The sequence below is a fragment of the Euleptes europaea genome, chromosome 5 (genome assembly GCF_029931775.1).
Source record: "Euleptes europaea isolate rEulEur1 chromosome 5, rEulEur1.hap1, whole genome shotgun sequence".
Lineage (NCBI taxonomy): Eukaryota > Metazoa > Chordata > Lepidosauria > Squamata > Sphaerodactylidae > Euleptes > Euleptes europaea.
In genome coordinates, this window is record NC_079316.1 from 62009627 (window position 1) to 62153805 (window position 144179).

The 144179-nt window shown below is 41.5% G+C and overlaps 3 protein-coding genes across 3 annotated transcripts; 2 read left to right on the forward strand and 1 right to left on the reverse strand.

Moving 5' to 3' along the window:
- The first annotated feature begins 16967 nt into the window (after positions 1-16967).
- Positions 16968-39316, forward strand: PLEKHS1 (pleckstrin homology domain containing S1). The gene is made up of 14 exons (XM_056850455.1): positions 16968-17001; positions 17832-17908; positions 18020-18123; positions 20459-20593; positions 22467-22548; positions 23804-23917; positions 26477-26575; positions 27119-27241; positions 28200-28300; positions 29578-29775; positions 31157-31258; positions 36013-36148; positions 37872-37955; positions 39218-39316. Exons 1-14 carry the CDS (start codon positions 16968-16970, stop codon positions 39314-39316), a joined length of 1488 nt encoding a protein of 495 aa, XP_056706433.1.
- A 4842-nt stretch (positions 39317-44158) lies between these two features.
- Positions 44159-73994, reverse strand: DCLRE1A (DNA cross-link repair 1A). The gene is made up of 10 exons (XM_056850457.1): positions 73437-73994; positions 69712-71100; positions 68266-68399; positions 65076-65194; positions 64789-64932; positions 62534-62679; positions 61285-61439; positions 60396-60537; positions 58542-58698; positions 44159-44303 (listed from the first exon to the last, which is right to left on the reverse strand). The coding sequence occupies exons 1-10, from the start codon at positions 73903-73905 to the stop codon at positions 44159-44161; spliced, it is 3000 nt and encodes a 999-aa protein (XP_056706435.1). The 5' UTR covers positions 73906-73994.
- Positions 73995-75284: 1290 nt separating this feature from the next.
- NHLRC2 (NHL repeat containing 2) lies at positions 75285-118338 on the forward strand. The gene is made up of 11 exons (XM_056849455.1): positions 75285-75450; positions 77709-77861; positions 88112-88567; positions 90809-90930; positions 92785-92914; positions 108056-108155; positions 108699-108930; positions 109979-110101; positions 111531-111740; positions 116851-117076; positions 118082-118338. The coding sequence occupies exons 1-11, from the start codon at positions 75285-75287 to the stop codon at positions 118336-118338; spliced, it is 2175 nt and encodes a 724-aa protein (XP_056705433.1).
- Positions 118339-144179: the final 25841 nt, after the last annotated feature.

A 144179-nucleotide genomic window follows, 5' to 3' on the forward strand; every position in this document is an offset into this window, starting at 1 on the left:
GCAATGCAATGATTACCTCAGTTGATAGATTTGATACTTTCCTATATGCAATTAATGTGTGCATGTGGGTGTATATTGATCAGTGCTTCAGTTCTTTGTTTATATGGATGCTAAAAAAAATACTTCTAATATCTCTCTTGATTCACTACGTCCGGGGTCTTTTGTCTACATCATGGAAATATTTTGATGTTTCTATATTAACTACTTTTACTTTGTTTCTAGTACAACGTGGAAAACACCATGTTTATTTCACAAATGTAGAACCTGCAATGGGAAAAAGGGAGGGTGTGAATGATACAGAACTATGACCAAGGTGCAGTGGAAGGTGATTTTTAAGTTTTCAGTTACTGAGCAGTGAACTTTATATCACTGAAGTTTACATATCAGAGGATATTGCCATTTAACATATCTTAGTTGGTCCAAATCTGGACCTTACCCATCTGATGTAGCTTTTTAGCCATTTATTGTTAGAATCCTGTTTAAATCTCTTTCTGCTTTCCTTAGTCTTGGACAAACTGGCCTTAGAAAACCTAGGAACTACTTAAACCGTTTGTTTATTTTTATCCAATATTGAAAAGAAGATTAGTTTTATTTTGAGATCACTGAACAATTAGTGCAACATTCAATCTGTTTAGTACTGCAACAAGTTGATCGCAAAAATCCATTGTAATGCGTAGCTCAGTAGTTGTAAAGCTGTAGTAAAGTGTAGACTGTTAGTTTATTCAAACTATATAGTTTACTACAGCTGTAGTAAAGCTGTAATGTGTAGACTGTTAGTTTATTCAAAGTACAGTGGTTTCACAAAGCAATAAATAAGTCTGTAGCAAAATTTAAAAAGTGTTTGACGCTAATGTCTTAAATTATTTACGGCTGCTGAGGAATCATGCTTGTTTGGTTCCAGTACTCAGGATAGTTACCTCTTTCTCCACTTGCCAATATTAGAATGCCTATTCACAGTTTGCACATTCTCTTAAAGGCAAAAAGAACCACACCTTAATCTTGTATTTCACAAGCCTCATATGCTAAAATATTGTTTTCCGGTGACAACAGTTGGCTCTTGTTTTAAAACCAGTGCTATGTAACTACTGAATTTTGGTTATTATAAGAAAGCTGTATATACATCCAATGCTGCATACTGGATGCAAATACTTGCATTCTTCACATGTACTTAACAATGTTATTGTTTTCATTATTACTTGTCATCTCTTATTTGGTATTGTTGGGATGATGTCTACCTGACATAAATTTGGCCCACAAACTATAGCATCATCCCAGAAAGCAAATCACTAGCCCTAAGACTCTTTTTTGACATTGTCTACATTACTGTCGTTTCAGTTTCAAAAATAAAATTCAAATGTAATTAGGGAAAGATTCCTTCTGTTTTTTACCTCAAGAAGACAATTTTTCAGTCACTGCAAGATAGAATCCCAGTGAAGGGCCAGGGTCTGAATGCATTATGGATTCCATAATGGAATGCAAGGCTACAATGACATCAGCAGGACGGAGCAAAATGTAGCTGTGGGATTTCATATGGTGGTGACTACAGAATTCACCATGAAGTGCAAAAAACTTCGTTCTCTGGATCTACACTGACATGATTTGTATCTTCACAGAACAGTAAATTTTGAACACTAGAAATAACAATATTTTCAGTTATTTAAAGAATTATTTTTTGCATTTACCCTGCAATCCTGGGGGGGGGGGGGGGTGTTGAAGCTGCATAATAGCCAGAGAGCGACATGGCAGTGCAGCGTTAGGACAACTGTACAGCTTCCCCTCTGCCATTTTGCTGAGACCACCCCTTCACACTGCAGCAGAGCTGGCGTAGCCTCGCTGACATCAAAAGGTGAGTTTCCCAAATTTCTAATTTTGATATGGTGTATTTATTCATTTTTGCAGTTGGGAAGCCTCATAGGAGGCGGCGTGTCTGCGCCACTCCCGGCCGCTGCATTTCTACCCCCCCTTTTCAGGAATGGGCTGCCGGAATTGTTGAATGCTTCAGACTTCACTTGTCTGCCAGTTATGTGCAGACTTGGTAAGGGATTGTTCACAGGATTTCAAAGCATGGTTCTTAGCTTTATAAAATAAAATGAGAAATTTTGCCAAGTATCTTGAAACAGTGAGATTGATCAAGTGCTCATGTGTGATGATGGTAAATTAAAATTTCCTTTGTTTTTCATGATAAAGTATCAGGGTTTTTTGAGACAGCTATATATTTGGCAAAGATACAACCTATCTGTATTTTTAAAGATATTTTTCTATTATTATTGTAAGGCAATATGGAATATCAACTTTTTCTTAAAAACTTGTTAATGAATTCTTTAGGGAAACAAATAACGAAAGGAATAAAAGTAATTTCTTAACATCTTGTTTAATGTTTGTCTTTGGGTGACATCTGTACATTTAAGTGCTCAACCACTGAGCTTATGGGTGGTTTTATATTCAGTTTCAGCCTTTTAAAGCCTAAGAGCCACTTAAATCCCAAATTGCAATAGGGGTCCAATTTTACCTTTTTTTTTAACCACGTGCACATTTTCTCATTTTTGTTGCTGTTTTAGCCAGATGAAAAGGAGGCTAGTGCTTCTGTGTTTTTGATACAATTCCTTCTTCTATGCACTGTCCAAGATAAAGGAATGCCAGCTTTTTTTGCATCTTCTCATTTTTCTCTGGCTACTTGTTCTACATCAGCTCCATGATCTTTGTTCCATGAGTTTGTCTAATACCTTCCTAAAGTCCATGTCTATCACCACAACATTAAACAGCTGCTGGGAGGGGGAGATTTGGGTTGAGATGATTGTACTGGAGTAAAATAATCCTCCCTTTCCAACTTGTAAGGAAAACACATGTACAATATTTATTTACTTTTATTTCATCCCAGGACCCAAGTTGGGTAACAACTATATCAAAACAATTTGATAAAACAAAGATTAAAGCAACAGAAAAGAGCAAGAGTCCAGTAGCACCCTAAAGACTAACCAAATTTCTGTCAGGGTATAAGCTTTCATGAGCCACTCTTGCTCTTTTCTACTGGTGTTGACAGACTAATACGACTGCCCATCATGATTAAAACAACAAATATTGAATATTAAAAAATCAGTCTAGAAACCCTTTATGCCTCCACCATCAGGGTATCCCCCCTTTGCTCAGAGTGCCCTGAAAGCTCTAGAGAATACTAGCCTTGATGGGAAAAAGCTCAGGCCTGGACTGTTATTGAGTACGCCTTAGGCAAGGGGGAAGGTAGTAACAGTTGGACCTTGCAGGAAAGGACAAAGTTGCCACATTGGAATATACAGGGAGGGGCAGTACTTCAAGTATGTGGGCGCCCTGGGTCGTGAAGGGCTTTAAAGATTAGTACCAACCCTTTGAATTGGACCCGGAAACTAACTGGCAGCCACTGAAGGGACCTCGGGAGTAATATGGTCGCATCAGCTAACTTCAGATCTCAAACAAGCTGCTGCATTTTGCAACGGTTTCCAAATCCTCTTCCAGGGCAGCCTCATGTAAAGCTTGAACAGTAGTATAACCTCATGGTTACTGAAGCATGTATCAGCATGGGCAGATCAGACACCTGCAAAAGTAGCTGGACAAAAAACTTTTTTTGCTGCTATGGGCACACATGCACGCCACTCTTTCGACAACCATCAGAAATGTTAATGTCATTTTGGGTTTGTCATTATAGTTTTATGAACATTAAAAAAAAACTTTGTTCCATTTAGCTATCGCGGCTAATAACCAATGATAGACTTATTTTCCATTAGTTTGTCTAATACCTTCCTAAAGTCCATGTCTATCACCACAAGTTGTGGCAGCAAACCCATTGTGTGTTTCTTGTCTAATTTGCCAATCAATTTAATCAGGCAACTCTGAGTTGTTATGAAGTGTGTATATGAAATACCTCTCTATCTGGACCATATATATAAAAGTAAAGGTAATCACAGAGAAAGCACTCCATCCTCCCACCTTGCTCATTTTATTATACTTTTCTGGATCTTTTCCAACTCTGAAATCCTTTTTGAGTTAGGGTAACTAAAACTAGACAATATTCCAAATACAAGGTAATACCACGTGGGACTGTTTTGTACAGTAACTGAATTTGTTATCCCAAGACTCCAACAAATTGGTCCATTTTGTAAAAGAATTTGGCCTTGACTGAAGACATAAAACCCATTCAGGACTTTATGATCTGCTGTGTTTATTGTAGGGGGGGCAAGCATGCTTCTTGATTGTATGTTAATTGTACTGAGTAGGGATGAGGGCAATTAGGAAACCAGCTTGACAGTAGAGGGGGAAAGCAGCTACATGTTCATTTTGGTGAAGACACTGGAGGTATGATGTAAATAATCTGTTCAACATATTTGGTATATTAACAGCCTGAAATGCCCCCTGTAATTTCTGCCCATGGAGCATGACTTTTCTGCCTCTCACAGCAGCCTGAAATCCTTGTAGCCACAGAAACGCTACTCGGATCCAAGCTGATGAGAGGCAAAGCCCAATTTATACGTGACACTAACCACAGGTAAAGTACCCAATTAAGTGTTCTATGTATTCCCATAATAACACATGCTGGCCCATATATGTATAAAGTTTACATAACATGCTAACTCTGTACATTAATTTTTTAAAACTTTTTATTTTTATATAATAGGGTACAGAAAGAAGAAAGGGGGGAGGAAAAAATAAAAAAGAGAAATAAGATATATCCAATATGTGTCAATGTCTGAGCTTTTGGATAATTTACAGTCTCATCACTTCGTCAGTTGATCTAGGCAATTGAAACATTTAAACAATTCTCTAAATTTTTCTAAATAATTTCTAATTTAACAATCTTAGTGATTATTCTCTAGAGAGTGTTTCAAGCATGTGAGTAATAATCATATAAAGGTTGCCATTTTATCTTAAATTCATCCGTTGAATTCATGGCCAGACTCTGTACGTTAATTATGCAAGTCGTGGTAAGTGTACTAAAACATGACAAGGTGCACAAGATTTTATATGGGCAACCCCTTTACCTGTGAACTTCATTGCACATAGATTGTGACTAAATTAGATCCTCTTCATTTGCTGGTTTCCTCCTTCATTGTCTGGTAATAGGGATTTTTCTTAAATGTCAGATTTTAGTTTTGGTCCCACCATTATATCTGTCAGTAGCTAGAGGTACAAGACCTACCAGTGTTGATGTCACAGAAATTACTGGACACCATAAAGCAACTCACCACACTAGCAGCATTGAATGAAACAAAGGTATATTCTCCTAATTTAGTAAACCTTTCAGAGCCATTCACAATCCTCAGCCCAAACATTTTAAAGAATAAATTATCAGTTCGACTGATACTTTGGCCTTTAGGAGATCTCTGAGTAGGATCTGTGATCTTCAGCAGACCCTTCCTAACTCAATTTAGAACTGTAATTAATTAATCATCCTATCCTATCCTGGTGTTAAAGTTGCCAGCTAAAATCAAACGGGCTGGTGGAAATTTGGCACACTGATCAAGTACATCTTGTTCTATCATATCATCCCAAGTCCTTCTTATACCTGCATTGGAGATAGCAAGAAGCATATAAATATTAATCACTTTCTGTGTCTCAACTGAAACAGCACTAACATAGATAGTGGGTCAATCTATAGTAGAAGGGACATAAGTATATCCAGTGCTAGAAAAACCAAGTAATTGAAAACTAACTTCACCATTAAGAAAGTGTTGCAAATATATCTGAGGCTAGAAAAACCGTTAAGGCCTGTGGAAGCAATTCTAAGTAGATCTACACAGAAATAAGTTCCATGTTATTCAATGGGACTTACTCCATGGAAAACGTCCCTAGGATTTCAGCCTATATCATCTGATGACCATGTTTCTTGCAATAATGTATCAAAACAATATAAGTAATTCACAAAACCATTGTTAGCATGAAAATGTACTGGTGAGGCCCCTGTGAATGAACTGGGCTGTTACTGTTTCTTCTGCTCTGATTTCTTGGACTACAAAAGATTGAAGCGCCCCATGGCGCAGAGTGGTAAGCTGCAGTACGGCACTCAAAGCTCTGCTCACGACCTGAGTTTGATCCTGACAGAAGTTGGCTTTGAGAGAGACACCTGTTCGCCTATGGCAAAGTAATATAGAGCTTACATTGGATACTAGCTTAAAATAGGTAGTAAAACATGGTAACAGGTGTTATAAGCTAAACATCAGGAATCTACAGATAGGAGAGTTTTGTTCAACCTTATCTAAAACCATTCCAGAGATAGAAAGAGCCCATCTATGAAGATAAAGGACCTGATCACCCTTCCCTGAACCCCCAGAGAAAGCAGGTTTGCTTTCATTAAGAAAAGAAAATGAAGTCCATTGTCTGAATGCAGGACATTTTTTGCAGAAGTTCCCAAAACCTCATAGTTTAAGGATCAAAAGAAAGTGGTGGTAATACAAAGTCTGGAGAGGCTTGCTGGTTTATCAACTAGGCAGGAACACCTTGTTCCAGATATAGCTGATCACTGATTCCTGAACCAAGGAGAACTCTGCAAAGTCCCAGCATATCCCAAGACCCAACACTGGGAAAATAAGGCATGAGGACGTCCACCCATATCTAAAGAAACAAAGAGGGGAGGACAGAGAGGGTGAAGAAGTCTGACAGAAAATAGGGAAGTAAAATCTTGATAGCAGTGTCACAAGGCCTCCAAAAATATCCCAAATGTTCCAGGAACTGGTAGGGAGATTTTATATCCATCATAGCTTAGAGCAGGGGTCCTCAAACTTTTTAAGCAGGGGGCTAGTTCACTGTCCCTCAAACACTGTTGGGGGCCGGACTATAGTTTGAAAAAAATATGAACAAATTCCTATTCACACTGCACATATTTTATTTGTAGTGCACAAAAAATAAGAGAAACAATGTAATATTTAAAATGAAGAATCATTTTAATCAACATAAACTTATAATATTTCAATGGGAAGTATGGGCCTGCTTTTGGATAATGAGATGGTCAATATCCGGTTCCATATTTGTCACTGCTAGTCATAGCAAGTGATACAAGTCCATTCTAACTAATAGCCATGAATACCCCTCTCCTCCATGAATATGTCCACTCCCCTCTTAAAGCCCTCCAAGCTGGCAGCCATCATCACATCCTGGGGCAGGGAGTTCCACCACATCCTGGCACAGAAAGGAGTTCCTTCAGATGCCTCCCATGGCATGGCATGGCATGGGACAAGCAGGAAGCGGGCACACAGGCTGCCCTCTAAGGTTCGCATCTGAAGATGGGTGTGAACTCAGACCAAGGGGAGGGGGTGAATTCCACCTCAGGATTCTGGGCAAGTCGGTCTCCCCCTGCAACTTCAGCTCCCTTTTCAGAAACCATATAACCAACCCTGCAAGGCAGTTGTGAAGGCACGCCAGGAAGCATCGTCAAAACACAGTCCGCATGCATGCGCACGAACACAACTCTCCCTCCCTCTCCTCAAAGATCCGAATGCTCCAGCCCACCCCACCTCCTCGCAAAACCGCTCCCTAGGCACGTTGAGGGCTGGAAACGGGAGTCTGAAAAGTGTTTTTCCCCCCCCCAACAGGCCGAGAGGGGGAAAGCTCCGCAGGGCGAGGCCTTTCCTCACCTGAAAAGTGTTTTCCCCCCGGGGGGGGCACTCGGCGGGCTTCGCGGGGCTCGGCAAGGACGAAGGCCTTGGGGGAGGTGCACTCCTGGCGCCGGAGCCGGCCGGCCAGCAGTCACTAAAGTCCACCCTGCCGCTGGGGCCCGGCGTCCGGGCCATTGGGCAGAGCAGGTCGCGCTTGCTGGGGAAGGTGTGCAGGCAGGTGGCGGCAGCAGCAGCTCCCTTGCTGCAGGTGCGGCCATGCGCAGGAGCCCCGAGCCCAAGCGTGGCAGCTCCTGGCCCTGCCGCAGGCGGAAGCTGAAGCTCTTGTGCAGCGCACCCCAGCCCGCCCGGCCCTCTGCCGCCGTGCTCGCCCACGCCCAGCAGCAGCCGCCGCTGCTGGCATGCCCCAACCTAGCGCCGCAGCACCTGGCAAGCGCCCGCCTGCATCCCGCCCACCGGGAGTGGCGGCCCAGCAGCCCCGGGGCGGCACAGAGCAGGGGGGCGGCTGGACCTGCATCCTCGCGGCTTGTCTCTCTTCCCTCTTCCCTCCCGTGTGTAGGGAGCTGGGAGGAAGTGACCGGTGGTCACTTCCTCCCAGCATTACCTTGCGGCTGCACTCTTTTAAAGGGGCCGGGTTCAGGACCCTGACGGGCCGGATCCGGCCTGCGGGCCGTAGTTTGAGGACCCCTGGCTTAGAGAATATAGGTAAGTAAGAGGTCTCCAACTGAGACAGAAGATGGGGAAATCATCAGATCCTCGACTAGATCTTTATAGAAAAGTTTGTGGTTAGTTTGGAAAGTCCAGAGGCCATCAGAAATAATGTTTTGCTAAAATCAGGACACTTGACCACAAGAGGACATACGGTCAATCATAAGACTAACTGCAAATAACTCAACAGGGCATACAACAAGAAATTGCAGAAATCAGCAATAAGGTATCCATATAAGGGATGAGGGAAGTGAAAAGCTGAGTTTACAGAATGATGTCAACTTAAATGATGACCATGTATGGATGTAGGACGGCCGGGGAAGACTGTAGCTCTGGATTCTTCAGCCAACGAGAAACCAGAGAGGGTTGGCGCTTCAGGCATTTGCAGGGCTATAAAACAGAGGGACTGACTCTAGTATTTGAGCGCTTGGTACATTTGCTTGTACCAAACAACTCCCATTTAATTGATCAAATAAATGCTTCAACAGAAATCTCTCTTGGTCTGGTCTTCTCTATCCTCAGGTGATTAATGTAAAAGAGGGTAAGAGTGTTGTGAAGTCTCTGACAGCTTCAGGTAGCCAGTTCAAGGTTGATGCGGCCTTTTATCCTTCCGACGTCAGTAAAATGAGTACCCAGCTTAGGGTTGCCAGCTCCGAGCTGGGAAATACCTGGAGATTTTGGGGGCGGAGCCTGAGGAGGACAGGGTTTGGGGAGGGGAGGGACTTCAATGCCATAGAGTCCAATTGCCAAAACAGCCATTTTCTCCAGGTGAACTGATCAGTTGTAATAGCAGGAGATCTCCAGCCACCACCTAGAGGTTTGCAACCCTAACCCAGCTTGCTGGGGGTAAAGTGTAAATGACCGGGGAAGGCAATGGCAAACTACCCCTTAAACATAGTCTGCCTAGTAAACGTTGTGGTGAGATGTCACTCTATGGGATTTGAGCCTGGGTTTCCAAGTGGGGATTTGAGTCTGGGTTTCCCAGGTCCTAATCTGACACCTTAACCCCTAAACCACCTTGGCTCTCCACTGCAGTTTCTAGCTACCTTTAAATGACCATGAACCAATGACCATTCTTATTCCTCTAACAATTGACCCACTAAATTAAATAATGACAAAGGAGACTTAGGGGGAGAAACCCCTATTTTTCCTGGAATATTTACTTTGGAAAGTCCCGATTTAGAAAGGGAAGCAGGGTTTTTTTGTTATTTTGTATAGGAACTGTAAGGAGAAAACGAAACAAGGAAATTAAACTGTGTTTTCAAACCTGGGAGCATTCTGTGTGTTTATTTATCAGGACTTGTCCAATGTGTGTTAGCATACTACTATCGATGGGGTTTCCCCTTTCAAACATCTTTCTGGTACAAAATTGCAGCTCGGGTATTTCCTTATGACTCATTGTACAGGCTGTGTGTTAGCAGGCGGTTATAAGCCACTTGCTTCACAATTAACATTGAACTGGGAACAATTCAGTGCTCAAGAAATGCATCATGGTTGGAGGTTGTTGATCTTCGACATGGCAAACACGGTGTGCCTGTAAGTATTTTTACAGACTTTGTTTGGGCACTGTTTGTTAGACTTGACGTTTATTGGAGTCTTGTGTCTTCCTGCTGCTTTTATCAACATTTTAACTGAAGTGGCTGTTGTTGCATGGTTGAAATGCTAAACTGAAGTTGTATTTCAAAATACTGTGAGCAAATCACAGGAGGTACAGTCATTGAATTATCAGGATTCCTGATAATTAATTTTTAATTATAGTTTAAATTAAAATTATAATAATTTTAATATAATTAAAAATTCTTCCTCATCCCCAATTCTAATTATAAACTGGAATTCTGACAAAGTGAACTCTAGTCCATGAAACCTTGTGCTGGAATAAAATCTTGTTTGTCTTCAAGGTGCCACTGGATTCTGCAGATGACTAAAATCTCTATGCAAGTTCTTTAGCGTCTCTCTCTCTCTCCCCTCCCCGCATATGACAGTCCTTCCAATTTAAATGCCTCTTCATCTTCTACTTTCTATAAATCTATTATAGACTCGTTAAACTGTACACGTGGAATGTAAACATTACTAAACTGTTAAACAGCAAAGCATGCGACTGCTCAGCTAAAAATTGCTTCTGCATTTCTTTGGCTTTCATTTGGAACTGTTTCAGTGCTTAATTAAATAATTTAGGCCATCAATTGCTTAACAGTAATTTGTTTTGTGCCTTCAGCATGGAGGCAAATTGTAGGTATTCACAACACTACGTTAGTAAAGAGAAAGGTGCTCTCTTAAAATGAATATTGATCAATTATCACTACCTTGCGGTGTCCTTTGGCCCATAGTCTCATGCCAACAGCCTTCCTTGAAGTAATTCCATTTCAAAGTCAAAGAGTTCCAGAGAACTCTGAAGTTAGCCCACTGTATTGTCATTTTTGCATGGCATATCTTTGGCAGAAATAAGTCTTAACAGGGTGCAGACTACTATTCCATTCCACACTAATTAAAAGTCCAAGCATTTCTCCTTATCCTTATCCTCGAGTTGTGCTACTATGTTCATAAAGTAAAATTAGAAAAGGGTGTGTCAATACAATGGGTCATATTTTCATTTCCTCATGAAAAAAATTCTTCATTTCTAACCTCTCTGACTTCTCCTGAGTGCCTTTGTTTAGTCTTCTTTGAAGAAAAGTTAGCCCTGATAGAGCAGATCAAAGATCAAGTAGTGACAATGCAAGCAGTGTGTAAGCAGTACTTGATAAATACTAAATACTTCCATGCCCTGACCTGGATGGCCCCAGCTATCCCAGTCTTATCAGATCTCGGCTGCTAAGCAGGATCAGCCCTGGTTAGTATTTGGATGGGAGACCACCAAGGAAGTCTAAAGTCACTATGCAGAGATAGGCAATGGCAAACCACTTCTGAATGTCTCTTGCCTTGTAAACCCCATAAGGGGTCGCCATAAGTCAGCTGTGACTTGACGGCACTTTCCATCACCAATGACTTCCACATTTATGCCCAGTCCAACTTGCTGGGATTGGCTCAAGATTTAATGGCTGCCATAACTACCATGGGGCTGTCCCCCATTCTGGTCCCTATGCACATAGCAGAGCATATGCTCGATTTGTTTGTTTGTTTTTCCCCTGGGGACAAAGGGCATTGTTTGGTAATTGGGGGAGGTTTTTTTTCCACTTTGCCACTGCCATGGACTGAACATTACCTGGTAAGGTTTAGACTTACAGGCACTCAGAACCTCTGCAAGGGTTAGGATGGTCTGCCCTAGAGGTTGGATGGGTCCAGAGGTTTTCTGATGTCTCTCGGGGATTTTCCGGTCAGCAAAGCTGGCAATCCTATTACAGCACTAGCTGACCTGTGGAAGAGATGACACAGGTTGTTGACACAATAGCTACTGAATGTCCCCTCCAGAATGCCCCTTGGTTTACTAGGCAGCTTGGGACAAGGGAGGAAAACTTGAAGTGAATGTGACATTACAGGCAAAAGCACATTTATCATGTCTACTTTGTGGTGGTGATGGTGGCAGCTACAGAGCTTCAAGCACTTCTCCATCACCATTATATCTATACAATGTGATCCGGTAGAGCTTTTCTGGGTTGTAAAGGGGCTCTTATCTCAGGGCCTGAGGATGTTGGCCTGGAAAACATGCAGACCCACTGTGACTCTTTTGCAATGCATTTTAAAATAAAATTGCTTGTATTATTGGTTCAGTTACATCTCAAGATGTTATTGGAATATCGCCTGGTTCTAGATGCATGAATGAATTTCAGCTGGTGAGGCCTGATGATGTGGGCAAGCTTTTTAGAAGAATGCAGCCCATTTCACCTAGGCTTGACCTTTGCCTGTCATGCCTGATAGTAACAAACTTGGCTGAGTTTGTCAAAAGGGTCCAGGAGGTAATAAATGCCTCTTTGTGGGAAGGTACAGTTCCAATTGCTTTGAAAGAGTCAGTTGTGAGGCCCCTCCTGAAGAGGACATCCCTCTGTTACCCTAAGTAGGCAGTCTTCAATTTAGTTGCCAACCTCCTTCCTGCCCAAGCTTGACCCACAAGATGGATCCCAGAAAACTCTGAGGGGCATCCATTTTATGGGGAGTGGTGTCTTGCTCTTATGCCACTCTTTAGCCCCCTTGCCTCCATGGCACTCCTTAATGGGAGGAGATTAAGGGGTGCCATTCATCTGGTGTCCAACATTTCATTCTTGGGCAAGAAGCTTGAGTGGAAAATGGCTACAGAGCTTCAAGCAGTCTTGGTAGAAACAAATTATGTAGACACATTTCAATCCAGATTCACACCTGGGTTTGAAACAAAAAAAATAGCCTTGGTCACCTGCCTCACAATCTTCACTGGGAATGTGACGGGGAACATGTCCTTGTTTAATCTCCTGGACCTCTTGGTGGCTTTCAGTACCATCACAATGGTATCCTTCTGGAGAGGCTGGCTCAGTTGGGAGTGGAAGACACCATGCTCCAAAAGATCGGCACTGGCTGCCCATCTGTTTCTGAGCACAATTTGAAGTGCTGCTTCTTACCTTTAATGCTCTAAGTGGCTTGCAGATAGGTACTTGAAGGACCACTTCGACACATTTTGTTCATTCCATCAGTTAAAAGCTTCCTCTGTAGTCCTGCTGTCTGTTCATCTGCCTTCAAAGGTGAGACAGGGGCCAACCAGAGACAGGGTTCTTCAGTGGTGGTACCTTGCCCTTGGAATTCTCTCCCTTCTGAGGATTTCCTTGTTCCTACCTTACTTTGTTTTAGGGAGCAAATTAAAAAAATCCTTTTTACCTGGGCCTTTAACTTGGAGTTTTACCTCTTAAACACATGAAGCTGCCTTATAGCTGGAGAGCCAGCATGGTGTAGTGGTTAAGAGCAGTGGTTTGGAGCAGTGGACTCTGATCTGGAGAACTGGGTTTGATTCCCCACTCTTCCACATGAGCGGTGGAGGCTAATCTGGTGAACTGGATTTGTTTCCCCACTCCTATACACATGAAGCCAGCTGAGTGACCTTGGGCTAGTCACACTCTCTCAGTCCCACCTACCTCACAGGATATCTGTTGTGGGGAAGGGAAGGTGATTATAAGCTGGTTTGATTCTTCCTTAAGTGGTAGAGAAAATCGGCATATAAAAACCAACTCTTCTTATTATACTGTATCAGACCCTTGGTCCATCAAAGTCAGTACTGTCTGCTTAGACCGGCAGAGCTCTCCAGGGTCTCAGGCAGAGGTGTTTCACATCACCTACCTGCCTGGTCCCTTTAACTGGAGATGCTGGGGATTGAACCTGTGACTTTCTTCATGCCAAGCAGATGCCCTACTGCTGAGCCACAGCCCCTCCCCAAAATATTCTGTGCTTCTGGCCTGAGGATCAATTTATTTACATCATTTTAAACTGTTCAGTGTACATTTTATGCTATTCTTGTGCCCTGTCTTATTTAAATTGCATTTATTTGTTTTTATTATAGTTGTTTATTATTTGTTGGTTGGTTGGTTTTACTTCACCCTATGGGGACCCAAAGTGGCTTGCATCATTCTCCTCTCCTTTGTTTTATCCCCACAACAACCCTTTGAGGTAAGTTAGACTGAGAGACTGTGACTGGCCTAAGGGTCACCCAACAAGCTTCCATGGCAAAGTGGGGATTCCAACCTGAGTCGCCCAGATCCTAGTCCAACACTCTAACTATTACACCACACTTGCTTTTAAAAAATGGCTTTGATTTCCTTTTAATGGTTGTGTTTTTGCTACCTCAAACAGGGCTCTGGGAGAGTCAGGATATGAATTTGTAAGAGATATAGCAGATTGTTGGATGTGGGGTTAAAACATTACTAAACTTGGTTGCTGGTTAATATTTGGATGGGAGACCACCAAGGATAATTTTTAGCAATCATGTTGTGGACCCACGGGCAAGCGGCTCCAAGGAAAGGGGAAGGAGAAGTAACCTTAAATAAACACACATACACATACTCTTTGGGAAGTAAATGGCCACAGTTTTTATTGATCACAACAGAATGGAGCATTGGCGGAAAACCATGGGGGCGGATCCAAGATATCGGATCACCACCCTGTAACCCGATATATATCGAAAGCATCGATAAACAGCCCAACCACCTGTGGGCACAGCACCAGAGTAGCACTTAGGTGGCCCCACTGGACGCGCATCTCTGTGTGGAGCCAGGGCCACCTGGGATTGGAGCACCCAATACAGGCCCCCGAGCTGGGGATCGCTGTTGTACTCCATCCCAAGACCCCTTATGGGGGTCCCCACAAACGGGGAGGAAAAGCACATCTTCCCTTCTTGCATCCTGCCCGGTAAGTCCACAATGCGGGGACCTGTTTAGTCAGGTCCCCCTTTTTTCTCAAGCTGCCATCTCCATGCCTTTCAGATCAAATTTGTTGTCTCCTGTTCACAGAATGAAATAAATAATTGCATAGCCATCCTTACACCTTTCTGTTTTTCTTTTAGATAAGGTGGTCTTCTGTCTTTGTCAGCGTCATTGGTTGGGTCTAAATCTACAACATATTATCTTTTGTGAGTATGGTTTTGGCTTTGGATTCACAGGGAAAACCTATTATTAAATGGAGTTAGGGCTGGATCTACATTTTTTAAGGGGGGCAAAAGTACAAAATGACTCCCCCATATATTAAAAAGGTAAAGGTCCCCTGTGCAAGCACTGGGTCATTCCTGACCCATGGGGTGACGTCACATCCCAACGTTTCCTAGGCAGACTTTGTTTAGGGGCTGGTTTGCCAGTGCCTTCCCCAGTCATCTTCCCTTTACCCCCAGCAAGCTGGGTACTCATTTGACAGACCTCGGAAGGATGGAAGGCTGAGTCAACCTTGAGCCGGCTACCTGAAACCAACTTCCGTTGGGATCGAACTCAGGTATTATATGCATATAATATATACAGCCGAATCAGGAGAATGGCGCTCATGTGCTGCAGAATGAGAGATCTCTGCTGGACAACTGAGCCTTCACCACCTCTTAGCAGCAACCTAATCAAGGGAATGGGGGGCCATGTTCTGCAGAATGAGCTGTCTCTTATGGGCAATTGAGACTCCCCCCACCTCTTGCCACCACTCCTCTCTGCCTGCCACCAGGAGCACATACCCCCTTCACCCCCTACATCCAGCCCTGAAAGGAGTCATTGTCTTACATATATACAAACTAGTGTGATTGAACCCAGTATCTATTATTCTGGCCACAGAATATAAAATGTCTACTTCTATAAGTTTTTTTTAATGAACTGCACCTGTCTTATGAGCCTTACAAATAAATAATTCTGTAAATAATTCTTTAGGAGCTCCGTGGCTCAGAGTGGTAAGCTGCAGTACTGCAGTCCAAGCTCTGCTCACAACCTGAGTTTGATCCTGATGGAAATTGGTTTCAGGTAGCAGGCTCAAGGTTGACTCAGCCTTCCATCCTTCTGAGGTCAGTCAAATGAGTACCCAGCTTGCTGAGGGTAAAGGGAAGATGACTGGGGAAGACACTGGCAAACCACCCCCTAAACAAAGTCTGCCTAGTAAATGTCGGGATGTGACGTCACCCAATGGGTCAGGAATGACCTGATGCTTGCACAGGGGACCTTTACCTTTTAAATAATTCTGTAAATTAATAAATGTAAGTTTTGCAATCTCAGTCATCCTCACTAATCTGCTATTTGCCATATACATGTAAGCACCATACGATACCTGTATTTTTTTCAGCTGGGTAAATAGGAGCTTCATGGACTGAGATCCTGAAAGCAGAATGGAAAGAGTTAATGTCATGGTCATCACCGCCTGCCCCCCATGCCAAAATAGTGCCCTCCTGTTCTTTGCACTCTAAAAAAATAGAGAATGATGTATTCACTGATCTCCCATTGTCAGATCAAGTGAAACCGTTCTGGACCCTACACATTTCCCCTTACTTTCCCTTCTTGGTCAAGATTCATCTCCATTTTCTTACTTCACTCTTCAACCACATTTTCGTGTCTTATTCTAAACCTTACCAAAATATTCAGCTCTGTCCTGAAAAAAATCCAGTTTTGAAATCAGAATAAGCAGTGATGCAAACCTTTATATTCTGAGGATAGAATTTGAATTTCGTCAATACCAAATTATCACAGGGGTTGGGGGGTGAGATGAATTATAAGCAGCATTTTATACCCCTTTTTTCTCTTCCTTTAAAAATACATTTTAATATAATATTATTTTGATGTGCTATGTGATTCTGATTGAATCTTATATAAATTCCTGGAATGTTCTGAATTTTACTGCCTTGTTCAAAACAATTAACAATTACTCTGGGGAAGGAGCAAAACAGAAGTAAAATACCAGCGATTAATGTTATTTATTACTTGCATTGTTTCAGATAGCTTTCTTTCTTCAGAGGGTTATTCAAGCATAGTCAACTTTTATGTCAATACTTAGATAACCTAGTTAATGAACACTGAGAAAACAATCATCCTTTATTATCTAATAAATCATTGCTAGGTTACAGTTTCTGTTTATAGAGCAGAAGAGCGGGAAAGGGAAGAGTTCATAATTTTCTGCTGGTCTTGTAAGAAAAGGATGTGTTATTGCTTACGGAAAAGGCATGGAAGTATTATTAAATATGAATTATAGCAGTAAACTAGGTAACAGCTATAAGCATGAATCAAAACTGCCTTTAATGTGTGCCTTTTTGTTCATTTACCAGGCTAAGAAACCAGCCCAATGGATTTCAAGTATACAAGAAGAACTAGCATGGGTACAAAACTGAATTGAATGAGATCTGGCAAATAGAAAAGCATAACTATTTTATACCATTTTTATGTTGGCTGTTTATCAACCTTCTAGATCCCAATCAACTGGGTTCTGAGAAGAATTGTTAAGGGAGGCGTAGACAGAAAACAGGAGATTTCCCTTCCCCCGGCTATAGGGCAACACTGCAAGATAGCTGAGATTTGGGGCTAGATGAGTAGATTCATCCACCACAAAACTGAGCAGTCTAGGATTGTAGCATAACTCCCCCCACTCACGCTTCTTGGATGTTTACTGCTTGCTTCCACTGCACATTTTATCAAGTGGTCCAAGTAATTATTGGATTGTTCACACTGCACATCTAGACTCATTCCCCCATATCTATGCACTGCCTAATTTACAGTTTCTCCCACATTTATGAAATAAACCTACCACAGGCCTAGTCCTTGATGCTTTCGTGTTGGACCAGCCTCATTATAAATGGCCAAAGTATCTTTAATTACATTAAGAAGGTGAATGTCTTGTAGCTAGGGTCACCAGCTCTGCATTGGGAAATACCTGGAGATTTTGGGGGTGGAGCCTGAGGTGGGCGGGATTTGGGGAGGGGAGGGACCTCAGCGGCGTTTAATGTCATAGAGTCCACCTTCCAAAGCAGCCATTTTCTTCATGTGAACTGATCTCTGTCACCTGGAGGTTGGCAACCCTATTTGTAGCCTTGTATTGGATGTCATCTTTCACGGACTTGGCTACAAAGAATGGAAAGCCGCTGCTTAGTTAGGAGTGGTGTCCTGCAGAAGTAGCTCCCTCTTATAACTCTCATCAATTTCTCTTTGTCAGGAAACTGCAGTAATGAAGATGTCTGCAAGCACAGTTTCTTCACCAAATCCCCACCTCTCTCTCTTTTCTACAATCAGGTACATTTAGCACAGTGATAGCTATACTGCTACAATAGCATTATAATGGACTGTTTATCTCCAGTGTGTGAGTTTGACAAGAAGGCAAACCAAACTGCTTTCTTTCTTCAGAGTTCCTGGAAAAGGAGACATTTTGTTCTTTTCAAGTCCAGCGATGGTTATCTCCTTAAGTATTCTAAAGGACCGCACAAAAAGGGCTGTATTGAAATCAACAAGTAAGTATCTGAACCAAGTATTCTTGTGACACAGTCACTGACCTTTCACATATCTCCTTGATAGGGTTGCCACCCTCCAGGTACTAGCTGGAGATCTCCCGCTATGGCCACTTTGGAAATTGGACTCAATGGTATTGAAGTCCCTCCCCTCCCCAGACCAAACCATCCTTAGGCCCCACCCCAAAAATCTCCAGGTATTTCCCAACCCAGATCTGGCAACCCTACTCCTTGAAAAGGGTTTTTTTAAGTTGCATTCTAGAGTCCTTTGATCAGTTAGACCAGGGATCCCCAACATTGTGCCTATGGGTGACATGGTACCCACTGACATCTTTCCTGGCACCCTCCAAGTATTTTTAGAGGATGAGTGGGATAGTGTTGCCAGGTGGGTGATATTGGCGGGCAATTGCTCGCCAATCCACCCAGCTTCTCCAAACCCGGGGCTGTGTGTGTGTGTGGGCACACGCATGTGATGACAGCACTTCCGGTTTTACTCCCGGAAGCGCCGCATTTCTACATTCTGCTCAAGAACCTAAATGGGGAAAGGGGAAATATAATTCCTTAGGAGGGGGTGGTGGCATGTGTTCCAACTGATTTGGCAGTTACCAATGAGAGATGGCTTTGAAATTTATGGTAGGTTTTGGATAGGGCCAACCTAGCTGGAAATCTCCTGCTATTACAACTGATCTCCATCCGATAGAGATCAGTTCACCTGGAGAAAATGGCCGCTTTGGCAATTGAACTCTATGGCATTGAAGTCCCTCCCCTCCCCAAACCCCACCCTCCTCAGGTTCCACCCCAAAAACCTCCCACCAGTGGCGAAGAGGGACTTGGCAACCCTAGTTTTGGAGCATAAATATAAAGATATAAAAGCTATACACCTAGGGTTGCCAGCTCTGGATTGGGAAAGATCTGGAGATTTTGGGGCTGGAGCCTGAGGAGGGGAGGGTTTGGAGAGGGGAGGGACTTCAGTGCATATAATCCAATTGCCAAAGCAACCATTTTCTCCAGAGGAACTGATCTCTGTCGCCTGGAGATCAGTTGTAATAGTGGGAGATCTCCAGTCACCACCTGGAGGTTGGCAACGCTATATACGCCCCTTGATTTCCAGACAAATTTGTTTCATGCACCTAAGTGCACCTGATCTGCCAACTGGCTGGGAATGGTCCTTTGCTCCCAAAAGCAAAAAAAAAGAAAAAAAAGAATATGGCATAATGTGGTAGATGAGGCTGGCCATGATTGGTGGTGCTCAGTTGGTAGTGCAAGGACAGGCACTAAAATGCACTATTAATGCTGTGTCTGTGAAAACAGCTATAGGAGGCTCCTAGTTGTATTATGGCTACAAGATGGGAAGAAAGGAAGTTTAACCCTTTCCTCAGTGCCACTTCCTGACCTCAATCTCACCCCCAGCTGCTATTTGTCCCAATATGGTGTCTCTGTGTTGTTCTCCCTGCCCAGTAGAAGTTTATTGAAACTGGAAAAATGGCACCGGTCCTTGTGAGGAAGGGAGGGGGATTTAAACAAAGTACTATTTTGTTAATAATTGTTATAATTGTTCGAGGGGCACAGTTTCAATTTTGAAACCAATTGGAAATGGAAGGTTTAAAGCAGGGGTGTTGAACTAAAGTGTTACAAGGGCGGACATGACATAAATGTCACTTGGTCGGGCCGGGCCATGCCTCGCCAGCCCAGATTGACCAGTACGGAGGTCACTGCATCAGCTGGTTGATGGGCCAGATACGAGCTCTTAAGGAGCCAGATCCAACCCTTGACACCCCTGCTTTAAAGCCCTTCTCTGCCCGCATAGCTCCTTGCAGTCCCAATACTAATACAGGCTAAATGCAGTGGTAATTTGCATTCATTCATTCATTCATTCATTTAACATTGTCTATGCCATTTTTTCTCTCCAAAGCTGCTTACAGGAATTTCCAAAACAATCAATGTAAATAACATCATTTAATTAAGAAAACATATTCTGGGCAAGTCCTGATTCACTGGACAGGCTATGATAGCCCCTAGGCCATGAGCTACATGCTTTGAATGAAGAGCCAAGAGCCCTTTGGCTGGTCTCTCTAGCCATTTCCAGGGTTAAGTACTTGCAAGCAGAAGAGAAAACAAACTCAGTTGGTACTCAGCTGTCCAGAAAAATCTTCCCAACTTCCTCCTGTCCGTTAACAAATGGAGATCTGTGATCTGTATCACATCTGGTTTAACCCTTAGACAAAGAGTATCCTCATTTGTAAGAATATTTTTAAATGGTACAGAAATTGTCCACTACCTTTCATAACACTGATTATGTACACATAGTATGTACATCTTTCACGTGTTCATGTGACAGGAATTCAGAAATAGAAATCGGTATAGGGGACAGTGAGAAAATGACAGCTGTGAAGAGGATGTTTAAATGCCAGCAGTCAGAAGTGATGACCATCAAAACAGAGGAGAGGACTTACTACCTTATTGGAAAAGATAGGTAAGTGTGCCTCTCTCTTCAAGGACACAGCAATAGTTTTCTGACTTGCAGGTGTAAAGCAAGAACTAAAATAAAATGTTTTCTTGTTCAAGCATCCCTAGATTTGGTCATAGATGCTTTTCTATACATCAAGAAAATGTCTCAAGTTTTCACACATTTAAGACAGACAAAAGGCCTATTCTTTCACCATTCTGTGGATATTTACTTGTTCAAAGCTGACTTGTACTTATATAGGCAATGTATTCTAGCCTCTCCCTAGGCCTTCCCCTTTGCTTGGGCTCTGGGTATGGCTCCTCTGGACGGTTTCGGGACATCTTGTATACCTTACATGCACTCATGCACGCTCTTTTTTCACAGCGTATTGCCATGCCAAAGAAACCACAGTGATGCTTACAAACAAGTAATGATAATCCTGCTCAGCAACTTTTCTGAATGTTCTGCTCTCCTCAGGAAACTTCTTGGTCTCAATGGAGACACTGGCGATGAAGCAAAACAAGTGTGCCCTCAACAAAAAAGAAAATCAAGCATCCATTTGTTAATCATGCATGACATTTTCCATGATTTCGAGCGGCATGCCAATTTCTTTAGTAGTTACTTAACTTTTCAGCGCTGTCTGGTTTCAATAAGAACCTGAATAGCTTTCAACTTTTTGCCTCTGTTTTTGTTGGGCCATTTCCGGAGAGGTTTTCTCAAGCAAAGAGGACATCTTTATTTTTCTGCCTATAATGTGGGATTGCATTTTGGGCAGGAAAATGAAGATCTCTGTGGAAAGGTTTGCTGCCACCACCAGAAATTAACCAGTGAGGATATAATTACATATTAGGAGAAACAAGAGGTGCCCCCCAAAAAAACAGCAGCCCTGCATCAGGTTTCCCCCCTCAATCTCTCCTTCTGCAGCATTCAGTAAAACTTATGTCCTGATGTCATTACAAATAGTACCTATGCTTTCCATCACTGGCTGGCTCAAGTAAGGGGCAGGAAATACACAAGTATGATAAGAGGAAACAGGCAAGCTTTTTACTAGACAGACACTACGAAAGGGGAGAATTGTTGGTTTGGGTGGCAGCCAATTTTCTGCCAATGCGTAGTTTTATTCCTGTGTATCAGGAAGAGAAAGGATTTAAATGGTGTATAGATGATCCTCTCTGTCAAGCAATTGCTCAGTCATAATTAGGGTTGCCAACCTCCAGGTAGTTCCAGGAGATCTCCTGCTATTACAACTGATCTCCAGGGGACAGAGATCAGTTCCCCTGGAGAAAATGGCTGCTTTGGCAATTGGACTCTATGGCATTAAAGTCCCTCCCCTCCCCAAACCCTGCCCTCCTCAGGCACCACCACCAAAATCTCCAAGTATTTCCCAACCCAGAGCTGGCAACCCTAGTCATAATTAATAAGATTAGAGCCTTGGTACAGAATAGAAGGACTTACTGTGAAGGGGGAAAGCCTGTCTGCCTTTTTAAGAAGCAGAAGATTCTTATCTGAATGGTGGTAAAAGGCAGGGAGTGGTAACAAAGAGAGCAGATTACAGATGGAGGTCTCCAGGCTGAAATCTATGTAGAGGGAGCAACGTAGACCTGGTGTCCTTCCAGAATTACAACAAATCACCAGCCTACAGAGATCAGCTCTGTAAAGTCAGAATAGGTGCATCCCTGGTTACATGGTGATCCATTAATGGATTGGAATTTTCAGATCTTCTTCAGACACAGGCCCACAGTGTTGGGTGTGTTCATGTATAGTTCTTTTTGAAGGCCTTTGATTATTTTAAAGTGGGAAGCGATGTTCTGCATTAAAAAAAAATACAGTTTGACAAACTTCACAGACGTTCACAATTCCGATCCTAAAATTTGCTTAAAAATATTACCTCAAATTCCAGCAAGGAAATCGAGGAATGGGCTAACTTCCTATTTGCGGCCTGCAATGAAAACGAGACGAACGTAAACGAATGGCAAACTCAGGTAACATTTTTAATGATTCACAGTAGTAATGAGCAATATTATCACTTCATAAAGAAAAGGTTATTTCCCCCCACAAGTGATTCTTGAATATAAATCTAAATTTTCTAAAAATCACTGTTTCCCCCCTCTTCACTTGTGACCCCCAAATATATGTTGGGGCTCAAGGGTGCTTTTGAATGTCATGTATGAAAAAGGTCCTATTCTTGGCAGAAGCAGGATGAAAGGCAAAGAAAAAGGGATAGCTAAACAGAAGCCATTGTGGGCCATGAGAGTCCTTGTACAAACATCTATTTATAAGCAAGAAAGTTGTGTAAAGTAAAGGGCAATGCTGTCAATGAACACCGCAAATGGGATATATTATTTCGCCTTTTTAACAGGAGGGGGTAGATTGCAGAACCAGTAACTGAACTAGTAACATAACATATAACATAACATATGTAACATAACATATAAGAAGTCACTGAGTCCCAGCTGCCATTTTTCAATCAGTGCCAGAAAACTAACTACTACAGTAGGTAGAATTATCATCAAATGTTGCCTAATTTAAAATTTTAAGGATTTGGAGGCACCAGCTCAGGCAAAATATCTGAGAATTTAGGAGGGAGTCAAAAACCTTTCCCATAAGCCAAGCAAATTTTCTTAGGTGGCTTCTGTACATTGCAAGTAATGGGCTTGGAATTCTTTCTCCGCTTTTTGGAAACTGAAGGCCAAATGCAAGTCACATTGAAGGTCTGTGACTGGATCCCCTTGTGGGTGGTTGATCCTCAAAAAGCAGCCACAGATGGAGTCTAAAAGAGATCAAGGCTTCAGTGCTGGAAAAGGTTTTGGTTTGTTTTTTTAATTAGCCTGGTAGCGTTTTCTCAATCAAAATTGCCCCTTCCCTAGGCTGCTTTTAGTTCTGGTGGGGAAAGCTACCAGACCCAGTACGAGTACCCATCTTTTCCCCCATCAGAGTCAAAACCAGTCCATGGGATTAGTTTAAATGATGGAAACAGCACAGAGGAAAAATTACAGCTCTACTCCCCGGTGCTTTGGCTCAGATCCATACCCCCCCATGGCTGTTTTTCAAGGCTGAGTTACACATCGAGGAATTTAGTCATGGATCCCCAGTGTTATCTGTAGTTTTGCTCTAAGGCTGCTGCTGCTGCATCTGTTTCCTTTGTAACTACAAAGCCTTTTATTGTAGCAAATAATTCAATATTTGAACCATGTGAAACGATCCTAAAATGGCTTTGTTGCTCCTTATTAGGACCAGACACTCATCCAGCTGAGACCTAGAAACCGTTCCCAGTCTTCACCCAGTCTTTATCCCAGTGACTACTGGGCTGATACTGGCAAGGAGGATCTACATGAGGGCAATGAATATGAAGTAAGGGTGTTAAATTGTTTTTTAAAAAATTTTCCCCCACGATCCATGTCTTCTTGACGTGTGTGTTAAGTGTCGTCAAGTCGCTTCCGACTCATGGCGACCCTTTGAATCAATGTCCTCCAAAACGTCCTATCTTTAACAGCCTTGCTCAGGTCTTGCATCCGTAACACTCTTCTTCAACACCCCATTTCAAAGGAATCTACTTTCTTCCTATCAGTTTTCTTCATTGTCCAGATTTCACACCCATACATAGTAATAGGGAATGCGATGGCATGAAGTAGAGCTAGTTAAATGGTTCATAGAAATACTGGCCCATCTGTGCATCAGCGCTGCTTCCCAACCCCCGTCGTCTGGGCATATAACCCAATGTGCTGCAAGCAGAGAACGGATGCAATGCAGCATGGTCTGCAAGTAGGGTTTCCAGGTCGCATCAGCCAGCTCAGGAGCAGGGAACACTCGCGATCCCAGCTCCATCTCCACCCAAAATACCTCCCACCACAGGAGAGGGGGACTTGGCAACCTTACCTGAAAAGCTGTGGTTGCAATTATCCAGCTAAAAGAGGGCATACCCAAGAGAGTTAAGGATACTAACCAGCTTGCCCTGGAAGAAATTTCTGCAGCCCCTGAGCTTGAGCACATCCCACCCATCCTAAGCATAGAGGAGATTCTCAGTTGCTGTTGGCCCCCAGAGTCAGGGGTACACAAAACTGAGATCATAAATGGGGACAGTACCTGTTCAACTGTTACTAAAATACCAAACCATATAAATGGAAGCTGCATTATGAATGAAATACCAAACTTTACAATCAGAAGCAACAGCTCTGCAGCTCTGTATCGTTCTTCTCACTGTGGGGACTTCCAAGGTTGAATTTTCAGAGATCTTGAGGAGAAACATTCGACTAAGGATGTTCCCTATTCAGCTGAAATAATCTCACTTATACTTCTGAATCCCCGTAAATATGTTATTTCTAGTGGTAACATATGTTTTACACTAGGGAAGTGATGTTGGAAATATATTTATTAAGTAAGATCTCATTCAAACAGAACTAATCAGCAGAAACTTTCCAGTTTTTCTAGTATCTGTCGAACTGGTTTTACCATAAATCAGGAAGGGCAGTGAAGGAAAGGAGTGACTCAGCAGTTATGCACCTGATAAGTATACAACACCCAGAACAGGTAGCCCATCTTTCCACCAAAAAGGATTTTCCTTGTTGCTTTTTCTATAAAGGTAAAGGTAGTCCCCTGTGCAAGCACCACGTCATTACTGACCCGCGGGGTGACGTCACAGCCTGATGTTTACTAGGCAGACTCTGTTTACAGGGTGGTTTGCCATTGTCTTCCCCAGTCGTCTACACTTTACCCTCAGCAAGCTGGGTACTCATTTTACCGACCTCAGAAGGATGGAAGGCTTGAGCCGGCTACCTGAAACCGACTTCTGTCGGGATCGAACTCAGTCATGAGCAGAGCTTTTGACTGCAGTACTGCAGCTCACCACTCTGCACCACGGGGCTCTCTTGCTTTTTCTACACACAGTATACCTTCTCTCAATCATTGCACCATCCGCAGATAGGATTGCTGAGTCAGGTGTGTGTGGGGGGGAATAGTGGAAGAGGCCCACTCTGCTCCTCTAGCAGTAGGCACAGTATTGCCCTGCAGGTACAGGGTGGTGGGCAGGGAGGTTGAAGGCAGAGGCTTAAGACTGTTCCCATAAGCAAAGAGCAAGTATCCATACACCCACATGTAAGAGAAAGAAGAGACATTACTAATGAAAAAAAGCTCAAATCATCTCTCTGTCGTGGAGGAGCTGCTGATTCAGGATCTGAGACAAGTCTGTGAGGGGTCACCTTGGAGTCCAATTCAGGGCCCCTGTGGCAGTACTCTGGCATAACTGCCCCCCCCCAGCAGAGGCTGGTGCCATCCAAAACACCCTCACCTATGCAACGTACATCTCCAGTGTGATGGCAAATGCTGGCTTCCCCTTGGTAGCTGCTCCAAAGGGCTGTGCTCCTTCAAGGGATTACGTTCAAGAATTGTGTGGTTACTCACTGTGGTAAGACTCTGCTCCCCCCCCAAAAAGCTTCCTGTTTAAAGGGTAGCTTGGCAAATGAATGTGTTGTCAGCCCATTGCAGAGGAAAAAGCTTGAGCCCCCTCCACCAGCAGCCCTCCCAGACCAGACCCCATGCACCAGTCCCTTTTGTGCAGGACAGTCCTTGGTGGCAGGGTTCTGTGGCTCCTTCCATCCCCACTGGACTGCCACACTGCTGGGATTGGATGCTTGAGACAGCATTGCTGGGGCAGTTCCCAGCCACTAATGGAGAAAAAGGGGGGAAGATATTGGGGGAACGGACCCCTGCTTATCTGTCAGTGTGTGGCTGCCCCTTTAGGTCCTGCCTCCAGGGATGGGGTACTTGTTAGGGTTCAGAACTGGGAGAGGTCAGCCACAGAGTGTGGACTTGCTCTTCAGACAGAAAATGACCAGTCAGCGATTGTAATGAATCATCTTGAAAAAGAGCCATACGGTGACTATGATTGTTTTGTTTTAATTTCTTGGTGTTCAGGAAATTTCTGCAGACAAAAAAAGGCCATGTTCAGATCCTAGCCCTCAACCACCCCATGAAGGAAGCCCTCCTTATGAGTCACTAAGAAAATTATGTCAGGTGGGTGTAGAAGTTAGGGCTGGATAAATTGTTTGGATTATTAGCAACACTCACCGCTTCACTCTTACATCTCATCTAATTTATACCAGTTATTTTTTCCCACTGGGTTGTGTCCTAAAAACAGTCCACATCTCACTCTGGTAGTTGCTCATAAGAATTCTTTTTTGTGATTGTTCTTGTGGAGAAGGAACTACAAAGAAATACTGTATCTGTGGTTAAGTTTCTGTTCTCTGCAATAAAAATACGGGCCGAGATAACATCCGGTGTGTAATTTACTCAGATTCCAACCCCTAAACTGTTGGCTACATTCGTATGAATGATGCATGATGAAATTCTATGTAGATAATTAATTTTATTATAGTGTTTTTCTGTGTGTGTTTTCTGCTTCTGATTGCCTGTCGGCCATAATAAAGACTGACTGACTCATGGGGAAGGAAGGAACTGCTGCTTTTGTTTGTAAAAAGAAAATGGGTCTTGGACATTATGAAGCTTCTCAAAGTATATTAAGCAAGATATAAGCATATTCTGAAAACTTTATTATAGATATGCCTACCAAGTAATCACGATATATGTGAAGAACAGAGAAAAGGAAAGCCTGGAAAAGAGGAGAAGGAGGAAGACAGTGAGCAGCCATATTATGCTACTCCAAAAAGTGTTCTGGCTGAGGTAAGCCACATGGCACGGCTTCCCCATTCTAGTCTGATTATTGTCTTCATTTAACTGACTCAGTTTAACCCTACTTTTCCATCTACACTTGAAATCCTTCAGCTAGCTAGCAATCAATTAAAAACAGTAAAATTGCACAAAACATAAAATGAAATACTAACACTACTGGAACAGCAGTCCAAAACAAAACAGTTGATACTGCACATGGTCAGACACCGGGGTACTCTAGATATGTGCCCTTGTGAATATGTTTTAATTCCTTGAATGACACTCATATTCACAAACTGGACACAAGTCGTCTTGTTTGGGGGCTTCCTAGAGGCACCCGGTTGGCCACTGTGTGAACAGACTGCTGGACTTGATGGACCTTGGTCTGATCCAGCAGGGCTTTTCTTATGTTCTTACGGACTCTTAGAGGTGCAGGCTCTCATTTTACAAACAGAAGCAAAACAATTGCTCCCTATTATTATTACGGTATATGCTTCTCCAAACCCAATAATCGAATCACGGCAATTAAAGCAATGGTCCATATGCCAGCAATAAAGGTTTTTTTACAGTCCCTTAGCTCAAGAATTCCTTGTCTTGATTTAGTTCCACAACAGCCCTTTGCAGTAATTGAGACGAGGGACAGTGACTTTTTCAAAGCTCCAAAATCCTTCATGGCTGGTTAGCTCCTTTATATTCAAATCCAATAATTCATTCCATTCAGCTTTTACCAGGATTTGTACAAACAGCATAACCAAGAACTTGATAATTAGTAAACAATAAAGGCATTTGATGAATAGAATCTTTGCTTTGCTGAGATGTATTTTATTCATTTATAATTGTCTTAATGTATACACATGAGCTCAGTAACATGATTCTCCTCAGATGTCCAGTTTAACAAAGCTATTATATAATGTAATTTATATATTTATATGCATAAGTATATACGTTGTATATGGTTTTGCTTTCATAGCTGGATCATGTTATTGCTGAATGCAGCAATCAGGTAGAGAACCTGAGTCCAGATAACAGAGATGATGGCCAAATTGGACTTTACATGTCCATGAAGAACCAGTAAGTATCCCAACATGGTCTGTTTTGCTCCCACATTATCCTAGAGTACATCCTTATGGATTTGTTCTAGGGATGTGAACTTTAATAAATCATATTAATTTCACTTCCAGATTTCCAGGGGTGGCGGGTGGGGACAACGACTGGTTCTGTTAGTCCACATTTTCAGTAGAGTCCTTACCATTTTGGGATTCTGATTTGGGGGTTGTTAGGTTGGGGTTTGTGTTTTTTTGGATTCTAGAATTTCAGGCCCATTTTTTTTATTCTCCCCCCCCCCCCCACAAGGCAGCAGGACAGGGAAGGGAGTAAAGGAGGGAGGATGCTAGCCTTCACTGACAGCTGTTAAACGTCAGTGTCTCTCTTCCCTTTAAATTTTCAAGGGCCATTTTGTTCTATTGGCGTAGGCCTGGCCTCTGGAATTCAGAGGCCAGGTCTTCCAATGGAACATAATAGCTATTTAAAATTTAAAAGAAAAAGAGAATCTGACTAACAGTTGCTTGCTGAAGCCAGCTTCCTCTCTCTTCCTCCCTGCTCCTGCCCATCCCTGAAATCCAAAACACTTCCAAAATTCCAGAAGATAAATTTCATTACATGCAGAATTTTAGGACTGTTTGGATTATTTCCGATATCCTTGAGCTGACCCAGGTAGATGTGAATGCACATCCCTGATTTGTTCTGCAAAGCCTTTTCTGGATGATCACAGGTTCACCATTATTGCATAAATGGGTTGACGCCATCATACTTATTCACTATAAGAAAATAAGAGACTTCAAAAATGCTGTACTAAAATTTATTAGCAAATTCAATTCTATTGCATTTGAATTCAGTTAAGATTGAGGGTTGGTTTCCCTTTACACAAAGTGAAGCCCATCATTAAGTAAATTAGCATAGCCTGGAATACAACATTATCATGAGTTACTGCTGTGACATATTGTTCAATCTATTCTTAAACATTTCCTAAGGTCCCTGGGCCCCTTTTTCTGTGATTCAAACATCTCTGGAAAAGCACAATGAAGGATTCAGTAAGAGTCTCTAATGCAAATTAAATTATTAATCTTTCTCAGCATGATATATGTCCTTTTGCAAAGTGCCGAGCATACAAGCATACATACACACAGTTCATGTGCATAAAGTACAATAAATACGTGGAAGTTGGGATGGCTTTCTCCCCAGTTATTCTCTTCTATACATTGGTTATACACAAACTTTGACGTTTGCCCAAGATGACTGTTTTAATGAAATGCCACATTTATTTTAATTATTATATAATTATTCTTGAGGTTGAATAAAGAGGAAATCCAGCCTGCATGTACAAATGCTGCATTGGTGACCCTTCCCAGAAGCCAGGAAAACAGCACGGACCTAAACAGGGGCATGGGCGTCCAACCACTCATTGAAAGCAACACGAGAGCCAAGGAGCTTCTACCAGAAAATAAAATAAAACAGCTAACGGTGGTTCGGTTGTCCAAACTTCTCGAGTAAGGATGTTTTGGCTGTGAATAGCTGTCATTTTTCCCCTAACAATAATATCCTCTCCCCCCACCAAGAATCTAGGCCAAGGTCTTGGGAAATACTTAGAGATTGTGAGGGTAGAGCCTGGGAAGGGCAAGATTTGGGGAAGGACCTCAACAGGGTATAATGCCATAGAGTTCACCCTCCAAAGCAGCCATTTTTCTCCCAGGGGAACTGATGTTTGTAGATCTGTGAGCTCTCCAGGTCCCACTGGAGTGTTGGCAACCCTAGTAGTGGCTAGAGTTGTGAGCTCCAGGTTGGGAAATACCTGATGATTTTGAGAGGGCGGGGTTTGGGGAGGGGAGGGGCTTAAACGGAGTGGTCATTTTTTCCAGGTGAACTAATCTCTATCACCTGGAGACCAGTTGTAATAGCAGGATCTCCAGCCACCACCTGGAGGTTGGCAACCGTAGTAGCGGCCCATACAGTATCAAGCATGCAGCAGAGTTACAGAGGTGGTGCAAGGCCTCCACAAGTCCCTTGTTAGATGCTGAGAGTTAAGTTGTCAGCCCATTGCTCTTGTGTTTGCTTCTGCACAGCAGTACTGCAAAAGTACAGTGCTAACAAATACAGCTGAGAACCATTTGCTTAACATGCTATAGATCTTTCCAGGCCCACCCCTCAGAGGCTATGCCTCTTTACAAAAGTGTGATTTAAGTGTTTAAGGTAGGAAACAGAGTAAATAAATAAACATGCCAACTATAGGTTGTCATAAGAATGGGGATAAAGAGAACAGAGCTCAAGGTTTTCTGCCAAGTAGGCCACAGAGCCATACTTAATCTGTAGGTAGGGTTGCCAGGTCCCTCTTCGCTACCAGTAGGAGGTTTTGGGGCTGGAGCCTGAGGAGGGCGGGGTTTGGGGAGGGGAGGGACTTCAATGCCATAGAGTCCAATTGCCAGAGTAGCCATTTTCTCCAGGTGAACTGATCTCTATCACTTGTAATAGCAGGAGGTCTCCAGCTACTACCTGGAAGTTGGCAACCCTATCTGTAGGGTTGCCAACTCCCAGGAGGGGTCTGGAGATCTCCCGGAATTGCAACTTCTTTCCAGATAACAGAGATCAGTTCCCCTGGAGAAAATGGCTGCTTTGGAGGCTAAACCCCAAGACATTATACCCTACTGAAGTCCACCTATCCCCAAACCCCTCCCCAAGCTCTACATCCAAAATCACCAGGAATTTCCCAAGCTGGAGTTGGCAACTGTCTCTGCAACAAAGCAAGCCACTATTTTTTCAACCCCCGCCCCCACTTTGGGGTATCAGTGTTAGTAGAAGTAGTCTACAGTGGCAAGAACTGTGTTTTATTACTCTGGCATTTGGGGTTTCATGTAATGTGCTTGTCTCTTGCAGTAAAATCACAGATGCTAGCCAACTAGAACAGGTGGATATTCTCCTTCCGCAGAATGAGGCTATCAATTGCCTGACACTCAAAGAAGCAACTGGATGTGTATGGTAAGGCTTCTATTTTTATGTTGGTTTGTATGCCTCCAGTTTTGAAAAACAGTTAGCTGAAGTCGTTTTGGCCAGTTAATTACCTCAGCTTTAATGGATTCATTAACCAAAAACAAACCATTATGCATTCTCATCAAAAGATAGCGTTTGGAGGTAAAAATTCTCTTGACTTATATAAACACAAACAGAATGCATTAATTAACTAATTGTGAGAATGAAGAAATGAACAAATTATTTATGACAATGCCAGAACCAGTGAATACTATTTCACAAGAGGTAGCTCATATTAAAACGTGGTTTAATTAATTAGACAAATAATTTCTACCAATTAATTTGCCTAAAACTTCACTCCCAATTACTATGCATTTCAGGAATGTATAAGGAAAAACATTTAACTTGATTTTTTTGCCCCCTGCATTAGATGTGTTTTCTCTTCCATTCACCTACCAAAGTAGTTACAATCTATGAGAAACACCTGCTCTGTATAAAGACTGCTGGCCTTTCTAGAGGACCGCCTTTCCCAGCATGCACTGCTGTTGATGTTCCATTTAGCCAAATTCATTCTGCAGAAGATATGACAAATTCAAACTATTGTTGCCTAGAAACAGAAAACAATGTTTTCTATTAAAGACCCTGAGAGTGCCAGGAAAGACCCCCATCGTGGCAATTTTTCAAAGGCCAAATTATTTAGGCTCACTTTTTTAAAAGTAGGCTGTGTAGAAATTCTGTTCATTTGTATGAATTTGTTGTATTGGGCTCCGTTGTTCAAAATTATGGCTTAGATCTCAACTAGGATTTCCGTGAGCTCTGAACTTCTGTTCGCAGAGCACCATTTTCCTGCCTTCTCCTTTCTTGTGGGACCCTGAAATGCCTCAACAATCATTCTTCCAAAGCACAGCCTGTCATATATGCACACATGTTAGGGTTGCCAACCTCCAGGTGGTGGCTGGAGATCTCCCACTATTACATCTGATCTCCAGGCGACAGAGATAAGTTCACCTGGAGAAAATGGCCACTTGGGCAAATAGATTCTATGGCATTGAAGTCCCTCCCCTCTCCAAACCCCACCCTCCTCAGGCTCCACCCCCAAAATCTCCAGGTATTTCCCAACCTGGACCTGGCAACCCTAACACATGTCCACAGGAACAGGACTTCAGGAAGCATTTTGAGATTCGTCAGGATGGGGGAGGGAAAATGGAAGTCCTTGAGCCTTTGGAAATGCTAATTGGGATCCAAGTCAATGTTTTATAGAACATTGTAATCAGCTTTGATTCTGTGTTACAGAAAGAAAAAAAGAAGAGTTGGTTTTTATATCCCTCTTTTCTCTACCGAAAGGAGTCTCAAAGTGGCTTACAATCATGTTCCCTTCCCCTCCTCACAATAAACACCTTGTGAAGTATATGAGGCTGAGAGAGTTCTGAGAGAACTGTGACTAGCCCAAGGTCACCCAGCAGGCTGCATGTGGAGGAGTGTGGAATCCAATCTGGTCCTACAGATTGGATTCCGCCGCTCATGTGGAGGAGTGGGGAATCAAAACCGGTTCACCGCTCTTAACCACTACACATGTTTTAAAATGCCATTAAATAAATAAATTGATAATAGCATCCCAACTGTGAAATGCTTTGCCCAAAGACAATTACCAGGGCCCCACTTCGTATGCTTTTTAAAGATGTTTAAAAGTTATTTGCTCAAAGTATCATTTGTGAGTTTACATTTTGGATGTAAAATCAGATGTATATTTTAATGGGTTATTATTGTTGGCTTCTCGGGGTTTCCCTTGGGAAAGAAATTATATTTTGTAATAAGCAAATAAATGTTAATTGAACAAATTCTCACTACAACTAGAATGATGGTCTGGTGTATAACATCATATATGGCTCTTTTGCTTTTGTACTGTATTGTAATGTGGTGGCTTCTTACTATGCAGTGAGCAGGAAAGCTATGAAGGGTTGCAATGCTATCAGAGAACAAAAAGGAGATTTCATTTTAAATGCTCAAAGAATCAGTGGTTAGCAGCTGAGGCTGCATGTTCATCTTTAGATCTTGAAGTCACCATTTCAATATCAGAATGGCAAAGAATAGGGGTTTTTTTTACACCAAATTGTGCACATATTCTTCCAACATACATTATTCTCATGTTAGTAATAGCCGAGTTGAAATACAAGATGTGTAAAAATTTTGAGGCTCTGTAGACCACAAGGTGTCACACTTTCTCTTCCACAGTGTGTTCGGTATGATTTAAAAAAATAATCCAGTTGAGTTAGCAAAAGGGCTTACGATTTAGCTGTCAATTCCATTGCTGACTTCCTATATTCATACAATACCCAAATTATAAACAACATATATACGTGTTAATTTTGATTTTTAGTCTGCCTAAATCTAACTATAGCGCTTTATCAATGTCATCTCCATTCAAACTTTGTGCAGTAAGCACAATCATATTACACCCTGTTCCGCCAGAAGTATCCTGTGGACCATGTCAGGCCTACCAAGTCTCTACTTGTTCCCCTCCCATCACAACTGCCCATATCTACCTTTCTCACCAGCTCTTAGAAGTCACAGGCACTGCAGTGTTCATTTTACACTGCTGTCCATTTTATATTGCATGTCTTTGCATATGTCTATGCATGCATGTTAGCAACCAGGGATAGTGTTCAAGTGGTCATAGAACATGGAGATCCGTCAGCCAAGGATTTAGTAATTTGGAGACCAGAAAATAATGCTGTTCTAACAGATTTCTTCACATCTGAATTATAAGATGCCTCAAACAAGGTACACCATTGTAGAGGGGTTCCAAACACAAGGTAGAGCACTGACTTCCATACTGCTTGTCCATTCTGCAAAGCATGAAGGGAAATAACATCATTATTAAGCCTAAGAGGCCTGAGGACATACATTTTTCCCACATGTTTTGAAAAGTTGTCAGGCTGTATGGAAGTCAGTGTTCACCCTAGAATATTGGAGTATCAATGACTGAGGAAAGTAGGGGAGGGTTAAAAGGACGGGCCGCATGGGGAGAAACTGTGTCTAAAACGTATCTCCTGCTGTGCTTTCCCTTGTGCACACTCTACTCCTCAGTTGCAAGACTCTTTTGATGTACTTCACTTGTCTGCTTTACACTGTATGCAAGAAGTAACTTTCTCAGGCCCTGTCAGTGACAGGAGGAAATGATTCTTGACAACTCGAAGCTATGAGGTCCCCTGCCACAGAATGATCCATGTTATACTTTTCTTAAAATGCTGGAAAATAAAAGGAGAGCAATTGTTGCCTACATAGGGCAAAAGGCAATGGATTTACCTTAAAGGAAAGAAGATTTCGCATCCAATAGCCTACTAGACCAATCTAGCGAAGGAACAAAACTTTAAAAGATTGTACAATCTCCTACTTCTGAATTTTGTTTAACAAGAGGTTGTTTATATAGACAGCATTTTGCCTCTGGGAACACAAGTGGACTATCCCAGTGGTCTCAATTTTTCCACAGCTGTGGGCCACCATTAGTCTCCTAGCTGTAGCATGAGGCCCACTTGATATCACAGTCAAATGACAGGAAGAAGGACAACCAGAGGTTTGATTGTACCACTTTCAAGGCAAAGACCATGGACAACAGGGACAGGAAATATAAGCCAAGTGAAAGGGAGATAGATAGATAGATAGATAGATAGATAGATAGATAGATAGATAGATAGATAGATAGATAGATAGATAGATAGACAGACAGACACAGACAGACAGACAGACAGACAGACGAGCTCCACAACCTACCTGAGGTGACCCATGGGTTGAAGACTACCAGACATTGATATTATCTCTAAAGATAATTTTATGTGCATGTAAACTACTAGAGCTAGAATGTCATAATAAAAATAACAACAATGGCAACTATAGTAGGACTACTGGCTAACTGGAAGATTTGAGAAGAACATCAAGAAATTATGTCATTTTTAGTAGACTCAGTATTTTTTTCCACCTACTTTTCAGGATGTAGAAGCTAGAGGTTTAGATACCTGATATTTCCTTAAGTGAACATATCAAAAAGGACCTGAGGGTACTCTCTAAAAATTACGGTGCAAAGCTTCCATAGTCAACTCAACAATACTTGTAGTGGTAGAATATATAATTTACAGATATTCCCTTATATTTAACAGTATTAGGGAACTGCTAGTTTGAGGACTTGTTCTAAGATTACAGAACTTTAGTCTTAGAACAAGGGTTAGAGACTGCTATACAAGATATTTGGAAATCTGGAAATATAACAGTAATGTTGAAATTAAAATCTTGGAGTCACCATCACTTTGGACCTTTAACCATATATATCATTAGTTACTAGTTCAAATGTGTAGGTTGATAAACAACTTTTGTTTCTGCTAATAAAACTTTTCAGATTCTCAGGGAGTGGCAGTGAAAATTATGCATGCATTGTTTATATTTTATGCTGTTGAAGATAAGGTTTGGGATTCTATAATGGACTGTATTTGTGCCCTTAAAGATCTCAGTACTTATTTTAGTAAACTCTCATTTAATCTCCTTCCACAGAAATGGCATCATTTTTAATTTATTGCTGGTATGAATTAATTGATTATCTCTTACACTGATTACATTCATTACCTCTTCCATTCATCCCAGCCATCCAGCAATTTTGAACACCAAATTGTCAGATGATGCATGATTATATCCCTAGACAAGAAGCCATCACAAATCAATTTTCTGAAGCTGAAACTAATCAATTCATACTCATTTTTCCCCTTCAACTCCAGCGTCTCCCAATGGAAAGGTCCACATCACTTAAATTGTATATTTCATTATGGGGATCACATAATGGCTGTGAATGACCTACATGTGACGAGTACAGATGAGGTTTTTTTATTCATAAAAAGAGCCACAAGAAGGGAGGTAAGACCCAGCAATTTAATTACTCAGTAGAAGCACAGCATCAAATGATGAATTAGGCTGCAGTCCTAAGAACACTTTCCTGAGAGTAAGCCCCACTGAATAAAATGGGATTTATTTCTGCTGTAGAAGACCTCCTTAGGACTGCTCCCTTAGTTCCGAATTAGAGAAACAAGCAATAACAGATCTTCCTTCGCTAGCCCCTAGATTTAATTTGATTTAATTTGAGCATGTGTTCAGTTGGGAGGTCTGTTTTAGTTATCACTTCTTTATCATGTAGAGGCTAAAAAAATCTGACTCTCATAGAATATTCATGAACATTTGGATTGCTTAGGGAGAAGATCAATCACAGAGTGCTAACAAATAATTCAACTTCTATGGGGGGAGGTCAAAGGTTAATTTAGGCAAACAGATAATCTCCTTTGAGGCCAAAGGAAAGCTTGTTCTGTGGATAGGAAGAGAGAAAGGCATTTGGAGACGTTCTACTCAAACAAGGGAAATGCAAGCTGAGAAACTAATTGAAAAGGGACTCAGGAGACAGTGAATCTAAGAAGCAAAATATGAAAAAGAAGGGCAATTGATGGAAGGGTAGCAAAGTACACAGTGGCTGAGAAATAGGAAAGTAGGGGCACAGAGTAACATATGTGGAGATAAGGGGAAGTTGAAGGCTGAGTCACGGCATTCTATAGTCCTCATGGCTGCATCACATGTTGTCAGATGTGTACCAGAAACTCCCTACTGGAAACTTAATTCACCAGCCCCCATGCAAACTGGGCTCATGCCTGGGAATTAAGTTCCCAACAGGAAACTCCAGATCCACATCTGATTAAAAGTCTTTGAGGAGCCACAAGGAGCTTATAATGTGTGGATAGGCCCTCAGGATAAGGGCAAGGAGCTGAGGATGGTGAGACATCTAAGAGCCACACACTGAACTTAAGGGCAGAGGTCATGTGCTCTTGTTAGGAAATTGAATTTTGTACTTTTATTTGAAACAACTGGCAATATCTTCTGCTGATATCGATGCCAGACTTCTTTCTCTCTTGGCAATTTCCCTTGTATAAGGAGGTCATTGAACACTGTTACCCTAGTAGCAATTTAATCTGGTTCAGTTTAGCCAAACATTACTAACTTGAAGCCATTGCAGAGCACTACCCAAGGATTTCTCAGGTCCCCAGCAGGATTCTCATGTCATTCAGATTAATTAAGCTGTCTGGCAACATACTAGTTTGTTTGTACAAAGTTGCCAAACACTGGTGGAAGGGCATTTTTGCTCACTCAAGATGTGGGGAGGAGTAATTTTCACTGATTCTCCATTTCCACTGCAGTCCTCATACCACCCCCATAATCCTCAGGAATGGTATCAGTGAACATGAACATATGAAGTTGTCTTACACTGATTCAGACTGTTGATCCATCTAGATCACTGTTGTGTAATGCAGAATATTGTCTGAAAGGCAGAAACTTTCCAGGATCTCAAGTAAAGAATGTCATTTCCCAACACCTGCTAGCTGAGATGCTTTATCTTATCCATCGCAAGTGGAGATACCAGTGATTGAACCTGGGACCTTCTTGCCAAACTGTGCTTCACCAAAGATTTCTCCCACAAGCACAGTTCTACATATGATTCTCGGAATCCAAGCTATTGTTGTTAACATTGAGAAGATGCAAGCTGTCAAGCTATTTAAAAATTCTATAACAGTTTCTTCTCCTCTTCCCATTTCTAAAGGTTAAACTAACTGTACGTCGGCTACCAGATTCAGAAATTTTCCATACTGAAGGATGTATGTGTAAAAAAAAGGAACAAGACAAGGTAAATGCCAAGCTGCCCTCCTGTTGTATGCATTCATAAACAAACTATTTAAGGCTGATAGTAAACACAGATTTAGATTTTTTTGGAGTCAGTGAAACTAATAGGCCCCAATCCAGCTTTGCTGGTTTGTTAATTGTGGCTTCTTCTAAGACTAGACGCAGTTTATTCCAGGACTAGTGTGCTGTACGTCTTGTCTTTTATGACCACTACCAGGACTGTAATAGAATGAATACTTCAGATTCTCCCCAGGATAAAACTGCACATTACATCTGAGAGTTCAGCTACACATTTCAAAGTTCTTGTGTTTTCTAAGGAAGAACACAGGGATCTTGCATCACACATGCAATGGGAGTTTTGCTCCTCACAGACACTTGCCAGGCAAGCAACAGAGAGAAATGGCTTTAGCCTCTCCCTCCTGCTGTTTTTGCATCCTCAAACAGCCCCAAGAAGCCACTAACAGCTCCGTTGTCAAAGTTACATGCAGCCACATAAGGCCATTTTTCCCTGCCTGCTGTAGTCTCAAACAGAAAACAGCTATTTTTGTGTGTGTGAGAGAGAGAGAGAGGTGGGGGGACACAAAACTCCCATTACAAAGTCCTTATTTTCCCCAACAAACATGAAGACTTTGTAAAGTTTAGCAGGACTCTCATGAGACTTCCAAACCTGTGTTTTCCTAACCATGACATTTGAGTCACTGGAATTTTCAATGAGTTACAAGGAACCACTGACATGGATTGGGGCCATGTTGCTGTGGAAGTAGGATTTAACTATTCCTTCCTGTATTGTCCTCCCCAAATCTAAAAAAGGATCTCCTGACTTCTTTAACTCCTTTTTGAGAAAAAGACAGGTAATATTAATGAAGCAGAACATTTCAGGGGGAAATTGATGAACAGGAGGGGGAATTTAAGCCTTTCCTTGCCTAACTCTTCCTTGCCTAATTATCACCCTCCATTCAGTAATTTTGGGACTATTGTGTCCTAGCTGGATGGGCACCGAAGTTAGTAGTAAGCCTGGTTAAATCATAGGTGGGGTTTGCAGGTGGGAATCAGTGTGCATGGGAAGGGTTACACCTCATAGCAATCCACCCTTACAACCTTTGCACACCTGCTTTAACATTTATGCCATCAAACATGGCTTTGAGAACATCTGGTGAAATAATGAATAGTTCCACCCCTATTCCCAGGCACTCATGCAGTTTCCCAAAGCACCACGTATCAGACTGTAAGATCACATTCAGGCTTTGTCATGTTTTTATCCTTCAGGAAGTTAGCAGTCAAGAGGTCCTTTTTAGTTCTGGGCAAAAAAGGGATGAAGAGTTAAATCCTGCTTTCATAACACCAATGGATCAATCAAAGCTGTAGCGCTTTGGCATGATGCCTGGCTGTGCTCCATAATTCTCACTGTGGATACCAAGCCTCATATTGAAGATCTGTGGGTCTCACCAACCCTGCTTACAAGACTCATAACCAGAAGTAGTGGTTGGAAGTGATCACTTATTTCTACCTCAACTGTGAACTGGTTTTTCCAACTTTAAAAGCAGGGAGAAAACCCCCACCACCACTCTTTAGATGCCTGGAGAGCACTGACATTCTATGTGGAAAGGACAGTTTCTTTCATGAAACATCCTGAACTTTTTAATCTGCTATGCTGGCCTCAGTGAGGAAAAGAAGGTCTTTTCACAGGGCTTCAGCCATTGTCAACCACCATTCAACTTAGCTGTGAGTTGGATCACAAGGTTTTCTCAGGAACTGTATCAGTGCATTCAACAAGAGGCAAAACATGAACAGCCTTCAGCAGAGGAGACCCCATAACCAGAATTCTATAGGCTGGTCACCTAGTCTTAGCCTGCCTCCTTTGAGAGAGTCTATGTTTTGATTATCAGATGCTCCACTTGGCAGAGTTGTACTCAACACTCACTTTCCCTGACTGCACCAGTGGGAACCACCATGTAGGTTGGCTTGCTAATATGTTTGAGGATAAGTGGTTTAAGTGTCCAAAAAGAAGAAGAAAATTCTTATCTATAGCTGATGTTCTTTTGCCATATGTGTCTGTACAAAAACCAACCTCCTTCCTCACAGCAGATGCTTTTAACTTGCTGTGATGTTATTTTTAGAAGAACTAATTGGAAAACTGTATCTCCTCCTCCTTGGGTATGCACAGTGCCATGTGGGCTCAAAATGGAGGAGGATATCACACTTAAAAACCTAATTCTAGAATGTTCCAAACTGAGGCTCTGTGCAGGAGGAGCCCATTGTTGTGGCTGTGCAGGCGACCACTCAAAGAACATAAGTTAAAGGTAAACAACCTGTTCTTTCTCATCTCTGTGCCATTTATTTCCAGTATGGGATTATTAGAATATGCTGGAATATATTGTAGAGTAAGGGAGCATGCAGGTAAAAATGCCACTGGGCCCTAACCTTTAAAAAAGTCAGCATATGATAATTCATGGGATGTCTTTTAACAGTCAGCGGGACTTTCAGCAGCTAGTAGCGATCAAAATGATCTTAGACTGATATGACATTTTCAGATATGAAGTATATGAATACGGGGGAAATCTATGTGGTCTGTGATGACTGAAGATGCCTACCAAAATCCTGCTGAAACTGGGCAAATTGATACTGGATGAGCATGTAGGAGACCCTACCACATGCAACTTTCCTGAGAATTCTAAGCATGTATAGTGAGGTCCAACAGATTCTGTAATCCAGACTGGAAATTTGGAAGAATCAAGTTCCAAAAAAATCTGCTGGCCAGGCAGGAAAAAAATGTAATAAATATATGCCTGTCTGGTACTTCTCTTGCAGAATCTTTCTTGAACAAGACCCTATGGCATATGAGGGCATACGCTTGTCAACAGTGGCACAAATGACAGGACGGATAATGACAACACAAGAACTGACAACAACATTTGCCACACATCATCCCAAACTTACATGAGTCCACTCTTCTTTCTTGTCTTATCAGTGAGAAAAGAAGCCATTTTGCAAGACATCTCTTCCTTTGTTATGGCAGTCTTCAGTTGTAGCTTTAAAAAGATTGGGAGTTTTCTAGACTGGCACAGGACTGCATTCCTTTGTAAACTTCCAAAGGCAACTGCATGTAGCACAACCTTCTGCCACTGACAATATCCAGGCAAGCATTTCAGAGATGTACTGGAAGAATTCACATGTGTTTGTAATATCTTCGTACTCTGCAATACTCAAGGCATGAAGGCAAATGATCTGGTTCTTCATCCAATCTGTATCACCTTTCTTTCATATCATAATATCATAGGACAAAAATTAGCAAAGGAAGCTTGCAACCACCTTGCAGTCTATTTTTTTTCTTGGAGTTAGTGAACCGTCTTACCTTTCTCCCCTTATTTATGAAAGAAATATAGTCTTATCTTGCCCATTTATGAAATACACTCTTGTATCCAGAGAACCGCTGCTGTTGTTGGGAAATCTAGCAGGATGAATTCCATGCTTGAACCTCACTTAACACAGTTTTATGCCAAGATCATGAATACTGTATTACATATTCAATTAAATGAACACTAGAGATTTAAAGACTGCTGTTTGGACATCTGAAAAACATTCTAAATGTTATATTGAAATAGAGATTTTCTGTGTTTTCTGTATTTACTTAGCCGCTTTTTTGCCATCAAGTCGCAGCCAACTTATGGAGACCCTCTAGGATTTTCAAGGTAAGAGACATTAAGAAGTGGTTTGCCATTGTCTGCCTCTGTATATTGACCCTGGTATTCCTTGTTGGTCTCCTATCCAAATACTAACTAGGGCTGACCCTGCTCAGCTGCCAAGATCTGACGAGATCAGGCTAGGGCATTGTATCCAATATAACCACTATATAAACTGGCCAATCTTTGTGTAGACTAAGGTTGTTCATCTCAATAAACCCGAACTGAAAATAAACCCAAAATTCACTGTTTGGGCAATATTCGGCTTTTGATTTTATCAAATACCAAAACCTGGGAATTTGCCCAAAGCCGAACAGGCGATCACCGAATCAACCGAATAGGTATTTGGCTTTTTTCAGCTTCGGATTTCCCCAGGATTTTCCTTATGGGGATTTTTTTAATGAGCTCTGAGGGAGACATTTTTGTAGGTAGAGTTCCCAATTTTTCAGGGTAGCTTCAAGGGACTCTCCTTGCATGAACCCCACAGTTTGGTGAAGATTGGGTCAGGGGTCCGATTTTATGGGGTCCCAAAGGGGCTGCCCCTCCTCCATAGAGAAGCAGTTTACAGTGCTTCACTATGGAGAAGGGGGTCAACCCCTTCGGGACCCCATAAAATCAGACCTCCTGTCCCAAAATTACTAAACTTTGGGGTTATGCAAGGAGAGTCCCTTGCAGCTACATTGCGAATTTGTTGACTTTATCTTGAATAATGTCCCCTCCTGGGAGAATTTTAAAAGTACTTACGTTTCATAGTCTGTAATGGCGGCTGCTTCCTCACCCAAGAATCATGGGAAAACTCAGTTTCCCATGAATGCTTGCAATGGACCCTCATATGGCTGTGACTTGATGGCACTTTCCACCATCGATAGCATCAACAGCCTTTTGTATTTTTGTTCACAACAGCACTGCTGGGAAATGCACGTGCTCTGACAGGAGCTCTTGGGAAAGGTCTTGGAATGGGGCTGCATTAAGTAAAACTTCTCTTTTGCTATCACATGGTGGGATCCAACCATAATTTTGAGTTAGCATTTTTGTAGCTCTTCTTATCAGGTACAATTCCAGTGTGAGCATCTTGTAGTTTCAGTCAGAAACAAGTACCTTGTCTGGCATCCAGTCAAATAGGAGTCTCGGCATCTTGATATATGATGGGGATTAGGAGTTGGTTTCTATCTAGAGGCATTATTTCAGTTAGTAAGGAGATGACAAGCTCAGTGTTCCAGGGGGAGAATATCATATGGTATATAGCAGGTTTAATTCAGAGGTCATTTCAAATGAGAACTCCTCTGATATAAAAAACAAAACAGAATATTGGCAGACTTTAATCCTCTTAAAGACCAACCAGTGTATTTGTAACAAGGCTCAATAATGATGTTGTCATAATCAGATACTTCTCACAAGAGAACCTGGAGTTCTGGGAAATGCCTGCTGGCATTTCAAGTTTGCTTTCAGAATCATACAGTCAACTACATTTTCAAAATGGGGGAACTGATGCCAAGGTTTCAGAGTCCCCAGGTTCCCTGAACTATAACAAAATATATCCCACCTGTGCACTATGAAGACAGTAATTAGGAAAGACTGAGCTGTCTTTATGGTTTATGCAAAGTTTGAGAGCCAGTATGGTGTAGTGGCTAGAATGTCAGTCTAGGATCTGGGCGCTCCTGGGTTCCAATCCTCACTCTGCTGGGGAAACTCACTGGGTGACTTCAGGCAATCACTCTGTCTGGTTGTTGCGAGAATAAAATGAAAGAGGAAAGAACAATGCTGTAAACTGCTTTGGGTCCCCATTGGGAAGAAAAGTGAAATATCAGTTTCTCAACAAATAAAATGTGTTTTTTGACTAGCTCTGGGATTTCAACCTGTGGTATGCTCAAACATCTTTAGCACCCAATACCATGGAAGACAAGGCAGCCACAGCTTCTCCAGCTCATTGGCTTCCTTGCCTGCTATGGAGAGTGGGACCTCAGATTAATTTCTCTTTGGCTGAGAATTATTGGCCCCAGACAATGTTCATCAACTGGCCTTATATTAAAAGAAATGTTTCTTCAACTTACATTCCAAACACTGTCCCACTTGGAACTATCAGGTCCTCAGACAGACCCCAGAAAGTGGTATTAGTAAATGCCTGGCTTGTGATAACTGGGTTAGCATATGGTGGGAAATGAGATCATCCTCACATCTGCTGTCCTGAGATTTAAATGTTAGCAATTGTTCTGTTTTGTTGTTTGGGAAACTCAGTAACTTGAAAATGACCTTATTGATTAAACATTATTTTTATTGAGCTGCTACACCCTTCAACCCTTTCAAATATACATGAGTTAGCAGTGAGAGAGCCACAGCTGTGGCTTTAATTAGAAAGTCACATTAAGGCCCTTGTTTCCTTTTTCCAAAAGTTCTGCAGCTGTTTCCCCAACCACCCTCAATACCTTTTGGCTTGGCTTCACTCCAAGTATTACACTCCACCAGTGTGATAATTATTACTCAAAGGGTTTCATTTGTTTCAGTCAATGAGTAATGTGATGAAGGGAGTTCATGCATTCACTGGATATGCGGTTTTTGTGGATGCGCTGGGTGTTTCCGCAGATCTGCAGCTGTCATCCACAATTGCTCCTCGGAGCTTCTTGGTGCCCCTTTTAAGCTTCGCATCTGAAAGAGGGGTTAAATCAGGAGAATGGCTGGGACAGAAATAGAATGGAAAGCAGCTGAGCGTTTGGCTGGGATCAGGCTTTGGATGTGTTTGGGAAGTAAATCAGGACACTGTTTATTCGTTCCCCTTTCACAAATGAAGTCTCTTGGAGAGAGAAAATCAGCATGTAATAATAAAACACTTTAGCTACTGCTTACAACCCAAAGCTGCAAATAGTGTGTGTGGGGGGGATGCTGAATTATTTCATTAATATTATTTCATTAATATTAACTAGGGTTGCCAACCCTCAGGTGGAGCCTAGAGGTCTCTTGTAAATTCAGCTGACCTCTGGACTACAGAGATCAGTTCCTTTTGAGGAAATGGCAGCTTCAGAGAGTGGGTGGATTCTATGGCATCATGCTTCTGGTCTTCCCAGGCACCACTCCCAAATCTCCAGGAATTTCCCAAGTAGGAGTTGGCAACCTTAATATTAACACAAGAGAAAGAGGGGAAGAATGAAAGAAAATTGATGAAAAATGGAAAAAGCAAATGAAGCGAGAAAGGAGGAAAGAGGAAGGACTGGAGACGTCTTTCATTTCTTTTTATTCTTTTCTGCATATTATCTTAGATTGATTCTTAATGTTATCTTAATTCTTAATGTATTATTTTAATTGATTCTTTCCTTCATTATATTCAGATCTTGGTCGAGTGTAACCAGGGTCATGAACATTTCTAACATCTGCCCTATTCTCTCTATCAGTAGAGCTGTTTCTCTCCTATCATACTTAGATTACTGCAGTGCTCTCCTTGATTATTTTCTTTACAACTTCTGCCATACCTTCATTCTGTGCCTCTCTTAACTTATTTTTCCTGAATATTTGCACATCTTTCTCTCCTGTTGGTGTCTCCACATGGGCCTCCCCACATTTAAATCCTTCTCACTTATCAAAGTGTTTCTGAATTGTCTCACTGCCCTTCCCTTCATACCAATGTTGTCTCGTCATGCATCTTATGTTCTCTCTCTCTTGCTCTCTGTCTCCAAATATATATTAATTACATCAAAAGAAAAAGAGAAGAGGTGTACATATAATAAACAATAACAGTAAAGAATAAATAATGATAGCAACAATTATGAGCAGTAAACAGTGATATAATAATAAGCATTAAATGATAATTATCATAATAACTCTGGCCGCCGTTATCATATATGTAAAAAATTCTTCTGAAATTTTTGGAATATTTTTGGCAAAATGCCCAACAGCATACTCTTGGCTTCCATAGTAAATTTAATTTTTTAATTTTACTAGATTTCGGCATGTATTTCTTTCCGATTTTTTTTGTCTTTTTGCACGTCTACTGTATATGATAAAGAGTGCCATCCACCTCTTTACATTTCCAATGTTTCTCTTTATAGTTCTTCTCCATCTTCTTGATATCCTTTGGAATAATATACCACCAAATAAACACCTTATACCAGTTTTCTCTTAATGTTTGACTCACTGTAAATGTTAGATCTTTCATTCGTAAGGTTTCCCATTATTGGAGAGATATTTCTTCCTCAAAATTTTGCATCCATCTAACCATACATGTTTTAACGTTCTGTTTCTGTGTCAAATTGAAGTAATAGCTTATAAATTCATCCTAATGACTGTTCTTTTTGCGGCATTTCAAATTTAATAAGCAACCTTATTATGCCTCTTGCTGTGTGAATGTTCTTTTTTAATCTTGAAACTAGTTGAAAATATAGTAGCCATTGTACTTTTTTTGCCTTCATCCTTCATCTTTTGCCAAGATTTGATTTCTCCTTGAGAGTTTATCATGTCTCCATATGTTATAAAATCATTATTTTTTCTCACATTCTTATCATAGTATGCCTCTATAGGGGACATTAATGGGGATATTGTGTAGTGTCCTAATTACTTATAGCATTCAATCAAGTAATTCAAGACAGAGGTTAACAATTAAGCAGGTCTTTTATTGATCAATAAAGAGCATAGCTCACGTGGAAGAGACTCTTTCAAAGGTCAGAGCTCTCCACCTAGAACAAAGGGTTACAACATGTTTTATAGGTCATTAGACAGACAACATTAATGATGCTTGCGTAGAAGACTTTAGCCACTGACCATTAAGAACGTATAAACAAGCATTTACATATCCTATAGAATCTTGTGAAGGCGTCACCCTAGCTGGTAATGAAGATCTGCATCCCTTCACATTCTAGGATGACATTAATGGTCTCATCAATCACTAGCCTGTTAGCTCATTAGCTTGTTAGCGAGGCTGCTTGTACCATGCAAGACACAGAGAGCAATGATTTCACTTGGTCAGCTGCCTGTAGACAGTTGCAGGTCACTCTGACCCAATTTCCTTACAGTAGGAAATGTCTGTTGACCAAAGAATCCATGTTACCCATAATGCATCGTGATTCTACAATTGTATATAAGAATATATATGTGTGTGTTATGCTATGTGAATATGTGTATATATATAAAGAATATATGTTTTTCTCTTAAACTAAATTAATAAGGCACTACAATTGGAGGGCTAACTCTTCTTCGAGTAGATTCCCAAATTCTGAGTAGTCCATCTCTAATTACATGGCTTCTATTTTGCATTGTATTTTTGACTGATTTTTAAGTCCATAGGTAATTATGTAAACCTTCTTCCAAATCTGCCATTTCTAATTTTATTACTCTTTGATCTGGGTTTTTAATCCAATCCACAATCCAAACCAGGCCAGCTGCTTGAAAAGAGAATTTAATATTAGGTACTGCTGGTCCTCCTCTCTTTTTCTCATCTTGTAAAACTTTAAATCTGATGATTTATCTGTTTCTGCCATCCCTTCAAGGTTTTTTTTCTTGTATATTAGACTGGGAACATCTGAAATAGAAAAAATAATTTTGACAATACATTCATTTTTATTGTAGAAATTCTTCCTAGCCATGAAATTTTTAGTTTAGACCATCTCTGTAGGTCCTCTTGTATCTTCACCCACATTGTTTTGTAATTTGTTCTATAACTTTTCATTTTAAACTCTTCTCCATCCATTTTCAATCCTTTAATTCTTGGGTCTTGTCTGACTTGTAGCACAAAAATAAATAAAAGTGGCAATAATTGACAGCCTTGACGTGTTCCTTTTTTGATTTGAAATCTGTCAGTTAACACTCCAGTTAACACACAATATTAAAATCTTCGCCTGCTGTTTTGTATAAATACTCTGTATGCAGTTCATGAATCTTGAGCTGCAATTTAAACTTCTAAATGTTTTCAATAAAAAGTTCCAAGCTACATTGTCAAATGCTTTTTCGGCATCTAGAAATATAAACACTGCTTTCTTCTCCTTTTTTCACAAATTCTATTGCATTAATCATATAATGTATATTGTCTTTCATGAATCTCTTTGGTATAAAGCCAGTCTGATCTGTAAGAATTAGTTTTGTTATACATTTCCTTAGTCTCTGACTTTATTGAGGTAAAAGGTCTATTGTCCAAAAGTTTATTGAGATGGGTGTATAAGATTGTGGTAGTGTTGGATCATTGCCTTTATGTATCAATGTTATGTAAGCTTCCTGCCAAGTGTTCAGTTTTATGTAAGTGCTTATTTTAGATTTTGTTTGTGCTGGTTTCTATCAGCTCCATGATACTGCAGCTCCTGAAGACCTGGCTGAGTGGAAAAGTCCAGTTGGTGCCAAGGCGGTCATTAGAGGCTTGATAACAAGATGGCATTGTATATTAATGGTTAAAGGATGAGAGAAGCAAAGGCACAAGAAACAGAAAAGGCATTTCAGGTCACCTTAGCTGTTCCAGTACCTCTTCAGTACATTACAGTATTTCTGTGCAACACATTGAAAAGGCTGAAAGTATTTCATTACAAAAATAATTCTGCTCTCCAAGGGCTTTTTTGTCAAAGCAAGAATACTTTTTCCAAGAGCAGAATACTTTACACCCACTATCCTCTCTCCCTCTTACTCTAGCGGCATCTTTTCATTCAATAATTTCTTTTATTCCATTCGCTGTTTAACAATTGCAAGGGGAAGCAGCCATCTGGGAGAGTACTAAAGGCAGAGGCTTTTAATTGCCTAGCCTCTTTATTAACTGGATTTCTAATTAAGTGCCTGTGATAGCTTTTATGACAATTAATGTGTTTCTCAGACTCGCAGAGAACCTGGGTAGCCTAGGCTAGCCCAATCTGGTCAGATCCTGGAAGCTAAGCAGGGTTGACCCGTGTTAGTATTTGGATGGGAGACCACCAAGGAAGTCCAGGGTCATGACACAGAGGCAGGGAATGGCAAACCACCTCTGACCATCTCTTTCCTTGAAAACCCCATGGGGTTGCCATAAGTCACCTATGACTTGATGGCAAATAAATAAGTAAACACAGAACAAGCAGAATGCCCCAACAAATGGGCACCAGCTGAAGATTTTTAAAGCAAATGGTGATATGAAATTAGGTCTCAAGATTATTGTAAAATAACCTATCAGTAATGTTGAAGAAGAAGAAGAGTAGGTTTTTATATGCCGATTTTCAGCTTACAATCTCCTTCCTTTCCTCTCCCCACAACAGACACCCTGTGAGGTAGGTGGGGCTGAGAGAGTTCAGAGAACTGTGACTGGCCCAAGATCACCCAGCTGGCTTCATGCGTAGGAGTGGGGAAACCAACCTGGTTAACCAGATCAGAGTCCGCCACTCATGTGGAGGAGTGGGGAATGAAACCCAGTTCTCCAGATTAGAGTCCACTGCTCTTAACCACTATACCACTCTGGCTCTAAGCAGCAGTCAGGGATTTACCAAAAGAATAGTAATGCTGCTTGGTAGCTGGAAGTCTTCCCCCCCGCCACCAATGCCATTGGAAAATGATACTAGTCAGAGGATGAGGGAGTGGCAGAGTGGTGGAAGGGGAGTTTTTGAATCTGGCACAAGAGAGTTTAGAGCTGTGGGTTTTGCTGTACTGAAAGTCTGTGAATGACCCATTCTGTTGCTTTTGGAATCCGATGCAAGAGCAGTGGCTTTGCTGCATGCTTTTATTTTCTTCCACTGGACCCTGCCTCTATACTGGAAAATAAAGCAAGAATTACAGAGACATTAGTGCTCTTTCATCCGAAGGAAGCTATTTTTTTAGTACTACATCTTGACGGTTTGCCAACTGGGAAAGTAGAGATTACATAACAATACAATTTCTCTCATTATTCTATCAGGCAATACACTTCAGTACCCTTTGAATGACGAGTGCTTTGAGAATACTGACATTCATTTAACACTTCCTTAGTTCTATGCCTTATCTCACCCTGACAGTATCTTGAGGTGGGTCATTATTATTCCTGTTTTAAAGGCAGGTCAGTCAGGCTGAAAGAATGAGTTTGCAAAGAAGAATCTATAGACTTTTGCATTAAACCTCAGTCCTCACTGGCAGGGTTCCTATACATTTAGCAGCTGCAGGACAGATTAAAACTGAGTAGGTTTCCCTCATGCTGCACAAGCCAGCTTGGCATAGTGGTTAGAGTGTTTGACTAGGATCTGGGAGACCCAGGTTCCAATCCCCAGGTTGCTATGGAAGCAGTTGGGTGACCTTGTGCGAGTCACTCTCTCTCAGCCTAACCTACTTCACAGGTAGGGTTGCCAACCTCCAGGTTATTCAACCGTTGGAAGGTTTTTAAGGAGAGAGCAGCCATTGTGGCGCGTAAAGATCCTTAAGAAATTCACTTAGGAAAATAACCACCAAGTATTGGCTGAAGAAGCCACTATTGTGGTGAAAGCATGATTGTTAATCCGGAAAACGCTCCCATGCTGTCATAATTTATTGGATGAGATTCCATACTGTTATATTCCATCAATATTATTTGACATATGAAGACACCTGCAAAGAAAATATATGATTAGAACATTAGCCAACAAGGCTGAAATGCTAAAATTTTGTAAAAAGTTTTGTAAATACTTACCTTTAAGAAGTTTCTGTTTATGTATGTCTGTATGTTGATTTGTTTAAACACAGATAAGTACGTGTTTCACATTACACGTTTGTTGAGTTGGTTGTTGTTTCACAGTAAACCACTTTGTAACACATTAGCACATTTTGTTTGAAGTGATTGTGATAGTACCTTTGAGCCCTTTACTGTCAGTTTTGTCCAGCCTCCAGGTAGTGGCTGGAGATCTCCTGCTATTACAACTGATCTCCAGGCGACAGAGATCAGTTTCCCTGGAGAACATGTCCGCTTTGGCAATTGGAGTTTATGGCATTTAAGCCCCTCCCCTCTCCAAACCCCATCCTCCTCAGGATCTACTCCCAAAATCTCCTGGTATTTCCCTACCTGGAACTGGCAACCCTATTCACAGGGTTCCTGTGAGGATAAAATGTATGAGAAGCAAGAACATTGTACACTACCCTAAACTACTTGGAGGAAGGGTAGCTTAAAAATGTGTTACGTAAATAAATACTCTGTGTAATTTCTATTGGCCTTGGAACAACTCCATGTCTGACAGATTTGAAGTTAGCTTAAACACCATAACAATATTCCAAATATCCATTCATTTATCATCATGATGGGTTAACCCAGTTTATCAAGCTGGCTCAGCAATTAAAAGGATTTCAGATTAATACTTGATTGAGCAGATTTACTTTATATTTGAGCCAAGGCTGCTTTCCTCTTAATGCTGTGATTTCATGCACTGTGTACTAATTTCAAATACAGGAAGATTTCAGTGGAATAGCTCAGCAAAATGGTGGCATCACTTTGTTAATTCCTGCTGCTTCATCATCAAAACTCATAGCATCAAATGGCACTGGATTCCACCCCCCCCCCCTCCAAGCTATCTACTCTTGGTCCGGTTTTTGGGCTATGTTGGAACAAAATAGTATTTGTGACCCCAGAACACTCTTCTCCCTTAATGCATGCTCCCATTCTGCTTTGCATTCTTTCCTTCAAGTTATAATTGATGGAACTATCCGACCATTAAGCCATTCGGATATAAAATAAATACATTACAACATGCATTTTTACCTAGTGGAACCTTTCATTGTCAGAGCTTAAATGCCATGGAACATATCTGAACCCAAATCAGCAACTGTGGACTTGAAATGAGCAGAAAAATCCAATGGCTGATCCGATGCCCAAGATAAAATAATGGCTGCTTCACCTTTCCTGCTTCCATGTTACTTTCATTTTGCTACTCTTCTGTGAACAACAGAAGAACAACATGGTGGCAACTTCTCCATGTAACTATAATCTAACACCTGCCCAGCTGCAAGTCTATACTTTCAGTCACCAAGGCACGACTGAAGAGTAAGGCCAAGCTACACAATATGCGCAATGGGCACTGGGTCACGGGATGTGACCAGACTCTCAGTCAGATGCACATCGGGGAACTCACTTCAAAAAGGACTCATTTGCTCAGCGCTGCAGGGGGACACTGCAAGAGGGGAGAAGTACATCCAGTTACCTTTCCACCTGCTTTTGCCAGCAGAAAATGAGACAGGGGAGGGACTTTTCAGCCCCTTTCTCAGAGAAAAGGGCTGAAAAGCCCGTCCACTTCCCTTTCCACTGGCAAAAATGGGTTTGGGAGGAAACTAGAAACTCCTTCTCCCCTCACACTGCTCCTTGACAGAGCTGAGCAAACAAGTGCCAACTGGGGTCATCAGGCAGCCATCTATCGGCTATATCACCGCTTAGGATGGCCCGTCTGGCATCAACCAGAGCCCAGGCCTTTTCCAGTGTGGCTCTGGTTCTGTGGAATGGGGACCCCCTCACTGGAAATCTTTAGGAGGCACTGCAAATCCTGCCTGTTTGCCAGGGCTTTTGAGGGGTTTGGTAGGCATCCATTAAGGGGAGAGGGGGGGAGATTTGGGGTTTGTTATTTTATTTTTAGTTTTAAACTAAACTGAAAATGTTTTAAACTATTGTAAGCTTCCTTTAACCATGAGAAATGGTAGGATATAAATGCTTTAATAAACAATCAAACAAACACATAAAGGCACAATGAGTTACTCCTTGCTCATTTTGGGCAATCCATTTACGAAGCATGGAGTTTCCATGTAACTTCCAGTGTACAGTTATTCATGCAGAATTACAGGTGTAATTTGTTAGTGACTGTCAGTGCCAAGATCTGACTGCAAGTTTGGATTCCTTTATGGTTCTAGAGTTGAAAAGTGTGATTTTGTGCGTTGCATTATTAGAAATAATTCCAAAATAACTTGTTCCTCCAATATATTACTTGCCTTCTAAAGTTAAAGCAGCTGTTTCCATCTAACTACAGAACGCTGGCTCAAAAAAGCTGTGCTGAATTCTTACTATTGCCTGTCATGTTAATGACCTGCTTTTTGTCAGAAACAGGCAGCTGAAATGCCATCTATTTTTAGGCCAAGAAAAAAGATGCTAAGAAGTCAACTGGCAGAGTGACATGGCTCTGAAGGAACCCAAGTATATATCCTGCATGTCCAAGAGGCAAATTTTTGGCTGACAGGTAACTTCACAGATAGGTTCAAAGGCTGAAGTGTTTGGATCCTCAGTGGATCCAGATAGTTTCTTCCAAATTCACAGATTATTAATCACAGATACGACTCCAAGATATGCGGAAGAAGTGTCTAGAGTTATCATTGGCTAGTGTCTGAGAGTGCAAATGCTTTCCCATCTTAATGATTGCAGAGCCATATAAAATATCTGCATTCTTGCTCCATGGCAACAACAACAAAAGAGACTGATCATATTTTTCAAGAAAGGTTCGTATGCACTCTCAAACACCTCAAAACCTTCAAAGGTACTGCTCAACCCAACCACTCAGTTGTACCCAGTTCTATGATGCGAAAATGATAAACACACATTGTGGTGATGGACGGTGACTGTGCTAAAACAAAAAACAAAGTCATGTGTCCATCCAGGGCACCTGGAACCCGAAGAAGGGGCAAAAAGCCTCTCACCCACAGCTGTTTCCATTGGTGGCACAGGAATGAAGCTGGCTCCTTCCCCTTTACAGTATGTGGAGCCACACAGAGTGACAGAGTTGGTTTTTATACTCCACTTTTCTCTACCTTTAAGGAGTTTCAAAGCGGCTTACAGTCGCCTTCCTTTCCCCTTCCCACAACAGACACCTTGTGAGGTAGGTGGAGTTGAGAGAGTTCTGCGAGAACTAGGACTAGGCCAAGGTCACCCAGCAGGCTTCATGTGGAGGAGTGGGGGAACCAACCTGGTTCACCAGATTAGAGTTCACCGCTCATGTGGAGGAGTGGGGAATGAAACCTGGTTCTCCAGATTAGAGTCCACTGCTCTTAACCGCTATACTACGCTGGCTCTAAGCAGCAGTCAGGGATTTACCAAAAGAATAGTAATGTTGCTTGGTTGCTGGAAGTCTTTCCCCCCCAAATGCCATTGGAAAATGATACCAGTCAGAGGATGAGGGAGTGGCAGAGAGGTGGAAGAGGAGTGGGGAATCAAACCCTTTCTCCAGATTAGAGTCCACCGCTCTTAACCACTACACAACGCTGGTGTATGCTCTATTGAACACAATTTAATTTTTAATAAACATATATAGGATTGGGATGTAAAATATTTAAGTGAGCTACACATGAAGCCTGCTGGGTGACCTTGGGCCAAACCTTCCTGCCCTTCCTCTCATGATCTGCCTAAATTCACAAGTTGTTGCCCTACTGATCTAAAAAAAAAGCTACAATATACATAAAGTAAGTTAAGTAACCTAATCAACATATTTGTTTTGCAATTACCATATAGCTGAGTTGTTATAAAATTTCCAATTATCGGGTAAAATGCTGATACCATTTATTTTACATGGAGTCACACAGCTGACCCCAGAGTCCAATTTGTGTGAGAAATATTTACTGAAGAATTTCATGCCCATTGGGCACTTTGCTTCCCTTGCTACCCATTGACCAGGAAAGCACTTGGAACAACTATACAGAGTAACAAAAGTAGGGCTCCTGATTATAAGTGTTTTTCCATACCTTCTTGCAACTCTATCTTAGTAATCTAACAACCACTTCCCTTATTAATCATTTTGCTTTACAGGCTCCATTTAAATTACCTTAAATAATCTCATCTTAAGTTTAAGATCATGAGAGCAATTTTTTCCCCACATGCTAAAGAGAGAATGTGGACATTAATCATGAAGGTGGATGATAGGTTGAAAAGCTGCTGCCAGCATGCACAAAAGAATCAAAAAAGTGAAAGTGTAGGATGGAAACAGGTATATTAACAATACATAAGAAACCTGGGAACATACTGCTCCAGTCAAATTTGGACCCATTGTCCAAAGTCAACAGGAAGTACTAATTGGCAGCCAGCCTATTCCAGCATTGAAGACTAGACAACCTCTGTTGGCATCTGGCTCTAACTGAGACAAGATGTACTGAGAAGTTACAAGTGGTCATGCTGACTCCTGCTAATTCCAACAAAAATTTATCAAGACTTTCTGTCTAGACAACTCCATTTTATGAACCCATTTATCCTGGGCAGCCTATTTCTCTTGAAACCCAAACAAGAAGGAAAATCTCCAATTCACATGTTATGCTCCATGGTAATACCCCAATAAGGAGTGAGAGGTCATACAACTCTTTGCTTTTCTCTCCTGCTTAAGTTTTCAGTCTGAACAGACATTGCCCTGTTGAAGAGTAGTACCCTGATTGCTCTGCATTTCAGACCTTTGATAAGTGCTTTATCTAGTGTGTTAAGAGGTGGGAAAACAGGCATAGAGGTAGGTCTAATTGACAAATTTAAAAATTAATAAGTCACCTTACTAATGGATAATATACACCAGAGGTCTCAAATGTGAATGTCGATCTTCTGACAAATATATGCAACATCATGAAATCCATCCACTTTATTAGATGTTGCCATCATAACACTAAGTGTTAACAGTCAGCTAGAAAGGGCCGCGACTCGATGTAATGAGGGTGCGTGTTGTAGCCTCCTGGGTGACTCCAGAGGGGGAAGCAAGGCTTTGCGGGAGGGGCGGAGTCTTGGTCTCGCCCTTCTGTTCGAGATCCGCCGCGCTCTCCCATGATCCCAGCTATGGGAGACGGCGCAGGAGGGGGACGTCAGGGGGCTGCTGGCATCCTGCGCATGCCCTGAGTCTATTTAAAGTTGCTCCGCCTAGCAGCGGCCCCTTTTCGCAGCCAGATGGCGAGGATCTCGGGAGGGAGCACATCATCGTTACCCAGCTAGGGAGCTGGCTTTGGGTGCTCCACTCCCAGGTAGCGTTGGCCTCACAGAGAGATCTGTGTCCAGGAGGGGTCCTTTAACGCTACTCCGGTGCTGTCCCAATCACGTGGTTTGGGGCCGTTTATTGATGCTTTCGATCATTGGACAACAGGGTGGTTTCCGATCTCTGGATCCGCCCCCATATTCTGCCAATGCTCCAATCTGTTGTAATCAATAAATGTGTGTCCATTTATTACCCAAAAAAGTACATTGTGTATTATTGGGTTTAACCTTCCCCTGGGGAGCCTTTGCCCGTGGGGCCACAATGTATGTTTCTGTTAACCCAGTTTCTGCTGCATGTAAATTGGTTGAAAACACTACTAGAAATATTAACATATATAGAACAAGCCCAACTGAAGAATAATTGCTTCTACAAAGAGAAGTCCTGCTACATTATATATACATAGAGCTGTTTTCAGAATGTCATTGATCAGGCAGCAAGGAGTGTTCTGGTACATATTATATACTTGGCATTCCAAGGGCCTGTTAATAAAGTCATTCCCTACAGGCTCCTGAGTAAACATAACAGTTAGTATTGGTTAAGAGGACAGGTCCAGTATACCTCATTAAAGAATAGAGAGAAATAGGGCATGCAGTCCTCCATGGATCTCTGTTGGGACATATTAATAAATGAATACGAACTATGGGGTGAGTACTGAGGTACCCAAGTGTGCAGATGACAACAAATTATTAATGACGGTGAAAACCCAAAGAGACTGTCAAGAGCTCGAAAAGTATTTCTAAACTTAGTAAATGAACAACAGAAAGGAAATATACTTAAATTATTATTACAATTATTAAATTATTATTACAATTATTAAATTATTATTACAATTATTTTTATCCTTACCTTCCTCTCCCAACAGGCACCTTGTGAGGTAGGTGGGGCTGAGAGAGTTCAGAAAACTGTAACTAGCCTAAGGTCACCCAGCAGGCTTCATGTGGAGTGGAGAATCAAGCCCGGTTCTCCAGATTAGAGTCCGCCATTCTTAACCCCTATGCCATGCAGGCTCTCAATGACAATGGTCAGCAGCAGAGCTATGACAGACCAAAGAAAGTACCTCTTCATACAATGTACAATTAAACAGAATACATTGGTAGTGGCTTAGATAAATATAAAAGGATTAATCAAATTAAAATTAATGTAAGCCATTGATAGGCTTTAGTCATCCATTTTCAGTGGTAGTATGCCTCTGAATATGTTGGGAAGCAAATTATGACAGAAAATGCTTGTCTTCCTGTCCTGATAACTTAACCAACAGGGTGGTTGGATCCTATTGCTCCTTTCTGCAAAGTAAGGAATCTTCTGCTCATAGGAGATGTGTTCTACGACAGGAAGATGTATTCTGTTCATGAAATAAGCTCTATGTGAATGGAAGATTCTCCACTTAGTGGAAGGGTACCCAATCCAAAAATAGATTCTTGATTTGATCCAAGAAGACTCTTCTTGAGTTTTCATTCCTGTCACTATTATCACTTCCTGTTTGATAAAGCTTTGTTTTATTTCATTGTAGTAATATAGTCATAGAATCATAGAGTTGGAAGGTACAACCAGGGTCATCTAGTCCAACCCCCTGCCCAATGCAGGAAATTAACAACTACCTCCCCCCTCATCCCGTGATCCCAACCCTCCCCCCACCATGCAGGATCCCACAATCAAAGCACTCCCGACAGATGGTCATTTAGCCTCTGCTTAAAGACCTCCAAAGACGGGAACTCCACCACCCTCTGAGGCAGCGCATTCCACCATCGAACAGCCCTGTCAGGAAGTTCTTCCTAATGTTTAAATCCATTACTCCGTAGCCTAGTCCTTGTGTAGAATACATCTAAATCCATGATTTATGTAGACTACGAACATGCTTTGTATTGAGTCTTAAGAAAAGCAGTAGCAGGGACACATACAAAGAATCTACTACAACTCTTTACATTTGATACATTTTTATTAAGAACTTTCATACAAAATTTGAATAAGATAATGCACATTGAATTTGACATACATTTTTATAAAACCACAGAAGATCTTGACATTAATGTATATTTAAAAATTATTCTGTTCTTCATTACGTTGTAAATTCTACAAATAAATTTTTAAAAGTTCTTTTCAGACTCTTGATTGCTGAGAAAGAAGTGCATCATTCTATGGCTTCAGGGTACCATCACGTAGTACAATCCTGACTCAAGTGCATCTAGTGTGTTTAGGAATACTCCTTTGGGAGCTGTAACCTATATGTCATTCCCCCCCATTCATTGTGTGAAATTGTTGGTCTGGAAAATGTCAGGGAACTGTTCCCCATGCTATACCTTTAAAATAATCCCTTGCCATTTAACCATCCTTCCAGGTTCTTGAGCAGTAGAGATCATGCCCATATCTTAGAAACTAGTGTGTTTGGGCAATGAGCATTTAGCTCGCTAAGAAACCACAAAATCTTCAGCTGCAAATTGCTCACTGAAACCTTCATGCAGTTGCTTGGCCCAGGGACGACAACATATACTGCAGTATGCCAGGGAGAGATACCAAAGTTCCAGGAGGAAACAACAAGAAAGGCTGGGACTTTGCAGTCCACCACATACTAAGCCTTCCTGCTTTTGGAATGAGAAAATGGAACAGGAAATAAATCTTTAGATTTTATCACTTCTGGTGGCTCATTTTAATGCTACAGTCTTATATGTGTAGACTTGTATGCATAGCAGGATGCATGTATTTTGTATCATGAGAATGAGCGGCTTCCCTTCCGGTATATTTAGTGGGAAGCAAATTCATGTTTATCAGAAAAAAATCCCATTACACTTGGAATGGCTGCCTTGTAACTTGGAATGCCTTGTATACTAATATAGAGCTACATTACAAGGGAGTTGTAGTTCCTCTGCTTGTAAATAAAAAGGGTAGAACAGAGAAACAATGTCAGGTCTATTGTATGCTGTTCTTGTCTTGGTGCATTTGGATCAGTCAGAAAATGTGGAATATAAATTTCATATCACAGGCTTCTGCATGAAAGTATGATTCTAACCAAGGCTGAACATTTCAAATGGAACAAAAGGCATACAGGTGCTGTAGTGTAAATTTCACTCCTCTTCCTCATTCTACCTTGCAACTCCCATCTTCCAATCCCTAAAATGCTTCTCCATTTCATTTCTGGTTTTCCAATCACCTACATTTACAGTCGGGATAATTCTGTTAGGCTTCAGCCACTGGACAAATCGTTTCATTTCCAGGAAACTGCTGTGTTCACTGTAAGGGATCCCTGCCAACAAAACAGGAGAAATTTAGATGGTGAGCTTTGTGGAAAATATTAGTGTTCTTTTCTTAAAAGGACAGGATATAAATTTGCTAAATAAATATTGCAAACAAAGAAAGATTGAGAAGAATATTTTGATTTTTTAAATGAAACCCTGAGAGTATTATTGAGCATCATTCATCAATCCATTTTCAGTGCAAGCAAAAGTTCTTTTAAGCTAAGTCACAATAGCCTTTCATTGTTATGAGCTTTAACACTATCCATCAAATCAATACAGGAAAACTATAAAAACTTTTTCTTAAACTTTTCCTGCCAGTTTGCACGTGATTTGAAAGTGAGGTATAGAACAATGGATTTTGCTGAAGCTTCCAAAGATCCACCAACAAAGATTCATTTGGCAATACTTAACTCAAAATTCAAATAAAATATAGCTCTCCACACCTCTTTAACGAGCTGCAATGGGCATTTAAATTCAGTATTAAGAACTACAATTGTCCTCTTCAAGCACATTTATACAGAAATATCTTAAAAGAATATATATATATATATATATATATATATATATATATATATATATATATATATATATATATATATATAATATTATATATATATAACATGAGTGAACAGTGATGTTGCACATTATACACACATATCTTAATATTAATCCTTTGAAAATGCAAAGGTTTTTTTCTACCCTCTAAAAGGACTAATTAGATAATTCTAACTTCCATTTCCTATCATATATCCTGATAGTCAAAGCCTAATCTGCAGATACTTAAATCTACAGAACTGGGCCACAATGACTGTAAACAGATGATTCTGCAAACTTGGGGGACATCCCCACACGACCAGAAAACGTCAACAAAATAAAGGGGGGTGAATCCCCTAAAACACTCCTCCACGCAGTGAAGCTGCAAGCAGTCAGGGAAAAAGAGTTGCCCCTGCTGCCCTTGTTGAAGTTGCCAGGTTGCAAGTGGACAGGGGAGCTGTCCCTTCTGCAGCTGGGGTGAAAAGCCATCCCCACTGCCAACATTGGGGCAGCAAAGCTGCAAGCGTGCAGGGAAGCCCTTCCTGCGGCTGAGGCAAAGAAGCTATCCTGCTTTGAGTATTTTAAACTTCTTAGTCACAGTCTAAACACAGAGTTATGTGCACCCAAACTCACCTATTTCCATAGGCTTAGTTCTACCTAAATCTGTGTTGGGTTATGGTCCAATTCTGTGAACAGGGAAACGGTTGCTTATGACCTAAGCCAATGAACACTAATCCTTAAACTGCTACTACTGGGGGGGAAATTCTGCAGAGGACAGGATCATTCATCCTTATAAATCCATGATGACCTGTTCCTATTGGTAATGTTTAGTTATGTGTTTAATCAATCTGGCTTTTTAGTTTAATCTGTTCACAATTATATTCTCTATCAAATTTCATGGAACTGAAATGGGCTCATTAGTCTAGTTTGTGGATCACGTTTGAGTATTTGTTTTTAAGGAGAGGGCTGCAAATCAGGGATAAATTACACTTTATACTCCAGTGCTAAATTTCAATTCCTTCAGAATTCTGTATTAAAACTGTTCTGGTCCTAGTTATGGTAGCACAAGCTTTAGATCATAGGACATCAACAGATGGCAGAAGACAAAAAGTGAAAAAAAAATGCTATCTGAAGAAAACTAAGAACATTGAATCGTTTGAAATGACAGTACCATATATAGTGATCTTTCCTCTGGTCTGAGGTTGAATCTCGCGTAAAGAGTAGCATCTGTCTGAATACGTCCAACCAGTGGGTTTAAAGGCCAAAATGTGATCAAAATTCTCAGAGAATTTGTTCAAGTGGTTCTGTAAACCCTGATGACAGAAGGTTATACCTGGTTATTAAGAATTCAAGACACACATGCTCTGCAAAGGTGGCAAGGGTTCTGTGGGTTTTATAATCAATCAAAAACAATTACAAGGCAAATGGCAAACTGACTTAACGTTTTAGAATTTTTCACTCTCTCCCTATAATCAACCCTGAAAGCACCAGAACCCAACAACTGCAGTGTTCTTTTCATTAAGCTGTTTGCATTATCAGTATAGAACTGGAGATTTTGAAAAGAAATTTCTGGCTCAGAATTTATGGGAATCTAAACTATGGCCAGATAATCAATCGAGCCTTTTCCACCAATACTGCTTTCAGGTATTGGCTGGAAATAGTGGCACAGCTCCAAGAAAGCATAGGGAGACACTGCTTGTGTCTGTAAAGAAGCACAAGAATCATCAGTGAACAGTGGCATCCGTGAAAAATGTACTAGCCACAACTTAGCATCCCCCTTTTCTCTAAGTTAACTGATATACAAATTCAGAAGTTATGCAACGTTTATACTGTATTATATAATATTGTATTATGTAATTAGAGTCTGGTTCATAATAAATTATATTTGCTATTAATTTTTAACTGCCTTGTGCTGAAAAAGGTTGGAGTTATCAAAAAAAGAGCTAACTCGATGTGATGTTAGAAAGAGTGGTATCTAGAATTAAGCTGACATACTTCTGTCTCTTTCCCCAACCAATCCAAGATTAACCAGATAACTAAGTGACAGATTTTAAACTTACCTTAAAATTAATTTGCATCATGGGTAGAAGATGAAGCAAAGTACTGCTCCAGTCCATGGTGATGAGGGAATTTATTTCTGCTGATTCCAAACACTGTAGAGTTTTGTATTTCTCTTGCGACATGCTCACTTTTGACCCCAGAATCTCCGCTATAGCTACAGAAATCACAGCAGAGAGAAATTAAGACATAATGAAAATGAAACAAGGGAAAGAAAATAAAAGCTTGAATTTATTGCCCTTCTGAATTTTTGCATTGAGCCATGGCAGACTACCATCTGTAAAACACCAGCCAATCCAACAGAGGTGTTTTAGAAAGAAAGGAGTCACAGGAAATTGGGCTATATTAGAGCTGGAAGGAAGTTTTGCTGTCACTTTCTCTCACTTTATGCCATTCCACCCACCTATTTCCCCATACAGAGATGTGCAGAAAAAAACTTTGATAAACATTAAAAAGGTAAAGGTAGCCCCCTGTGCAAGCACTGGGTCATTACTGATCCATGGGGTGATGTCACAACCGAACGGTCTTTCTCTGGAGGAGAGAACAGCAATAATGATAATAAATTGAGGTTAAAAGTTTTAGAAATGCCTGACACTTAAAAGACTATTAATACCACTTGAATGCTTTAAAACTGTAAAAAGGTAAAGTAAAGGTCCCCTGTGCAAGCACCGGATCATTCCTGACCCATGGGTGACATCACATCTCGACATTTACTAGGCAGACTTTGTTTACGGGGTGGTTTGCCCGTGCCTCCCCAGCCATCTTCCCTTTACCCCCAGCAAGCTAGGTACTCATTTTACCGACCTCGGAAGGATGGAAGGCTGAGTCAACCTTGAGCCGGCTCCCTGAAACCAACTTCTGTCGGGATCGAACTCAGGTCATGAGCAGAGCTTGGACTGCAGTACTGCAGCTTACCACTCTGCGCCATGGGGTAGCATTACTAAAAAGGGGCAGCACTCAGCTATCAGTTCAAGTCACACTACGGCTCATCTCCATGCTCTATACCAAGGTGACCAGTGTGCTTTGGTTTAAAACCCTTTTTCCAGAAATACTTTAATCCTGAAAAGAAAAATTGTTACAAGCAGACATTTTAAACTAAGACCTTTGAATGTTTTGCCCTATGAAACACAAAATGTGAATCCTATTAACAGAAGCTACAACCATGCCTGCATTTATTTAGGAGTAAGTGCTATTTAAAACTGTCAGTCATGCAAGACCTTTGGCCTTGATTAGAAAGAGTCACACACATACCTAGAAAGACTTTTTCTTTTCCAATGGAATATGTGCCACAAACAACTAAAGTTCGGGGGTTTAAAGTCACTGTCTCAAAGGCAGTATTGACAGCAAACTGAATAACTTCTTGTTGGGAAGGAAAAGTATATTCAGGACTACAATACCTAAGAAATGGAGACAGAAGATATATTAAAGAACGGACTCTGGAGGAAACATTGTTTTATCTAATGGCCAAAACAAGGCTTACATACAAACAGAACAACAGTAAAGGAGAGATAAAATTAATGGCCAGCCCCCCTTAATACTGTTTTAAAGCTCTATTGCACTGACAGAAGACATGCCGCATTCTGAACGTTAAAAAATTGTCTTACAGTATCAGACCACTGTTCCACTGAGCTCAGCAGTGACTCCTCTGACTGGGTCTCCAGGGTCTCAGAGAGAGGAAGGTCTTTCCGAACAGATTGAACCTGGGCTCTTCTGTATACAATGCATGTGTCTGAGCCACAGCTAGCAGCTTATGCTGCTGGGAAAGACGGAGCAGAAAAGGAAGAGATTCCCTTGTGGTCTTTGTGCTTTATATTCTAAGATGCTATGGAGGCTGATGCAAATGTCTCCATCCTTTAAGGTAGAGGTCTATCAGTGCTGCCTCACTTGCCCAACGAGAGAGCGAGAGCACGAGCGAGAGAGAGAGAAAAGACAGGCTGCATAGGAGGAGGCTTGTAATATTTTCCATCTCCCCATAAATACATTGCACTGATCACTGTGAGGAATACTACTTTTAACTGCTTCCCTCTGTCCTCCAAAATATCCTATCTTTGACAGCGTTGCTGAGATCTTGCAAATTGAGGGCTGTGGCTTCCTTTATTGAGTTAATCCATCTCTTGTTGGGTCTTCCTCTTTTCCTGCTGCCCTCAACTTTTCCTAGCATGACTGGTCTTTTCCAGTGACTTTTGTCTTCTCATAATGTGACCAAAATACAATAGCCTCAGTTTAGTCATTTTAGCTTCTAGGGTCAGTTCAGGCTTGATTTGATCTATAACCCTCTGATTTGTTTTTTGGCAGTCCACGCTATCCGTAACACTCTCCTCCAACACCACATTTCAAAGGAATCTATTTTCTTCCTATCAGCTTTCTTCAATATCCAGCTTTCACACCCATACATAGTAATAGGGCATACGATGGCATGAATTAACTTAATCTTGGTGGCCAGTGACACAACTTTACACTTCAGAATCTTTTCTAGCTCCTTCATGGCTGCCCTTCTCAGTCTCAATCACCTTCTGATTTCTTGGCTGCAGTCTCCCTTTTGGTTGATGATGGAGCCAAGGAATAGAGTCTTGAACAATTTCAATTTCCTCATTGTCAACCTTATAGTTGTGTAATTCTCCTGTAGTAATTACTTTTGTTTTCTTGATGTTCACCTGTAGTCCTGCTTTGGCACTTACTCTTTTAACTTTCAGCAGTATTCGTTTCAAGTCTTCGCTATTTTCTGCCAGTAATGTAGTATCATCGGCATATCTCAAATTGTTAAAGTTCCTCCCTCCAATTTTCACTCCACCTTCATCTAAATCTAATCCAGTTTTCCTAATTATATGTTCTGCATATAGATTGAAGAGACAGGGAGATAAAATACATCCTTGTCTAACACCTTTGCCAATTGGAAACCAATCCGTTTCTCCATATTCTGTTCTAACTGTGGCCAGAACATATTCTGTTCTGTGTCCAGAGTACAAGTTGCTCATCAAAATGATCAGATGTAGTGGCACACCCATTTCCTTTAAAACCAGCCATAGCTTTTTATGATCCACACAGTCAAAAGCTTCCCAATTATTACGTTTTTCCTAATATATGCTTGAGAGTTTCATCTTATGCTTTTTAAAAACTGTGTGCTTTTCATCCTGTAATGTTACTTTTCACTGATCATTGTTAAAATCAGTCATAAAAGTAGAGCGTGAAGAACTGGTAACGTTTTCAAAATTTATAACACAGCGTAACATATAGATCCCATTGTGTATATTTACAGAACAGCTAAACAAAATCTGTCACAATAACGTAATACAGTGAATGGCATTGTCGCCCACATTAGCAGACGTGGTATAATGAGTTAGCTAGGGCGTGAGCTCATTCAAACATAGTGGGAGGAGGGATGCTGAGAATGAGGCCAGGTTCACAAACATCTCAGCATAGTACTAAGCATAACCCCAATCTGCAGAACAGTTCTGGGACACAATGCAGTCTAAGTTAAGCACATTCCATTGGAGAATGTAACTTACGTAGTATCCAAGTACAGACTGTGAACTTTCTGGCCAATCAGAGAAGGATAACACTCCATAGATGGACTTGCTCTGAAGTCTCCCGTGTGCAATACAACTGTCCCATTTGGAAGGGAAAAAAGGATCATTGCAGCACCAGGACAACTGCCAGGGAGTGAAAGGGTAGAGGAGGAAAAGGGATTTTGATTTAGAATCCACGGATCTCCAAGCACGAGATACAGATCTCTAGTTAAAATACACGAATTTAACTGTTTGACATTGATACTGGTTTTGCCAAAGATACCTACTGATTAGCATCGAGCAACACTACTTTGATGCCATTTACTATGCATTCTGTATCCATTGGCAAGATGTGGATGTACTGCTCTTGTACTCGAAGCTTGCTCTTCACCAGATTTCCAGTTATCTGAAAAACCAAGAGTAGCCACCAACATTCCCCGTTTTGTCAATTACCACAATTTCATCTGATGCAGAAAGGATCACCTTACATTTCCAGATCCAGCTGGCTTTCCCCACAGCCACATGGCAGCTGCAGGAAACAGCAGGGGCCCAATATGGCTCAGGACCATGCCAGGAGGGGAAGAGGAGCTCCTGCCTTTCCCTGCACCATTTTCCTGCGCTGAAATGGCCCCAGGTAGGAACACGTGCAGTATTCCTTGCAGGTTCAGCTCAAAAATGGGGCAAATGACTCTGCACTCCAGGGTCATTTCAGCTTGGAAAAAGTGCAGGGAGGCAGAAGCCCCTCTCCCCCCCCCCATGCTGCAGTCCTGGGCCAAATTGGGCCCCTGCAAACCTTTAAAATGCCATTCCCTGCAGCTGGAAAAGTGAGCTGGGTCTCAGGAACCCACACCCAACTCATTAAAAAATATAATGTGTGGTTTAAACCACCTAATATTCAAAGGGATGTTGAAAAACTAATTTTCAACCTATACCTTTCAGAATTCAGCAGTTTGTTAGAATGCTGAAGTTCTACAGATATACAGAAGAACCAGAAATGAAGTGGAAACCGCTAAAAGTGCAGTTTACCTGGGGGACTTTTCTTCAGGGCAACTGGACTTCTTTCTAAAAGAAGTTTACCTGGGGGACTTTTCTTCAGGGCAACTGGACTTCTTTACACATGCCATTCTTTCAAATGTATTTGAAAAAAAATGGGGCTATTATAAGCCTCGACACATTTTCTTCACACTTAGGAGCCAGTCTAAAAATTCAAGAGCCATACTCATCCATAACAAATACCATATTTTCATTGTCATGTGAACTGCCTCAGCACGTCTCTGTCAAGCAGGTCTCTGTCAATATATATTGAGTGGAATTCACAAAGAAAATCTTACACATTTTGACTATATACACACACAACCCCCAAAAAACCCTGACTAGATCCTGGGGTAAACGGTACAAGCCACATTTTCTATGAATAGGAAGAGCCTGTAGACAAAGTATTCTATCATAGGTTTTTCCATCTGCATTTTGAAAGTACCCACCCACCAAAGGTTTTACCATCTGAACTAGACTCGGGATTTTAAGGTTTCAGAACAGTTTTCCTACCACAGATCCTGATGCTCTGCCCTTGGAGAAATGCCTTGTGCCAGTTTTCATAAATTGCTTGGACAACACTTTTTACATTTGCTAATTGTCTAAAGTACTTCAGAGAGCTGTTTGGAGCTTTACAATAGATAGATTTCTGGCATTTGTATAGCTGCTTTGAACTAAGTTGTGTAATTCTGGACAGGGAGATGCACTGATCTTGGTTAAGAGGAGCTTTTGAAAACTTTTAAAAGTAAATGGCTTGGCAAGAATAACAATCCCTTTTTGTCCACCTTCTTCCTCCTTTTGACAGTTGTTTTGATACTGTTTATTTCCATAGATTGCTTTAATGTTTTTGATTGTGGGCTGGCTTGGGGACTCAAAGCTGGGTGGAAAGGTGGCATAAAATGTTTCAAATAAATAAAAGAAATAAGTTATACCTTCAGTACTAGGAAAGGGAAGGAGGAGGATTTAGCCACTTCCAGACAGTGCCCATTAAGCATACATGGCAGGCAGAAACAAATATGCAAAAGGAAGGGGCAGGGTGCTGTAATAGCATGTCTGAAGCAATCCTATAGGAAAAAACACTTACTGAGTTCACAAACACACTACAAAGTTCTGCTAGTGTTCTTAAAAGATTGTACAGGAGACTATGGTTTGAGTGGAAAGAAGGAGGAAAGTGCATGCCTTTTATTATTTAGTGTTTTCTATTCATTGATACAGAATCTGCCCAGGATAAATGCAATTACCTTTTGTCTGTCTGTCTCTTTTTCTCCACTGCCCTCATTTCTTCTTGCACATGTTCCCGTGCTATGCCTTTTAAACAAGGGCTCCACCTCTTAGGTAAGGCTTTTGAGATGTGGAACTGCAGATTAGCTACTTGTACTAAGGCATGGCAGGAGCTGCCAGCAGAACTTGTTAAACCGCACCCCCTTCCCTGCTTCAAGCAAGGCTTTCAAGGAAAAGCTGTACCTAAAAACCAGAGGATGGAGTGCTACATAGGAAAATGGGCCAAAAGCTACAATCCAATTTCTTAAGCAGCTCTCCAACCCTGCCTCTGAGGAAAGGCTGCAGAAGGATTGGTAAACACTTTTGTATTTCCAGAAACGTATCTAAGTTACAGTAAAAACCCTTCCAAGTATACCCATGTTGTGCTCTCTTGTGCACACTTTTTCCAGGTGGTTGCTGGCTAGCCTGGCCCCACTGAGTCCTCCCTCAAAGGCCAAAACATCCTTAGAATGGACCCAGACCCCTCCCCCTGCTTTTTATTGACAGAAACCAAGGCTTGAATGCTGGCACTATAGTTGTGATTGTCTAGCAATGCACACAACAGCCACGGAGGGAACTCCAGTTGTATACCAGCCTAGGCTACATTCAGACATCACTTTTAACAGATGTTAAACTGGGATAGAAATGAACCCTATTTATTGCCTGGCACGCATGAGCACCTTATTCCTCCCTTCTCCCCCACCCACATTCTAAATCCTAAAACAGAGAGAATCAAGTTTGTAGGAGCAAAATGAGTTTTAAACAAGTTAATTTGTATGGCATCAGTAACCGGAGTTAATTTATAATCAGGATTCTCTGTGCAAAAAGGGAGGAGGTAGAGCAATGAGTCTTCATGAGCCCAGCAGCAAGCCAAGCTCAGAATCTCCTGGCTTAAAGATGAACACACATGAAGATGCCTTATACTGAATCAGGCCCTTGGTCCATCAACGTCAGTATTGTCTACTCAGACCAGCAGCAGCTCTCCAGGGTCTCAGGCAGGGGTCTTTCACATAACCTACCTGCCTAGTCCCTTTAACTGGAGATGCCGGGGATTGAACCTGGGACCTTCTGCATGCCAAGCAGATGCTCTACCACTGAGCCACAGCCTGAATGCAGCCATGTTCAGTATAAAGTCCATATAAATCTTACAGGGTACATCTATGTGAAACACAAAAAAACACATACCTTATTGCAGAATATTGGGAATGTAAACTTTTTTGTTAGGCCACCATAATGATCAGAATGAAAATGTGTAAGGAAATAGCCTGTGCATCCTTCAATTTCTCCATACTGGAATGCATCTACTACAAAACCTGTTCCTGAAACAAATTCATTCAGTTTACTTAACTCATATAAAGAACCAGATACCATTTTTTTAAACCCTCAGTTTATCTATCTACCACATTTACCCACTCTTCTTCCATGCAATGTTCTGCTTCCATTTTATCCTTGCAGGTCTCAGAGTGCATGATATTCACTATTTTTTTCTGTAAGACTAACACCAGGAACCAGACATGTGCATGTCTCCTTGGCTGATCCCATTTCTTCTTGTTTCTCAGTTTTCCACAAACCCTTCTCATTGTTGTTTTTGGCCAATCCCTCACAAAATAATATCAAGCTTCAAATTAAGAAAATCCTTAAAAACGAAATATATACATTAAACACACTAATGCATTTATCACAGTTTAAGCTAATGGGATTTTTAACACAAAACCCTAGATTTCCTGAGCGCAGAGCCTCCAATGTCCTAAACATTATAAGCCACAGGGATACCTGGAGGGCCTGGACAAATGAAAGGCAAGAAGAACTAAGAAATCTTCAGAAATATACAGAGGAGAGAGATGGTTTCTAGTTTTAGGGTGGTACAACTCACAATGAATGTCTATAAGAGTTAATAAATACAAGCAGGGGGAGAACTTCAAATGAACTGTTACATTCTTTTGCTAGATTAGTACCATTCTGTATCCTAAAACCCTTAAGGCTACTGTCCTATTGGCACTTTCTCAGGAGTAAGCATGCAATGGTTTCAGGCTATACATTTGCAGTGCAATCCTAAGAGCACTTTTCTGGTAATCAGCCCCATTGACCAGACCCAAGTAGGATTCTGAGTAGATCTGCTTACGAGAGCACTGTCAGTTTCTCAAACGTACAGAATAAAGCAAACTGCATATTCAAGCAGCAAATTAAATATGTAGTACTATTGGCAATGATGTAGCAACTTAATAAGATTTAGTAATAAATAAGAAATTAAAAAGTTAAAAAGGAAGTATCTGACTTAGGAACACAATTCTAATACTACTTAATTTAGTTAGTATTTTAAGAGGTTTTGTTATTGTTTAAAAAAATCTTCAGCCTTATCATTCCAGAAAATAACAAAAGATCTTATGATAAAGTTTTACATTTCTCTGTAAAATTAGATTTGTTTCGTATACTGATGCTTCATTGAAAAAATAGATCACATTTTCATGCATATTTTGGTTAAATGGTACAGAGTTTTTTCCCTGCAATTAATTAATTCAGAGAAACTGAGGTAGGGGCAGAAGAACTGCAGTAGGGACAAAACATAAAAAGAGAACATGGTTTTCACCATCAATAAGATAACTTATCAATACAAGAAACAGAATGTACTACCTGGTATCTTTTTATAGAAGGGACACAGTTTTTTTCTGGTTCCACCTTCAGCAGTCCACGACTCTCTAAATCTTTTTCGCCACTGTCTCTGTCCACCAAATGCTGGCTCTACAGGGGTGGCAGTTTTTCTTGAGCTTTCTGTAACCACATCTGAGTCTTCCAATGACCCTTCGGCTTTCCTCTTTTTAGATCTGGACCTCTTTCCTGCAGCAGTGGATGGACTCAAAGCCTGTTTGTTCTCACAAAGATTTTTCTTTTGGTCACTCTCCATTTTCGCTTTCGGTTGCAACCCAAAGAAAACACCAATGTCCATTTGTTTAAGTTCCTTGGCAGGAGTGGTGTGCACTTTAAGATTTGCAGCAGAAACATGTGGCAATGTTTGGGAAACAGTAGTAGGGGTAACGGGCATAGCTACGGCATTACTAAGCCTTCCCTTTTTTTTTATGATTGAATATGAATTGTTATGAGACAGTGTATTTCCACATATATCAGGGACAGTTTTAACTATATTGCAGGACTTCTCTGAAGAGTCAGTTTGGCGGTGCTGAAAAGGCCTAACACTTTCTTCTACGAATTTCAATGGCAACGGCTTGTTCTTAACAGCAGAATCTGTCTTGACTTCCAAATTAGAGTTGCTCCAATCACATTTACCTGCATCAAGTATGGAAGAGCTCAGTTTAAGGCCCTCAAACTCTTCCCCACTCATCCCATCATCAACAGGGGAAGCAAGTTCTTTTGTAGTGTGTTTCACCAGGTCAAGAACATTTGTTGAACTTAAAATCCTTCTGGAAAAGTTAGCTTGTGAAAGAGACTTAGAAACGCCATCCATAATTGGGAATATATTTGAAGTTTCACAGCAGTCATTGATCATTATTTCAACACTGTCATGCTCAAGTCCCCTATGTTGTGTAGTACCAGCTGGTTTATTAAACACACAGATTCCAGCTTGTCCACTTTTATCTTCTGGGCTTTTGACATCAAATAATCTTTTTCTGAGATGTTTTACCTTAGTTTCTTCCTCCTCGTCCCCTTCATCTTCTGCAGATTTTTCTTCATCTGTATTCAGAGGAGAGTAAGAAATGTCACAGTCGCTAATGTCAGCTTCTGAGACTACTGTGTTTAACTGAAGTGAGTCATATTGACTTTCCAAATCGTGACTGTCTTTGGTTTCTTGAGAAAAAGGGTTCAAATCTTTTAATGCTTCATTTTCATTGGTATTGCTACAGTTAATTGACTGATAAGCACCAGGACCAAAGAGATTGTTTTCTAGGTTAAATGATGAGAATTCCTCAAGATGATCCCCTGCTCTGCTTGCAGCAAGTAGGAAATGACTGTAACGTTTGTAATGAGAAGCTATGGTTGAAGTACACAGAAGACCATCAGGGCACTCTAAGAAAACAAATAAAAGTATCAATAGTGGGAAAAATGTCCTTCTAGCACAATGTTCAGTCTCTGAAATTACTAAAGATGAACTACAGTATTAAGACCAAAGAGATTAACACAAAAGCTTCATTTTAGAATGCTGTAAAGAAACTCCAGGCTCCAACCAATAATACCCATCCACATCAACTTCACAATAAGAACGTAAGAGGAGCCCTGCAAGATCACTTGTGGCCCATCTAGTCCACCATCTTGTTTCACATAGCGGCCAACCAATTGCCCTGGAGGGCAAACAAACAGAGCATAGATGCCAAGGCCTGTTATGAAAGGATAAAATGTGAATTTAGAATAACTCAGGCTGAACTGCGGGGTGGGGGGAATAGATCCTAGTTACACCCCAGGAAGGGAGGGCATGGATATGGCCATCAAGGGAACTAAGAATGGAATAGAATCCTAGGCTCATTTTGATAGCATGGCCAAACTATCAAAGTAGACATGATAGATAATTACTAGTTGTCCCCCCCTTGGTGCCTTAACCTGTTATCTAGACTTTTGAACCAATAGGTGAAGAGCTGGCTTGAAAGGAGACTTTGAGCCTGCACCCCTAATTTTCTGATTGGGTTGGAAACCCCTAGGCTGCAGAAAAATCTGTAAATCTATTAGCCTGAATTGGAGTTCCCTGTAAAGATATCAAAGGGAGGTTGTGTCAGGCTGTGCCAGAACTCCATCTTGGATGCATTCCTAGGAAAAGAAATGTCGATGCTCCTTTGTAAGTACAGGATTAGCTAGCAAGATTTTTTTTCATTCCAATATTTTACCTAACTTCTCTGACAACTGTTTATTGCCAATTATCTGTTACATATCCAGGGCTCAGTCAGGTACTGCAAGCCTCTGTCCACGTGCACACATACGGATGATCTGGCATTCAAAAAGGAGCCAGGTGTACTCCAGAACAGCCAAATATATTACTCTAGAGCTCATTATAAGACTAATGAAGTAGCAGTGATGGAGGAAAAGAAAGGTTACTTCTCTATTATTATAGCATTATTATAGCATTCATCTTAATCGTTCATGGTAACTCAGCAATTCCTGATGCCTAAATCTGAGCATCTAATTTCCCAGGAACAGACAATTAGCTGTGATACTGGCTGAGTTTTTTGCTGATAAAATATCGAGAATACAGACCTGGATGTCAGTTAATTCACAGGTAGACCAGAAGAGAAGCCTAATACACTGCCTCGGCTCTGAGCCTGGCCTTGGCTGGGGAGGGCAGGGTAGAAATTTAATAAAGTAAATAAATCAATAGATTATTTTGATCCAGTTTCCGTGATGAATGTAACATTGAGATTAAACCACTGTAATGCACTGTACATTGGTCTCTCCTCAAAATCAGCTCAGAAACTCAGTGGCTCGGTTATTAACGGGAGCTAGACGGAGCATGCATATTACTCCCATTGTGCAGATGCTCCATGGGCTGCTCATCTGTTACTGGGCTCAGTTTAAGTTATTGACGATCCCTTCATGGCCTTGGCCCCTCTTATTTGTGGGACAGCCTCTCTCCATGTGCTCTACCATAACAACATCACTCTAGTCAGCAGGGGCTTCTTTCAGTGCCAACCTGCCAATGGGCAAAATCAACAACTCCCCATAGGCACGCTTTCTCTGTTATGGCTCCTGCCTTGTGGAATGGCCTGCCCAAGGAGGACAGGAAAGCTCCCACTGTCCTGGCTTTCCACAATCTATGCAAAACTGAACTATTCAAGAGGGCTTTTCTGTGCTGGCAATAGGGTTGCACTGTACAGACTGTTTTTACAAATTTGCTTGGGTAAATTATTAGGGAGTGTAGCCTATACTGTTGTGTATAGCTTATTGTAAGTAGGATCCTATTTATGTAATTTCTGTACCACTTAATGTGGCATATAAATAATTATGTTATGTTTCAGTTCTTTTTGTTGGTTTTAAACTTCTAAAATCCTAATCTAAAATCCCATTTTGTCAATTGTACAGGCTATGTATAATCCGCCTTGAGTCCCTGTGAGAAAGGACTAAAAGTAATGTAAATAAATCAATACTTCTTCAGATAATGCTATCTTTACAGTTGCAATTCCAATTTAAAACCTGATCTAATGTCACAGAAGATATTTTCAGTAGAGAGTAAGATTGCTGCTTTTCTTTTAACTGGCTCTGCTCCTGAACTTTTAAAAGTGCACACAGAAAGGCATGTTTTCTTGGCATGAAAAACATTTCATCTGCAAAGTATCTGAATGTCAGGCTGCTCTTAAAGGCACAGGAATAGAGCTCTTAAAAAACATACTGGAGAAACATTTTCTTACACACGACTGTACCTTTTTCAGCAGTCCCTGCACTGTCCAAACATTCAATAACGTGACACTGAGGTGTCTGGATCAACAGCAAAGAGAAAGGCATCTGGCAACTTGGGCAGTGTCCATCATATACTGGACGTGCATTTACAGGGCTTTGCTTCTTACAACTTTTCTTAGGTTTTGCTGAAGATGATATTTTGTCTTGGGACTGTACAACATGGTCACAGTTGGAAACACCACCATTCTCATCTTGCTTTAAGGGCGTCTGAATTCCCCTCTGCCTTGGCCATTGCTTTGCTTTATTAGGCTTGTCTTTTCCTTCTGATATTTTCCTATTACTTCTGCAGCCACTACTTTGTGACTTACACTTTGTGTCACTGGATTGTTGTACATTTGTGGAGATGACTTCTGAAGTTTGGCATGCTGATTTTGGCTTTCTAATAGATTTGTACTGCCAGATGTCCTCTTCCAACAGGCAGGCTTCAGACATGACAACCCCAAAACACTCAAAAATATTTCTTCCAATTTAGTAGCATTGCAATGTTCTCCAATGTATATATTTCCTTCAGTTACATTGGTTTTTACTTCCTTGGTCTGTATGACAAAAATACGTAAATGCCATTTAAAAAACGAGGTTAAGTCACAAACATAAAATACACTCCTCAAATATATGGATTTAATAGACCAGACAAAGAAATGTAGATAATTCAATTCTATGAGTTATTTTTTAAAATCAACAACAGAAAATTTTAAGAAGACTAAAACAATTTCTGAATCTATTGTCCCTCCTGGGAGGAAAGTCTTTGTAATATCAGCTTCTGGGAAGTTTATTAAGACAACAGCAAGGCTGTTCCACTGAGGTTACAAAGGAAAAAAAATTGTAAGAAACACAGGCTACACACATCTGACAAAGTAGCCTCTGGTTCACAAAAAAAAATTATGTTGGAATAAAATATTGTTAAGTGTTGTGCCACAAGACTTTTGTTCATTTCTGCTGGATAACACTGGTATCCCTCTGGAATTATTACTTGGAAGTAAGTCCCACTGAGTTCAACAGTCCTTATTCCCAAGTAAGCGATAAAACAACAAATTTGAAGAGGAAAAAGCCAGACAGGGATAGAAGGTACCGGCCTAAAGTTTCGGCTACAAAGCAAGACAAAACCCAATGAATGGACTCTGAACTCAAGAGGCAGATACTCTCAGCTCAGTGCTTCGCCCATCAGAAATTAACGCGTACCCTTTTATATATGTAGGGACGCTTTATATATTATAATATTATATTATATAGTTCTCAGACATAGGAAGCACTCCCACCCCTCTCCTTACTCACACATTTGATGTCAGCAACAATTTCAAGTCTTCCATTGCCTCTTTGGCATTAATTACCTTCTTCCTCCTGACTCATACTATCCAGTAGGAACAGCACTTTCTTTCAATTGTTCTCCTCCTCGGCACTGTATCCCCTTAATTTTTTTTGGGGGGAAATAATTTTAAAAAAATAAAGTTCGAATATTTTGGATGATCCCGAATTTATATTTTCCTGTTTCGTGCATTTGTTTTACCAGGAAGATCGACTTGCCTTTCTACCGAATCGGCAGAATCGAAATTACTACTGAGTTCGGTTTGCAGGATAGGGTGTTGCCCGCACTTTTTTTAAAAAAAAAACAACCACTTGTTACATCCAATGAAACCCGTTGGAGTTGAAATTTCATTATTTTTAATGAAGCGCCATTAATAAATTATTTTTTTCCGTGCGGCCGATGCCGCTCGACGGGGCGTTTTCTTGAATGTGCCGAGAAGGAAACCACAGATCAGTACACAAAGGGCGCCTTGCGGGATTCGTTCCTAGGCAGAAGCGAGGCGGGCAATATGGCGGCGGGCGGCGGGCTGGCCGCCCTTTTACCCGCGCAGACCGAGCTGGACGACGCGCTTGAGGAGGCGCTGACGTCTCCAGAGAAGGAGAACTTGGTCTACCAACACTTGCGAGAGGTGGATACGCGGGAGCGGGATCTCAAAGTCCCGGAGTTTGAAAAAGGTGAGCCGTGCTGTCGGCTGGAGGAGCGGGAGGTGGGCGGAAGGGCTTCGCTCGACCTTACTGCGCATGCTCAAAACCATTCGGCGCTGGTTAACGACCTGTGTGCTTTGTGCAGCCCCCCCGCCGCCGCCAGTTCCTGTCTTTCCTTTTATGGGCATAACAACCCTGGGAAGCAGGTTACAGTTAGACGGAACTCTGCGGTTGGACCGGTGTTACCCAGCGAGCGTTATAGTTTAGCTGCATTTGAAACCAGGGCTCCCTGGTTTAAGCCCAACGGTGCTGGCTCCTAAAACCCAGCCACCTCTTTTGTACTACCTGGCAGGAGGTGTGTGTGTGTGTGAAGTGCCGTCAAGTCGCAGCCGACTTATTGTTATTGTTATCTTATTATTAATTATGGAAAGGTACTATATAAGGGATTATAACATTAACATAATAGTATGTTAGGATTAGAAAATATTAATACAAAGGAGATACCAGATTCATGTTGGGAGAGAGGAAGTCGGTGGGGGAAGTTCACCACATTTAATTAGATTTGATGTTGAAGACTTACACCTAAATACTTGTTAATGCTTTGTTGGTTTAAAGATTGGTATATAGGTTGTATTGTCAAATGAGATGTGGTAATGATTGAAAAATAATTATTTATTATTTAAAAAAAAAGTCGCAGCCGGCTTATGGCCACCCCTTTTTGGGGTTTTCATAGCAAGAGACTATCAGAGGTGGTTTGCCAGTGCCTTCCTCTGCACAGCAACCGTGGACTTCCTTGGTGGTCTCCCATCCAAATACTAACCAGGGCTGACCCTGCTTAGCTTCTGAGATCTGATGAGATCAGGCTAGCCAGAGCCATCCAGGATAGTTGTGCTGTAAAGGATAACAACTGAGGCGATAGTGTTATTCAAGTGATAGGTTCCATGTCTTTGTCTGCATGCTGATAAACTACTGTGGGAATATGATGGAAGCATTTTCGTTTTGCAGTACATGTGTATCTAGGAAGCCAGTGGTTCTCACCTTTTGGCTTCCTTGTTGGCCTCGTCTCTCCTAAGAGCTAAACATCTGCAATAGGTGAGGGTCCAGAGAGCCTATGTGCAGCTATACATGTACAGACCATTCTTGTGGTGGGAAGATCTGTGGATCTGGGCAAAGAGATAGCAAAGATTCTTTTCAGTGAACTTCTTTATCTGCCACTGTCCTCATTCTCAAGTCCTATGTCACTGATCTTTGGGACAGTCTCCCAGATGTGTAGCCTTATCTTGCATTGACTACCAATACTTTAGGAGTAGTCATACATTTCATATTTAATGAAGGCATTAAATATGCTTGAGCATATTTAATGCCTTCATTAAAAAAGTCTCCTTTCAGATTTCAGTGTGGCACAGTCATCATTATGTTTCATAAGATACCCCCCTCCCAATACCAATCATGAAAGCAATAAACAAAGTCTCCACAGACAGGATAATGGTCTCTACACGCTTTCTTAATTCCAGATATGCAGAAAAATATGACTCTAAGTTATGCAAAAAGAAGGGGGAAAACTCAAAAGCCTACAGGAACACAGACTGATGAGAGCCAAAGAATATCCGTGAAGAAGGATGGGGAAATAAGCTTGCTCAGTGCCCACAGAATCCTGGTGGGGGAGATTTTGTTTGTGGGGATTTCTTAATTACCCCCTCTGGTGATTCTTCGTGAGTCCTCAGCTTGTTAGTTACTAATTCACAGTTAGTGTTGTTCCATGTACTCTCTTTGTTTGTTTTAAAAATTTATTTATACTTACATGAATAGCCCGTTTTCCCCTTGTGCAGCAGGGCTCAGGGTGGGTAACAATATTTTAAGATACACTAAATAAATACATAGATTAAAACAAAATTGACACAGTACAATATTGATGGCACTAAAAAAAAGCAGTGTGCAGGTTGTAGTAGTACTCCTGGCCTAAATACAGCCACCAACCAGGAACAAACACAGAACTGCCTAACTGAGCTGGTATGGAGTCAGTAGAGAAGATGATCAAATAGCGTATATTTACGTACCATTGCTGCCTGCAACTACATACGTGGTGGAACAGCTCCATCTCACAGGCCTGACGTAACTTAACTAGATCGTTTAAAGCCTGCGCCTCCATAGGCAGAGCGATCCACCATGTAGGAGCCAGGGCTGAGAAAGCCCTGCCCCTAGTCCAGGACTACCGGATAGCCTTTGGGCAAAGGACCAGCCATTGATGATGATGTTGATAATTTATTCACATGCTCTCTAATTTCCAGATCTGGAGTGGCTAAATACTGAAGGTCCCCTTTCTTTGCATAAAGACTTTTGTGGAAAAGTGGTGGTTTTGGATTTCTTCACTTACTGCTGCATCAACTGTATCCACCTGCTGCCTGATCTCCATGAATTAGAACAGAAATACTCTTCTAAAGGTATCAGTCAATCAGTTTGCTTGCTGAGAATACTCATGTTGTCACAGAGTAATTTTGTCATTAACAAGTGTGGGAAGATCCTGAACTTAAATTATTAGGAATCAGCATACTTGCATGCACTTCTTAGAAAAAGTTAGCTACATATCTCTGTCTCTAGAGAAGAGCCCAAATCAGTAGTATAATTAAAAAGATCACTAGTAGTATATCACTAGTACATATATTTAATATTAACACAAAAATCCGTCTTTGGACTTCGGCAATAAGAATTTCAGGCCCCCCCCCCCACTTTTAAAAGGAAACTTTAAATCTTCCTCGCCACTGGTGCAAGATATTTTAATAAATTCTCCCATTTGAAAATAACCTGAAATCCATTTTCCACATTTCTGAAAGCAATTTTAAAAATGGTGGGTCTGCTGCAGCATTAAGTTGTCACGCATTCTGGATGTGGTTTCACTCCACTTGAAGGAACAGTTCTGTAGCATTGGGGTGCTCTTCGACTAAGGCTGTGCATATCAGTAAACCCGAGCCGAAAATAAAGCAGAAAATGACTTTCGGCTTATTTTCAGCTCGGGTTTACCGGGGGTGGGAGAACACTTGAATCAGCTGAGCTGAATAGGCTGGGGGTGGGCTTTTTGGAGATAGAGTCCCCAAACAACTAGCAGCATAGCAAAGTTTGCAATATTTCTCTATGGAGGGGGGGGGGCAACCCCTTCTAGACCCCATAAAATTGGACCCCCTTACCCAATCTTCACCAAACTTCTGGGGTTGTGCAACAAGAGTCCCTTCAAGCCACGCTGTGAATTTGGGGGCTCTACCTCCAAAAATGCCCCCGAGGAGCTTAAAAAAAATCCCCATAAATGGGCCCGAATTCTTCCAGTAAACCCAGAAATAAGCCAAATTCGCATATTTACCGGTATGGGTATTTGGCTTATTTTGGGTTTATCAAAAAAATCGGTCTCAATAAACCTGAAATTTACCGGGGCTTTTTTGGTTTTTTTTGCACAGTCCTATGTTTGACTGAGACCTACTGCTAGCTAAGCAGGTGGCACCTGTAACCAGGAATACATTTAGCAGCTTCAACTGGTTAGGCAACAGTGGCCTTGCCTGGACTGAAAACATCTGGTCACGGTGGTGCATGCCCTCATTTCATCTAGATTAAATTACTGGAATGTGCTCTACATAGGGCTGCCACTAAAAAGAGTTCGGAAACTTCAATTGGTGCAGGATGCTGCAGCCAGGTTGCTGACTGGAGTGGGTCATAGGGACCGGTTCATCTACACTGGCTCTCAGTCTGTTCCCGAGCACAATTCAAAGTAATAGTGTTGACCTTTGAAGCCCTATATGGCTTGGGACCAATATACCTGAAGGACCACCTATTCTCTTATAAATCTACCTGACCGCTATGGTCATCTTCCGAGGCCCTGCTTCGGGTGTGCCCACCTATTGAGATCAAATGGGTGGCAACCCAGGAGAGGGCCTTATTGGTCATGGCACCAAAACTCTGGAATGTTCTCCCCAGAGAAACATACCTATCCCCTTTTGTTGCCATCTTCTGCCAGCAGATGAAGACTTCTTATGTTTTGTCTGACATTCCCTCTATGATCCCTCCATCCTTCCCTATGTTTTAATTGTTGTTTTATGTTTTTGCATGTGTATTGTAGCTTGTTTTTAATAGTTTTAATAATGTATTTTTGTTTGCCTTTTTTAAGATGTGTTTTTGTTGTGTATGTTTTTATTTTTTTATTTATTTTATTTATTTTCACAACAATAAAAATTCCAATATACCAACCACAGTAAAATATATAAAATGTAAACTATAAAACCATAAACAGCCCAATTAATTAAAAAAGATGGTCGCCGTGTTTAAGCTCTTACTGTAGCAGGTAATCCCGACTATAGTATGTTGTCGATTCGGCTGACCACCCTCACTAGATCGTAAGCGGGGGGTGGTGAGTAGGGAAGCCAGTACAGATCTTGCTTGAGCTCACCTGCTGCCGTCCTCAACCGTAGGCCTGGCAGAATAGCTCTGTCTTACAGGCCCTGCGGAACTCCTTCAGGTCCTGCAGGGCCCTGATGTTATTCGGCAGAGCATTCCACCAGGCCGCGGCCAGGACCGAAAAGGCCCTGCCCTGGTCGAGGACAGCCACACATCTCTCGGGCTGGGGACCACCAAAAGATTTTTATCAATGGAGCGTCATGCTCTTCGGGGGGGTATATAATTTGTTAGCTGCCTTGGTGGCCCTGATGAAGCCAGAAAGGCTGGGCATAAAATTTGTAAAATAAAAAAGGCAGCATATAAAATAAACGAATCCCAATAATTTCATACGTTGGGCACCCATGGACTACACTGCTGCTGGCATCATCCTTTCTTCTTGATTTTCACCTCCTCTTGAGCACCTTTGATCTCAAAATAGATTGGGGCGGGGGTGGCAGGACCAGGACTGCTGTGCATCTTAATCTGAATGTGGTTTAGATGCCAAGGAGATACACACAGCCTCAAGGACAGGCATGAGTCACTTTGGCCATTTGCATAGCCTCATATGTGGGTGAATGTTGAAGTATTGGATCTGTTCTTTCTACACAGTGAAACCACATCCTAATAGCCCTACTAAATAATTTATTGCTGACGTGCATGGTAAGTAAAAGAACTGTTGTAGGAGCCTAGACCTTTTACTTGATCAGAAACTAAAATCACAGAACACTAGACCGGAGACAGAATATGTCTCCTTTTTTATCATACACTTAGCGTTTCAACATAACAGATTTTTGCTTTTCTGCCATAGATGTTTTTAATTTGTGTGGTGCACATGCCCTTGAGTATATCGTTCCATATCAAAATGTTATGTTGCTGTGATTGCTTGAATATGAGGAGCTGTTGTGTGAGATTATCAAGGTCATCTCATTTTATTTCATTAACAGTGTGAATCTGGAATTTCATAGGTGGAACAAAGGACAGTTTCCACGGGAGTTAATACCACATAGCATGTTTATCGGATGGGTCCTTGTTCTTATCATTGCAAATGCTATTTCTGTATACAGTGTGGCATCCAGAAGGTTATTTTAAGCCCTATTGCACATTCATTTCACGTCATCAGTCTAGAAATGGCCTGTTGGATTGCTGTTTGAGGAAGTGCTTCTTAAAAGAAATACTTTGAGTGAGGGCTAGTTTGCTGCTCTTGTCTAACCTCTTACTGGCATTTTGAAGCCAACTGCATTGTCATAGTAGAATTTGACCTGGGAGGGTTCACTTTTCAACTTTATTTTAGAGCATCTTTATAAGACCTTTCTCTGAACGGATTGGGATAGTGAATAAGGCTTATGCTGGTGTAACTTGGAGATGTGCAGTGCTGGCAGCAAAGAACTGGCCTGTATCAGGGGGATATTGTGGGCAGAGTATGGCTTTGTTTGGTTCCTAAATTTCTCCAGCCTTGGGCATGCACCCAACACTGACAAAGTGTTAGGGCAAAGGCAACCTGAGTGTATCTTTACAACATACCACAGGGGTCAATGCAAATGGGAAAAAAATCTCTGGCTACATATCAAGCACCCTTTGAACACACACAGGGATCTTGGGTGATAGGAACCCCACAGAGAGGCCACTCTGCATGCAAAGGGAGCCCTGAGTACAAACAGCCAAGGAACTGTGCCAAATGACTAACAGTTCTGTGACCAGAACCCATACAGGTACTCCATCTTAGGACATAACTGCTCAATGGGAGCCTCCAAGAAATGCAAATCACATAAAGATAACTAAACTACAGCTGTTCAGCCATATGTACTTTGTGTATTGTCCTACCAACTTTTCCTGTGTCAAAAGTTGGTAGCAGTAAGTGTGTACAATGCAGACCAAAAGTGGCATACAGATACATTGGCACTGTGCTGTCAGCATGAGGCCATGCCAGAGTAATCATTTGCTTGCAAGTGGGAGACACAGGGAGCACAACTGCTGTCTAGGGTGACTACTAGCAACTCTGTTCTGAATTGCACTACTGCTATCAAAAAACAGACTGCACAGACACAGTTCCACTACAACTCCCCTTGAGGGAAGGGCAAGTTGTTTTGATGGTTACAGTACATCCGTGTCAGAATCTGTCCTGGCCTAGTCTTGATATAGGAGGAAGACTCCTCAAGGGAAGAGGAGCCCCACATAGTCCCCACGATGCCTGAGACTGAGATGTATTTTGGGATATCTGGAGGGAGACTCCCTACCCCCTCTTTGACAGTAAGCTTCTGTTCAAGACCCACTGGACCGGCAAATCAGGAACTCCCCAAGTGGACCTGTCCACTTCCAGTGCCTTCACAGTCTCCTCCAGGAGCAGAGAGCCAAAACCTGGACCAGGCAGAGGAGTGTATGTCTGGCAGCTCAAGACCTCCCATATGCCATCCTCACTCAGACCACAGCTCTCAGCAGTGTCCTACCATGGCTAGTTAGGTTTTAACCTTTGCTGGTTCCCTGATCCCTGTTGAATGGGTTTCCTTCTCTCTGAGGCCCTGGTTGCCTTTTGTGGACTTCTCCAGGCTCTTCCCTAGGTTCCTGCTCTTGAATTGGTGAACAGTTCCAGCCCAGCTCAATCTTGGCTGACTGCCTGAGACTCCATGCCTTTATCCATTCTCCCAGGAGTTCAGCCCACAATATAGCAACCTCCGGTACGGGAATGAGCGGAGCTGCATGCCATGCAAGAGCATCATGTGCAGTCTTTTGGAGTTCAATCACTCTTTGCTGTTACTGTGCAACATTACTCATCAATGTCTTTGTGTTTCTTTACCCTTGTGGGCAGCTGTCCAATGGGGACAGGGCAAGGTGGACTCCATTCACATTGTAGAGCCAACCTTCTGCCAAGCCAATAAGAACAACAGCTGCAATTGACCAGTGTGATTCCAGTTGCCCTGTTATGGTGGTTTCATCCTCTCTTGTTCTAGCCTAGCTCCTACACCATTGCAAACAGTCAGTTGACCAGCACAAGTTGACCAACACAATTTTCACTCTCATGGGCATGCAGTGTCACTCTCATGGGACAGCTCTACCTGTGGTCCTTCAGTCTGTCAGTGCACCTTACAAAACCAGGAGCCTTGTTGGAACAAGAGAATTGGCAGACCTATTCTTCTGACTTGCTTCTAGTGTGCCTTATGCTCTTAGATAAATGTGTGGATTACTGTACCACTGTGTTTCTGTTTAAATTGGGTTTGATACGTAGGGTTAGGGTTCCTATCCCTGTTCATTATTGACCTCAGAGGTATTCTGCATGCAGTCCACACCGGGAGGGGACTGAGGGGATGATCCAGTATATGAACAGGCATGCTTTTGCAATGGAGGGTGGTATTCCTAGATTACATTCTCCTCTGATATCATGATTTGCTTGGAAATAAATTTTCCAAACAGAAGTGAACATATGAAGCTGCCTTATACTGAATCAGACCCTTGATCCATCAAAGTCAGTATCGTCTACTCAGACAGGCAGCAGCTCTCCAGGGTCTCAGGTAGAGGTCTTCAACATCACCTACTTGCCTAGTCCCTTTAACTGGAGATGCCAGGGATTGAACCTGGGACCTTCTGCATGCTAAGCAGATGCTCTACCACTAAGCCATGGCCCCTCCCCTTGTTAGTGAGTACAGATGAGACATGTTTCTGGAAACATGGCAAGCACACTTGTAAGAGCCACAGTTGGCCAAAGTTCCTGGACATGTTTATTGTGTGCTTTGGGACATGAATGTTTTTTTCAATGCAAGATTAATGTTGTGCACAGCAAGGAACTAACTTCTAAGTACAGTTTTATCTGATTGGTAGAGATTTTGTGGCTTGGTGCCTTAAGGTAATTGTTCTATATCAACAAGTACATTTTGTTACCTTTTTCTGTAGTTTTTATGTACCTCTGCCTGTCTCTCATTTCCTGCATATTCATTCTATGCATGTGCACTGAGGATTAAGTCTCACTAACTTCAGTATGTATAGGACTGCAGCATTTTCAGATTGAATAAAAAGCCAAAGCACCTCATGGTATCTCCCACTTCCTGTGCAATGTACTATAGTCTCCATTCCTGCAGCATGTTTCCTTGCCCACGTAGTAGAACTGGAAGGAATGAGCTGGGATTAGAGCCAACATCAGAGATTTCCTAAGTCTGTAGCTCGTCCTTGGAGGCTAAATGTGTGTGGGGGAGGAGGAATGGAATACAGAATGTCCATTAGAGCATCTTTCCTGAAAGTTTTCTGTGTGTCTTTGGACCCTGACAGTGGGGTGTGAAGTGCAGGTGCTGTTATACTTCCCCCACCACCACCACCACACACACTGTTTTTTAAAAACTGTATGGATGAAATAATATTGGAATTGCAATATGGAAATATTTTCCCACCTTTTCCTACTGTCCTGAAGAGCTTGGAAGCTAACCAGGGTTGGCCCTGGTTAGTGGTTGGATGGGAGACCACCAAGGAAGACTAGGGTTTACTATGCAGAGGAAGGCAATGGCAAACTACCTGCACTTATCTCTTGCCTTGAAAAACCCATGTGGGATCACCATAAGTTGGTTGCATGTTGACGGCACTCATTTATTTATTATTCAATGAAGAAATGTGCTCTCATCGCTTCCTGCTGTCCTTAAGCGCGTCCACCAGGCCCATAGCAAAAAGGGATGTAATTGAAGTCCAGCACTAATAACAAAAAAAACCTTCTCTTCCGGATGGCAAGAAACAAAATGCAAAGCAATATAAAATTAAGCTAGTGTGTGGGAAGTGACCATGAAGTTAGATATCTATCACCTTATGTAATTCTTTGGATACAGGATTGTGTCTGTTAACAGAGCAGAATGCTAGAATCTTATTTATGGCAGTGTTCTATCAACACAACAGAAGGACAAGGAAATTTTCTGTGAGATTTTCTGCTAAAGGTGCTACAAGGGTGTTTAACAATTCTTTAAAATAACTGTCATTAAAGTTGAACTGCAACTTGGCTTTGTATGTGTAAAATCATAGAATTGGAAGGGGCCATACAGGCCATCTAGTTCAACCCCCTGCTTAATGCAGGATCATCTTAGAGCACCCCTCACAAGTGTTTGTCCAGCCTCTGCTTAAAGACTGCCAGTGAGGGTGAGCTCACCATCTCCCTAGGAAGCTGATTCTACTATTGAACAACTCTTACTGTAAAAAAAAAATCCCCTGATATCCAGCTGGTACCTTTCTGCTCTTAATTTAAACCCATTGCAAGTCCTATCCTCTGCTGACAACAGGAACACTCCCTGCCCTCCTCTAAGTGACAGCCCTTCAAATACTTAAAGAGGGCAATCATGTCCCCCCTCAACCTTCTCTTCTCCAGACTAACATTCCCAACTACCTCAGCCTTTCCGCATAGGGCTTGGTCTCCCAGCCCCTGATCATCCTCGTTGCTCTCCTCTGCACCCACTCTAGTCTGTCCACATCCGAATGAAGCCTCCAGAACTGCACACAATACGTGTGGCCTGACCAATGCACTGTACAGTGGAACGATGACATCTTCTGATTTGGATGTTATGCCTTTGTTGATACATCCCAAGATCACATTAACCATTTTTGTTGCTGCATCACACTGGCTGCTCATATTTAACTTAAGGCCCAATAGTATTCCCTATTACTATGTACGGGTGTGAGCTGGTCAACGAAGAAAGCTGACAGGAAGAAAATTGATTCCTTTGAAATGTGTTAAACGTGTTATAGATACCAGGGACCGCCAGAAAAAACAAACAAAAAACAAGTTCTAGATCAAATCAAGCCTGAACTGTCCCTAGAGGCTACAATGACTAAACTGAGGCTTTGGGCACATTATGAGAAGACAAGAATAACTGGAAAAGATCATAATGCTACTAAAAGTTGAAGGCATCAGAAAAAGAGGAAGACCCAACTTGAGATGGATTGACTCTTAAAAAGGAAGCCACAGCCCTCAGTTTGCAAGACCTAGAATCATAGAATCATAGAGTTGGAAGGGACCACCAGGATCACCTAGTCCAACCCCCTGCCAAATGCAGGAAATTAACAACTACCTTCCCCCACATCCCCAGTGACCCCAACTCTCCCCCCACCATGCAGGATCCCATAATCAAAGCACTCCCGACAGTTGGCCATCCAGCCTCTGCTGGACCTGAGCAAGGCTGTCAACGTTAGGACGTTATGGAGGAAAATTGATTCATAGGGTCACCATGAGTCAGAAGGGACTTGACACACACAACACACAAGATATGTGTCACTTATGAAAGCTGAGTATGCTATCTTAAGTCACCATTTACATCTTAACAAAGTTGAAGGGAAAGATTAAAGCCATAGCTAAGAAGTAATCCACCAAAATGAATGTGGAGTAGCATCATAGTTCCTATTTCATAAAGATGGTGGGGGGGGAGGGGAGCTCCAGGGAATGTTGCATGTATTGCAGATTAATTATAAGCAATTTTTGTTCATATTTTTACAGTGCACTATGTTAATTAGGTTTTATTTCTGTGCTCTGTTTGCTGGTAAGACTTCAGGGGGATATAAATATTCATGTGCTTATTTTTAAAGTAATTAAACTCGGTGATGTGAGCTGAAGTTTAAAATGGGAAGCTTTGTTTCCTGGAAAAATTACAGGCTGGAATTTTCTGTCTTTTATGTAATGACATACAGTCAGGCTAGAGAAAACTTGGTAGTGCCATTTTGGTGTTTCCTCTGTCAGCAGTAAGTTGAGCAGCTATTCCCTAAAATTGGTGTGGATGAGAACACTTGCTGTGTGTCAGTTGTGTGTGTGTAAAGTGCCCTCAAGTCGCAGCCGACTTATGGCAACCCCTTATGAGGTTTTCATGGCAAGAGACTAACCGAGGTGGTTTACCAGTGTTATTGACCTCTAAACCTAATAGGAATGTATACTAAGTTGCTCCCTCTATCCTAACTATTGAGAGCCAGTGTGGTGGTTAAGAGCGTTGGTTTGGAGCGGTAGACTGTGATCTGGAGAACCGGGTTTGATTCCCCACTTCTACACATGAAGCCAGCTGGGTGACCTTGGGCTAGTCACACACTCTTAGCCTCACCTACCTCACAGAGTGTCTGTTGTGGGGAGGGGAAGGGAAGGTGATTATAAGCCAGTTTGATTGTTCCTTAAGTGGTAGAGAAAGTTGGCACATAAAAAACAACTCTTCTTCCAGATGGACAAGCCATGGCATACCTTTGTCCCCTAGCTTATGGGGGTTGCATCTCTGTGCAGTCAAATCATGCACATGAGACAAAGAATTGCAGGTACTCAGCCTCCTGTGGGACACAGTACTGTAGTCTGCTTTTTCTGAGTCTGAACATCAAGCAATATTTATTTTATTTTTTGAATTTCTAACCCGCCCTCCCCAGCCAAGATCAGGCTCGGGTGGGTAACAACATAAGCAGGCAGACCACCCCCCTATAACACTAGTTGTAAGAGGGGAAGGGAAGCCCATTTGTCATAAAAACGAACAAGTTAATATGGAAAGGGTTGCAGTTCAAGGTTATAGTAAGAAAAAAGAAAATGATAGTTTGAAGGAACAAAATATACAAAACTGTCATGCACTTCTGATTCTGTTCTTGAGTTTGAAGTGCTTGAGGATGTTCTTAAGTCAGGACAAGGTTTTCAAATCCTAATATGTCCATACACTGCAGTTCCAAATCTTCATCTCTTTGTTGCAGTTTCCCCCCCCCCAATTGTTTCAAGTGGACTTCCCCATATTTCCCCATTTTCCTACACTTTTCCTGCCTTCCCTAGGTGTATTCGATAACCCAAATTCCATCACAGTATATTCCTTGAGATTTAAACGATTCCCCCACCTCATTCTGCTCACAGAGGTACAAAGGAAATTATGGAAGGGGCCAGATTGTCAAAAATAATCCACATTGCTTATCGTTGTACAGAGTGACACTATATTAATAAAAACAACCCTTCCATTAGATCAGTAAGCCTATTTTGTAACCATCGCTCTACTGAGCATTTGATCTGTCCCAAGCCTATCCAAAATAACAGCATGCTCAGATTTCCCTATAACAGTGCAGGGAGTTTGCAGTGTTTTTCAGCTAAGGAATAATTGAACTGAACTGCACCATGACAGAGCACCTTATACACCTTGGAGATGTGGCCTCTAAATTCATTTCTTATCAACCTTGCCTCCACAAGATAGAAGGGTTTATTCTGGTGCAAGAGCCACAAAGACCTTGGGTTAACCATTATCTGTACTTTACTACATCTTTTAATTGCCTGCAACTAGTTTTCATTTTGTTTTTAAATTTTACTCTGTGCTTTCAGATGGTCTCCTTGTTGTCGGTGTGCACTCAGCAAAATTTCCAAATGAAAAGGTTCTGGATAACATCAAAAGTGCTATTCTCAGATACAACATCACTCATCCTGTGGTAAATGATGCCGCCGCAACCCTTTGGCATGAGCTTGATGTGTCCTGCTGGCCAACCGTGGTCATCCTTGGCCCCCGTGGGAATATGCTGTTTACTCTGGTCGGTGAAGGACACAAGGAGAAATTATTTCTATTTACATCTATAGCCCTAAAGTATTATGGGGAGAAAGGACAGATCAAAGCTAATGTGATTAGAACACAGCTCTATAGAGATTCTTTGCCACCTTCTCCTTTGATGTTTCCTGGAAAAGTTACAGTGGACTCTTCTGGGGACAAGTTGGTAATAGCAGACACCGGACATCATAGGATTTTGGTTGTCAGGAAAAGTGGTCAAATTCTTCATATTATTGGAGGTAAGGGTAAAGTGAGTAAACCGTCACAATAGACTTTGAATTCTGTGTTGCTTGCATACCTTCTAGTACTGTACTGTTGGCAGTACTGAAAACAAATTTGCTTGGGAAATGCTTACTTTCGTTATCTTTTAGTGTATATTGTGTTAGACCAGTCTACTTCATAGCATCATAGGTACTTCATTATTGAACATAAATGCACATTTCATTTCCTGCAAACTATGGACAGGCTGAGAAAAGCACCCTAAACAGCAAACCCAGTAATAGGGTTTAGATGAAGGCATTTCACCAAGGTATGTATTTAGTGTCAGCATGTCTTCACTGCAGATCCTTCCATGATCCTTCACTGATATGTTGACCTATTCTCATTCTGTATCGGATGATATCTAGCAGTCACAATCCAGAAGATGTAACCCATACATTCTCATTGTGCAAACGTAACCCATGAGTTCCTGTGATAGCTGCAGCTAGGTTGCTTTATAAGAAAACCAGTGCAGTGTAGTAGTTAGATTTTTGGTATAGAACTGGGATCTATGTTCATATCCCCATTCAGCCATAAACCTCACCACATGACCTTGGACCAGTTGCTGTACTCCTAACCTATCTCACAATGTTATTGGGGGATGAAATAGAGAACCATCTATGCCTTTCTGAGATCCTTGGAGGAAGGACAGGATAAAAATGCAATGGATAGCGCCTCAATATAAGAAAAGTGCATTATCGTAATCATGGTGTCTGTTGAGACAAATTATCCCCCTGTTCACAGATCCTTTTGTATATATTACCAAAAGATCTTGCAATAATCATAAATCAAAATGAGTGGATGGTACTTTGAAAGTAGGGGAAATGTATCAGTTTTAATTTGGTACTAGAGTGGTATGTCAAGCTTGTTTTTTATTCTCTAGAATAAGTTGCATATCTTTTACTTTGGCCACCACAATGTCTTGGGTATTTTGATGACCCAGTTCAAATTTATGAACTAAGTAAAATTGTTTTCAAAAAATTCAGATATGTTTTGTGGTCATGTGAAATGCAGTGCCTTTATATATTTGCGGTTTGAAAAGATTGCCCACATTCTCCCCCAAGGCCTAGTAACCAGAGATCAGGACCGAGCGGTTGACAGATGTGTTTGGAAAATTTATGTGTCTCCTCTCCTGAGGCCTACTTGATGTAGCTCACAAATAATGTGTGACAATCAAATCAAATGACTACAGCATTGAAAACAAACCATTAAAAACACTCCGCAGCATGTAAGCAACCAGGCCAAAAAACCATGAAACAACATGCGGCGGCCTTTCATAAAACACTCCACCGGCTATAGAAGAACATAAAACTAATAAAAAGCTGGAACCCCTCAGTTAAGAGCCTGAGCAAAAAGGAATGTTTTGTGCTGATGCCTAAAAGAGAATTAGGTAGGCACCAGATGTCTATCCACCTCTCCTCTGCAGGCAAAGGGAACACAGAGCAGTACTTGAGAAGAGGATTTCCCATAGAACTTTCCATTTGTACTTGTGCAGTTTCTTCCGTTTTGTTCTTAGCCGCAAACAATGATACAGGTTAATAGAGAAGGAGCCCTGATCTGGATAGCCCAGGCTAGCCTGATCTCGTCAGATCTCAAAAGCTAAGCAGTCAGCCCTGGCAAGTATTTGGATGGGAGACCTCCAAGGAAAACCAGGGTTCTGACACAGAGGCAAACAATGGCAAACCACCTCTGAATGTCTCTTGCCTTGAAAACCCCACCAGGGGTTGCCATAAGTCAGATGTGACTTCAAGGCACCAAAGAATACAGAAGGAGTGTTAGGTACAGATAGTTATGCCATTGTAAGAGACTAAGTAAGATCAGCCTTGTAGAGTAAAACAAAAAATATTATACAGTATAATTCGGTGTTCAGTGTTATTTTCCTGTAATGCCTTATGTATCAGTTTAAGGTTTGGTGTGAATAAAATCAACATAGTTGCAGCAGTTCTGCTGTGATTAATACTATAAAGTGAATAAGGTTATTTGGCACAACACAAGAAATACTTTTGAATATTATTTGGAAGGAAACATCTGTCAATTGACCATGAATAGAAGAAATAACATATATATTGCACAGTTGATTTAAACGATTTATATCTCTCTCTGCTTTAAGTTCTTAGAAAAGGGTAAAGGACTGCCACACAGCTCTAGGGCAGCCATGTGTCTGTTGTTGATCTTTTAATGTAAACTCTTAATTTGGCAGTTCTGTTTTCTGTTCTTTTAAGGACCAAACAGTGGAAGAAAAGATGGAATATTTTCAGAAGCATCATTCAGTTCACCACAGGGGGTGGCTATAAAGAATGATATTATTTACGTAGCAGATACAGAAAACCATCTGATTAGGAAGGTAATCTTTCCTAGTGAAAAATGTTAAAGGATAATGGACAAATTCTGTTCCCAATTACAGAGACAGAAATTGACGTCAAAGCAACTGTTCAGAAATTAATAAATATATCTGAAAGTAGAATATTGCCCAGTATTTATAAACATATTTTTTAAAATATTTGGGATATTCATGTTTTCCTTTTTGCATATGCTTTTTATGGCAAGTAATTAGGTACAACAATTTAATACTCTCCAAAAGGGAAAGGAATGCAACAATAATGTAGTTCTGTGTCCTGACTTTTTTTCTTTAAAAATTTTTTATTTTGGCCTTCATTTGTTTTGTCTCCTTTCTCTAAGAGAAACATCTATATCCCGTTTTATTCATTTCTGGGATTATAAAATGAATACATCTTTGTAATATAAACTCAAGATATACGTACCTTATTGGCATTTTTTTCTGTGTGCGTAAAATACCCAGTACCAACATTTATAATTTTAACCGTAGAATTACATGTCTGGAATTGAATTGATCAGCTAGTCTGCTCAAATGATGTATCCTAAACATATGAAACCATATATTCACCACATCTCAATAGTTCTCCTTAGTTTTATTCACATGATCTTGAATTTTTAGTATGAGAGTTACCAAATTGCCCATTCCAAAGTCTGCTTCCTCATTCAAGAACAAGAAAAGGTTTAAGAAACTCTTCCCCCAAAGTAGGTTTCAGCATCTTTGAGTCATTGTGGTATAGTGGTATGGTGTCTGACTAAGACTGGAGAGATTCAGGTTCAAATCCACACTTGCTGTGAAATTTACTGGGTGACCATGGTCCAGTCATTTGCTGCCAGCCTAACCTAGCTCACAAGGTTGTTGTGAAGATAAAATGGAAAAATGGAGAACCATGTATGCTACTATGAGCTCCTTGGAGGTAAGGGTTGAATTTTAAAAAATATATTTAATACATGGAATAGAAATTTTACCATTTTGATGAAGATACTTAAAGTAGCTTTTTTCAGTCAATTATGTCACACTTTACAACTTGCTTGATTCAAGTAATATTATGATTTTAATATTTACCTTTTAAAAGTTAGGTTTCGTATGGTGCTTATTGTGAGTAGAATCATAGAATTGGAAGGGGCCATACAGGCCATGTAGTCCAACCCCCTGCTTAATGCAGGATCAGCCTAGCACATCCCTGACAAGTGCAGTCTCTATGGAGTAAGTCCATCAGTTGTAATTTTACAACATGGATGAGACCTTTAGTTGACGTGTTCAATGGCATGCTATTTCTCCTTTTAATAATAAGGAGAACTACACCAGCTTGGTTGGTTAAAGTTTTGGGCTAGGATCTGTGAGACCTAGGTTCAAATCCCCACTCTGCTAGGTTACTCTGGGCCAGTCACTCTCTCAGCCTAACCTAACTCACAGGGTTGCTGTCAGGGCTAAATGGAGGAAGGGAGAACGATGTATGCTGCCCTGAGCTCCTTGGAGGAAAGCCGGGATAAAAATGTAGTCAATAAGATTACTTGTTTTTGTAAGAATCAATTGCCTTGCCTTTTTCATTTGGCTCAGTAACCATTCCCTTGATCTAAAGACCAAAATAGTTCAAAGCGAAGTCATTAAAGAATTGGTGAGGGACTTTCTACTTTACAAGCAACTGTCTTTTTTTTTCTCTTTCTCACTCTCACATGTGAAAACTACAGTAGGGGAATGCAACAGATCAGCTGCAAATCCTCCTTAATAATATGGATTATGTTTTGCCAGGCATAGCATGTCATGAACTTGATAACAAAAAGGCACCATTTCTGTCCCATTAGTATATATGGTTAAAGAAAAGGTTTTAAAAAAACAATTTAGTTTGTATTTCTGTCCTAGATTGACCTCCAGTTAAAGAAGGTGAGCACTGAAGCAGGGATGGGAATACAAGGCATGGATAAGGAAGGAGGAGCCCAAGGAGAGGAGCAGCCTATTAGTTCACCATGGGATGTGGTCCTTGGAACCTCAGGTATTATCTGAAACTTTAAACTTCATACTCTTTTCTTTTTGTTTTGGCTATCTTTCACCTTCTCATAGACCATTTAAATTAGCCATCTAGAAACCACCGCTGTGCCTCTCGCCACCCGTCATTTCAAACCGCATGATTCTGCCTCAGGAGCAGCTATAGCAGGCCTGAATCCTTGTCACTCCTTTGTTCCTTCCATGTAAATGGTTGCCATCGTGTCAATTCTCCCTTTGTGCCATTTCAGTACTAGGTTCTTTCCTCTCCAGCTCCTCAACAGAAATTGATTTATGCTGTATTCATCTTTCCCCCTTAAACACTGAAATATCCACCTACCTGGCCTTTACTCCCGTCACATCTATTCAACGCTCTATTGCCAATATCATTAATCTCAGTCAACATCCTGACCACGTGCGACTTCCATCCTTAATTGCCTACACTGGTTCCCTGTCCTTTCCAGATCCAACCCATCCTTTCCAGATCCAACCCATCCTCCCCCCTCCAGAGCCCTCTGGCTCCCGGCTGCCATATTATTGCTGTTATATATACAGTCCTGCTAGTGCCCTTCACTCTTCCAGCTTCACTACCTTTGGCCTTGCCAGGACCTCCTGTTCCTGTGACATCCAAATTTTGTAAAACAGCCAACTCTTGTGACAAACAAGGATTCTAAATCACTGTTGGTTTAGAGGGAGTGCATAAGTCTGAGGACTTCCTGGCTGGTTCTTGTCACAGATAAAGGAAAGCTAGGTTATGACTTCGTCATAGATAAAGGAAAGTTAGGTTATAACTTCTGAATGTACTGAATAGTTGGTTTGTTGTTGCCATTGTTTTGTATAACTTTCAGAATATGCAAGGACAGGTCTTAGACTGATGTGTTTAGCACTGCTATTCTAAATCGACAGCAGAAGTAAAATTCATAGTTAACTATGGCAGTTGTCTATTTTTGTATGTCTGTGTCCCTTTTGCTTTAATAACAAAAGCCTAAGTATTCAACCATGACAGTAAAGAGAAAAGAGGTTTAAATGTCTAATCCGTATATGCACTGTACTCCATTTATAGTATTAATCAAATCAAATTGCTTTTTCTTAAAACCTCAGAAAAAGAGGCTACACAGCTGTCTTGCATTCTAAGAAGTTAAACCTTTTATTCTAAAATCCATAACATATACAAATACTTCTGAAATATCCATAGTAACCTTTTTTAAATAGATAACATCAGTGTATTCACTGAAAATGTATTTCTTCAAATGCTGTTGACAATATAGTTAAAAATAGCTTGGCTCTGCTTCTTTTTTAGAAAATACTTCATCCCTGAAGAAGAGTGGAGTTTTTGTCTCCTTTTCAAACTGCATTTTAATTCATAACTGATTTGTGGATATTGATTTGTTAATTGTAGACAATTGTGTCCCATCTTGTCTTCCATTTGCCTTTATAATTCAGGAAACAGTTCATAGCTTATATGGCTAAGAAACCATTTCCTTATTAGGATTTAGGGTTTTATAAAGTTTGCATGGGAATTAATTTAACCATTAGTTTTATACTACTATAAATAATATTTATAAAATTAAACTTTTAAGCCGGTGTGAATTTGTAAGTGTGATTAACATGATATTGCCAAATTCAGAAAACTCTTTGGATAATTATCATTCTGTAAGTATTAAGTAATGTCTGGTTATTGCATACAGTAGGAAAGTAAAATGACAGTTCAATATTTTACAATGCAAATCAATTTGTGGAAGGCATAGTGGTGCTTATAACATTGGTTCCCACATGTAAACTATGAATGGTAAACTTGCCTCCTCAAACACTTATGTGCATATACCTGGGATCCCCATTAGGTCTAGATCAAATATTCATTTAACATAGTTCACTTTCATCAATAGCAAATAAACAAAACACTGAACAAAAAGTTGAAAGTACATAATCATTTCTAAAGTTCAAGTTTAGAAGCCAGAAAGGATCAGGGAGAAGAAACAATTAGGAAATTTCCCACAGCACAATAATATGACACTGGTGAACTCTGGTTGTAGATTAGTAGCTCCTAATCCTGGATTTAAGAAGTCTATTGCTATGTGTAGTTACCCTGACTGCTAAGGTACAAAGCTAAGTGAGTGAAACATTTCTTATCTGCTGTCAGATTTGAGTGACCCATAGGGAAAACTGAACTGAAGTTGAGGAATGCATATTTCCTTGGTTTATATTGCTCCTTCCAAATCTAATTCCATCCCCCATTCTTAGATGCTATGATCTGTTAGGGGATCTGTCTCCTTCACAGATTTAGTGTGTGATTAATTAGGGTCAGTGGAAACACTTTCCTCCATTCCTAACTTCCCTAGCCACCCCCTCACACTCTTTATGCTTCAAAGTAGTGTTTAATGGTTCTGCTCGGATGACTAATAGGTCTTAAGCAGGACCACACCAAAGCACAATGATCAGAGACTTCAGAATATTGTAGCATCTGAGACTGGTGACAGAGAATTAAGGGATGCATACCTCACAGCATGCATACCCTCATTTATATTCTTCCACTGGATTACTATATATTAGAGGCTTGCATGGGTAGATTTCCCTTCTGTTTCTCCCTACCATTCCCCATCTCCCTTTTTACTAACATTCAGTTGCCCTCCATATTCCAGCCCTTATAGGAGGCAAGCCCTTAAGGTGTGAGGGGTTGCTTCTTTATTGTTAAATGCACAAGGTAATGTAAAATACATAAGTTACCCCTGCAATATACAGAAAACTCTGCCTTGTTTGTTGATGTGTGATAGGCACTCAAGCATCATCTTTACAATTATGGGAAACAGTCTGGGGCCCTCTGAGGAATCATGGATGGATGGGACAGTTTGAAAATCCCACCTTACTCCCCAAAAGCTTCAGGGTTGTCTTAATTCTCATGGGCGAGCAGGTCTATTTCTCCCACACATACACATACTTTTTTCTCTTTAACCTTTGTTCAACATATTCAGCATATTTAATCCCCCATCAGGCCATGTTCTATAGTTTTTTGTTTGTTTTGTTCATTTGCTAATGTAAAATCAGATTTTTTGACATACCTCAAATAGGCAGCAACCCCTGCCTTCTTTGTAGGGAACCAGTTTTGAGTTTTCTCTATCCACAGAATGCCAGGCAGTTTACTGTTGGATAGAGTGATGGTGATAATGCTAAAATATATTGGGTGGTCACACAGCAAAAACGATTGCTGCACAAAGTATGGAGTATGTATCTCAAGGAGATGAGTAGTCACTTTTGTAAGTTGGAGTACATTATTTATTAGTCTTCAATTTCACCAGACTAAGAAACAAGTTGCTATCATGTTTCTGAAGTGAGGCATATATTCAACATTAGCACCACTAAATACTTTTTGTAAAATGCTGTCCGTTTGAAGTGGTATATTTGCCTGCTTTAAAGTTCTTGCATAGTGTTACAGTTGTAAAATTCAATATATTAATGACCATGTACTTTTTTAATTTCTTTACCATCCTCTTCTATTTTTATTCAGTGCTGTTGAAAGCAGGCAGTTCTAAATGCACATTTGGTTGAAGTGTGAAATGTTCTTGATAACTGCATTCTTTCTGAAAAGAACAGAGCAATGACCCAGCCTTTATTATACAAATGTGTGGCTTGTGTTCCAAAAGTGAGTTTTTTGGACCACAATTAGCATCCAGTTATAAAAATGCCTGCTTAGCACACATGGGGTTTACATAAACCATTTAGGCTCAGTACACAGTTAACGGCAAAGTATGATTTTTTCCTCAGCCTCATTCTGTCATGAGATCCCTCTTTCCTTTGCTCCCTTCCACACTTCATCTCTCTTGGTAAACCATACTTTGCCATTATAGTCAAACCAGGCACACCATGATTTGTTAAAAGAGGGAGTTGGAAGAGTACTGGGGTACATGGAACTAAGATTCAGGCAGGCAGAGACAGCGATGTTGCCAAACACTATATAAGACATTACAAACAGTCCATCCAACATATTTAAACTCTTCTGTGTTAACACTAAAAGGTGCTGCCTAATTAACTGCTCGGCGCACTCTGGTTGATCCCTTCTCCTTGTATAAGCTGTTCATTGTTGTTGTTTTTAAAGTATTTACAGTGGGAACTTTTCTTCTTGTTGTGCATGTTATGTCATTGTAGCAGTTTTTCCCTATCTAATGAATTACAATTAATTGAGGTCCTTTTCAAAAGTTATTCTCCAAGGTGTGACCCTGTAACTCCCATTCCACCATTTTCATGTACTCTTGTGTTCTGCCCTTTCTTGCCCTGCGTTTGAGTCTTTCCCCCCTGACTGACACTGAAATGTTTGAGTTTGGCCTTCCATCTTGGGTATTGATTCTGAATTTGGTCACATTTGTTTGATAGTATAAATAAACTCTATTATTCCTTATCCTACTGATGTTCATCAGCAATACCCCCTCCACGTGGTCTGCCTGCCTATACATATTATCTGACAACTCCTCGTCTCTGTAGAGCTTTTTGCTTGGCTAGATTGAATGCTAACCCTTCTATGGTAATGCAGGGCAGAATTCTGAATATACCATACTCAGACAGGATCTGCCCTTGCTCTTCTGGCTCTATTGACACATTAGCCCATGCCCTTTTGGAATGCCGCTTTTATGAGGAACTTCAATCGCACTATATTTCCCCCCTTTTAATATACAAATCCAATGCCTCTGTGACTGACATAATGCCTTTTTTACTAAGCGACAGGGACCCCAAGGCTACATTGTCAGTGGCAAGATTTGTTTCAGTCCTTATATCCCTCCAACACTAGATATATGCTGCTCAAGATCAATTGATCAAGGAGCTTCTAAGGGATAAAAGGAAAGGATGTTCATCAGCCTTCCCCCACCATTTTGATGCACAGGTTGAGTGGCCATAAAAAGGTAAAGGTGTGCAAGCACCATGTCATTACTGACCCATGGGGAGATGTCACATCAGGGTGTTTACTAGGCAGACTGTGTTTATGAGGTGGTTTGCCATTGCCTTCCCCAGTCATCTACACTTTACCCCCAGCAAGTTGGGTACTCATTTTACCAACCTCAGAAGGATGGAAGGCTGAGCCAACCTTGAGCCAGCTACCTGAACCCGACTCCCATCAAGATCGGTCTCAGGTTGTGAGCAGAGCTTTTGACTGCAGTACTGCAGCTTACCACTCTGCACCACAAGGCTCTTCAAGGGCCATAGTGATTGGGGGGAAAGCTCTTCATTAACTTATGGACAGTCAGTAACATTCTGATGAGTTAGGTAACTTCTAGTGATTTATTTTTGAATCAGAATAGAAAAATTAGGTGTCAGAAAATTGCAGACAAAGGTCATGTTGTCCCAAGCAGGCGGAACAGTGAGGATTCTTTTCACTCTTTTGGAAAGACATTCCAGTGCATGCATTTTCTTCATGAAGAGGATATTTACAAAGTACAGTTCAGATTAACTTTAAGGGAGTTCTCACTTACCTTATTTACCAAAGTTTCTTATGATCTTCTCTTTCTACAATGTGGCAGTAATTCTTAAAGTGGATTTTTCTGTAACAGCTTTGTATACTGAAGATGTCACTTATATATATACTGAAGATGTCACCTTTTCATGTGAAGTCTTTAGCATGACCCCTAGTCCTCACCTTCTGTTGCATAAGCCTCCGTATGTGCAACTGAAGTGAGAACAAACACACCCCATTTTACCATTGCCTCCATCTTCCTTTCCATGATGGATTTTAGATTATACATTTCTTAGAGCAGGGATCTGTTATCTTTTTGACATTGTTTAATATCTGCATAGTGCCTTAAAGAATGTCTTCTCTTCAGTAGCATGTTACATTTAAACTCATGACCTGTATTGACTGAAAGTATTAATTTCTGAATGCTTCGTGAAAAGCACCATGCACGCAGAAAGCCACAGCACTGTGTATATCAATGACACTCATTCTGACCTTGAAAGCTTGACCTTAATTTAGAGGTTACTGTGAGATCAGTCCTAAGCAGGTCTACTCACAATCCTATTCAGGTATGTACAATGGGGTTTGCTCCAAGGCAAATGTTCTTAGGATTGCACTGTAAATCATGGAAGAATGTAGCATACTGATACAGTTTAATCTTTGGAACCAACACCGTTGGCTTATTGCACTATAATAATTTCATCGAACAATTGCAGTAAAAAATTAGGGAAGTAAGATTGCTTATTCTTTCTAAAATGAACTTGAAGCATACTATAAATCAGGAAACTGCATTGTTTTAAATTGTTGGTGGTGTCAGATGTACAATAGCTAAAAGCTGTAGCTGAAGCTGGAGGGTGAGAGATTCAAAACTGATAAAAGGAAGTATTTCTTCACACAACGCATAGTTAAATTGTGGATCTCTCTGCCCCAGGATGTGGTGATGGCTGCCAACTTGGAAGGCTTTTAGAGGGGAGAGGACATGGTCATGGAAGAGAGTATTCATGGCTACTAGTAAAAATGGCTACTGGTCATGATGCATACCTATTCTCTGTCAAGAAATGCAAGTCATTGCATATCAGGAACTGAAAGGTCAGGAACACATTGCATCCTGGGAGACTGCCTTGAGCTGGTTTTGAACAGGTGTTAACCATAAGCTGATGCAAGAAGGTGAAATGGGTGCAATGACTAAGCAAGATGACAGCAGAATGCTGATTGGTTCCTGAGGACTGATAAATGTATATATGTCTTTTACTATGTAACTGTGTGTGGGGAGATTTGGTGGAGTGTCAAGAGTATATGAGATAGCTGTAATCTATGCACTGTAAATAAACTAACACTGGCTTTTTGTATCTTGGTAGTTCTGGATTGTTTCCTGGGGACTCAACTAATCTGCTAGCTCCTCGTGACATTCTCTCCAGGATCAGAGGAGCATGCCTATTATATTAGGTGCTGTGGAACACAGGCAGGATGGTGCTGCTGCAGTCGTCTTGTTTGTGGGCTTCCTAGAGGCACCTGGTTGGCCACTGTGTGAACAGACTGCTGGACTTGATGGGCCTTGGTCTGATCCAGCATGGCTTTTCTTATGTTCTTATGTCCAAATCAGTTGCCATAATTAAAACCAAGTGTTAGTGGTTCCAAATTGGTATTAGGTAAAAAACATCGATAGTCTGCAAGAACAGATATTGAGGCTTCCTTGTGCCTTTGTGTATTTTGTTTGTCTGCCTTATGGTCGTGAAGCTGGAATTTTACTTCACCATGAGTACAAACCAATAAGTCAAGAAAGAAGAAAAAGCATCCATTCACTTATCAATATATAGCATTTCTTCCTAACTTCTATTCCAGTGTTTTAAATTATGTTAGTACTGAATCCAGATATCCTACTAATGGTAATCAACCTTATATTACCAAAAAGTTGTAGTGCGCTTTTCTGATCTGGAATACAGCATATACTTTTAACAGACATCCTTTTTTGCTAGGCAGTATTTGAGTTTTCCAGTATCAAGTCAGGACTAGGGATGTACATTTGGGTATATCTGAGCTGGAAAAATACCTGGAAAATACCTTACCGGTATTTTGGGGGTATTTTTTCATCCAAATACACATTGGAGAATCTCTAATGATAGCCGGTTATCCCCATCCCAAAATCAGGTTTATTCAAGAATACCAAATAGGGGTGGTTCAAACTCTCCAGCCCTGACTTGGATAGCCCCAGGCTGGCCTGATCTCATCAGATCTCAGAAGCTAAGCAGGGTCAGCCCTAGTTAATATTTGGATAGGCAACCTCCAAGGAACATCAGGGTTGTGATGCAGAGGCAGGAAATGACAAACCACCTCAGAATGTCCATTGCCTTGAAAACCCTATGGGATTCCCTTAAGTTAGCTGTGACTTGATGGCACACACACACAAAAAAGCTCTCCAAGGTTGCTGTTTTCATGCCTTTGGGGGTTTCCAGGGCAACAAAAAGGAGGTAGGATGAAGCATTTATCACAGGAAAATAAGACAGCACATTAAGGGGAGCTGTACTGTTTGCCACAGCAATTGTTTTACAGTGAGGTTGGTTTCAAATGTGGAGATCAACAACCTTGTTCTCCCCATTTGCAGGTTCCCCAGGGAACAGGAGGGATTCGGGAAGGAGGCCGTTGTCACAGGCAAATAACATTTCACATTAGGGGGAGCAGTAGTCTTTGCCCAATCACAGGAGTTGTTTCATGTTTTGTTTTCTTTCAAATTCTTCTGAGCATGGGCAACGAGCATAACAAATACAGCTGGCAATAATCATGACAATCTAACATCAGTGTCTAGACAAATATTCAATAAATCACCTAAGCATATTCCACAGTCAGTTCTCATCAAAGTGCAGAGGACAGGGTCTTCCATTTTAAAATTTACACAAGGATATTTTTCTGCATTCCTAGGGAAACATCTGAATGTACAGAACCTGCCTCTGTCTGCAGGGGCCCTTTTGCTCCCTTTGTAATGGGCACTGGTCTGTAAAATTTGGTATTGGAAGAAACAAGCTGGAAGCCCAGGAGAAATTCTGGGAGAAGGGGACAGTTTCAAATTTCCTCAGCCCCAGTTTCTCCCCCTCCAGGATTTTGTAAGCTGTGAAGGGCTTGAGCACATTGTGTCCCTCCCACCTTTCCCCTTTAACTAAGTATCCCATGCCTCCTAGACCTTCTCCATCATTATCAGGTCATCTTTGGTTTGTACCTTTTTATTAATTTATGTTAATTTTATGCATACCTGGGTGTCTGTTGACTATGTGGAGATCTCTGCCCTGTCTGCTGATAGCCTAATTTTGCTGTTTAAGTGATTGGTATGGGGTCATGCCACTTCAGTGCTGGATACAGTGGTAATGATACTCATTTCAGTCTAGCCAATATATGTAAAGTTATGCACATGTTGTTTTTGTGTAGTCAAAACTAACAGTGGGGAGACTGTCACTGACGGTAATCAACACTGATCAGGTCGGAGGACAGTATAATTTACAGTGACATTATTACATTGTACCATGGCACTAATGGGTTCGCTTTTTCCATTAGCATGTGAGCACTGCAGTTAGCATCCTTCTTCAGTGTGATCATGATATACTTTACCTGTAGCTAAACTTAAAGCAACTTTATATCAAAACATATTCTATATTGCTGATATTATTTATTGAATAAGGACCACCGTATTCACAGAAAACTGTTTCAAGAGACATGTATTCTTAAAGGAATTCTCATATTTATTTATGAAAAATTGTAACCTTTTAAATTGCATAGGAGAATAACAAGGATTTAACTTTGCAAAGTGCTGATATGGAGGTAGCCTAGTAGGTCTCCTAGGAAAGCTGGTCCCAAGGTAATGGCTCCAGGCCTTGCCAGGCTTTACTTAATGCAGGCGAAAAGCTTTGAGCAAACCCTCTCTGGGCAGATCAAAGTCAGGTACCTAATTTCAAACTGCAGCATGCTGTAGCAGTAAGGGGGGAGAGGAGGGGAATATTGATAAGGTTTGCTAATATTAGAGCTACTGGTCATGATTTGTAGGTTTAAAATAGCTAATCATCTTTTCCCACTAGATGGTTAGAAGAATTTGTTTTTGTTTTTTCTGTAATGGGTTTTTACCTATTCTGATCATTTAGAATTGTTTAGGATGAAACTGAACCTTTCAAAGACACTTATTATAATCTTCTCCAATAGCCCTGTCCCAATGTCTGGGCACAATAGAGAGAAGTTTGGCTCCAATACTTAGCTGTGAGTTAATCTGTATACATATTGTCGGTATTAGGTTTTGGAAATCTAGGTCCAAATCCCTGCCAGCTTTAAAAGTCACTGAATGGCCTTGGGAAAATTCTTGTCTTTCAGCCTGGTTTACTTTCCTTGATAAGACTGTTTAACTAAGTAAAATTACCCCTATCATCTCAATCCCCTTCAATGTGATGCAGATGTTACTGTCTATTAATAATAAGTGTTGTTGCTGCCAGTTCACTGCCCCCTCTTCCTTTCGTATAATCCATACTGTTACACAATGGGAGAATTGGAAACAAATCAAATTGTAGCTCTTAGGTTACAGTAACAATGCAAACCAGCAGGTGGAGCTGGGTTGTATTATGGAATGTTCCCCGTGTATGGGTAAGAAAACGAATTCCTACGCATAGGCTGCAAATCTAAGAATGGCAAGATTCTAGAAGTATAAGCTTTTGAGAGTTAAAGCTCTCTTTGTTAGACATATCTGACAGAGCTTCTGGAAAGCTTATACTCCGAAAATCATGTTGGTCTCTTAAGGTGTTGCTGGACTCGAATCTATCTCTTCCACTGCAGAACGACACAATTATCCTGAAACACATGCCTGGAAGCAAACCCTTGAATACAATGGGGTTTACTTTTAAGCAGTCCTGCTTAGGATTACTTCCAGGGAAAATTAGTCTGTTAGGGAGAAATAAAGAAAGAAAGGCTAAAGAACATTTCTCCCTGACATCTAATTTTTGTTATCAATTGACACTATTGTATGGAAGAGCATTCCATATGCGAGCCTCTACCTGCAGTTTTAGTGGCACGTCCCACACGGGGCTTCTCTTTCACTTTAATAGCCCAGAGTATACTTGTTTCTTCGGTTTTTACTGTAGAGGAGTGGTGGTGCTTTGTTGTTGTTGTTTTCTAGTAGTTGCTGTAGTAAAGTATGCACTTAGTATTAATAGTGGTTATCATCCAAGGTAGTCCAGATGCAACCTGTGGACACCTATGTTCAAGGAGAAATGCACTCCTAATATAGTACAGAATCCTCAAATACTGTGAAAATGATATTGTTTTTAAGGAATGTGGTGTTTTTCTATTTACATATTGTGTGTGTGTATCTCATTTTTGTGATTTAATGGGGGCTTTTATATGTATGGTGCCGTAGTTTAAAATGCAGGCCTCTAGAGCAAAGCTTCTTAAACTGTGGGTTGTGACCCCATATGGGGTCGTGTGACTGAATGTGGGGGTCACGACAAATTTGGCAACAGTAAAAGGTTTCTTTATGATTTATTATCAGTAAGTGTTTGGTTTGTATACCTATTTTATATATCTATATACCCCGGGTCGTGTAAACATTTCTCGGCCAAAAAGGGGTTGCGAGTGGAAAAAGTTTAAAAAGCCCTGCTCTGGAGTAAGAAAAGAAAGAGGGGGCTGGATGGGTGGTTGAAGTGTGTTATGATTGGTTGAGAGGTGTACCTAGGGGGCAGAGTTGGCAGGGTTTGTGTGAGAGGTGAGAGGAGCGTTGAGTGGGTAAAGCGATTGAGTGAGGTGCTGTGGAGTGTGAGTGAAATCTGTATTCTTTGTGGAAGTTATTAGCCTAAGTGGCAAGTGAGGAAAATAAGCCTTTGTGGCTAGGTCTATATAAGGATCTTTAGAGAAAGAACAAGAACATGGACCTATCTGAAACCATATTCATACAGATTATACTGACACCATTACACTACTTCTAAATAAACTCTCTGTTTAAGAGAACAGCTGTTTTATTTAGAGTAAAGGATTCCCTTTAACCTCAGAGCCATCCCCACACGCTGACCAGTCTGTCATTCTGCGAAATATAACTAAGCCATCCTGTTTTGGATTGTTGTTTTTTCAAGTAAGAAATCTAAGGTGGCAGCGAAAATAAGTAGGAAGTGCTGAGGAAAGCAAGGAGGCAGCATCACGCGCATCATCTCAGCACACTGAAGAGGGGTGCCATTACATGTGTTACATATAAGGGGTCTCAGAAAGAAGGAAAAAGTTACAGGGAACATAAGAAGAATGTGATAATATGGATCAACATCAAAAGCTGTAGTTTACTGTTAATGCATGTTTATACCAATACTATCATTACAAAGCAAATTTTTTGCTTTGATAGTACAAACAGCCTTGGCAGAGAGAATGTACATCTCCTAATAAAGATAAGCTGTATTGGTTAGAAACTACAGTAGGAATGTAGAGTTTAATTATATAAAAGTGAAGGAATGTCTTTGTTCTTTTTAATAGGGAAGGTTATTTAATAGTTAGTAAAAAGTGCTTTAGGTAAATCCTTTCCATAGAATTGTAGAATGTACCTTGGTTTTATATCGGCATAGTAAGAGCGATATTTTGGTTTCCTTAGGATTTTTCAATTCACCATATTTAAAATTTTCAGCGGTGCATCCACTTACATTTTTGGTAATAAGTTTATTGTTTGACTGAATATGAAATATTTCTGTAATAATTTATTTTCCAATTTGTCTTGTAGGAGCCATTATCTATCCTTAGACAATTAATAGCCACTGTGCTACAGTCAGTTCTTAGTCGTTGCCGTAATCCTGCATGTGATTATAAACTCACTGAGAATCTTATGTATGATTGTTCCTAGGACTAAGGAATGTATCGCGTGTTATGTAAAATCTCTCCATAAGTGCAGCTATTAATTGTAATTGCTTCTCTGTCTTTTCTTTGTTGTTTTTTCCCCTTACTTCCTCTTCCTCTTTCCCACAGTTTTCTCTTCATTTTGCCCTCTTCCTTTCATGATCTGCCTTCATTCTTCTTTGCTTGCTTCTAACCCCCCCCCCCCCATTTTTCAGTCTTGGTCTCAACTCCTCATCCCTCCTGATTGGCAACTTAGAACATATTTAATAGCAGTATACCAGGAAACCTTTGTTAATGTTATGAACAGAATGGGGAGTTAGTATTTCCTCATAATCTTTCAAAGTAGTAAAAGGATGTTACCCCAAGCCATCCTTTACATGCATGGAACTAGAATATTAATCTGCCTTAGTCAGTAATAAATGAGGATCAAAAGTTAGAATTTAGTGTAGCTTCCATTGCAAATGGCACTGGTGGGGGTCTGGAGATAAATTGGGCCAAGATATTCTGATTTCTTTCATTTTTGGCCCTGGAACTCCCCATGATCACCCTGAAGCTGGTGGACAATTTTGAGATTCCTAGTTCTATTTTCTGATGAGTTATGCTTGCCCCAAATGGGCAGACAGCTGGACATGCGGATTCTTTTATTATCATAGATGCATGGTTACAGCCAGCCAAGTGATTTGTTATGATATTTAATTTGGATCAGGGTCATATGAAGGCCCAGGTGGAATCTTTGGGGGGGCATGGTGGCTCTCGGCAGCCCTGCACCTTACTACTCACTTCCTTGGAAAAACTAATTTCCTAGGTTGCCTAGTGGCTTGGATGCTGATGTAGCAACATTCAAGTTTCCCTCATTTTGCTGCAACAGCCAGGTAAGCCGGTGAATGATTGCAGAAGGGAGGGATTCTTCTCCAGCTCAGGTCACAATCTAAGCTGGGGAAGAACTTTTGACACTTGATTCAGTATACAGTGGTGCATGATGAGTACACCAAGGGCTGAGACTAAATTGGCAGTTCCCACCAGTTCCACCTTCCCACTGCACAACCTACTCATGTCATTCCTCAGGCTCTCTCCTTCCAGGAGCAGCACTCCATGGATATCAGTGGGAGGGGGAAGCCAAGAAAGTTCCATTCCAGTGAAGGAAAATTCAGTCTGGCGTATACTCACAATTTCAGTGGAGTATACTCACAAGCAGATAAGCAGGTCTCTAGGAATTATCTAAATAAAACCAAGTAAATGAATAATCGTGCATCAGATTGCAGCCCTGGAGTCGCTGGTGTTATTACATTCAAATGTTAGTTCCTAACAATGTCCACCAGACTGCACTCTGTTTTCGTAGTAGTTGGTTAGAATGGATAAACTGTTAATTTTCGGGGGGGGGAGATATTTGCGAGTTGTTTATTTTTCAGGAAACAAAGTTTTAGGGAATGACGACTCCACATTAGTTTTTCAGCGCTATTAATTTTATAAATAGCAACCAAAGGAAATGAGCACAACTCGGTGTACTATGTTTTATAATTAGTGCACATTATTGAACACTGCTATGTAATTAGTGCACGCTTATTCCTGTGTCACATTCCTTATTTTACAAGTTTTAATTTAGGGGAGAACCCTTTCTTCACTTATGAGATCTTGAAGCAACATAGGACAGGACTAGGTTGGTAATTAATACCTCTCGTTTCCTTATGTCACACGCCTGACTCTGTCATCACTTTCACTAGACAAGGCAGGCTGTGAAGGTGTAGGCCACTTCCTCAGAGGAAATTATAACAGCTTCCTCTCCCTTCCTTTTCCCCTATTCCACATAGGAAAAATGCAGGGGGAATTGTACTTCTAAGAAATGCAATTTCGTCTGCTTCTGAATCACAGGATCACATCCTGGTTCGAAAATTAGAATTTAGCCTAGTTTTGATAGAAGATGGGCTTCTGGGCAGAGCTTCTTTTGTTTGGCAATTCGGAAATTTTAAATCTGTGCAACATGATTTACGTTACTGGGAAATACAAGTGAATTTGCAAGGATTGGGTCGGAATCAGACGGTGTTGGATGTTTTTGCTGATTCCCGCTTCTCACTACTGACCCTCTTGCTATTGTGGGGCTCCTTCCTCAAAGGCTCCTATCCCTCAGGAGCAGCATTTTGTGGAGTTCAGTGGGCTGCAGTGGGAGGGGGCAGGCAGGAAAGTTCCATTCTGCTGATAGAAAGTCTGCATACAACCCATTGCTATTTTCTAAATTTTAACAAATACAATACCTTTATTGGCATCTTGAAATAATAAAACACGCCGAACAGCCGGCTAAAATAGGTTAAGATCATTCTTGTTATTCATTAGTAGTGATAGTTTATCAATTAAGAATTTTAACAGTAGTTAGAATGTATCATGCAGGTTTGTAAATTCACCCTAAGTAATTAAGTACTATGGAGAAAGTGTGGACACAGGTGAAAAGGGGTGAATCCAGCAACTTTGAATTTTTCATCAGTGATGTGTCTTACGAAAAAACGAACTATGGTGATTAAATTGTTTAAAAATACATGTGCCCTCTCAAATAAAACCAATCTCTGGTTTTTAAAAGTTAGCTTTACATTCTCACTCACATCGTGGTCAGCAGCATTAGCAAAGGCTTCACACCTTTGACATGGTATGACTGCTGTTTGAGTGACAGATTAAGGATGTGATTTGAGTAATTTCTGGAGAGAATTAGCATGGTTTTAAGCCAGCGTTAGAGTTGATTGTAGGTACCATTTGTCTGTGCTTATATAAATTAATGTAACTTTATTAACTAATAAATATGAGGGTCTGCTTTTTACTATTAAATGTGGTTTGCTTTTTTAGTGACAGAAGTAGACTCACCCATTGCCATTTTCACTGATGCTGTGCTGTCTGTAGTTTCAGGAACCCATGAAGGTGATGTTCTGTGGATTGCCATGGCAGGCACACATCAAATATGGGCCCTCATATTGGAGAGTGGAAAGCTACCCAAAGGAAGGTAAGCTAGAATGTTAGACTGGTCAACAGAACCTCTTGTCAGCAATTGATAAGCAGAATATATTGTCCATTTAGGTGTAATTTCTGGTTATATCTTTCTATATTCTCATTTCAACATATGCTGTTAACTTACCCAGACTCCTCAGGAAAACACCTAAACAATTTTGATTAATTTGTATTACTGAAGCTCCTGCTTCTACCAAAACAGGTATAGTTTTTGGTTGGCATTTTTTGCTTTGTGTAACTGGAAAGTCAGGAAGGAGAGGGGAAAGAAAGAAATGCCAGCTGGTATTCTTAGTGGAGCTTCAGTAGCAGCAGAAAAGTCTTAATACTCCACAGTTTTGATGACACTAAAAAAAATATTTATTCTCTGTTCTAAGAATTCCAGTTATTGCCTTATAAATAAACTCATAAAGTATAATTTGGTGTTATGTTGTACTTTATTTTGAGAGATGCACCAAAAACTTTGGATTATGGTTCTGTTGCAATAGTTTCCAGTTGTTGTTGTTGGTTTTTTGTTTAATGTGGTCCATTTTCTCCTTAGTGACTTAAAGAAAGGAACCTGCCTCCGCTTTGCTGGGAGTGGCAATGAAGAGAACCGAAACAACGCGTATCCCCACAAAGCAGGCTTTGCCCAGCCTTCTGGTCTCTCCCTTGCTGCTGAGGGGCCTTGGAACTGTCTTTTTGTAGCTGACAGCGAGAGTAGTACTGTGCGAACCATCTCAATGAAAGATGGAGCTGTGAAGCATCTTGTAGGAGGAGAGAGAGACCCAATGGTAATAATCTGTATGGGGGGTATGTGCTGTTTTTGCCTCCAGTCCTATTCAAGCCTAATTTACCAAGTAGGTTCATGGTGTGGTCACTTAATTTGGCTATTCATATCTTAAATGTATTGAAGGAGTGTCTCTTTCTCAGCTAGGATAGCATTTGGTAATACAAATGTTGGTCACTGGGAAAATGCTACTTAACCATGACCTGCCTTTCCAAAGTCTTACAGTTGCTTTGTATGTGTTGGATGGAGATGATCACGAAATTCCAGGTAGCGCGTTGTTGCAGCTTTTCTAAGGCTACACTGAGGAAAAGGAGAATTTTCTTGTTCACCTCCCCTTTCCCCAGCCACATATGTAGAGGCACAACTAGCAGAGATGGTTAATGCATTAGGAAGAGTTCCATTTGTTGCAGAATAAAAAGATAGTGGTAAAAGCCATTACAAGGAAGAACTATCGATAAGTGGCCTCAAATGCCTTTTAAACAGAACGGCAATAGATAAATGAAAATTAAGTAAGGATATAGACAGACACCCCAAACAGCAGAAAGAAGAATTCTTTTCAGAATTTTGTGGCTGGGGAAAATACAGTGGTTCAGATGCCGAAAGACCATGTAGTACAAGTACTCACAGCAGGTAGAGAAACTGCATGTTTCAATGCTCCTGCTGTAACTGGAAGTCAGGGTTTAAGGCCATTCATAACTGATGTTTCTTCAAGGATTCAACTTTAGATGGACAGGGAGATTTTTACATGAAGCATCATGTTCTTCTAAGTGTTTGAGCTGGTGCTGGGAATTTTATGTAGGAAGGGTTTCCCTGGTGAGTGATGTAGTGATCATCACTAGCAATGGATCTAAGAAATAATTCACACATTCCACCAAATAACAGTCACTTGACAACATTTGGCAAGTTCACATTTGATTTGGATTTGTGTCGATAGCTCAGAAAAAATATTCCTATATTTTGTCCTGTTTTTGTGGTTAGGAACGAACATTCATGTTCTAGAAGGTTGTATGAAAAAACCCTCTAATGACAGATTTTTTTCCCTTGGAAAAAAGAATTTATTTGCCTTTGGTGACGTTGATGGAGCTGGGATAAATGCAAAGCTGCAGCATCCCCTAGGAGTAGCCTGGGACAGGAGACGAAACCTCCTTTATGTTGCAGATTCCTATAATCATAAGGTGAGCCTGCATAATGAATTACTCTAAGCAATATGCATTTCATATAATTATCACTACTAGGAAGTCTGGTGCCAGATATTCAGTTGTATAAAAACTGTGTTTGTCAGAGTAGACAAATGTATGTACTTTAGTTTGTAAATTCTTACAGTTGCTTTATGGTTTTTCCTGCCTCTCTTTTGCAGAAATCTCAGTAAAACCACTTGAAATCATTAACCATTTAATAAGTGTGCATGAGTATACATACTAGTAAATAACATTTGAATGTCCTGCTGCTGTTGATCGGGATTGTCTTTCTAATGTATTGTAATGGAATGTAGCAAAAAGGGAGGACGGTTAGATATTTGTATAAACATACAAACATTCTCAGTGAAGATAAAGGGCATGCTCAGGCAGGTTCACATTTCACTCCAACTACAAAAGTGTTTCCAAGTGCAGTTCTTTGTTTCCACTCACACCCCCTGAGTGAATAGTTGGCATTCCCTGATATGGGGGAAAGTAAAGAAGTACACTTAGTGACGGTGTTGAGGTTTCATGTCAGATGTCTTCTGAAACTTAACAAGTTCTGCTGTTCTACAAAGGTTTTTTCAGATTTCAGCTTAGGGACCACTGGGAATAGAACCGGTCACTTAGCTCCATCACTTTGTATAGCCATACCCTTGATTCCATTTCTTTCGATCATGTCTGAATGTGGAGAAGAGAGAACAATCATACAGGGGAGGGAGAAAGTTAAAGTCAGTCTCACCTTCTGAAGTAGGCATCTGAATATAAGAGACATGCACATCAGTAAATGCAAGTTTGCACATACATTTTATATGTTGATGTGTATCCATCAAACAACAAACATGTAAACACTGAAAATATGGTAGGTGAAGTGTGGTTAACAGAATGTCAGACTGTGACTGGTGAGTCCTGTGTTCAAATTCCCGCTCAGCCTCAAAAGTCTGATTGGATGGCCTTAGGCTAGTCACATGTTCTCGGTTTAACCTGTCTCACAGAGATCTTGTGAGAATAAAGATGGGAACCCAGGCTCCACCTTATACTCCTTATAGAATTAAAATTGTCATGAATAAGACAAAAATCTTTACTGACCACATGGCTATGATCACCATATGCCAGTCAATCTTATTTAATGGCTCTCTCATGACTTCAGTTGTGTGAACTAATTGGGTTGTCATTAACCAGTTTAGTACTTTGTGCAGCTTGATTGTAGCTTTAATTTTATTAGTGATAAAATACTTTGTTTCAAACCTCCTGGTTGTGCAGTCCTTGCAGTTCCATCATCTTTATGGTGATTCAAGTTTGAATCTTGAACTGGGAGTTCAGACTTGCTAGTTCCTTCTAAAACTCTCACTGTTATGACTCTTATGATAAAGTAAAACAAATATTCTTTCATGATTTACGAAGTTTTCTTCTTTTTCTCCCCCTCCAGATTAAATTTGTAGATCCTAAAATGAAAAATTGTGCTACACTGGCAGGTACAGGAGAAGCAGGCAATGTCATCGGCTCCAACTTCACTTCATCAACTTTTAATGAACCCGGAGGCCTGTGCGTCGAAGAGGGAGGGTGTTTGCTCTATGTTGCCGACACAAACAATCATCAAATTAAAGTGCTAGATTTAGAAACCCAAATCGTTTCCCTGGTAAGTCACTGTTATAAAACTTTATATGGCAGTTTATACTCAGAATAAATTATTTGAGCTGTGTTTTCTTTCATCATCTCTCCTAACGCAACTGCCTGAGTGGCATGAAACATAGCTGATGTATGTGTTCCTTGCAGTAAATGCATTCCTATGATGTTTTATAATGGTCTGGCAAACAGGACAGCGTTTGTGTTGAGGATATCCTGTTAGGCTTAAAATAAATGTTCCATCTGTTTGAGAGGCTGGGGAAGGACAGTAGGGCAATTAACATGAGCAGAGTCGCTCAGAACCTTTTAGAATTGGTTCAATATAGGGACCATGCCCCTGCTTAGTGTATTTGCTGCATGACCTTGATCCTACTCCATGGTATGTCTGAGGTTAAGGATAGTACTAATTGTAGAATTCAGAGAGAGCCTACTCTGGATGGAGTTCTGTTCCCTGGTTTGCCCTCCCTGATGCTTCCTCAAGAACTGTGATCTGGCCCCAATGATCCATAATGTGGTCGCTTGCAGGCTCAATTGCTATAATGTAATAATTGCCCTTGAAGGGAGTTCAAAAACTTCATTTAGTCCAGTATGCAAAGGCAAGCTTGCTTGTTGGAGTAGACTATAGGCAGCATATTGTTCCAGTAGTCCCAATTCCTTGGCTCCATCATCAACCAAAAGGGAGACTGCAGCCAAGAAATCAGAAGGAGATTGAGATTGGGAAAGGCAGCCATGAAAGAGCTAAAAATGATTCTGAAGTATAAAGATGTGTCATTGGCCACCAAGATCAAGTTAATTCATGCAATCGTATTCCCTATTACTATGTGTGGGTGTGAAAGCTGGACATTGAAGAAAGCTGATAGGAAGAAAGTAGATTCCTTTAAAGTGTGGTGTTGGAGGAGAGTGTTACGGATACCGTGGACTGCCAAAAAAAACAAATCAGTGGGTTATAGATTAACTCAAGCCTGAACTGACCCAAGAAGTTAAAATGACTAAACTGAGGCTATCATATTTTGGTCACATGAGACAACAAGAGTCACTGGAAAAGACAGTCATGCTAGGAAAAGTTGTGGGCAGCCGGAAAAGAAGAAGACCCAACAAGAGATGGACTGACTCAATAAAGGAAGCCACAGCCCTCAATTTGCAAGACCTGAGCAAGGCTGTCAAAGATAGGACATTCTGGAAGACTTTCATTCATAGGGTAGCCATGAGTCGGAAGCGACTTGACGGCACTTAACATACATCACACACACATTTGAATAAATTGCTTTCTATACAATGTTTTTTAAAAAAAATAATTTTTAACTTTATTTTTTTAAACCCAAATAAAATGCAATACAAGAGTCTAGAACAGAAAATAACTAAAAACATCAACAAGAAGATATACAAGCACAAACTAACTGTATATTTTGTACCAAAAGAAATTCCATTTTACAAACGTTTTGGACTCTTGGCCATGTATAAGTCGCATTAGTTTACTCAGATGAATATACTCTGATAGCTTCTCCAGCAACTCCTCCTTCTTTGGGATAATGTTTTTCTTCCGGTTTTGGGCAAGAATTAACCTTGCCGATGTTACTGCATCAAGCACAAATTCATGGTCTTCTTTTGGAAGAAAATCCAAGCAAGTCAACAAGAAAACCTTAGGGGCGTCATGGTATCTCTTTCTTTATACCTTGTGATATCACCATAGTAATCATGTCCCAGAATTCTACTGCTCTGCTGCATTCCTACCATAGGGTCGCCATGAGTCAGAAGTGACTTGACGGCACTTAACACACACAGTCCCAATTCTAGTCCCTATTCAGGGTGTGTTTTTTTTTTAACCTCTAAAATCCTTTACAGCCTAGGACCTGGATATTTAAAGAACCACCTGCTTCCATACAGTCCTGCCTGGATATTGGATTTTGCATTTCAGGCCCTTGTCCCTGTCCGCGTGTCTTCTGAGGTAAGGCAGGTGGCCATGAAGGATAAATCCTTTTCAGTGGTTGCTAAAGTTGCTCACAGGGCTAGAGAACAATGTTCTACCCCTTTAATAGACTTACTGTGCAGAAATGAGCAGCTGAAGTTTTTTCATGGCATGGAGATAAATAACATTTGGTAAACAACATCCCATTAACGTTTTTTTCTCCAGGCAGTTGGCAACCCTAGTGTTTTCTCCCTAGCTTTGGATGCCTTCCCATGTTCCTTTTGCCTTTATTTGACAGTTTTTTAAAAAAATGGTGTGTTGTTCCTGCTTGTTAGTTTCTGTGTTGTTCTTGTTGTTTTCAGTGTATTTAAGGTTTTCAGTTGGTAAAAACTTAAATAAGTTGCTGCGTCTGGTTTTAAATATTGTGACTCTGCTACTTTTATTTTACAAATTTGATTACATTTCATTTTTAAACCTGCCTGAAAATGTGTTGGGTTTTAGTATATTTGGTGGGTGATACTTTATTAATGATTATATTTGGTTTGTTGTTTAGTTTTAAAAAAATTGTTACTGGCTCATGCGCTGTGGTGGAGAGGCGTATACAAATATTTTAAATAAATAAAAAGAGAGCTCCACAATTTATGAGCAGCCACTGAGAAGGCTTTTCACCCAGGTCCCTGCAAGACACATCTGTGACAGTGTGGGCCCCTGTAGAAGCCCCTGGGATGAATTCAGAATACAGACAGGAACATATGGGTAGAGATGGTCTCTTCCAACTGAAGCTGCTTAGGGCTTTAAAAGTCAAAAGTGTCACTTTGGATTTAGCTCAGAAATCCACTGGGAGCCAGCGCAGTTGGTACAAAATTGGTTGGTGCAGTTGGTACAAAATTGGCTTATTGAAGTGAGTTCCACTTAACATTCTGGCTGCCGCATTCTGGACCATCTTCAAAGGCATCGACCACATTACAGTTGTCCGGTCTGAATGTTACCAGCATGCATAATTCTTACCCAGCCTATAGCCCTTCCATATTATCTGGATTACGTTTCAGTTCACCTTCAGACATTGGCTTAGCACTTTCACTACCTTCTTGAAATTAAAGGAAAGATAGAGCTGAGCACTGTCTGCATGTTGATGGTAACACACCCCAAATCTCCAGATGACCTCCCCTCAGAAATTTCTGTAAAACGGTATAGGGGATAAGATGGAATGCTGCAGGCCAAAAGGCAGAGGGAATGGGTCGAAGGGCACAGGGAAAGTCCCCAGCAGTCATATTCTGAGTCAAAGAATGATGATATTTGGCAACGTCATAATATTTTAAGGCTCTGTAACTTCTGACGAGTCACAATGTAACATTGCGCTACACAGAATCTGTGGAGGATAAAGTCTAAGAATATGTATGCCTACTTTTGAGAGCCCATTTGGAAATTTGCTAAAATTTCAGCGCTTTTGTGAAATTTAGCTCCTGTTCCGGCTCGTACTAATTAAAACTGCGCAAACCGCAATTGAATCAGAAAGTTACAGGCAACCAAACATAAATGTTTGCTTTATGCACCGTTTGCAATTACATGTCATTGTATGACAAGCATGCCTGAGAATGCTGTTTTATACCTGCAACACTGCTACTGAGAAGTTCCTTCTGTGTGCAGTGTATCCTGAGTAGAACTAATCCAGACCTAGCAGCACTCTTTTTGTAGCTCCTAACGCTGGAGGAAAAGGAGTTCATACAGCAGAAGGAAGATTACAGCTGCAGCATTTTCAAATTCAGAGGATGTTACACTATTTGAATTTTAAGAAAGCTTTTAATAGAATATGAGCAAATGACACTGTTCCTTGACTTCAGTTAACATTACAGCAGATTTCAGATTTTGGCTGTGCTTTATGAGGCAGAACAATTCAAAGGAAAATTGTATTCATGAGAATGCTTGGTTCCCAACCAGTGTGTGGCTGCCACTTCCTCAGTAAATATAAATGCATTTTGTAAAATCTAACGTCCCTCTTAAACGTCATCCACCATACAAATAACATGCATTTAGGGGAGGACACATGGTTCAGTGGTAGAGCATATACTAAGCAGGCACAGGTTCCAGGTTCAATTCCCGGCATGCCGTTAAAAGAACTCAGCTGTCAGATATTGAAAGACCTTCCTCTGCCTGAAACCCGGAGGAATAACCAATACTGGCTTAGATGGGCCACTAGTTTCACTCCATATAAGGCAGCTTCATATTCATAAGCTTGTTTAAATTGAAATTCCACCATTGCCAAGAGTACAGTGTAATACCACAACCACAGAGGAGAAATTGTAAAAGTTAAGTTGCCTAACGCTAGAAACATTTTCAACATCTAGAACAAATAGTCGATCCTTTATCCTAAACAGTTAGCTTTAAGAACTATTTGAGCTGAATATCAATTTAGACTACAAAGTATGTGCATCTAAACAAGTCAAAACTGCCAGGAGAAGTAATATTTATCTATCCTTTGTTTGGCTTGAAAGCTGACAAATATACTGGAAAAGTCTAAACTGTGCCAGATTCTATAAACTCTGATTTCCTTAATAGTAACTTGTAGCAACATCTTTTGTTTAAAACACATAATTCATGTGGTTTTAAAATGTTTAAAAAATGAGTGACTGGTTAAATGGAGCACTTCAGTTTGCAATAAAGAAGACATTTTGTGTGTTTGATCCCACCTGTTGTTCAACCAATTTAGGATTTGATTTAGCAAAAGCTGATATGCAACTCTTATTCTCAAGCTCCCTGTGCACACGGGTGTTGCCTACAGGGAAATCCATATGCATGAGACTTTTCCTATTTCTGGCAGTGTTCAGGAGGGTCTGCTGTGTACAGAGATCCAATGAAAGAAGCTGCTTTGGGGGGCAGGGGGGAGCTTATATTTGGCAAGAGTTCTGTGTTCACATGGGAAAGTCTAAAGAACTTTGGATATGCTGAAGAATTATGATTCATTACACTCTACAGACAAACATTTAACTACGGTTTTCATGTGTAAAGATGTACTAACTTCAATTGTTACATCTAAAAGTCAGTAGCCCTCTAAATGTACAGAAGAGGTTTATAGCTCTTTCAAACAGAAGAAGCCTAACATGTATAATTATTTCATTAATTTTTTTTGTTTGACTCTTTTGAATGAAAAAAAAATCATGTTTTCAGCTTAAGATGCAGTTTCTTTACAAATGAAGATCCCTTTTTGTTTCTTTGATAGCTACCTCTTGTGAATGTAGGAACACTGGATACTGTAGATGGTCCAGTTGTGCAAAAGAGTGCTACGGCAAGACTACCAAAGCTGCCTAAATCTGCTCCAAATCTTCAGCTACCTTCGTTGGCTGTAAGCCCTGGACAGGCACTTCTGTTTGTGTTAAAACTCAGCCTTCCGCCAAATACCAAGCTGACTGAAGAAGCACCTAGTTCATGGTTTCTTACATCAGAAGGTAAAGAGCTCCTATTAAGAATTTACATATACTTAGCAGATTTTTGCAAAATTCTGTTGTTATCTTATTCAAGGTGACTGTTTCAGTGAATTGATTTTGAAGATAGTAAGCTACATCCTAAGCATAAAATCAATATTGAATACACAATGATCTACTGGTCTCCGAACACTTACCAATGTCTACAGAATCAGAAAGTGACAAGAGTTTATATAGCAGTTATTGGTTGGTTTCTCACTTAGAGCGCATTCCTGACCTGGGGGGAGGAAGCTCCATAGGAGCCGGCGTGACCCCGTGCCAGTGTAAGTCCCCATTTAACCCAGGTTAATAGGCATTTATGCTGTCCTGGGTGGCACACATGCCAGCCCCGGGACATCATGCACAGCCTCCCGCTGATGTTTCCCGACGCTGGTGTCCTGGGAGGTGGTCCCGTGGCGGTTCTGGGGACAGAGCTGCCTTTAGGCAGATTCCTAACCCCTTTCAGGCTGGGAACACCTCCTTTACCCTTACTGTGAGTAACACCACCTTTTTAGGTGGCGTAGCCCCGTGGAACGCTATGGAGCGGTTCCATGGGGCTCACAAATAAGGGCAGCATTCTGGCTTGGGGGGGGGGCTGGATCCTGCTGTGGAGGCGGTGCAGCTGTGTCGCCTCCAGTCACTGCTTAACATCTACCCCCCCCTCAGGAATGGGCTGCCCAAGTTGAAGTCAGCATTCCGAAAATGTGGTTGTGGCTACCACCCAGTCATCATCACACCTCCATATTTGCATTCCATTGGAAATTCCTGTCATTTTGTCATTGGAATTCACATACCATAGTTCGACCTTACAAATGAATTAGAGCCATAATATCTGCAGGTTGGTCCTGGGCATGTGTATTCAGAAGTAAGCCCTGCTGATTTCCACATCCTTAGCTTACCCAAACTAAATTGCATCTTCACACTATAGAGGAAATATAGAGGTATAATAACCTCTCCCCTCAATATTGATAGAACCTTTTTGTTTTCCAGGTAGCGAGTGGTTGCTTTATGAACAGAACGCATCTGGAGAAATTGAGGACATTACCAGACAACCTGCAATCTCGTTGCGGATACCCATGAGTTGCCTGTCTGCTGAAGTTGTACTGTCAATCATTGTGTGCCTCTATTACTGTAGCAAGGGCAGCAGTGCATGTATGATGAAAGGAATCACATTCCACCAGCCTTTACATATAGCTAACGCTAACCATGGCAGCACAATTCCAGTTGAGCTGACGTATGCATTTTAATTGAACCAAAATGAAGGAAGAAGCTACGCTCTTAATTTCTACTGCCTAATGGGTTTTTAACTCAAGAAGTGTGTGTGCGGGATAGGGGGGGTGTTCACTCCTGGTCTTCCAGAAAAGTGTTACAGTAAATTCACTTACGGAATTCACTTCACCTTGAAAGCCTAAAATATCTCCAGTGTGCTTTATCATATGAAATTGAAAACCTTGTGCTGAATCGTGAAACTAAATTCTAGCCTTTGTTTCTTTATAGTATAAGCAATAAATCTGAAATGGGTTCGCATCACTGTGAATAGAGGGTTGATCTTGAGCAAGAATATCACCAGAGTTCACCTTTGGAGGTTCGGTCTTATTGATTTAACATAATACATTTGTTCTGTTTGTGGCCAAACCTGTTTTGGGCTCAACACAAACCTAAGTATCTTTGACTAGATTATTGCAAAAAAATATAGTTTGCTTCTCTGGTTTATAAACCTTAATTTTTCTCATCATAAGATGAGGTATTTAGAAACCAGTGTGAAATGAACCTAAAATGAGTATAGGCTTATTTTGGTAAGAGCTGTTATATGAAAACTAACATTTATGCCTTATATGAAGATCACATTTCTGTGCAAGGTCTAGAAATAATGGTAGCAGAGCTGGTTGCACTAAGAGATAGGAAATGCATCTATATAATGGTATTTTATATCTTGTTTTTCTAATTTCTGTGCCCATTTACATATCTTGGTGAAACTTCAAAAATGACATGTTTTAATGACCTGATGTAAGCTTTCTTAATTTTTTTGGCAGTACTGTGAGAAAGCCAAAAAGACATTAACCATGCTTTGCACCAATGCCAGAAGTTATTAAAGTTATTATTAAATCATGACTGACCTTACTAAAATACTTTCATTGCCTTCATTGTACTTTATAGAAAGCATTGGAGTTCAACAGTCCTATTTATATTTGCGTGTTATTGGGAAGGGCTCACCCAAGAGTATGCATCATCATTGGTAGGTTATAATTGGGTAAATTATTCTGAGTGCTGCAAAAATGGTAATTGACAGAAACTGCTGGTTGTAGGTACTCCTGAACCAAAGTGAAATTAAATGGATTTGCCTTTGAATTTGTTGGAATATGATCACCATCCTTGGTAAGAAAAAAACCAAAAAAATGTCAAAGTGAACAAGTGCATTTTTGAAAATTCATATTTTAGAAAAAAAACACATTTTAAGAAACTCTTCTGCATATGACTATACCACAGCAGCATTCCTGTGTAAAAGCTAATCAAATTCATATTTGTATTAGTTTTTAATATCCTTTCCGCAGAATTTGTTTGTGGATAGCCCACCTTGGTGGTTCTCAGTGAACTGAAAGGCAAGATATAAAATTTGCAAATAAATAAATCCCAGTACCTGGGAACAAGCAGCTCAAAATATTGGGTGAAAACATCTCCTTTTCTATTGAAAATGTTGCTGAAGAATTATCAAAGGTTTCTGTTTGAAGGGGGGACCATATGGTGATATACGGCTTTTCCTTCCTCCTTAAGATCACTTGCCAGCATAGCTGAGAGTTAAGAGGTCACTTGGATACCAAAAACAACAGTTTTCTTGCCAGAGCTGTCTACCATTTGAATATTTCAGCAGCCTTTTATCTTTCAAGCCAGGATTCTAAACTCCTTTAAGCTCATGTGTATGACAGATTAAAAAATGAATTCCACATCTATTAGCTATTTGTTTTAATTTAATGGTTACACCTTTTACATAGGGAGAAACAAGGCTAGTCTAAAAGGTGACTTCTCTCTCCTCTTTGAATAATGTAATAGTCCTCATCCTTCACAGGTTTTTTTAAGCCACCTTAGTTAAAACCATGTTCATGGAAAAGTAGTAGATGCAACATGGCAGCCTTTATTGGTACTTGGGTTTCTTTGTAATTGTGGTTATATTTTCATCTGTATTTTGGGGACTTGCACATTATTCTCACTCTTTTAAAATACTTAATCTTTACACTTGTTTCCAAACAATTTGTCAAAAGAAGAGGTTACTAGAGGATAACATCCATAGATTCATGAGTACAAGCTTTTTGATGGTGATTTCCCATTCAATCATTGCTCAGTCTTAAGCAAGAGGAATCAATTAGCAGTGGAATGCCAATGATTAACAAAATACTTTATTGTGGGACCAAATAGTTTTCTCTCTTCTTTTTCATGAATAAAAGTGTACATATTGCTTTAGTTAACGTGGAAGCCAATAAAGATAGGTGATAATTTGTAACAGCAGCTGCATTCCACAAAAATGCCAGAAGTTGCATCATCGTTTGTCTTGTCTCATTCCCATTTCGTTTGTTGATCTGGAAAATCTGCCTTCACATTTAAGTGAAACTGATAACTTTCCCCCTGACCTAGACGGAGATATGTGATCCTGCATTACATTGCTGCTGCCTAGTACAGAAACTGTTTCTATAGATCTATTTTTATCTTTGATTCCACATTCATCTAGTTTGCAGCTGATTGTGGGGGGTGGGGTTTCATGAAAAGATCAAAAACAGCTAGGGAGGATTTAAGGCTTTAATGATCCTAAATATTTGTAATTAAAACAAATGTAAGAACAAACATACTAATTAGCTGAAGTGCTGGATAAGAAGATAGACAAAGAACAGCCTTGCTGGATCAGACCAAGAATCCATTTACAACCTGTTTCCAAGCTGATATTTGTAGGATACCTAAAAATAGGAGGTAACAACCTTATATTGGTAACATACAGTAGAAGGCCTCTGACAGTTTCCAGCCACTGTTCCAGGCCCACTTGCATGGTATGAAATCCTCAAGGATTTGAGTGGGGAGCCTCACTTTCCCCTGTATCCCCCTCCCCACACTATTTCTGCTTTCATTCCCCTTGGCAACCCCCATATCCTTATTCTCACCTCAGCCATTCACCAACCTACTTCTTATCTGCCTCCCATCTTCAGCTATATTTATTATTTATTTACTTCCTTTATAACCCACCTTTCTCCAGTGGGGACCAAAGCAGCTTACATTATTCTCCCTTTTTATCTGCACAACAACCCTGTGAGGTAGATTAGGCTGAAAGTATGTGTCTGGTCCAAGATCACCCAGTGAACTTCCACAGAATGATGGGGATTCAAACCTGGGTATCCCAGACCCTACTCTGAAGCTCTAAAAGCTACATCACACTGCCTTTCATAGGGTGGCTGCTGTTGAACAGTAGCAATCAGCCAGACCTAGGTGAGTCATGCAAGTTGAGCGGTATTACTAGGAGTTTATTAAAATAGAGGTAGAATGAGAGGTACAAATAGCAAATAGCTCTAAATTGGCTGAAGCTTCTATTATACTGGACATTTGTTAGAAAAATATTTACACTATCATGTGTAAAGCAACCCATAGAATAGGCAAAACTGGATCTTACTCCAAATCCGTAACCTAGCAAAATTCTGCAGAATCTTGTTGTATGATCAAGAATTACTTACCTATCCAGCTAGATGCCTGGAAGATTCTCTGTACCTTTTCAGCAGCATATACCCTGACCAGTGGGTAGATTTGATGTTTCAGAGGGAGGGAAGTCTCTTCTTATCTTAGCAGTTAAATATTGAACTAGCAGATAAAGACCACAGTTCTTTAACTGTTTGTAATTTTAGGCACACAGATTAAAGGGATTAACAGTGAAATCCTAATCAGGTAAACCATTCTAAACCCATTGATTTCAATACATTTGGAAGGCTATAACTCTGTTTAGGATTGCAGTGGAACAGCTCTCAAAAGGAAAAAGACACCCTCAATTTCTGTTCCTCTGTTCAACACAAATCTGGACAATGCCCCCCAAAAACGATGTATCATGGGATTAAGTCATTAGTTCAGGAACTTCAGAGGCAGGGCGGAGTTCAGCTGAATGAATAGCTTTGCAGAATCTAGAGATGTTTATCTCTACTGAAATTTTTTTAATCAGCTGTTTAATCGTGCTGGAAAAATGTTGATTGTTCAGGAATGTAGATAGAGCAGTTGGCTGCCTAGGAGCAGACTGGAAACAAAATACGAAGCAGTGGTGATGGCGGCTAAGAAATGTTATTTCTCTGCTACTTTTGCATCAGCTAGTTCACAACCATCCCAATTGTTTAAGGTAACATGACATCTGCTGACTTCATTGCATCAGGACCAGACAATTAGTTGTGACATCAAGAATATGCTCTGATTGAGTTGCTGACTGTAACATAGATCCATAAGAAGAACTGACTAATACACTGCCTATTCTGTTTATGGATGACTTTGACCCAATTTCCATGATGAATGTTGACAAGCTCCTGGGATCAGTGAAGACTACTTGTGCCCTGGATCATTGCCCATCCTGGCTTCTAAAATCATGTAAAGACCACATCAATAAATCCTTAGTATCTATTATAAACCAATCATTAACACGGCATCTTCCCTCGACCACTAATAGTATATTTGGTTTTATTGACCCCCAAAAACATTCAGTTTGACATCAATATGAGTATCTTACAAGAATGCGAAAAAAAGATCCACTAACTTGCAAAATAGTAGTTGCAGGGAAAATGTCTGCCTCTACAACTAATAGCGTATTTGACTTTATCAACCTCAAAAACGTTTTTTGACACCAAGATGAGCATCCTACAAGAATTTTAAATATTTCAATAACCATATCTGTGTTCTTGAAAATGGTGACAACGGAAAACCTGTATGTATATATGTGTGTGTATATACACACACACACACATATGGGGGGGATCCAGGACTAGTAAATTGCTTCCTGACCCCAAAGTGGCAATCGGCATTACATGCCCAGGGTAATGCTGATTGCCACTTTGGGGTCAGGAAGCAAATTTTCCTCCAGGCCAGATTGGCCAGGGATCCTGGAGATTTTTTTGCCATCTTCTGGACATGGAGCAGGGGTCACTGGGGGTGTGGGGGGGGGAGGTAGTTGTGAATTTCCTGCATTGTGCAGGGGGTTGGACTAGATGACCCTGCAGGCCCCTTCCAACTCTGCTTCTAATAGGGTCTACCAAAATGAAAGGGGACAACAATGTACTCAAGATACAGTTTCGGTCTATTCCTCAAGCCTGAGCAAAGCACTTGGTTTCCCCCAGATCCTGAATATAAGGATCATAAGGCCCCAAGGCAAAAGCACTCATGGATGGGACTTTGCACTTGCACAGTACAAGATTGCTACTTGTGCAAAGCAGCTCAACATTGGCAATGACTCCTCACTTAGTGGAAGGGATGCATTGGCTCCAGCACTATGTGAGGTATTATTTAATAATGTGTCTTAAAAATACTTGCTCCCCCAGTAATGATCTTTACCACTGCTGTTTCCTTCAGTTAGCTTTTTAGAGCACCCCTAACCCAATTTATTATTTTCTACATTCCTCCAAATTAGGAATGTAGGGACTCACTGTAACTGTTTTCACTTCTTTGCCATGGCACTATCAGATTATGATTTGTTGCATTAAGTGTTCTAACAATTTTTCTATTTTAAGTGACATTTTATGGATGTGTTTCTGATGCACTGAAGGTTGCCAGCCTCCAGATGGTGGCTGGAGATTTCCCGCTATTACAACTGACCTCCAGGCGATACAAATCAGTATATTCCCGCTCCAGGCAAAAGGGGGCATCTTGAAGCTCGGGTTTTCCCACCCTTTGCTCGGGGAGAGGCAGGACTAAAATTCTCATTTCCTGTCTCTTGGGCGGGAAAGCCTCCAACTCCCAGTTTCCCTCCTGCCTTTGCGGGGAGTAGCACGCAGTAGCAGAGCTCCTCTACTACTACCTACCTTTGTCGTCTTCTCTGTGTTAGTATTTCTCTGTCTGGTTGTCCTTCTTGCGTTTACTTCTTCTAAAAAAAAAAATCTACTCTCTGTCCTCTCCTGTCTCTGCCTACCGCCCGCTGCGACCCAAAATGGCGGCCGCAGTAAAAGACGTCCCCAGAGAGGATGATTTACTGTCTCTGAAGGACTACGATCCTTCCCTCCGACCCCAGGGAGCCCAGCCTCCGGAGGATTTCTCCGTCAGCCGCCAAGGCGGGCTCTCGGAGCACAAGGAGCCCGGCGGCGCGGCAGCCTCCACTTCAAAGAAGTCGGGAAAGGCAGCCTGTAAGCGAAAGCATACAGGCGCCGGCGGCTCCTCAAGCTCAAGCCGAAAGCGGCGGCAGGACCCAAAGCCCTGCTCGGGTGTCCAGCCGGCCGTTTCTTCCGACCTCTCCTCCTCCTCCCGGTGCGTGGAGCAGTCGGCAGGCAGCAGCATGCAGCAGCCCCGGAGTTCGCCGGACGGTAATGTACCCGTCCCCGGGAACCCACAGGAAGGGGGGAGGACCTTTACCATTGAAGAAATGGAAGCGGTCATAGAAAGGGTTTTGGAACGTAGACAGGCTAGGCAAGCGGCCCACTCTCAACCTCCTCCCCTAGCCCAGCCTCCAGCCCATAGCCAGCCTCCAGCCCAACCTACGGCCCCACAGCATAGGGGGCAGGGCATTCCCCCACCCCCCTCCATGGAGAATGAACCTTGCTGCAGCCACTCCAGGAATTTCCAGGGGCAAGCGGGGGAAGCTTATTCCACCTTCTCCGAGGAGGATTATAGAGAGGAAGGCGAATATGACTCTGACTCTGAGGTTGCTATTAATCCTGGGGAAGAGCAGCCTAGGCTGTTCTCTCCAGAAGATTACCAATACCTATTATCTAAAGCTCTCATCGCCCTAGAGCTCTCTGAGCAGCCTCAACCTCCACCTAAGCCAGACGACACTGCTACCAAGGTTTGGCCTGTTGGTACCAAGGATTACTTCCCTCAGGGCACTCCCCAAAGTAGGAGGGTCCCTCTACCAGACTACTTTGTTAGACTCATTAGAGCAGAGTGGGAAAAACCTACCCAAAACAGACAATTTTCCTCCTCCATCAAGAAGTTATACGAGATGTCTCCCCCAGCCATGGAGCTCCTCAGCCTACCGGTGGTAGATGCTCCAGTAGCCTCCCTCCAGTCACCAGATGGCCTTTCTGAAGAGGGAATAGGCACCATTAAGGACCAATTTGACCGAAAAATTGAGTTTCTTTCTAGAAAGGTCCATGAATCTACAGCCCTCACCATTCAGGCCACGGCTACTGCAGCCATTATTGCCAGGGCCTCTATAGCATGGGCAAAGAAGGTCTCACAACTGGTTATGGGGGCGGATAGGAGAGTGTCTGATGGCATGGAAAGGATTATTAAAGCTTCTTCCTTCCTCGCCGATGCATCGCTGGATGCCCTTTCCTTCTCGGCCAGATCCATGTCCTCAAATGCCGCAATTCGCAGAGCACTATGGCTCAGAACCTGGCAAGTCGACTCCAAATTCAAGACAGTCCCTTTGTCCTACCCTCTACAAGAGGGCAAGTTGTTTGGAGACCGCCTGGACAAGATGTTGGCTGAAAATAAGGATAAGAAACGTACCATGCCCAAAACTTCTAAAAAGGAATCAAAGGGATTCTCCCATTTCTTTCGTTCTGCACACACCCTCCATCGCTTCCGACCAGATCAGAGACGTTCATGGACCAACAGCAACAACAGCAACAACCAACAATTCCGAAGGCAGGGACGTTTCAACCGTCCACCTCAGCAGCCCCATTTCAGAGGAGACAAGTCGGGCAAGTTCCAGAAACCTAACAAACAGTGACTACGGACCTGTTCCTGTGGGCGGAAGACTTCAACACTTCTACCCACAGTGGGCGGCCTCTCAGACGGATGCCTGGGTGTTACAGTTGATTCAAAACGGCTACAAAATCGAATTTTGAAGCACTCCTCCAGACCGCTTTTTCCATTCCCCAAGAGCACTCTTAGACACAAAGCATCTTCGAACCATGGCTGCCATAGACCATCTGCTAACCATTGGTGCAGTGGAAAGAGTACCTCTTCAAGAACTGCAAACCGGAGTGTACTCAACCTTTTTCACGGTCCCGAAGAAAAATGGAGATTGGAGGGCCATACTAGACCTAAAATTCCTGAACAGGTATGTGCCCACAAAACACTTCAGGATGGAGACCCTTCACTCCATAATAGAGGCTCTAAAGCACGGTGCCTTCATGACATCTATCGATCTAATGGAGGCATACCTCCATGTGCCAATCCACAAACTTCACCGACGGTACCTCAGGTTCGCATATGACGGAATTCACCTCCAGTTCAAAGCCCTCCCCTTCGGCTTGGGTTCCGCCCCCCGAGTGTTCACCAAAGTCCTGGTGACCCTCATAGCGGAGCTTCGTCAGGAGGGGATACAAATTCATCCATATCTGGACGACCTACTGATCTGTGCTCCATCATTCCAGCAGTCTCTATCTCACACCGACAAGGTACTCCACACTTTAGAAGACCACGGATACCTGGTAAACTACGACAAGAGTCTCCTACAACCGTCACAGACCATACTGCACCTAGGTGTTGTCATCAACACGGCCTCAGACACCATCATTCTTCCAGAGGACAAGGTTTCCAAGATCTCCACCCTTGCCTCTCAGTTATCCAAGGCCTCATCGTCTCGTCTCCTTACTCTAGCCAGCCTACAAGGTTTGATGATTTCGTACACTCCAGCAGTTCCCTGGGCTCGCTTCCATGCGCACCCCCTCCAGTGGTTGTTGAGACCCTACCAACATCTCATCACCAGAAAAATCAACAAGGTCATTCCGTTGAACCAACGGACCAGGACAAGCCTCAAATGGTGGAGTCGTCCAGTCAATCTCCGGGGGGGCAAGCTGTTCATACTGCCAGAACCTATTCAACTGTTCACAGATGCATCCCTCCAGGGTTGGGGGGCAACCCTAGGAAACGAGATGGTCCAGGGTACTTGGACACAAGAAGAGGCAAGATTTCACATCAATCTCCTCGAATTAAGAGCGGTACGCCTGGCCTTGCTCCACTTCCACCGGCAAGTCCATACCAAGAACATTCTCGTTCGAACGGACAACATTTCTACAAAGGCGTATGTAAACAAGCAGGGTGGATCCAAGTCAACCTCCCTCCACCTAGAGGCCGAAAGGATTTTCAGATGGGCAGAGAAGAACCTCCTCCACATTCAAGCAGAACACATTCAAGGAGTCCAGAATATTCAAGCCGACTGGTTGAGCCGACGGACTATAGACGAGGGGGAGTGGTCCTTATGTCAACAGGTATTCCAGATGATCAACCAGCAACTTGGCCCTCTTCAAGTGGATCTCTTTGCGTCGGGCCAGAACCACCTACTCCCTAGGTTCTTCTCCCGCTTCTTCCATCCAGATGCGGAACAAGTGGATGCTCTACTAGCCCACTGGCCATCCGGGATTCTGTACGCCTTCCCTCCTCTCCCCATCCTTCCAAGAGTGATCAGGAAGATTCAGACGGAGAAGGCCCTAGTGGTACTCATTGCACCAGATTGGCCACGTCGCCCTTGGTATGCGGACTTAAGGGCTATGTCAGTTCGGAGACCTTGGCGTCTACCATCGCTTCCCAACCTTCTCCAGCAGGGACCCATCATTCATCCCAACCCTGCTTGGTTCAAGCTCAACGCGTGGACATTGAGAGGTTAACTCTCTCCCGTCTAGGTCTGAGTGATGATGTCATTGCTACCATTATCGAAGCCAGACGACCTTCCACACGCAGGGTATATGAATACACCTGGAGGACTTTTGTCAGATGGTGCCGAAGGAAATCCAAAGATCCTTTTAAGGTGGACCTTCCATCCCTACTAGCCTTTCTGCAGGACGGAGTAAAACAAAGCCTCAAGACTAATACCCTACGAAAACAAGTCTCAGCTATAGCGACATTGGTCCCTTTCCTGGATGGTTTTCCTCTAGCAACCTATCCACAGGTTAGGGCATTCCTCAAAGGAGTATGTCAGACACAACCTGCTCCAATACATAGGTTTCCGTCCTGGAGCCTTAACCTGGTTCTTCGGGCCTTAACAAAACAACCTTTTGAACCTTTAAGAGAAGTTCCACTTCAGTTCCTGGGCATGAAAACCATTTTTGTCACTGCGGTCACCTCGGCAAGGAGAATCTCCGAGCTTGGTGCCCTCTCGATCAGAAAAGAGTTATGCTCTTTCCAGAAGGATAAAGTTGTGCTCCGCCTTGATCCTTCTTTCATTCCTAAGGTCAATTCCACCTTCCACAGGGAGCAGGAAATTTATCTACCTTCATTTTGCCCAAACCCTAGTAATGCAAAAGAAAGAGAATGGCACACATTAGACGTCCGAAGGGCTATTAGAATTTATATCAGCAGAACAGAACCCTTCTGAGGCTCTCTTTATCTCGGTTTCGCCTCCAAACAAAGGCCATCGCTTATCAAGGCCATCCATAGGTCGAGCACTTAAACGCTGCATCTCCGAAGCATATCGGAAGAGTACTCTTCCAACTCCGACGGGGCTCACTGCCCACTCAATCCGAAGCGCAGCCACTACAGCGGCAGTGAACAGACACGCTTCAGTAGACGAAATCTGTCGAGCAGCCACCTGGTCGTCAGTCTCAACCTTCATTCGCCATTACCGCATCAATAGCTACGCCTCCGCAGATGCGGCCTTTGGGAGAAGAGTCTTACAGCACATGATCTCTGAAGGGGAAAATTAACTCCCACCCGGGAAATACCTAAGCTCTTGGACATCCCGAGCTTCAAGATGCCCCCTTTTGCCTGGAGCGGGAATGTAGCCCTGTTACTCACCGAGAGGGCTCTTTCCGCTCCGAGGTAAAGGGGGCATCTTGCCCCACCCATTTAAGGGGCAGGTATTACCTACTGATAATCTTTTTTCCCCTCTGTTACTCTAATAGTCTAGGTCACAAACAAAGTTCATTGACAGTTCCTCTACTAAGTGGACACATGTCCGTCTTACACTAGTTACCCTGATTCACTAGGGCAGATCCATAGCTGATTATTCCATACTACACTATGTTTGTTTCATTATGTGTAACTATGGTGTTTTTTCAATGTTCAATATGTTCCATTCCCTGTTGGGTTGTGGTTATCAATGTTTTTTCTCTCTAGTTTATTCTTCCTGTCTCTAGCATCCGGCTTCTTGGAAAACTGGAAGTTGGAGGCTTTCCCGCCCAAGAGACAGGAAATGAGAATTTTAGTCCTGCCTCTCCCCGAGCAAAGGGCGGGAAAACCCGAGCTTCAAGATGCCCCCTTTACCTCGGAGCGGAAAGAGCCCTCTCGGTGAGTAACAGGGCTACAATTTCCTCCCCTGGAGAAAATGGCCGCTTTGGCAATTGGACTCTATGGCATTGAAGTCCCTCCCCTCTCCAAACCCCACCCTCCTCAGGCTCCACCCCCAAAACATCTAGGTATTTCTCAACCCTAATGCAAACATTAGGGCCTTGATATCCCAGAATTCCCTATGAAGGCAGTAGATTACTTCCAATCACAACTCCAAGCAAAGTCGCGGTACTTATACTGGGAAGGAAAGGAAAGTCTTGGTCCCAGAAATATATCTGGGGAACACCTGTGTATTTACTTGCAAAGTCCACACTGTCTAGTGATCAGAAGTTTCTTTTTAAGGTTAAAACAAAAATGTTTTCCTGCAAACAACTGTGCTTATTTTTCCACAGTGGGAATGCCCCCTGCTGGAATAAGACACCGCACAATCCTAAACACAGTTACTTCAACACACATAGAACTGTCTTATACTGAATCAGACCACTGGTCCATCGTCAGTATTAACTACTCAGACTGGCAGCAGTTCTCCAGGGTCTCAGGCTGAGGTCTTTCACATCACCTACTGCCTGGTCCTTTCCTGGAAATGCCAGGGGTTAAACCTTGGACCTTCTGCATGACAACCAGATACTGTACCACTGAGGTACAGACCCTCTCTATATGGACTTAGAATGGTATAACTATTTAGGATCACGCTGCCAATTACGTAACTAAGAGTAGATTAGTAGGAACATGCTAAATAGTAATACCTTTGGGGGAACAAAGCTTTTCATGTGCACCTACAATTTGAAGTTCTGTATTTGAGTTTGAAATTGCCCGAAATCACTGGTGTTTTGTTGTTTTTAATAGTCTGGTGGCTATCAGTGCAAATCTTATGTATACATAAGCCAGAAATCCTCGCTCAATACTGCTGTCTGATAATTTCCTTTCTCTGGTTTAATGGTCATTCATTCTTAATCCTAAAGAATTTGTTTAGCATATATGTACCTTGTTTCTTCTTTTTGCCGGATACAGCATAAAAGCTTCATTCCACAGTATGTAGGATCTGCAAGAAATTAGATGTCACATTTTTTCCCTAAGATTGCCCACTGTTATATAAGAGTAAATGCCACTGAACAGTGATACTTGCTTCCAAATAAACAGCCATAGGACTGGGCTGTAAATTATCTACTGAAATACAAGGCAACTCTGCCATGGGATGTTTAGGTCTTTCCATCACTCAGGAACGGCCCAAGTGTTTGATTAGGCAACATTTCTGGCATTTCATATGAATTCACATTCATGATCTATTAGTGGAACTGCTAGTTGGCTTCAAAGGTGATAAAATCTAATTAGAAAGAAAAATATACAATGGGCTAGAGATGAAAGGAAGTTGACATAAAAGCTGATTTTGTGCATTTAATATTTCTTTAAAATTTAAGCACTCACTGCAGAGAGCTACTTGTAAAAAATAAAAGGCTGCATTCCGTTAGATTCTAATGATTTTGAGTTGCTTCAAACATTACAAACCCTATGAATAGGGTTGCCAACCTCCAGGTAGTAGCTGGAGATCTTTCGCTATTACAACTGATCTCCAGCTGATCAGTTCACCTGGAGAAAATGGCCACTTTGACAATTGGACTCTATGGCATTGAAGTCCCTCCCCTCCCCAAATCCTGCCCTCCTCAGGCTCCACCCCACCCACTTGAAATGGATACATAATTTCATCAAAACCAAATTAACGCTCAGTGCACAACTTTTGGCATAAAAATCAACAACGTTGATGGCAGAGTCCACCAAAATTACATTAGTGGAATGCCTAGTGGAGTAACTCTGTCTTACATACCGTGAGGAATGCAGAGAAGTCTCACAGGACATGCGTCTCCTCAGACAAAGCATTCCACCAAGTCAGGGCCACAATGGAAAAGGCCCTCACCCTTGTTGCACTCAAACGGGCAAATCAAGTGCCCGGCACCACCAAAAGCCCACATGCAGCAGAACAAAGACACCATGGGGGGGGGGGGGTAATAACAGGAGAGGTGGTCCTTTAGTTATGACGGTCCCAGACCATTTAGGTCTTTAAAGATTAGTGCATCTGACCCAGAAACCAATTGGAAGCCAGTGCAATGGCCCCAAAATGGTCTGTATGTGTGCATATTTATTTATTTTATTAGATTTTTTTATCTAATTAGGAAAGGTTGAAGGCAGTGGGAAGAGAGGAAGACCTAACACGAGATGGATCAACTCAACAAAGGAAGCCACAGCCTTCAGATTGCAAGACCTGAGAAAAGTTGTCAATAATAGGACATTTTGGAGGTCATTAATTCATAGGGGTGCCATAATTCAGAAGCAACTTCACGGTACATAACATGTACACATATAGATAAAAGTACAAATATTAAACATCCTACTGAAATATACAAGAGATCACAGCACAACAACTTCCTCCCTGTCTTTCATTTATGTTGTGTTGCTATCATATTACCGTATGTCACTGAATAATATAGAGAGAACTATGCTAAGCAATAAGAACTTTGTGGAGAGGAAGTGGAGCTTTCCTTTTCTGTACTAATTTTGAACTAAAAAGTCTGAGTTCAACTAGATTTTTAAGGTGCTGTACCAATTGAATTAATGCATGCTAATAATAATTGGGACTTGTTTATATGTCTAGATTTTTCTCCTTAAAAAAATCTATTTAAAGCTATTATTTTAGAAAGAGGCTTCGCTACAAACCATTGCCTCTTCCAAAGAACTGAAAACTCATTATTAGCAGTCAAATTTGCTGACAGATATGATTATATTTAAATAGTGCTGTCAAAGATCCCTGTCACCTACAGTATGTTAAAAGACTATAAATACTCAGGATTTACCTTCAAATGATCTTTATCTGACCTACAAACGCACATCCCACCACACATACTAAGTTTCTCAAGTAGGAAAATTTAGGTGGGGGTTGAGGAGGCTTATTTGGAGTATTTCATTATCAAAAACATTTACTTTACTATATTTTAGGAGCCCCATGGCGCAGAGTGTTAAGCTGCAGTACTGCAGTCAAAAGCTCCACTCACGACCTGAGTTCGATCCCAATGGAAGTTGGTTTCAGGTAGCCGGCTCAAGGTTGACTCAGCCTTCCATCCTTCCGAGGTCGGTAAAATGAGTACCCAGCTTGCTGGGGGTAAAGGGAAGATGACTGGGGAAGGCACTGGCAAACCACCCCGCAAACAAAGTCTGCCTTGGAAACGTCGGGATGTGACGTCACCCCATGGGTCAGGAATGACCCGGTGCTTTCACAGGGGACCTTTACCTTTACCTTTTTACTATATTTTAGACTTATACCTCACCCCTCACAGGGCTTGGGATGGCTAAAAACAGTACAATGAAGAATCAGTCAACAAAGATAAAACATAAAAAATCTTAAAATACAAGATAGTAAGATAATATCCTAACAGACATAAAGCATAATCATTTGACACCTGGTATCCTATATCCCAGACTGCTATCAAAAACAGGTAGCACTGCTAATAGGGTGGGAAACTGGTCTTAACCCTCCTCAATAGAATGCCTTGTGGAGCAACTCTGTCTTACAGGCCCTGCAGAATCTGGAAAGGTCCCACGGGGCCTGGATGTCCTCTGGCAGAGGGTTCCATCAGGCAGGGGCCACTAATGAAAAAAAAAACTCTAGCCCTCATTGAGGACAGTTGAACCACCTGTGGGTTGGGCACCACCAGTAGACCATGTGGAGAAAAATGAAGTGTTCTTGGGTGGTCATACAGGGAGAGGTGGTCCTGTAGGTATGAAGGTTCCAGACCATTTAGAGCAGGGGTCCCCAACCTTTTTGAGCCTGTGGGCACATTTGAAATTCTGGAACAGCATGATGGATCCAGCAACATAATGGTTGCTAAAGGAGGGGAAGCCAGCCCCAAAACGATTGCCACAGCTTAACTCAGTAACACAGCATAGATCCTTGTGCTGTGGTGTGGCTACTGCCAAAGCAACATTTTTGAAAATCTGCACAACCAATCAAATCACCAATAGTCAATCAGAGGCCTTGCTGAGCAAAAGCCCTAACTGGCCCCATTCATTTCCTAAAAACATGTGGCTGGCACCAGAAAAGGTGTTAGCGGCTGCTGTGGCTCCCATGGGCACCACATTTGGGACCCCTGGTTTAGGGCTTTAAAGGTAAGAAGTAGCACCTTGAACTTGACGTGGAAACCAATAGGCAACCAGTTCAGCTGCTTCAGTACAGGCTGAATATGGGATGACCACAATGTATTGGGGAACAGCCTAGCAGCCACATTCTGTATAACCTGAAGTTTTTGAAGCAGCTTCAAGGGCAGCCCTGTATACAGCAAGTTGCAACAGGCCAGACTAGAGGTGTGCATTCAGCTAAAGCCCACTAAACCACACTGATGGTATTCCTTCTTTTAATGAATGTGCGACCTACAGCTCTCCAAAGTGGCTAACAGCATATATAAAAACAGAATAAATTCATAATGAAAATAATCATCGAACGATAAAATTAGAACCATTCAAAACAAGAGCAGACATTGGTGGCATCCGGACATCACAACAGGTAGTGATTGAAACATGATTGGGCACAAAGGCATCTTGTTGGCATGCTCAGATGCCTCCTCCTTGGTTACATCCCAGTTTAGAATCCCAGCACCAGGCAGGTAAATCTGCTCAGGGGGCTTCATTTGGACATCATGGCAGATTGGAGCTTACTCAAACTCACAAATTTTTAATCAAGCTCCATGTAAGAAAGAAGGGAGGAGTGAGGGGAGAGTATAAGCATGCTAGCAAGCTGTGCTTGTGTCCACCTGTAGTTTAATTGCAGCTTGCCGTAATATCAGTAAACAAATCATAGCTCTTATCCCACCAGCCCACCCCCATCCAAGCAGACTGAGCAAAGCGTGTACAAAATGTTCTGTGTTCAGTTCCACAAGGAGGAAATCCAGCAGTGTTGGCAAGAGCATTCTCAACCATCTACATTCCAGTGTTGGGATTTGTTGTTGATTTTATTAAAGTTTTACCTTGCAGGACTGATTCTTGAAAATACTGAAATAACTTTCCTCAATGGTAGTGCAGAACATGGAGGCTCAAGGTTAATTGGGAAAGCTTAAACTGCTGTATATGCTATGATCTGTCTATATTAAAGAATCACGTTTCAGAAAAACACAACAGAAGATGAAAACTAGTGTGTCCACGCACTCAATTAACAAGTCTGATATTAGCTCAGGGAAACATTTCTCAACGCAGATTATTTTATGTATTTCTCAACATTTCTTTTGTAAAAGGTTTTTACGGCATTTTTAACCTCAATTACAAAGAGGAGAAAATGGTGTGAGAACATATTTATTTATCTGCAGCTATTACAGAGAATTCTCACTCTGACAAAAATCCTTTGAGGGCAACACATTACATAAAGCTTTTTTTTACCTGCATTATTCACATAGTACCCCCTAAAATAAAAGGGGGAATTGTACATAAAGTATGCCATACTTTTAAAGGTCACTTTCCCACCTCCCTTTTTGGGGAGTCACATTTTGCTTCATTTTAACCAACAGCAAATCCCTCCATCTCATAACTTTGCTACCTCCACCAACCACTGTTATACAATATAATTTATGGCCAGTACCAATTGCTCCCTAGTAGGTTCTAGAGATCTGCCAAGTATAATCAAAATCTCAATCCTAAAGGTTTGAACACGTCAAAACACAATGCAGGTGAGGTGGACATGGCAGAACTGACACTGAAATACCTGCTGATGTGCAGCATACCTCCCACACTAGGGTTGTGCGTATCGATACACCTGAACAGAAAATAGACCCAAAATTAGCCGTTTCGGCAATATTTGGGTTTGGGGCTGACCGAATACCAAAAACAGCCCCTTCTTCTGAGGAGACCATTTGCAATGCTGCCCATTTACCCAGAAGGAAATTCTACTGGGTACAAACAGACAGGATCTTCTCCCAAGTAAAGAAAGATCGGCTTGCAGCCAATGCATGCTTACTTGGGAGTAAAGCCCATTCTGTTCAATGGGGTTTACTCCTGAGTAAGAGAATTGACCCCCTCCTCCATAGAGAAGCATTGTAAAGTTCACATTGCTTCTCTATGAAAGAAGAGAAGCAATGTGTCCCTTCGGGACCCCCTAAAATTGAACCCCCTGGCCCAGTCTTCACCACACATCCGGGATCATGCAAGGAAAGTCTCTTGAAGCTACCCTGAAAATTTGGGAACTCTACCTCCAAAAATGCCTCCCCCAGAGCTCATGAAAAAACTCCCATAGGGAAAAGCCTGGGGAAAGCCAAAGCCGAAAAAAGCTGAATACCTATTCGGCAATCGGCTATCTGGCTTCAGCTTTATTCCCAGTTTTAATATTTGGCTTTAATTGAATCCAAAAGATGCCAAAAAGGCCTTTTTCGGGTTTATTTTCAGTTTGGGTTTATCGATATGAACAACCTAACTATTACTATTATTAGTCTTTAATGTTTTAAGTGTATTTTCTTTAAAAATTAATCCAGTACTATTGTTTACCTTATTAATAGTTTCTTGTGAGCATTCATCTTTCATAAATATTCCTGCCCTCTTACTTTTAGCTGCCAGTGTTTGTTTTTGATAATGCAAATACACTTCTTTTGATACATTGCATGGTAGGCGTGCCCAGCATTTGCAAAACGTATTTATCTCAAATGAAAGTGAATAGAACGCTAACAGATGTTACAGCACCAAACAATCCTGAATTACCTGGTTGATTAAAAAATCATGGGTGTCAAGACCACCCGTCTTGGATTCTAGGGGCAATGCAAAGTTGCTTTGAAAAGAAAAAAGGGGAGGGAACCCTTAGGTTTAAAATCTGAAGAGTTGCATTTCAGAAATGTGTTTCCACATTTTCAGGCTTAAAATAGAAAAGGAGAAGAAAGTCTCTGTGAATAGGCACGGCAGCCCACTACATCTAACAGCACGTTTTTGCATGTGCCACATCGCACAGCTCATGACTTTCAAATAAGGGAGACAACATCCCTCATGATTCTTGCCTAGACATCACAATAAAAGTTTCCTTTTTTAACAGTTACTAACTTCCCAACCAAGAAAACCAAATCTGAAGATTAGGAGTAGAGTATATTAGCAAAACTATAAAAGAGGAAGAATAGTTGGTTTTTATATGCTGACTTTCTCTACCATCTAAGGAAGAATCAAACCGGCTAACAATCACCTTCCCTTCCCCTCCCCACAACAGACACCCTGTGAGGTAAGTGGGGCTGAGAGAGCTCTAAGAGAGCTGTGATTAGCCAAAGGTCACCCAGCTGGCTTCATATGGAGGAGTGGGGAAACAAATCCAGTTCACCAGATTAGCTTCAGTCGCTCATGTGGAGGAGTGGGGAATCAAACCCGGTTCTCCATTCTCCCCTGACAGCAGGCACATTTCCATGGATAACATACTGCTCACTGACCTTATGTTCCCCCTGCTATACAAGAGAGTGTTGGGGGTGTTGTAGGTCCCATTTTCAGCTCATCTGGGGTGATAGTCTGCATCCTGTATGAAAAGAAAGGGTGCCCTAGAAAATGCCTCAGAATCTTCTGACGCATGCCTGGGTTTCTCAGCAGAAGGGTTCCTGAAAGAAAAAGGTTCGAAGCCACAGCCAGAATCTCCTGGCAGAGGCAAGCCAGATTTCTAGTGCTTTCAGTTTCCACGTTGTTCTGCCCATTAACCATATTAACTTCCTGCATCCTCACTTTTTGATATTCTCACTCCATCTAATAGCAAAGTCGCTGGCCCCTGTGTGAAAGATGAAGGTAGCAAAAACAGGCCATTCACACTGCCAAGATAGTGGAAGACACCCAAATATGGAGGGAGAAAAATAGAACTTTATAAATCATCCAAAAAGGAGGAGGAAAAACTCTGAAAAATGATAAGATAAAGACAAAAATGTACCAAGGACAGAATCTTGATAGCAGTAGTATGTTTAGGTTGCCAGGTCCCTCTTCGCTACTGGTGGGAGGTTTTTGGGGTGGAGTCTGAGGAGGGTGGGGTTTGGGGAGGGACATAAATGCCATAGAGTCCAATTGCCAAAGTAGCCATTTTCTCCAGGTGTTCTGACCTCTGTCGGCTGGAGATCAGTTGTAATAGCAGGAGATCGCCAGCTAATATCTGGAGGTTGGCAACCCTAAGTATGTTGGTCACATTGCCCAGCATCACTGGGGAAAGTGCATATGGTACATGTAGCTGGGAATGCCGGTGTAGGAAGCCTTGCAAGTGAGTGAGCTGGTGGAGAAGGACACATGGGCAGATGGTTGGGGAGGGGCAAGTACGCATAGGGTTGCTAGGTCCCTCCTTACAACCGGCGGGGTTTTTGGGGGGCGGAGCCTGAGGAGGGCTGGGTTTGGGGAGGGACTTCAATGCCATAGAGTCCAATTGCCAAAGTGGCCATTTTCTCCAGGTGTACTGATCTCTATCGGCTGGAGATCAGTTGTAATAGCAGGAGATCTCCTGCTACTACCTGGAGGTTAACCATGGAAAAAACGAAGGCTCAGTGCTGTAAAAGTATTGGAGAACCAAAACAGCACAGAAACAATATAAGAAATACTTAATTTTATAAGTGAGTAAAGTGCAAAAGTGACAATAAATATATACAATATAATACAACAAGATACAGGTAAGTAATATATCTCAATCCAGCATGTCAAGGACTTGGAAACCTCTCAAGTCCATTCGGATGTAAGTCCAATAAATCCAGTAGTTATATAGAAAGAATATTTCCTTTATGGGGATCAGTTGTATGTCTTTTCAGACTATATTTCAGTACGCTGCAAATCAAGCAACATTTGCAAAGCCACAATACAGGATGACAGGACGTGTTGTCTAGATCATAATCAATCACGTTTTGATTATGATCTAGACAACACGTCCTGTCATCCTGTATTGTGGCTTTGCAAATGTTGCTTGATTTGCAGCGTACTGAAATATAGTCTGAAAAGACATACAACTGATCCCCATAAAGGAAATATTCTTCCTATATAACTACTGGATTTATTGGACTTACATCCGAATGGACTTGAGAGGTTTCCAAGTCCTTGACATGCTGGATTGAGATATATTACTTACCTGTATCTTGTTGTATTATATTGTATATATTTATTGTCACTTTTGCACTTTACTCACTTATAAAATTAAGTATTTCTTATATTGTTTCTGTGCTGTTTTGGTTCTCCACTACCTGGAGGTTGGCAACCCTAAGCACGCAGATGGACAGGAAGGGGGTGAAAGTGAAGGGTTCAGTGGTGGGAAGGGCAGGGGGGCTGGTCACTCTTTGCTTGGGGCCAAATCTGGAACCGGCCCTGGGCTTATTCCGGGAAAGTTCTTGTCCTTCATTCTATAGTTTGAAGTGCTACCCTCCTGCTGTCTTCTCTTTTTCAGCTAAAAACATCCACAGCTGATGTGTAATTCAGTTGAAATGTCAACCCAGAATCATGTAGATTTTTGAAAAGAAAATTAAAAGTTACTCCTTTAGATTAACCTTTGTGTCACAGGCTTGAAGATTAATGATAATAATTACACTCACTTCTACATTAAGAAAGCAATAACTCATTTTTATGGCATGTGAGCGCCTCGAGCTCTGTCACTTGTTTCCATGAGTGACATTTAGGTTTGATGTCCTTTCAGGTCACTTCAATATTTTATATGAACACCTCCACATGCTAAGCAAGGCAATATAGTCAACAGAGGGAAAAGTCAACCTATTGTATCAGCTACACTCATGCCTGCCAGATGTTCGATGACTTTGCCACTCAAGACTTTGACTGTTTCTGCACTAATTATTTGTAACGTTAAACGAAACGTCTTATCTTTTTGTGTCCACACCATTTTCCCTCCGTTTGGTCTTGGAAACATTTTCCAAGTGTTTAATGTCCGTTTCTTCAATAAATGCTTATATGATGGTGTGTTTCTTTAATCCATTTTAAAGACAATCATCCTTGAGGTGCAGACAAGCTGGAGATGCTTCCTTTCTCCACCCCTCCGCTGGCAACACCCACTGCATTGCCTGTCTCTTCCCATCCTGCCTGCTCTCTCCTTCTGCCAATCATTTTCTTTGCTTTGTTTCCCCCCCCCCCCCTGAATTTTAATGGGACTACTAAAGTAACGAACCAGCAAAAGAATGATGGAACATTAGAGCTTTGGACCAACCAAACCACGCTCCCCCCGCCCCGATCACAATGTATTGTTGTAGGCAATTAAAAAAAAAACCCAAGCAGATACATGCCTGCGCAGCTCTCCACTCTGCGGCTCCCTGCTCAGCTTTCTGAAACATATAATGGATGATTGGGTTGGCTCCCCGGCTCCCCGCTCAGCTTTCTTAAACATTTCAAGTGAATGTGTTGGTCACCAGGCAGCCCCAACAGAAGAGGCTGTTGGCCATGAAGAGGGGGGGAGAGGGGAGAGTGTCCTGCATGCCAGCAATGTTACGAATGGCACGACACTCCCCCAGGGACAGGGTGAAGTGTAGATAGGGCGAAACTTTCTCAGGACTAAGGCAAGAGACAGCATGTGGACAAAAAAAATGGAATGTTCAAAGGTTTAGAATAAGAATGCTTCCTCCCGTAGTGTTACTAAATCAAGAGAGGTGTGAGGTATATTTTGAAGTCAACACCAGCTAACTAATAAGCGAATGGCTTCTCTGGATGTTATGTGGAAGTTGCAGAGGGAGCAAGAAGTAGAAGAAGGGCTCATATTTGTGCCTTCCCTGAACATGAAGTTAACTGGATCAGAAAGGCAGGCATTTCCCCACTCACTGGTTTTCATAATTTTTTTACTCTTCTCCTTTCTACGTACACGTTAGTGGACTGATATTGTCTAGGGTTTGCAGATGCCCGCTAATGGCAGGCAATCTTCTGCCAATTCCTACTGCTGCCCACCAACAATCAGCTGGTTGGCATGCGGAAGCAGGCTGGCAGAAAGGGGGAGCACGCCAAGTCCCTGTGTGATGATGTCACTTCTGGCTCGACGCACTGAGGGACACACTATCACACTCCCCCAAACTCTATGGAATCCATAAAGTTTGGGGGCAAGTGCTAGAGCATTCCTCCTGGTGTAATGTAAGTGCTTCCATGTTACACCAGAAGTGATGTCATCGCACAGAGATGTGGATCGCCACCTCCCTGTACCCAGCTCCCAAAAACTTCTGCTTTTTGCCAGGAAGAACCTGGCAACTCTAATATCAACCCCACTGACCTGTATAAAGACATGGGAGAACAGCTGAAAGGCAGGAGAACATTGATGGAGCCACACCTACAGGCACAAAGAGCGCTGATTCAATACCACATGCGCCCACTTCTGAATTCCCAGTCCGACTTGTCACTGGTTTCTTTGCAACCTAGAACTGGTCCACGCAGGGATAATGTGGAGTACAGTGCTGAAAAGTTTAGGAATACTTCATTTTAATGGTTCTTCAACACATATTACATCAAATCTAGTATGCTACAAATAGTCAAACAAACTACATTAACAGAATCTTCCATTTTCAGTGTATCTCTCAAAGCAACGGTTGAACAAATCTTGATAAAATGAAGACATGACTTTAACACCAAGAGAAAGAAAGTAACACATAACATCTTCAGGTACACCCCACTGACTGGATCTAGGGCGATAGGCCTGTTTTTATCCTGCCTTCCTGAAACCCTGAACAAGAAGCCAGCTCTCCAATGTTCTAGTGGCACAGAGGATACCATGGGGCAGAAGGAGAGCCAGCCAAGAGGCGTGCAAAATACATCTTAGCAGAGGGTGGTATAGGTGTCAGGAGCCCTTTAAGGCCAAGACGTGGCTGACAGAAGCCACAGCCAGCAATCTCAGAAAGCAAAAAGAGATCCGTTCACCTGGAGAAAATGGCAGCTTTGGCAATTGGACTCCATGGCATTGAAGCCCTTTCCCTCCCCAAACCCCGCCCTCCTCAGGCTCCACCCTAAAAACCTCCCACCAATGGCGAAGGGGAACCTGGCAACCCCAGTAATGGAAGACCAGGCAACCAAGGGGCAAGGGACAGACCTTCCCCAAGTCCCAGAAGAAGGGACTGCCAAGCCATGGCCTCACACTCACAACGTCAATCAGACCTCCAAGGGGTGCCAGCTCCAGGTTGGGAAATTCCTGGAGATTTGGGGGTAGAGTCTGGGAAGGGTGAGTCTGGAGAAAAGAGCGAGTTGAGCAGGGCATAATGCCATAGAGTCTATCTACCTAATCAGCCATTTTCTCCAGAGGAACTGATCTCTGTAAAGGATGGCAACCCTGTTCCTCAAATAATCCCAATTCCTTCTTTTATTTATTGTACTCACTTTTTATTTTAAAGCTTGAGAATGCATCTGTTGTGCTATTGGTATTAGGTAAGTATAGGGTTGCCAGCTCCGGGTTAGGAAATACCTGGAGATTTTGGGGACGGAGCCTGAAGAGGGCAGGGTTTGGTGAGGGGAGGGACTTCAATGCTATAGAGGAACTACCTGATGCCCTAGACAAGTACCGTATTTTTCGCTCCATAAGACACACCTGACCATAAGACGCACCTAGTTTTTAGAGGAGGAAAACAAGTTTTTAGAGGAGGCTTTAAAGCAGAGTCCCTGGAAGCCGGGCGGGGGGTCTTGAAAGTTCTCCACGCTGCCCAGGCAGCGCAGAGCAGTTTAACCTCCCCCCGCGCTTCCCGGTCCTGAGGCTCAGCTGTTGGGCGGGGATCCGCCCAACAGCTGAGCCTCGGGATCGGGAAGCGCGGGGGGAGGGGGGAGATTAAACTGCTCTGCACTGCCTAGGCAGCTTTGCCCTTCTCCCGCATCTTATGGAGCGAAAAATACGGTAAATGGGTCTGTACATGAGGTCTGAGTTAGTCGACTAGAACAGCGAGGCCTAGAAAAATATTTATGGTGACAGGAAAACAACCAAAAACAAAATGTTTTAAAACTGGGATGTTAAATCCCAGCTTTGCTAGTGATCCAAATGTGTAGGAGACTTCCTGGAGAAAAGATTGAAGACCAGTTTTATCTTGGGGTGAGAAGACTCTGACAATCATTGCTATAATAAAACACAAGTTATTAGTTTCCTTAGTATCAGCAAAAGTTATAAATGCTTTGGACGTATCTGCCCGTTTGTTGCTTGACTAAGTCTCCCACTCCTCATGCTGAAATGTTCCAGAATCATTTTATAACACTCAGATTTTTGTGACCAAAAATGGTGCTGAAGCCCAGCAATGCACTCTGGGAACTTTGGTTGCTGTTTTTTTATTATTATTATTTATTATAGGACACCATAGGAACTAGGCCAATGCCTTGAATAGGAAGGGAAAGCATGGTCTTTTATGCATGGCCTGGATCTCCCTGCTTGGACCTGGGTTCATCGCACATTAAAGTAACCCAGGTTGGGGGAATCTGTATGCATTGGCTTGAATGATCAGGGACGAAACTGTGTGCTAATTGAGCCATGAATACAGAAAAGCAGTCTCCCAAGCTCAAATCAAGTCCCATCCCTTTAAATGCTGCTCTGTAATTGGCTTACCTCGCATTGCTCCCCGTGAGAGAAGATTCCTTTCCCCCCAAACCCAGCTGCTGCATCAAAAAAGCATTTTAAGAACCAAAACAAAAAACGGAACTACCTGAAAGAAGGGGGGGGGGATCCAAGCCTCGTTTTTAAAAAGCCTTTCTTTTGTTCAGAAAGAGCTCTGAGGTAGCAGGAAGCAGGAAGCACTTGAATTCCCGCCTCTTTACACACTAATTTGTGATTGGCTGTGAGAGAAGCCAATCTTCTGTTTTCCCCTGTTTAACCATCAACATGCTGCTTTGAGGAGGAGGTTGGAAAAGGGTGGGGTGTGATGGTGCGGGGAAGCTCAACCCGAGAATGGAGTATGCACGCTCTGTGACTCCGGGATGAGCCAGGATGAATGGTTTAATTGGGGCCAGAAGAGGAATGGGAGAAGCCGGGTTCGTTTTGCGTTGAAACAGCGTTGAGCTTTCAAGGCATGAGATATCGTGCATACTGAAAAAAATGATCCTGGCTGAAACGGGGAATAAAGAAGGTTAAAACGACCATGCATAAAACACCCATGAGAGAAACATTGTGGACAACTGTAACATTTTTTCCGAGTGTTTATTTTATTTAATTAAATATCTATACCCCACCTTTTCTCTTGCCTCAAGGCAGCCTTTCCCTTCCTGTTACATGTACAAGGCTTGAGTGTGACCAGAGGCAGGAGCTGCGGAATCCAGAACTGGCATAGTTTATATTTATTTCTGTGTAATTTTTCTAAGACACCTTGAGGGGGAAAGTGGGGTACAAATATTTAAATAAAATAAACAGAACATGGAACAGATGAGATTCTACGGAGACTGGATCATCACAGTATCATTTTAAGGTCAATTACAGCTGTGTGCAACCCCAATTCAGACTGAAGGCAAGAGGAAGTTTAAGCCTTTCACCCTTGCCTGCTTTTGCAAATCAGAACCAGTCTCCCCATTCTGTTTTTACATTCCCTTAAAGAAAAAGCCAAGCAAAACACAGGTTTCTGTCTTTTCCCTCTGTAACAGGCTAATAAGAATACATGGGAGAATTTAAATCACAACACCATGTGGGGGTGGACAGTTTAAAAAAAAACACTCCTATGTGGATTGGGGCTGTTCTTAGTTGTAATTTGACTTTAAATGGTTAACAAAAAATCTCTGGCATTTTCTAGACAGCCATAATGTTCCAGATTCGTTT

Bases quoted from the DNA above. Each gene is read 5' to 3' on its own strand.
- PLEKHS1 (XM_056850455.1), top strand. From the start codon at position 16,968: ATGGATTTCAAGTATACAAGAAGAACTAGCATGG. The intron at 31,259-36,012 runs GTAAGGCTTCTA...CTTCAACTCCAG, and splicing joins GAAGCAACTGGATGTGTATG to CGTCTCCCAATGGAAAGGTC. The intron at 37,956-39,217 runs GTAAATGCCAAG...TTTATCCTTCAG, and splicing joins AAAAAAAGGAACAAGACAAG to GAAGTTAGCAGTCAAGAGGT.
- DCLRE1A (XM_056850457.1), bottom strand. From the start codon at position 73,905: ATGTCTGAAGCCTGCCTGTTGGAAGAGGACATCTGGCAGTACAAATCT. The intron at 68,400-69,711 runs GTAGTACATTCT...AATTTGTTTCAG, and splicing joins CTTCTATAAAAAGATACCAG to GAACAGGTTTTGTAGTAGAT. The intron at 44,304-58,541 runs GTAGAATGAGGA...TTTCTGTCCCAG, and splicing joins TGGAAGATGGGAGTTGCAAG to CCATTCTCCTGATTTAACCC.
- NHLRC2 (XM_056849455.1), top strand. From the start codon at position 75,285: ATGGCGGCGGGCGGCGGGCTGGCCGCCCTTTTACCCGCGCAGACCGAG. The intron at 108,156-108,698 runs GTAAGCTAGAAT...TTTTCTCCTTAG, and splicing joins GGAAAGCTACCCAAAGGAAG to TGACTTAAAGAAAGGAACCT. The intron at 111,741-116,850 runs GTAAGTCACTGT...TTTCTTTGATAG, and splicing joins AAACCCAAATCGTTTCCCTG to CTACCTCTTGTGAATGTAGG.